The 114,825-nt window shown below is 60.1% G+C and overlaps 5 protein-coding genes across 5 annotated transcripts; 3 read left to right on the forward strand and 2 right to left on the reverse strand.

The window, feature by feature from the left end:
- Positions 1-13,510: 13,510 nt before the first annotated feature.
- RTN4RL1 (reticulon 4 receptor like 1) lies at positions 13,511-45,601 on the reverse strand (the record flags this gene model as incomplete). The annotated part of the gene is made up of 3 exons (XM_082492919.1): positions 13,511-14,944; positions 45,240-45,415; positions 45,457-45,601. The coding sequence occupies 3 exons, from the start codon at positions 45,599-45,601 to the stop codon at positions 13,511-13,513; spliced, it is 1,755 nt and encodes a 584-aa protein (XP_082349045.1).
- Positions 45,602-45,773: 172 nt separating this feature from the next.
- Positions 45,774-65,659, forward strand: DPH1 (diphthamide biosynthesis 1). The gene is made up of 13 exons (XM_082493243.1): positions 45,774-45,836; positions 46,558-46,710; positions 49,151-49,214; positions 56,992-57,113; positions 58,897-59,051; positions 59,767-59,888; positions 61,155-61,223; positions 62,002-62,158; positions 63,117-63,217; positions 63,503-63,581; positions 63,902-64,033; positions 64,443-64,611; positions 65,541-65,659. Exons 1-12 carry the CDS (start codon positions 45,788-45,790, stop codon positions 64,515-64,517), a joined length of 1,278 nt encoding a protein of 425 aa, XP_082349369.1. The 5' UTR covers positions 45,774-45,787; the 3' UTR covers positions 64,518-64,611; positions 65,541-65,659.
- OVCA2 (OVCA2 serine hydrolase domain containing) lies at positions 64,623-66,246 on the forward strand. The gene has a single exon (XM_082493242.1). The coding sequence runs from the start codon at positions 65,017-65,019 to the stop codon at positions 65,701-65,703; it is 687 nt and encodes a 228-aa protein (XP_082349368.1). The 5' UTR covers positions 64,623-65,016; the 3' UTR covers positions 65,704-66,246.
- Positions 66,247-79,726: 13,480 nt separating this feature from the next.
- On the forward strand, positions 79,727-84,533 carry HIC1 (HIC ZBTB transcriptional repressor 1). The gene is made up of 2 exons (XM_082493029.1): positions 79,727-79,844; positions 80,745-84,533. The coding sequence occupies exons 1-2, from the start codon at positions 79,793-79,795 to the stop codon at positions 82,688-82,690; spliced, it is 1,998 nt and encodes a 665-aa protein (XP_082349155.1). The 5' UTR covers positions 79,727-79,792; the 3' UTR covers positions 82,691-84,533.
- A 97-nt stretch (positions 84,534-84,630) lies between these two features.
- Positions 84,631-104,362, reverse strand: LOC309679572 (telomerase-binding protein EST1A-like; the record flags this gene model as incomplete). Its single annotated transcript, XM_082492920.1, has 7 exons — positions 84,631-86,921; positions 88,587-88,668; positions 88,977-89,188; positions 92,629-92,782; positions 100,057-100,206; positions 103,298-103,474; positions 104,345-104,362. The coding sequence occupies 7 exons, from the start codon at positions 104,360-104,362 to the stop codon at positions 86,791-86,793; spliced, it is 924 nt and encodes a 307-aa protein (XP_082349046.1). The 3' UTR covers positions 84,631-86,790.
- Positions 104,363-114,825: the final 10,463 nt, after the last annotated feature.

The raw sequence follows: 114,825 nt of genomic DNA on the forward strand, positions 1-114,825 counted from the left end.
TGCTCTAGGAGTTGGGGTGAAGACGACTATCAGACTATCAAATTTAGCTTTACCCCCTTGGATTTAGTCCCTGGCAGGCCTCTGCTAAACTCTTGGAAAGAAAATTCATCAGATGAACCTTAGCGTGATTTTTCCATGGCTTTGATTTTAATCAAAGTGTGGATTTGAAATTGTTTTATCATTAGAATCTGTTGACTGAACGTCAATGCAAAGCAATTCCCCGCGCCTGGTGTGGAGACGCATCCGGTGTGCTTAGGTAAATCCCAGACTGAGAGAGAGGAACAGCAGGAAGGGCAGAAATTAGCCCCTGAGGCTTGCAAATGCACTGCAGGCTGATGTCTTGCTGCATTTCAAGGACCTAAGTTCAATTGCAAGGCTGTTATTCTGCTTATCCATAATGGGCAAAATAATCAATTAAAATGGTCCGTTCTTAAGCCATGGCAGAAGGGAAGGCTCGTTTCAAATAACTGCCTTGCGAGGTCTGAAGGATGCGAGTTAAACATAACGTTCTTTTATCTCCAAATCTGCAAAATCAAGGCAGTACATTTTACCCAGGTACCTGGGAGCAGAGGGAAGAGAAATTCAGGGGAAGCTCTTTAGTAGGTTACTAAGGAGTGGTTTTGCATAAGGCGATGGAGTTAGTTTTCTCTGAAGACCAATTTATACAAGCCCCAGTGACTGCAGTGAGCCTGCAACTCCCAAACCTCAGGGCTGCGGCTCAGCATCCTAACAGGAGATGCTGCGGGGACGGCGGGCAGAGCGGGAGGAGGGTCGGCGGCGCGTGCCGGACCTGTTAGATCCGAAGAAGGAAGCCTGCGTGTTTGAGAGCTTGTGCGTGCCCGTATTTTATTTTTTTTTTGTAACGCTTAGCGATGAGATCCACCCTGCCTGTGTACGTTTGAATTTTCAAGAGCTTTGCTTTCCAGGTCAGTGCGGTGCCTAGCTCGGACCCAACTTCCTTGTGAATGAAAAAATAAAAAAAATAATAAAAAAAAAAATACTTAGTGATCCCATCTGCATGCTGCTTTGGTTTTGGCTGTTGGGCCGTGCTGACCGCAGCAGCATCCTCCGGGTAAGTATAGCGTTTAGCTACCAAGGCTGCAGGTAACCCCCCTGGCACGGCCGAAATCCGCTGCGTGACAGGCGGCGATTTTCTTTGCTGGCGGGCAGAGGACGAGGTCAGAGCATCCCGTTGCCGGGCCGGGTGTAAATGGCGAGTAATTGGGCTGGAATCGGCGATGTGCGGTGATGTAAGGAGCGGCGTAAGGCAGAGGTGAAGCCAGACCCTAATGACAGCTTCTGCCTGCTCCACTCGCTGCCTTCTGCATAGAGATCAGCACTTCCAGCAACAAAAGAAAGTAGGTCAGAGCCAGGTCCCCCTCCCCGCCTGCGCGCTGGAAGCACATGTGTTGGATTACACGCCTGCAGATTGAGGCAGGAGCGACTGTGGTGGTGGTTTGGTCGTGTGTGTCTTCCCCCCCCCCCGCCCACTTTGGGAAGGTGCACATAAAAGCAATGTGGTGCTCTACGGCGTGCCGGTGCGGTGGCTCTCGCCACGCGGTTTTTCTCGGAGCTGCTGCATCCCCGATGCTTGGGGAGCTCGGGGACCTGTTTGCCTGTTAATCTCGCAGTGGGGAAGGAGGTGGGGGAGCGGCCCCCGCTCCCCGGTAGCTCATCCCTGGTTTGGGGAGGGTGCGAAGCCGGCGGCGGCACCGGGGTGTGCTCCCGGTCCCTGCCCATCCCCCGGTACCCTCATCCTGTGCCTTCCCTTGCCTCGCGGCAGCTGCGAAACTCCAGTTCTACTTGAACGATTACCCAACACGTTAATTGGGACTCCCGCTATGATTAAAAAGAAATTTCAGATTAAGCCCGCCATGCTGTATAGCTCAGGAAGAAAACATCTCTTTATAAACACAGCAGGAATGTGGGGACTCCATTATTATTATTTTCTTTTAACTTTGAAGAAACTGGCTCTTGCTGCTGTTTTGACCACAAGGAGACGAGCGCGGCAGTCACTCCGCGATGGTCAAAGCTAAGCGGAAGGGATGCTTGCAGGGAGATAAAATTGCAGGGTGTTTTTCCTTCTTTTTTTTTTTTTTTTTTCTTCTTAATGTGATAATCATAATGGATTTATCTCTGTAGACTTCAGGTCCTGTCTACGCGGGTCTCCGCAGGCTCTGCCGCTCTTGGGCAGAGCTCAGAGGAACTTGTAGGTCGTACCACAACCAGGTGAGTGGGCAGGTATGGTCCCAGCTCCGAGGAGCGGGATACAATATTTAGCATATTTAATTCATTACACAACCGTTGCAGTGCTGTAGTCGGCCAGCTCTGAAAGCACCTTCCGCTTGCCATGTCCCTGGGGAGAGTCCTCAGGTGAGCATCGTTGGGTTGTTGGTCCTGCTTTGTTAATTGGAAGGACGCTGCTGGCCAGGTGAAGTGCTCTGGGGCTAACAGTGACCTCTCAAACTCTCAAATATTTGCTCTATTTATTTTCACTTTGGAAGGCTGTAATGTAGTTTGCAGTGAAAAATCCAGCCCTCCTCCACCAGACACTGCCTTCTGATGGGGAATATCATCTGAGGATGTCTTCTCCTCGAATGAGGCTTTCTGCGTGCGGCGTTTTAAGGTAGGACCTGCTGTAAATCCCTCCTGCGCGGCGGGGGGCGCGGGGAGCCTCACCCTGCCCATCACGCAGCGGGGGACCGACTCCAGCCCTTCCACAGCACCGGGAGATAACCGCCGACGTTCAGTACCCGGAGCATGACACGCCGCAGCTCGGCAGCATCCTGGCCCTGCCTTTGCTCCGTGCTGGACTCGCCGAGTCGGTAGGCGAGGGCAGTGGTAGATTATCCCCCGCTGCCCCCCCTCTATTTTTTTTTTTTTTTCCCTTTAAACTTACCTTTTGGTGTTCCGGCTGAAGCAGCATGAGGCAAGTAAACTCCACTGCTCAAAATAAGAGTGGATAAGCTCAGTTTACTTGCATTTATTCATGACTTCACCACTCCACTGGGGCCTGAAAATCAGAGCCAAAAGGAACTGCAGTGAAAATTGGCCTACATGCAATGGCTTTAAATAATCTGCCCTTTTGCTCTAGTTCCGTGTTGAGATGTGCTGGAAGCCTGAGGAGCTGGGATCTGACTTGATGGAGGAGCTGCTTTTTGTTTTCTTGCGCTGGTGTTTGAAGCCGTTGTTGGTTTTTCTGTACATAGTGTAACTCGGGGGAAGTTACACAGCGGGGGGGGGGGGGGGAGGGGGGAGAAAAAAAAATATCTATTTGAGAATTGCTGTATTTACTGCATGGCTCGAAATTATCAGAATCGGCACAATGAATTAGCTTTTATTGCCAAAGGTGTGAAAAAAATTAAGAAAGGGAGAAAATGGAAATAAAGTGATTAGTGTATGTCGCAAATATTGACACCCGGGGACAGGGAATGGTATTGGACTAAAAAACATAGTTCCGCTGGAAGGAGAACAGTTCATGTTAATAGTGAATTCTTGTTTGCACTTGCGTTTGTGCAGGCTGTTAAGGCAAATATGATTCCCAGATGACGCGCGGTACACGCACGTGCCTGACACTTGCACCAGTCAGGGAAGAAGTCACGCAAGCCATTGGAGAGCCGAGTGCGCTGGATGAGGCTCGGCTTCAGCATCCGAGCAGAAATAGAAATGGATCCATCTGCAAACCAGGTCATCGCTGCTCTTGCGCTTTTTCTCTTGGGCCCCCTTGAATCACATCATGATTTCTTCCCCCCCCCTTCCCCCCCCCCAGCCCCAGCTCCCCGCAGCTGGGATTACTTTTCACGTACTCTGCTCACATAATTGCCTCTAATAATTTCTCAGCTGGCTTTCCTTCATTCTTGAGTCAAATGTGACCACCTTTCCCTCTCTTTTTTTTTTTTTTTTTTTTTTTTCCCCCTTAACAAAGCTGAACGCACCCGCTCCAGTCTGCACGTATGCTCTCCTTCCTGCTGCTCCTGCCTCTCCCGCGCACTTGCCTCCTCTCTCCCTGGTTTAATCTCGAGAGTTCTCATCTCCCTTCCTGGAGAGCCACCCGGTGGATGGGGAGCGCTCCCTTAGCCTCGGTGGGGCTCACGCACGCAGATGCTCTTGGCCGGTCCCAGCGCTGCTCCCCACCCAGCGTGCTGGGGCGCTGTGGGGAAGGGGCTCCTACAAGCGGGCGGGATGATGGAGTATGAGAAGAGATGCTGGAAGGCAGGGATGCCCTGTGTCTCCCGGCACGCCTTTGTCGACCGGATGCTTACACCAAAATGTCAGGGCAGTGCTGTGCCGGCAGCGGTGCTCACAGAGCAGCGCGGAGGGGGATTTCGGAGGTTTCCCATGTTTTCTCTGCGGAAAACCCTTCCAGCCGCCCGGTGACCCCGGTGGTCGGGGTCCTGCCACGCCAGATGAAGCACCAGCAAGTCGAGGCAGGCTGTTAGCATCCCGCGGTATATTTAGTTCAGGTTTAACGGGGGCTCCATATGTGTGTGTTCTCTTGTTTCTTTTTGCTTTCTACGTGCTAAGTAGATGCAGGAAGGAGTCGAGAAGTCTTCCCGCGACGGCAAGGATGCGGTTTTGCTGCCCCGCGTGCCGCTCTCCTTTGCGGGGCCGCTTCCCCTTTAGAAAAGCGTTAGTGTAAGAGCTGGAGAGGAACAAGTGTCCCAGAGTCTCTCTCTATCAGGAACCCCTAAAAATGTGATAAGGTCTCTCCAGGACAGGGATTCTCCTGGGGAACAGGACACGCAGGGCTGGGAAATGGTACCCTGCAGGAAGCCAACTCTGTGTGTGCCGATGGGTTTTGGGTTTGGCATGTTTGGTCCTTCCCAGGAGCCTTTGGCGGGGTATGTGCCAAACGGGTCGCTCTGCTTTTCTTTTCATACTTTCCATTTTTTAATTTTTATATTTTAGAAGGAGGTTAAGGCATGAGTTGAAAATAATGCAGATACTCTGTAAACTCCCAGAAGGGTTAAACAGGGCTTATTCTGAGGACGTGCGAGGTAGCTCATGAGACAGCCCACCTAAAAACGCTTCCTTAGAGCAGACCTGCGAGAAACCGAGACCTTTAGTTACAGGATATTTTAGCTGTAGAAGGATTGACTGAGGGAATAACTATGAAAACCTTTTCCAGGGAGAGCGATTTGTACGCGCTATTGAGAAACCAGGTCTGCGAGAAGTTTCACTAGGTCTGTAGGAAAAAAAAATAATAACCAAGTCACGTTGGTAGGCTCGAAGTAGAGGTGTTAAATCTTGGCTGCGAGGTGGGGAAGGTGCAGCACAAAGTCCTGTGCCGAGGATGCCGCGGTACCTGATGGATGCCCGCGGGAACCATGGGGTGGAGGGGGATCAAAGGACACTGGTGCAGCTCAAATTGAAGCAAACAAAATCCGTCTTTGGGGACGGCAACCCTTGCTGGGAGTGGGATCTGCTTCTCTGGGAAATGAAGTGTACTGACGCGGGGAAGAAATGGAAATCTTTCCGAGCGAGTCAGCAAATAGCCAAAAGTTTTGTTATTCCATAACAGCCTCAGAAATACGCAGTTTGTCATAGGAACAATTTTGTATTTTAATAGAAGCGTTTTGTTTTTGACCTTGCGTGGCCGAGCAGCCTCTGAAAAGCAGGAGGTGAACTTTTACTGTTTCCGTCTGATTTTGGTTTTCCTCTCTCTTCATTTTTTTTTTTTTTTTTTTTTAATCTTCTGTTCCCTGGGCAGGCTGGGGCAGGCGGCTGCAGGCAGGCGCAACGCTCAGTGTGGGTGCTGGCAGCCGTGTGGGGTGTAGCAGGACCTGGTTTTGGCAGGATGGAGGTGACAGAGGTGGACACTGTGGCCAGAGGTGTTCTAGTGGCCAGAACGTTATTGTTAATCACAATTTGGTATTTAGGCAGCAACAAGGTGCCTCCATAAATGTTGGCTGTAAGTACAAAATGGACCCCATCTCCCGGAGCTTCCCGGTACCAGAGATGCCTTCTGTCCCCGAGCAAGATGGAGCGTTGGTTTGCAAAACGCTGACTTCTACCTGGACGCAGGGTCGCTTTCCCTGGGCGATGACCCGAGTCTTTTCATCTGAATCATAGAATGGTTTAGGTTGGAAGGGTCTTGAAGATCATCTAACTCCAACCCCCCTGCCATAGGCAGGAACACCTCCCACCAGCCCAGGTTGCTCCAAGCCCCGTCCAACCCGGCCTTGAACACCTCCAGGGATGGGGCAGCCACAGCGTCTCTGGGCAACCTGGGCCAGGGGCTCACCACCCTCAGGGTGAAAAATTTCTTTCTCATATCTCATCTAAATCTCCCCTCTTCCAGTTCGAAGCCATTGCCCCTTGTCCTATCACTACAAGCCCTTGTAAAAAGTCCCTCCCCAGCTCTCCTGTAGCCCCTTTAGGGACTGCAAGGCCACAACAAGGTCTCCCCGGAGCCTTCTCTGCTCCAGACTCTTCTCCCCCAACTCTCTCAGCCTGTCCTCCCAGCAGAGGGGCTCCAGCCCTCTGAGCATCCTCTGGCCCCGCTCCAACAGGTCCATGTCTTTCCTATGTTGGGGGCTCCAGAGCTGGAGGCAGTACTGCAGGTGGGGTCTCACCAGAGCAGAGTAGAGGGGCAGAATGAGACACGTAACTTCAAACCCTGTGATTGAGCGTCACCCTTTAGCTGGAAAATACAGAATTCAAAGCATCTGGCGGGTACTGCAGTGTTTTGTGAGAAGGAGACCGCAAACAAATTGAGAGAAGAAATGGAAAAGAGAAAGGAAATTTTGAGTAATTTTAGGAAGTCGTTTATGAAGCGGATGGCAAACAATGCCAGCCTGACCCGCTGCCTGTCTGCGGCACACGGGCTGTGACAACCGACTCCCTGAGAGCGGGGAGCGCAGTAAGCTGTCCATAAATCAAAAGCACCGAGACTATCAAATTTGTTTATTACTTGGGGTTGTGCCACTGTGTTTGAGTCGTGGAGCTATTTTGTTGCGTTTCTTCTAGCTATGCTCCCGAAAAAAGAAGATTTGTTGGAACATAACTGTACTATTTCCTTTATCCTTTGATTTTTTTTTTTTTTTAATTCTTTTTTTTTTTTTTTTCTGGAAGATAGCGAGCGAGCCGTGGTGGAGCTGGTGGTGTTAATGTTCTGCAGCAGGAGTGAAATAGCCTGGAGATGTGCAGCGAGAGCAGGGGCGTGTGCCCTAAATAGGAGGGTTAAACAGGGCTTATTCTGAGGAAAGCAGTAATTGCAGCTTGCGTGAAGCAGTAATATTCTTTTGTGCATTATTTACCCAGGAACATCTGCTAATACATATACATTCTCCGGTGCGTGTAAACAACTTGTGCAGGAAGAGGATTAGGAGATTTATAAAAAAATTAGAAGCAAGTTAAAAGGGCAATTAGAAGAGCAGAAAGAGATATCGAGCAGTGAATTAGGGAGGGTATTTTAACACACAATCAGAGCTTCCCGAGACGTATTCAGAGCAGAGAGAAGGTAAAAGAGAAAATTGGCCAATTACGAAATGATAGCGGGGAATTGGTGACATGGGAGAAGGTAATGGCTGATTTGTTAAACAGTTATTTTGATTCTGTTTTCACAAAGGAGGAAGAGGATGGAGGGCAGCTCCGGGAAGGACGCGGGTTGTGCGGATGAGGGTGGGGATGAGCCGAGGAACCTGCAGAGAGATAAAGATGCGTCTGCAGAGTGGTTGGGCGTGGGGAGAATTTCACCCATATTCACGGGGTGGGGAAAAAAAAAATATGGATTTTCGTGAGCGGCTCCTTACAGCAATGAGCCGGGCAGCGAGGCGCTTGCGTTATAATGCTTGCTTTTGTTCACCTAATTGGCCACTTTTGAGCGGGGGCCAGGGACTGAGGTGGTCACTGAGATGAAAGATCCTTCTCCTCTTTGAAGGCAGTTTCTTCGGGTGAGAGGAAGATGGAGTGTATTGGGAGACAGCCAGAGGGATGGGGACTCCGGAGGGGTGCTGCTCCTGGGGCTGCTTTTATGTGAGTAGAGAGGTGGTTTGGCTCGCCAGCAACGCCAGCGTGACACCTTCCCCAAAAAACACACATTGCAAAACGTGAGCACCGCTGCAGTCCTCTGTGTCCTGCGTTCATAGTTGCTTTTGCTTCCGTCGGTAACCCACACACTCCAACGCGGTCAGCAATACAAAAGCATCCCTGTCATCACTGTTCCCATCAGCATCCTCTGGTGTCGGAGATCTTGTGTTTCACCAAAGCAGTGGTGAGCTCGGGAGGTGCTGGATGCGTTAAGGGAGAGAAGAGGGCTGGTGCAACAGAGGAGTGGTGTCAACCTACAAGACCTCAAGGAGATAGTAAACAACGGAAAGGGAAATATTCTTGGTCATGCAATGGGAAATGCAATCTTGGGAAGCATTTCCGGGGGTGTGGTTGAACCTAAGAAAGGGAAAGCATATACAGACGGAGGGTTTAGGGAAGAGTGAACTTGAAGGACCACAAAAAGTGTTATTTAGCTTAGGAGAAGTGTGAAGTGATGCTTTTGTTCTGCTGTGTCCTTTAGAGGGGATGTACACACCGCAGAGCAACTTTCTGAGGCAAAGGAAATAACTTGGTGCTGAGGGGGCACAAGTGTTGTCTGGGAAGCGATGGGGAATACAGGAGAAACTGCGGACTTGTGGTCTTGGTTTAGACTGATAAACTAAAAATTTATTCTCGATATCCGAGAGGTGTTTGGTTTTCATCCTACCTGGGAGGATAAAAGAGATGCAGTGTCATATGGTTTGTGTTTTCAAAGCATGGATGAAAAGCTCCATGTTAGGAATTATGGGATGAAACTGTGGAAAAATGGTATGATGGAGAGAAAATTGGCTCTGACTCAGGAAATGGGATTCTGCTGCTGGGGGTGATTTTCCAGAGGCGCAGTCTGGGGTCTCTTCTGGGTTCTCTGGCATTTATTTTTTTAATGGAAAGGATTTGCATGAACAGCCCAAAGTTAGAGCATTAAAGCTCACTGATGCAAAGACAGGAAAGGCAGCCGCAGCGACAGGGACTCGTCTCCTCTGCCAGAGCAGCGCGTGGTGAGGGCGGCGGACCGGAGAACGCTAAAGGAACGGGAAACCAATGAGCAAATAAATGCTCAAGTGACATGTTTCCCAAGGGAGGCGTTTAGAGCTCGTAGCCGAGCTGTGGGGAGCTATCGGCAACATCTAACCACGTCTGCAACAGGCAGCCTGTCTGCCCGCGCCTCGGAGGGGGGAATCGATGCACGTCCACAGGTTGAGCTTGCTATAGTGAACGGCACCGGTTGAGGCCCGATCGCCCCTCGCTGGGAAGAGGAACAGTGGCACGGCCGGGGGAGCCCAGGTGGAGCTGTGGAACATAGAGGGGTTTAGGTTTATGGAATCATAGAATCATTTCGGTTGGAAAAGACCCTTAAGATCATTGAGTCCAACCATAAACCTAACACTGCCAAGTTCCTCAGCGCCACATCTACACGTCTTTTAAATACCTCCTGGGACGGGGACTCAACCACTGCCCTGGGCAGCCTGTTCCAGTGTTTGACAACCCTTTCTGTGAAGAATTTTTTCTTAATATCCATCCTAAACCTCCCCTGGTGCAACTTGAGGCAGCTTCCTCTTGTCCTATCGCCTGTTATCAGGAGCAGAGCCCGACCCCCCCTCGCTACCCCCTCCTGTCAGGGAGCTGTGGAGAGTGATAAGGTCTCCCCTCAGGCTCCTTCTCCCCAGGCTGAACACCCCCAGTTCCCTCAGCCGCTCCTCATCAGACGTGTGCTCCAGACCCCTCACCAGCTCCATTGCCCTTCTTTGGACACGCTCCAGCACCTCAATGTCTTTCTTGTGGCAAGGGGCCCAAAACTGGACACAGTATCCAAGATGGCACCTCACCAGTGCCAAGTACAGGAGGACAACCACTTCCCTAGTCCTGCTCACTACACTGTTCCTGATACAGGCCAGGATGCTGGTGGCTTTCTTGGCCACCTGGGCACACTGTCGGCTCATATTCAGCCAACTGTCAACCTACACTCCCAGGTCCTGTTCTGCCGTGCAGCTTTCCAGCCACTCTGCCCCAAGCCTGCATGGGGTTGGTGTGACCCGAGTGCAGGACCTGGCACTTGGCCTTGTTGAACCTCAAACCATTGGCTGCGGCCTACCAATCCAGCCTGTCCAAATGGGAGCACATGGACCACTGCCCAGCATTGCCTCAGAGCAGCCATGGTGCTTACCACCACCTCGGGGGTTCAGCCCTTTACCCCAGGGACCTCCTTTGGTGGCTGGGAGTGATTCTAATTAAATCCCAAATTTCTCCAACTTCTCTCCAGCCTGGGCCAGACTATCGCTGGCAAGTCACGGTTATACCTGCGTCTGCTCGACTGGAGAGATGCGTGCTTTGAGGTTGTGGGAGCACGGCTTCGGTGAAGAGGGGATTTATGCCAGTCCTCAGAGCAACGTTCAAAATGCATGAAGACATGCTGTATGAAGGGATTGGGGAAAAACCACACGAGAGTGAACCAGGGGCCGTGGCAGAGCTGAACCATGCAGATGGGAAGTTAGTTATTGAGGCTAAGTGTCAGAGGATGCCATAAAAATTTAGTTTATCCTCAAAGAGCTGTGGTCGTGGAGGAAGGATGGGCATGGGGAGGGACAGCAGCGGAGGGGAAGGCAGGAGGAACATCAGAAACCCATAGTCCATGTCAAGCGACACCTCCTATTTAGCAGCGCATCATGTCTCCCTTCTGGTTTTTAAACAGTAGCCTTTATTGCTAGGCGTTAGAGCGCTTGATTGACAAGGCTCGTAATACACCATGGAGTTGCCTTTATTTTTCCTACATGTTAAAGGAAAAGATACTAAAAATACAATTATGGTTTTGAGCCAGGCGTAGTCTGTTCTAATATCATTCATCTCAAAGACTATCCATCGTGCCTGCTGCACCCAAATCATTTATAAAACATTAGCATCTCCTGTGCTGACATTTCACTCCTATATTACAGGAGTTACACATAGACTTAAAAAAAATTAATAAAGTGCTTCTCTTCTTCATTCTCCCACTGAGAGCTTTGATTTCTAAAGTATGAAATGAAATAACCAACATAACAACATTCTCCACTTCTAAGGGACAGTGCCAGACTCATTCAGTTGCTATTGGTTATAGAGAGTAGGACGTAAGGGAGCTATTTCAGATCACGGATTATTTGTTCTGGCTGCATTGGACATCCCTTTAGTGGAGTTTTAGAGCCCTGTAGACAGAAAAGTTTGGGTAGGAGCTGGAAGGGAGAGGGCTTGATGAAGTAACCTCTTCCTTTCTCCTCCCAGAGTTAGTCCCGCTATTCCCCAAGAAGGGTATTTAAAAGTGAAGCATCCAAGCCCCTGCCGCTCCTCGCGTGCAAGACGGAGAGACGAGGCCGTGCCCCCCAGCTGCCCGCTCCCAGCACCCAACCGCTCTTAAGAATAAGCGCAGCGGGGAATTTTCTTCTTTTTTTTTTCGCTTGGGAGTTTCCCTTTCCATTTCCAGATACCTCCAGGGGATCTGCTGCTGTGTAAATACCCTCTTCCCATCCCCAAAGCGGTTAGAAGAACGGATTTCCCGAGCTGGCCCGTTCTTCCTGAAGCTAGTGGTGTGTCTGATAGAAAACATGAGCCGTTGCCTTTGGGCTTTCCAGCCCCGCACGTGAGCTATGGGCTAGAAACGGGCCACCACCGCTACCGGGATATCATTATGAAATGAACAGCAGCCTTTTCTTGTCCAAGATCACTTTTATTTCCCTTGTTTCATTAACTTCAGTGTCTGTTTGGTCTCACATATCCACGCCGACACAGAATTCACACTCACTGCAGAATTTGGGCAGCACCTCCCCGAGCCCGTGGGCTGCCATCGGCGATGCCGCCGGCTCCGCCGTGCCCCCGACCAGCAAATGCATCCCTCTGCATGGAGTTTAATGTGGGACGAGGGGAACAAGCAAATCTGCTCCCTCTCCTCCACCTAGCCAGAACCCCCTTCGTACGGCTGTCTTGGACCATTTATTTTTCTTTTCTATGGTGGACCAGAAACCCTGGGCACTGCGCTTCTTCTTGCTGGTCCCATGAGCTGTAGTTTCCCCCTCCTCTGACTCTTCCCGTGAAGCAACCTGTTCCTTTTAAGAAACAAAACCTCTCCTGACACTGTCAGGACTATCTGCAGCCTGGGAACTGCTCCTTGCTGCCCCAGTGAAAACCTTAGTCCAGCTATAAAGGTCCTCACGCCACCCGCACGGCTGGGAAGCCCCTCTCTGCCTCCAGCCCCAAAAAAGCCCCTCTCCTCCCCGGGGCCTTGAAGCGCTCTCCGGAGACAGAGCTCTATGGCTCTACTTATTTGGACTAATTAATCCCTCTCCTAATTAATCCCCCTGGTTACAAATTAGGATGCAAGGGTGAGTTTTGGCTCTCTGGATATGGACTTTGCTGCGTCGCATACAACCAACCTCCCCCCCACCCCCACCCCGCCCAAAGTTTAGTGCTCTGAATTGCTGAGAACATTGGTCCGCTGTGGTTCCCCCGCGCGTACTGAGCCCGCCCGATGGCTTTCAGCATCTGTAGGCACTGCTGCCGGTTTGTTTTCTCGAGGAGAAAAACAACAAAAAAAAAATCATATACTGGTCTGCTATAAATTCAACAATACAATCCTTAGTTCTGAAGATATAGTTTCCATATAGTTTATAAACATTATAAGACATACATATGGATAATTGAGGGGAAGGGGAGAGCCTGTGCATTTGTTGGGGTTGGGTTTTTCTTTCAGATGTGTGAACATGGTTACAAAAAACCCGCACCTCCTGCGGGTACTTCTTTTCTTTAAGTGTTGGGTTTGTTGGGTTTTTTTTTGTTTGTTTAATTCCACCTCTAATCAGTCTTTCCTTTGGTTGTTGGCTACTCCAAGCCCAGCAGGCAAGCCCTGTTCTGCTGTAATGCCTGAGATATTCAGGGGTTTGAGATTGTCTTCCAAGAGATTCCCAGCCAACTTTGGCCTCTGGGTTTGGAGCCAAAGGGGCGAAAACGTGGGAGAACCAGTGTCCTTATTACATCGGTATCAGTGTCCTTGCACTCACTTTCAGAGAAACAGTGTAGGCTTAATCGGTGATCGTTTTTACAGCAATTATGTTCCTTTCGGTAATTGGAGGGGTCATTCAGAGCGCTCTCGAATGAACGGGATTTCACAAGAGCATGGATACAGTCCATTTGTCCGGTTGTTGTCACCGGCGAATTGGCTACCGTCCCTGTTATCTGGGTCTTTGTAAGGTTGGCTTTTGTTGTTGTTGTTGTTGTAGGTGCTCGGTTAGGCTGTTTGTGACAAGGTGTGATAATGCCTTTTAATCCGCTCCCGCTGCGTTCGGCACAGTCCGCGTTGGCAGCCCGGCCGGGCACGGAGAGACCGTCAGAAGCCGAGACAACGTTCCTCCCTTCGCCAGGCCAACGCTCGCCGCGTACAAAAAAAGAAGAAGAAAAGAAACTCTGGTCCTTTGTAGATTGGTGGCAGTACAGATTCGCTCCGTCGGCAGCCGGGGGCTCAGCGTATGACGGCCGCTAACACCATCATAAACACCAGGAGCGATGCCCTGAGCCCCGAGCAGCCGGCTGCCTGCTGGACCCCGCTGGGGGGGCGGATGGGCGTCCGCCGGGTACACTTACCCTTGCGTTTGGGGGGGAGCGTCGGCATCACCCCGAAACTGAATTTGTGCTGATAATCAGGCACATAGTCTGGAACCTCCTGCCCGTTTTTCCGCGGCCCCAAAGGTACCGGTTTAGAGGTTCGGTTACGGCTTTTGTGGCTGGTGCAGTTCTTGCCGGGTTTGCGATAGCCCGGCCGGGAGCCGGGGGGGGCGGCGGGCTGGCTGCTGTGCAAACTGTTCTCGGCCCCTCTCTCCTTCCCCTTCTCCTTGGAGGAGTGGTGAGGGTGGTGGGTTTTGGAGGCTCCTCTGTCCGCTGTGGAGAAAGTATGTGTTTTAATCTGATGGAGCGACTCGGACCCCGAACAGTTCCTAAAGTCTTCTGCTCTTAGCACCTTGAGGTCTTTGCCGTGCATCTGCTCGGGGGACTCGCAGATGACGCTGGAGCTGGAGCCTCTGAACCTGTGCAGCCATTCCCAGAGCGAACGGGCTTTGCAATCGCAGCTCCACGGGTTCCCGTTCAGCCTGAGAAACTCCAGGGCTCCCAGGTGGGCCAGGCAGTCCCCCTGCAGCTCCGAGAGGCTGTTATTGAACAGGAAAAGGGTGGTCAATCTTCGGAGATCGTGAAAAGCCCGCCTGTGAATCCACTGCAGCTGATTTTGATGGATGAGCAGCCGATCCAGGTTTATTAGTCCCCTGAACGTGTTCTGATGGAGGCTCCAGAGCTTGTTTCCATGGAGAAAAAGATGGCTGAGGTTAACCAAGTCAACGAAAATATCATCCTGAAGGAACTCGATGTGGTTGTCTTGCAGGTAAAGGTATTGCAGGTTGTGGAGGCCACCGAATATCCCGCTGGGGAGGGAGCTCAGCCCACACTTGTACAGATACAAGGCGTGGAGTTTCACCAGCCCTTGGAAAGTGTCTGCAGCTAAAGCCCTTAAGTAGCGGTTGTCCCCCAGGTCCAGCTCTTCCAGGTTGACAAACCCGTCGAAAGTGTTGGGGTCGATGAAGGTGATGTTGTTGGAGTAGATCCAGAGGGTGACCATGGAGGGGCTGAAGTGGCCCCGCAGCAGCAAAGTGATCTGGTTGTTCTGGAGGAAGATCCTCTCGCTGTCCTCGGGGATGCCCTCGGGGATGGTGACGAAGTTGTGAGCCTGGCAGCTGACGGTCATCGGGGAGGGGTAGCACACGCAGTCGGTGGGGCAGCCCAGGGCGCTGGGCACCTTCAGCCCCAGCAGCACCAGCAGCAGCTCCGCAAACCCCCCTGTGCGGAGAGAGGGGAGAGCGGCATCAGCGGGGACTCGGGTACCCCCCTCCCCTCCGCCCACCCATCGCTGCCGTGGGGACTATTCCGGCTGAAAAACGCCCTCAATTAACTCAGCTCATGAATTACCCACGGAAACAACTGCGGCTGTGATGAGTGGGCTCATCACCCACGGTAGTTTAAACGTGACGTATGGAGTACTCCCTGCCTCCTCGCCCTGCCTGCAGCAGGCAGGCGGTCGTGCTCCCAGCCCCAACCGGGCAGGAGAAACTTTACCGGCAGCGCAGGCAGCGAATTACGAATGTGTGAGAGCAAACAGAGGAGATGCGGACCCTTCCAGGTGTCCACCCCTCCTGTAATGCGGCTCTTAAATCGCCTGCGCTTACGTATCGGGGAGGAGAAGCTTTAGTAATTCCCAGTGAATCACCTAAAATTACACGCGGGCGCCGCATCTGCGCAGCACGCCCAGCTCCCCCAAAGGCGCAGACCCATCCCCGCCCTCTCTTTTTACTACAGTTGTTAAGACGCCACCATCCACCCCGAAAACCAAGTGATTTACAGGAAAATATGTTGTCAGCAGTTGGTGGAAAAGGCTGAGCTGAAAACTCCGTTTGGAAGTGGGATGCTCAGACATATTTTTTAATGGATGTCCTGTGGCAAAGCATATTGCATCCTCTAATGCTACAGTATGTGCTTGTGACCGGGGCTTTCTCGCTGCAGAGAAGAAGCGGTGAGCAAGGCAGTAATCATCCCCTCCCTCTGCTCGGCTCTCAGAGTGCCGGTTTTGCCGCCCCGTTCCCGTCTCGCTCCCACTCCTCGCACCAGGCTTGCTTTCAGGCTATTCCTTCTACGCCAAGTGGCTTTTCAGACTCATTGCACCAGACTTGTCATTTCTCATTCAGATTTTCCTCCTAGATTTGGCTTTTTCCTCTTACACGCAAAATTTGCTCATGTCTAATGAATTCTGCCTCTGGACTTTACAGGGGAAAGGAGTAAAATCGGAGCAGCGTACAGCTGCCGGTGCCATCCTGCCCACGAGTCCTCTCGCCTTGCACTCAGCTTGTAATAATCTGAAAAACGAGAGTGGAAGTGGAGTTCATCTCTAATTACTCCATGTCGTTATCACCAGCTAGTCCGGGAGCCTGGACCCCTTGGGCTTTTACAGTCCCTCTTTTCAGCGCCTACAGCTGGATACAAGTGGGAGGCAAAAAAACCCCTCACTGTTTTCTTATTAATTGTGTTTGAAATATAACTCCGTGGTTACTGTTGCCTTTTGCCTGGTATGGAGATCTATTACCATATAGTTAACAGCGGATGACCCATCCATCTGGACCCAGCCTTCCAACGCAAAGTTGTCACATTTTTAGATAAACTGGGTTATTCAGACTCTCCATAAATCACCAGTAAGAAGCAGTCATCTCTGACTGGGCTGTTAATAAAAAAAAAAAATAAAAATAATAGCACAGTTAGCCAAAGCGTTGGACCAAGCTTTGGCTGCGATGAGAAGGGGGAAGACGGGACTTCTTCCAGGCACTGCCCTTCAGAAATTAAGCATCGGCTACCAGGAGGGATGTCTCATTCCTGCGCCGCTGCCAAAAAGGGGCTGTAAGTCGGGAACGTTTAATTCGCGACAACTCCTACGGCTGTGTAGGAAAAGGAACGTTCTCCAAGTCACCGCCGTGCCATTTTGGCTTTGCTGTCGTGCCTTTGCGATGAGAGAGGGGCTGCGCTGGCGGGAGCATCGTGCCGGCGCTGACTACCGAGCGCTCCCTGCCAAAACGGGAGCCCTCGCTGCAACTCGCCGGGCGAGCGCAGCCTGGGAAACAGCGGTATCCTGAGGATATGGTGATGAGCCGCGTGCCAGAGAACGATGGTAAAGATAAAGCCACGTTTGCAGATACATTCTGCTGGGTTTTTTACCCGCGGATGTGCTTTGCCGGGGCGGGACGGCTTCACGTTCCCCGTCTTACCTCGGTGACACTGAAGTACAAAACCTTCTGTAGGTCTTATGTTTATTAGTAAAATCCTGCCAGGCACAAGCGCTGTGACGATCTCCCACATGCAGAGTCTGTTATTGCAAATACCAAATCACAAGGGTCTGAATCAATAAACCATCTCCCAGCTATAAGCAGCAGGTTGGAAGATTACATATTGCTTCCAAACAACAGTTTTATGCGCTCTTCCGTGACACGGCAGTTGCCAGGCTAACGGGATTACTGACGGGAGGTGGAGTCGGGCAGGGATCTCGGAGCATACACGATTTCACGTATAGGGATGGTGATGACAGGCGGCTGTTAGCAACGCGCGGCGATGGACGAAGGCAGCCTGGGTCTCCCTGGAGCACGGCCAAGGTAGAGGCTCCCGCCGAAAGGGAGCGGCGGTGTTTAACGGCTCCCTGCCTGCGGGGATAGCTCCGGGGGTAAAGATCGGAGGGAACTGAGTCCATCTCTTTAGCTAACAGGGGGTTTGTGAGTTAACGGCTGGAGTTCCTATGGAGAGGGAGGTGTGACTCCCGCGGTCGTGGATGGCAGTGGGGAGAGTCTGGGGTGTCTCTGGTTCTCAGCTTCCCAAGAGTAAGATGGTTGGAAGAAAAGCCAGGGATGTGTTTCTACTTATGTACTGCAACTCGGGGCTGTGGAGAATGGGGAGACAGAAGGATGAATGCTTAGAAAAAATAAGAATTAGGTGGGCAGGACTCGGAAAGAAGAATCCTACGGACTCCCCAGTGGATGCACATGGTCTCATCAAGGATGCTTTCCCTCCAAGCCCATAAAACCTGCCAATTGCCTAGTGCCGTGAGAAGCCGCTCCTGGGATGCCCTGGGCTTGGCCACAGTTTAGATCCGGGAACGAGAGCCCCGAGAAACAAACAGGCTGTGGTCACGGAGCCACGAAGCTCCTGAGGCTGGTAACAGCAGCGCTGCCATGTCCAGCAGCCGAGCCCCACTGGGACGAGACAGCCGGGAGCGCTTCGGTCTCGCTGGGCTTCCCAGGCGGAAAGCACCGTCCGGGAGCTTCCCACAAGGTGCCAGCCCGCTCCCCTGAGAATTAGACCCTGCCTAACTTGTTGAACTCGTTGTTCCTAACGCAGCCCTTTTGACTTCGTCTTGTAAAAGGTTGCGAGGCAGATGGAGGGTCACCAGCAGGTGTGTCGGAGCTCACCGGGGAGGGAGAGCTTCAAAAGCGGCACGGAAAAATCAGCAGCAACCTGCCGGTGAAGTGAATAAAAACAAAGCCCTGCTGACACGGATAAAACCAGCAAGGGGGTGTTTATCTCCCGGCTTTCTCCCGCTGATGCGCTGTGTCACCCGGGCTTCTGCTCGCCGCGTCCTTCTGCCGCCTCCTGCTTTTGACTGAGGTTTCAGTGATTGGAATGAATTCGTCCGACTGTCCAAACCATTTCCCATGCAGCATCTCTCTAATTGGGCATTAATTAGGCATCAGTTAATGAATGCTTGAAATAATTTATCTTTGGATGCGTCCAGTTTGCAGTCTTACTTTTAACAGCATTAGACTCATTATTAGATTAACATCATTATAAATGTTCTCCATTACCTGCTTGTTTCCATTGTCTTAGCCTTATTACTGAGAGTGAAAATCACTCCTCCCGCATGCATTATTGATGAGTAAGGACTTTCTATATGTAGCACGGGATTAATTGTTATACAGCGTAATGCATTTAGCGTGAAGCCTCAATTTGTGCCAGAGCTGAAAGCGGCCAGAAGAATGCAGACGCCCGGAGCCAGCGCTCTCGGCCAGACACAGCACATCTCTCTCCAGCCCAGACCAGGTTCCTCCCGGGCCGGTGCCAGCACAGGAAGAAATTAAAAAAAAACAAAAAAAAAGGCAAAAAAAAAAAAAAGCTGGTTTGATACCCAGGATCAGAAGGTTCGAAGGGTCGGAGCACTTCTCTGCCACCGCGGCAGGGACGCTGGCCTTGGCTCCGCTCTGCGGGCAGCCTGTCCCCACGGCACTGCGCAATCCGGAGAGCAGGGTTGTACCTGCGCCGGCAGTTTTTGTTGCATTTTAAGGCTTTTAACGCTTTGCTGTACCTCGGAGCAAGGCAGAGCCTTGGTTTATTTAGGAAGATGTAATGCCGCTTATTTTCATTAGGAGTCTCAGGTTCAAGGGGAAGAAATCACTTAGGACAAGAAGAGATGCTTCGGCCCCAGGCGGGGACGCACCCGCACAGCCCCCCAAAAAGCAGCCCCACCACGAGCCCTCGCCGCCCCCTGCCCGTTCCCTCTTCTCCAGCTGCTTCTCTCAGATGGACGCTTTCACCTCTCCACCCAAACAACTTATATGGGTCACGGCCCGTCTAATGCTCCGGCAGGATCTGGTTTCGAGGATGGAGCAGGTTGCTTCGCTTTCAAATCTCTCCTAAATCGCCATCTGCTTTGGGAGACCCATCTTAGCTCATGTCTACATGCAACTTGACTGCCTGCTTACTGTGTCCATTACCGGTGCTGCTCAAGCTGTTAGATTTATAAGCTCTTTAGAGCAAAGCCCTCGTCTTCTGGTTGCTGATTTATGTATCTTTACTGCCATAAAACACTATGTATAGCTACTACATAATATAAATAATAATACTTAACCAGAGCGAGCTACAAGTGGGGACAAAGCATCTGGCTTCTGCTCGCAGCTGGGATTATCAAAAAGGCATAAGCTTACTCATCACTCACCCTCTTCTGAGGCCAAATTCACACCTGGTGTATCATCACCACCACGGCGCTGTCAACGAGCTCCAGAGAGAGACTTTCCTGCCCCGTTCACACCCTGGATCTATCAAAGGATGCTTTCTAAATCCACCCCGAGTGAACTGGGGCACAAAGACGCGGCTCCGGCCCCTGGGGGAAAATATACTTTGAAACTTGGGAACTAACTCCCAACGGGATGTTCGCACCGCCATAGAGAGAAACTGTTGTTTAGGGAGAAGAAGGAGCCTCAAATGTTCACGGTTTCATCTGCCAAGTGAAGGACGATGAAAGGCAAGGCCGGAGCCGCGACGGCAACTGGGCGGGAGCCAAGAGCGAGACTTCAGATCTGGGACAGTTCAACAAAGCGGTGTCAGACCTCTGCTTAGGAGCTGCGGGGGTTTTTTCTTCTTTTTTTTTTCTTTTCTTTCCTTTTTTTTTTTTTTTTTTGTGACACAGAGGATAAAATAAACAAGCCCATCCCGCCCGTCACGAAGACTAAGTTCCCCAGCGAGCGGCAGCTTGCTTTCAGCCTCTCCGCAAAGCCCTTTCGGTGCTGCCCCGCGGTCCTGCAGCGCTCGGCAGCAGGAGCATCCTCGCTGGGTTTGCTCCCCGCAGCATCGGCTGCAGCTCCCAGCGCCCGCACGGGGCTTTGCTTTCTGCACGAGCTGCCTTTCAGCCGGAGAGTGGCAACCACCCATCCACCTTCATTTTTTTTTTTTTTTTTTTCGCTAACGGTGTCATAAATAACTGACAGATCCCAGCTGTTTGGAGTTATGGTTTCTGATGGAGTGACAGCTGCTCCCAATCCCCCAGTCATCACCCCGGCAGTTCTGGAACATTTCAGCAACATAAAAATCATTGGAGATAATTTCGGTTTTGCATAATTTGGTTAGGCAAGCTGTGATTTAATGGCAATTATGACCTCCGAGGCGGAAGATGAGCTTGGAGGCTACTGGCTTCACACGACTTTAGCTCAGGGTGCAGCATCAGGGATGTTCCAGGGAGAAGGTACTACAAGAAAAAATCCTTCTCCAGCAGCTGGAAATTGCCCGCCTTCGCTGGCAAGTGGAAAGATGTTTCCCAGAGGAAGACGCATACAAGGAAATTTGGAAGGAATATTGCTAAGGAAAGCTTTGGGAAGAGGCTGGTGCCAAAAGATGCATCAGGAGGTACCTTTTAAAGAAAATCCAGGAAAAGGCTTTAGACTTGAGAGTGCCATAACCCCTACAAACCCTTCTGTGTCACCGGTATCTCGTGTGGTAACCACGTCTTGGTCACCCTGACCCCACTTTGGTAGCCCCAACGTTAAAAAGCAAATCTTCCTCGTGTGACTGGGGGGGAGAGCTGGCCGGCACCGGGAATGGGCCATGCCCTTTGCAGGCAGCTGCCGGCTTTGCAGGCACGGCCCGTTTCTCTCCCCTCTTAGGGGGTTTCTCTTGCTCCGGGCTGCGGTGCCTTCTTTCCTGGTGCTCCTCAGCCATCCCGGAGCCCCCTGGTTTTCATTTCTCCAGCAATAACCAACCAGATCAAACCCTTGGTCAGCCAGGCTGTGCCGGGTGGGCGGTTGAGGATGGAGAACCGTGCTCAGGAGCTCTGAGGACATCATGGTGCTTCAAGAGGAGCAAAATGTTGCTTAACAGCAGAAGTGGCTTTTGTCTGGAGCTGAGAAGGTCCAATTTCTCCCCCCTCCATCACTGCTGTCAACCAGCTTGGAGTTGAGTTAAAGCTCAGGGCAGAGACCTGGGGTCAGCAGCACCCCAAAATCAAGTCCTTTAGGGTGCCGCAAGTTCATTTTACATTTGCTGACCCGGTATCTGGAGCTATTCACCTTCCTCCACCAAAGTCGAGGCCAAGGTCACCTGGAAGTTTCTGGATGGTGGTCATTAACTCCTATTGCAGTTTGAAACCAGACCATAAATTTCATAGTGTAATAATGTAAAAATCAATAACTCTGTTTGAAACAATAGCTTTGTCTTCCATTTCAGCCGGCTCTGATATCTCCCCATGGACCGCGTCCCTCTGAATCACACAAATAAAGAGAGAGGAGCGATGGGTGGCGGGGAGGCTGCTCTCCTGCCAGGTGCCCAGCCCCTCTGTCGTTACAGATTCAATTAGTTAATTTATTACTCTCTTGCAGTTAAACTCGATGATGATTTAAAAGGAAAAAAAGAAAAGGAGCCTTTTATGTTCAGTCTCTTTGACATCCCGTCCGCTGCGGCGTCCCTAAGGCTTTCTGTGCGAGGGATGCCCAAGCCCCCGCTGCCCATTGCCATGGACAGCACAGCCAAAATCCAAACCAAGATGCAGCACCAACTCACACAAGCAAAAAAAAAAAAAAAAAAAAAAGAAAATAAAGTCCATTCTTTTCCAGCTCTGGCTTTCCGGGCAAGGAAGGTCTGGCTTCCTTTGCTTGCTTATTTTCCGTTGTTTGCTGTAGCGCTGACTCGAAATATACATCGAGATGCAGGATTGTCTTTCACATGTTGGTGGATGTGTGATCCTCAAAAACAAATTAGCACCGATTCACTTCTATATAGAGTGCAGCCATCAGGGAATCACTCCTGAATTCACAGCGAAGGAAAGTAATAATGCTTCCAGCGCGCTAATCCTCTCCAAGAGCAGCCCCTGAACTCTCTCCCGGTGCTGGAGGCACCACTGGAAATTACAATTGTACTGAAAAAATAATAAATAAATACAGAAATTGGCAGGGGTTTTGCTGGTCCAGAGGATTTGTACCCTAATGTGGAATTCCCTGTTTAATTAGCACTCCTCTCTGTGTCTGCATCTCCTCCTCCCGCTGCTCAAGCTAAAGGAAAAGAGAAGAAAAAAAAAGGAGGCCAAGGGTGGAAGTGGCTGTGGGATTGGAAACTCGGCTATAGAAGCTTGTTTAATTTAAATGCTTGTTTCGGGACTAGCACATGCAGAAACAGAGGGAGCGTAGAGTGTGTTTTCCCCGTGTAATCTGCTCTGCTTAACCCCAGTTTGCAGGACGCCTTCCGCTGCAGCGATGCCCTCGGAGTGCAGCTGCAGTCGGATGCCGCCGGTCCTACGGCTGCAGGCACGGGGCACAAACCCGGGACCTCGTGCAGAGCCTAGAAGTAAGTGTTTGGGAGAAGATTATCTAAACCAGAGGCTGGGATGCTGCTTGCATGGGGTTGGAGGCAGATCTATAGGACAGAAGAGAGTAGAATAGAATAGAATAGAATAGAATAGAATAGAATAGAATAGAATAGAATAGAATGGAATAGGAATAGACTAGGCTAGAATATTTCAGTTGGAAGGGACCTACAACGGTCATCTAGTCCCACTGCCTGATCACTTCAGTGCTGACCAAAAATTAAAGCATGTTATTAAGGGCATTGTCCACATGCCTCTTAAACACTGACAGGCTTGGGGCACTGACCACCTCTGTAGGAAGCCTGTTCCAGGGTTTGACCACCCTCTTGGCAAAGAAATGCTTCCTAATGTCCGGTCTAAACCTCCCCTGGCACAGCTCTGAACCATTGCCACGTGTCCTATCCCTGGACACCAGGGAGAAATCTTCTTTTCCTGACTCTCCTTTCCCTGCTGCCAGAGAGTCTGTTGTGCCCCTGCGCCTCATCCCATCGCACATGATGGACCAGCATCTCAAAAGCCCATGGGACCTTCCTGGAGCAGAGGCACGCCAGAAGGAAACGGCTTATCTGGCTTCATAGATGGATGAGTCAAGTCCTTGGGTCCTGCTGCGGCCAGAGGTGTTGATGGACACCAGGATGCTCCTGCTCCTCCGGGAGAGGATGGTGTGGCCCAGGGGACACCCTGAGCGCAGCACACATAGATATTGCAGGATTTTAGGCACAGCTCGGGGCTTGACTGGTTCCCAGCGCTGTCGTCCGGACCCCAGCCAGGCACCAGGCACCCTCTGCTGGTCCCCGGCACAGGACGGGGCTCCCGTGGGACACGCCAGCAGCCTGCAGGGAAGCCGGGACAGGAATTGGCAAAGGACAGAGACATCTTGAGGTCCTTGAAAAGGGACTAATAATTCCAATTGCCCCCAAGGAGAGAGAAATACAGGAGGATGACTTCAGCTTAGTGGATTGTCTGAGACTTCTCAGGGGATCATCAGATACTTCCACTCCCTTTTTGTCCTGAGGTGACAAGTTTTCTTTCCCATTCACAGAAATGCAAAGTAGTTCATTCACAGTAGTAATAAGGACGGTGTCCTTTGTAAACCAGCCCGGCTAGCGAACCCGAACCCTCCTCCGAGCTGCTTTACAGCAAAACAATTGCAGATGAAATGACAAAACCCACCCCAGATGAGCGCCAACCCGATCGCTATCAAATGCTGAACAAGCCCGTGTGTAGCGAAAGCAGATTCACCAGCTCACTTCCCTGCCAGCGGCTGGCTAGGACCTACCGAGAGTTTCTTTAGGATCAGAAATACAGCCAGAACAGAGCAAATGTGAGACGGAAGAGCAAAGTGACAGCTGCCCGGGCTCTCTGTGCATGCTCGGCTGCCCCACCATCCAGCCCACGTCTGCAGGAGATGCAACGGGAGGCTGCAGAAAACCAGGGATGCGCTGGATGGACCTTTACCTGGATGGAGCAGGGAGTGGATGGTGGCCTGAAACAGGGATGTGAATGGTCCTTCTGCAGTGTTTTTATGCTAGCAGGTCTAATAGGGAGAGCATTAGCTCTATAAACGTGTAATCCTGCTGAGGTGCCGACCCCAGCAGTGTCCTGGCCACCGAGATCCACAAGCCAATTGCGTACCGTGCCGCGGAGGCTCCCTTTCATCCCTTTTCAGCCTTTCTGCATTTCAGATTTACTGGATGTCCTTGTGGTTGGTGGAGAAGAGGGCAAATTGGAGCCTGTCATGTACCTTCTTCCCCATTCAGCGGCACATCATTCTGCCTGCAGCAGGGGGGAAGGAGACTGACGGGCGGGCATCAAAGCCACTGTCTCTGTCACATTTCCCCCCCCGCTCCAAAAAAAAAAAAGCGATAGCGTCATTTGGAATCCAGCCTTCAGCCTCGGGTCTCTCTCCCGCACCCTAAATGGGCAGCAGCACCTTTCCCCAGGCCTTTGGTCTCTCTTGGGGTGGGTACGTGATGCTACGAGCCCTCCAAGTGAACATCCCTGTGGGTCGGCAGCTGAACGAGCATCACAAACGCCGGCAAAGTCCCGTTCCCGGTGGAGACGTGTGCCGGCACACTGTGTCGTGAGCGCGGCTGCCTTTCAGAGACCTCTCCTGTGCTTTGCACTGAACTTTTTACCGGCTAGTGAAAAGCACAGCGATAAAAGCAGAGCAGTGTGAATAGCTGCGCTCTGCCGCTCCTCTGCCCATCATCCGGGGCCGACCCGCGCATCGCACAGGGGCCATTAGGAGGTTTAATGAGCCAGTGGGGAGATGCCGCGTGCCCAGTTAGATGTCGGGCATCGTTACGGTGCCGCACGCCTCTCGGGGTGCGGGGGGATGTGGGGGAGCTGAGGACCGGAGGGGATCACCGCTCACTGAGCATCCACACTTTGCCAAGCCCCTGAAATCTGTACGGTTGGACGGCGGGCGGCTGGAGCGGTGGGGAGCCGGGAATTAATGTGCGAGCGATGAATGTGGTCGGGACACAACACTTTGCTAATATCCTGCTTTGTCTAGCTCCAATGCCGGCATTTGATCCCAAAATATCCCCCCGTGCATCCCCCCGGGAATGGACTTCATGAAGATGCTGCACATCCCCCAGCACAAAGCTTAATAAAAATAGCTTGTTAACAGGATGCGTTGCCATCACTGGTGGCTTGTGAGCTCGCTGCCGATCTCTGCGCCTCGTACGCAGCAAGGCCAAGTAATTACGGGATGGGGGCTGCAAGGTCTCGACAGTCTAATTTCTATTAATTATAGCCCGCATGCAATCCAGTCGCAGCGGAAAGGGGAGACGGGAAGATGGTAAGTGGTTGCAGGGGCTGGGAAGGGAATAGGAGATGCTGAAAGATGCTGAGAAGTGGTACCCGCACTGCACCCAGGGCGGGCAGTGGGGCCGGGGAGGAGGATGTGGCCCCCGGCCCCAAACTGGGTGGATTATTTGGGTGCTTTGTAACTGGTGAGGAAGGATGATGATGTTTTTGATGAGTGGAGGGCCAGGAAAAGTATTCATGGACCGAAGAGGGTGTATAGGAATTGAGGTGATGCTCGCAGCAGCTGTGACCTGTGGCCACCACGGAGGCTGGGCTGTCACCACGCAGAGGGGCTGAAGGGGAGCGTAGGGGCAGGGAGATGCTGCCTGAGCAGCCAAAGCCCCCCTAAATGTGGAGGGGGGCGAGGAGGAGACCACGCCAGCCCTGCAGTCCTGCCCCTCTGCTGGCTCTGGCCATTTCCTACTGCTTTAGGAGCCAATTAAAAACTCAAAGCCAACATCCCAGCTTTCCCCAGGACTGGCAGGGCTCCCGTTAGATGCACGGCAGAACCCTCACAGACCAGCTGCCACAGTGGGGGGGATGTGGGGGGAGGGATCAGGCTCCTTCACCCTCCACTTTTTGGAGCCCTGCCCTGCTGCCGGCAGCTGCCAACAACCCTCGTGTGACTCCCATCGCTCCCCTATAAGCTAATCAGCGCCTGTTTCTTGGTAAGTTGTTATAAATCCTGTTATGATCCCTTCTCCGCCAGGTAATAACGGTGAGCGCAAGACATGCGGGGACGTGGCGTTGGCGTAAAGCCACCCGTGCCAGCATTCGTGTCTGCGCTAGCAGTGGGGTGGACAAGTCGGGCATTGGACCCCTGCCAATCCATCCCCCAAGACTGTCCGAGGATGAGGCGGACGAGCCAGAAACGTAAGGAAAAAAACCCATAGTTGCATCCAAAGAGGGGTGTACCGCGGGCTGACAGGCGTGCACCTCCGCACCAGCGGTACCCGAGCCTTTCCAGGAGCAGATGTTCCTGCTGGGGATGCACGGGCTGGAGCCCACTGCCCAGAATTCCCATTGGGAATACTGTTGCAGAGAAATACTGCGAGATGAAGAGAAGCGGGGTACGGCAGAGCAGTGAGAGTGTCTGACCCGGCTGTGCTGGGGAAGGAGCTGAGGAAGGGCTGGGGGATGCGCTGGGGCCATCGTCTGGCTGCGGGGACAGTGACACCCATTTTTTGGAGCTGCTGAGTCGGCAGAAGTGGGGGGGATACAGGATGGCCACGGGGATGCAGGATGGCCACAGGGATCGTGCCCACCGGCTCACAGAGTGCAGGAAGGGTTTGCGTTGGGCGCTGCCGTCTGCCTTTGAAAGCAATCCTGCTCCCTGCATGGTGAGCAAGCATCCTTTCCTCCCTCTCCCATTTTGCCAGCATCCTTCTGGGACTGGGCAGGCTGTGCATACTGGTCCGGGAGGACCAGACACAGCCTTTGGGAACGTGGTGCTGCTCACTGATGCTCAGCCGGGCTCTTCCTAAAATACACAACCCATCCCCAAAGGAGCATCTCTGAGGGATGGCTCAGCTCCTGCCAAAGGGGCTGGGGGAGGCGGGGGGGGGGGGGAGCTGCTCTGCCCCCAGCCCCGCTGCCCTTCCCAGCCCTCTCAGGGGGCTGCAGCCATGCCAATGCCAAGGCCCTGGTGCCAGGGTGCCGGTGTCCTGGCCGCAGGCACCTGGTGCCGATCCGGCAGCAGCTGGAATGGCTGGGACGGCCGCAGTGGGGAGGTATTTACGGCAAGAAGCAACAGGCCAGGCTGTATGGAGTGACAGGGGTATTTTACCCTCGGCTTCCTCGCGTCATGTCGCTTAGATGCACGTTTTGCAAAGTTAAAACAAATCACAAACAGCAGAAATCGGGGTGGTTATTTTTTATAGGGGGGAGAAAAACAAAAACTAAGATCTTGGCAGAAGGATAAAGGAAGGCAACTGAAATGCTCATTAAAACTGAGGGGCTCCATTTGCCTGTCCAAGTGGCCACATCTTCTCTGGAGGCTCCCAGATGCTTTGAAATGCCTTGTCAGACAAAGCCTTTCATCCTGCCTGATTCTGGCTAAATTCATGGACCCAGACATTTTCTCTGGAAACGGGAAAGAGGGAGCAACTCCGTTCTGACTTTTCACTTCCCATCTGATCGCTGTTGATACAATTTATTCCTATGACAGCATCTGCTGCTTTCATAGGTTTTTTATTCTGAAGTACAACTCGTCTTTGTTAGTCCCATTTTCGGGCCTTTCATCATTTGAGTCACAACATAAAAGGCATTTAAACACTCCTGCTTGGAAACCAGGCTGGGAGAGAGGGTGGGAGTGGGGAGATGCCGTGTCTCCCCATCCCGAGCCCCCCTCCGGCAGGGGATAGGGTGTCCCGGTGTGCTGCAGCCCCACCATGCTTCCCCCATGCCTCTTGCCGAGGACGGTGGCGATGGAGACGTCACGTTTCCATTTTAGAGCGACGCTGTGAAATTCAGATTTCGTTTTTAGGTGAGGCTTCACGCATCTCTATCGCACCAGCATCTCTCCTGGCCACCACTGACCCCCTCCCGAGTGTTCCCAGAGGCTCCGTGCCCTCCTCATTACCCAAAACCTCGCCTTAGACAAGTAATTGCCTTTTGCTGCTGTGGCTCCAGCCCAAGCTGTGGTGCAAGGCTCCTCGTGCTCCGCCATCCCTCGCTGCCACCCTCACCCCCTCTGAGCTCGCCGGGGCCTCTCGTCCCCACCAGCGCCAGCGGATCCTGCTCTGCCCCGGTATCTGCTGAGCTACTGGAGGCATCGGGGAGTTCACAGCTACCCACGGAGACCTACTGGAGTCTAATAATAGCGCTGGGGTGTCGCACCAGCGGAGAGCTGGAACAGCTACGTCTGGCAGGGAGAAGCCACCGCTGGCTGCCTCCGCCTGCCCGGGCTCCTGCCTGCTGGGCTGGAAGAGAAACGCCTTTCCCGGGAACTTCCACCCTTCGCAGCTCCTCTCCAGCCTGGTTCCCAGCTCCGCTTCCCCCCCCAGCAGCCCCCGCTGCAGCTGACGGCCGACTTCCCACGTTACGGGGATCCCCTGCCCAAAGCAGCGTGGCTCGCACCGCTCCCTAAAACCCTTCCCAGGCAAACACTGGGGGGCATGGGGTCCACGCCTGTGGCAGGATTCAGCCCCCCGTGGAGGAGCTGGCAGGGCCGCAGGATGGGCAGCAGCCACCCCACCAGGCTGCCGGCTTGGCGCTGGTGTGAGCACCCGTGGGGTGCGGTGGCCTGTCCCCCTCTCGCTTTGACTCCCCTGCTGTATTTTTCACTCCAGTAAGCGCCCAGCTCCTGCCAGCCTCCGACAGGCGTCCTCTGGGGGTGCTTCCAAAGAAACCCCTGCCAAATTTTCTCGTGCTGTCGCTCTGGGGAGGGCACAGAGCAGCCCCCGTGTGCCACAGGCGTTGCCAGTGCCTGAGCATCCTCGAGCAACATCCCTCATCCCGCCCGGCATCTCTCACTCTTCCCTGGATCCCGACCCTCGTCCCCCAGCTCCCAGGGAAGCGAGCGCAGCTGGTAACTGCGCTGCCGCTTATTGGAATAACCTTTCAGGTTTCATTTAGCACCGCTCGCTTCCCACCCCACCTTCCCATCGTCAGCATTTTACTAATTGCAACTTTTAACTCGTTGTTCCCGGGAAGCCTGAGAGCGGCCGCTGCCATAAGGACACGGGATCCCTCCGCTCCCCATCGCTGCTCCCTCCCCCAAACGAAGGGCCAGCCTAACGAAGGGTTGCGCAGGTGAACATCGCACTGACCGCAGCCCGTACAGTTCCAGTCCTGCTCCCGGCTCACCCCGTGAGCTTCCCGCTTTGGGAAAAGAGCAGCGCATCCCAGCAGCGCAAAAATCCCAGGCAAAATCCCGCCTGTCGCCTGGGAGCATAAATCAGTGCAGCGCTGGGCAGGGAGGAGGTGAGAGATCCCGACGGCTATCTGAGCGCGCTGTCTGCCTGAGACTTATTAAATTATGGCTCTCAAGTTCAGCATCTGAGCCCGGCGCGGCGGGGACCACGGCCGGGCGGGAGGCGGTTACAGCCTCCTAATTCAATCACGGGGCAGAGGCGATGGCGCAGGCGGCGGGGGAGAAGAGCCATCCTTGTCGACACAGAAAGAGTGAGGCTTCGGCAGACTTCCCGGCCGGCTCTGCCCCCCGGCCGCTCACGGAGCTCCCGGCTGTGTCTCCTGACATGCCGGGAATGGCTCCGTGTCTCTGTTAAGGGCTCAGGGTGTGATGAAGCCATGGTCCCGGGGTTGGTCCGGCCACGGTGTCGGCGGGGCAGAGTGGGGCATCGGTGCCACCGTACGGGTTTATACTGCTCAAAGACCACCTGCAATGAAAGATGGGGTGCTCCCAGCCCCACGGCCGCCCCGCTGCTGCGCAGCCCTGGCTGCTTCCAGCACAGAGAAAACAGGCCAAGAAACCACCGTTGCAGGAAAGCCCAAGGTGGTTTTTTTACATGAGTCTGAGAAGCAGGGAAGGAGAAAGATGAAGTGCTGCTTCCCAACTGACAACCGTGAACTTGCGAGCGTCACTAAAACTTGGGGAGGGTTTGCAGAGTGGGGACGTGCATTTCTGCTCTGCCCAGGGGTTCAGGTACCGTGGGGATGCGCATGGCATCGAAACCCCGACAGCGTCTCAGGGAGATGAGGGTGGAGGGACACAGTCGGGTGAGAAAGAGAGAGGAGGGAGCTGGGACGGTGGATGTTTTCCCTGAAAGCATTCACAAGGTCAACAATTAAAAGTGGAGCAGAGCGAGGATTTGGCTCAGGCAAGGGAGTCGGACCTCACCAGGATGCTCGGCGGGAGGAAGACGAATGCCTGGCTCCCAGGCCAGCACTGAATTACCCAGCCGAGGGCTAAGGGAGATATCGAGACAAGGTCACAGTCCCACCGGAGCGGTGAGGGCGGTGCGAGAGCTCTGGCTGGGCCAGCTCCTGCCTCGGCGGCAGCAAATTCAATCGTGGCAAATAACAGTGGAACAAAATCCAGCAATGCAATAAAGTCGCCCGACGTCTTGTTTGCCTGAAGCCGAGCGAACGCGCGCAGCCGGGGTTTGTGCAGGAGGCGGCGCCGCCTCTGCGGGTAACCTCGTGTCTGGGGAGCCCGGCAAGGAGCATTTTGAGCGGCCTGTTGGGTGCTTTCCACGGGCGACAGGTCACCCCACTGCCAGCGAGGCTCCCGGGGAGAGGAGTGGGACCGCCGGATTTCTCAGCGAGGAAGACACGCCGATTCCTTAAGAAATGGGGAGGCAAAATCCAATTGTGCAGTATCCGCGGCTGCCATTAACCTGTCTGTGTACTCCCGTGGCCGCCCATTCCTCTCCGCCTGACGGCGGGGGCTGCCCGGCACACGCTGCCCCGGCTGCCCGGGGGATTTGTTCCTGCCTGCTGCAGCGGCACAGCCAGCGCCGCCGAACTGTGCCGCAGGCGTTTCTCCGGTGCTTTGCTCTGCTTCCAAAATGGAGAGCCGGCTAAATGTCCCCCCGGTGAGCTGGGGAGCCCGGGCGCGGATTACTGGAGCAGGAGGAACTGCCGGTGGCAGGCGGTGATGGCTGCAGGAAGAACCGCCAGAGCAAACCGCGGCTCCAAATCCCAAACCCAAGGCCAGGAAAGAAAACGGCATCGTCGGGTCCTTGGGATAGTTGGCATTCAGCTTGTAGCATCCTCTCCGGCCGGCACAGCCCGGCACGCTCGCGACGCGTGGCCGGGCTCTAAACGCTCGCTCGACGGCGGCTTTTGCCACCGGTTTCGGCCGCCCGGGCGGGTTGTGCCAGGGTAATGCACGGCCAGGCGGGCGTTAGAGGGGTCTGCACCGCAAGGCGTTCAACCAGAGCGTTCAGATGTAGCGGCAGCAGCTGCCGGGGGGGAAAGGCGGCGTCTGGACCCACACGGCTCAGCCCCACGCTCGCCCCGGCCCGCGGAGGGGCTGACAGCGAGCTGATGGAGAGGGCAGGAGAGGGGAAGGGCGAGGGGAGGCGGGCAGCGGGGAGGAGGCGCAGCCGACCCCACCGGCCACCTCGCCTCTCTGCATCCCAGCTCCATTTGCAGATTTATTAAATCGAGAGCCAATTTCGACATCATTTCTTTCAAGCAGCTCCACCTCGCAGGTGTGCGGAATTTATTTGAGATAAAGAAAACCATTACAGAGAGACAGCAATCTTCAAAGACCACCTCGGAGACCTGAGAGAAATAAAAACACTAGCCCGTGCAAATGTGCAATTAAGTTTCAAAATACTCGTGCTCCATGAAAAGCTCCGTCCCTGCAGAGAACAGGCCTTTAAGGCAATTTTCCCAAACCCTATTCAGCATTCACTCAAAAATGCCTTTTAAAAACAACATGTGATTTTTTTTCCCTCTCAGCCTTGCTCCTCCTCCCCTCCCTGCGCTCGCTCCATCACTCCCAGGTGGGACCCAGACAGCTCCGGTGGGAATGCGGTTCCTCCCCGTTTGGTGAGGGACATGGGGCATGGAGGGTCCCATCCGTACGGGCACGGCTCCATCCCATCCCCCAGACACGGCAGATCCACAAACTGGGAATTTTTAGAGCCAGGTTTGTTATTCAAGGGAGAGCGCAACACCGTCACGGCTCTGCCTGGGGACGGTTTGCCGACTATTCCCAGCTGCTGGAGCTTCGCATCCCTTATTGATGGGTCACTCTCTGCTCGGTGATTAATTAAAAATGCATAATTAACCTGTGGAACGCACTGCCACAAGGTATTGGGGAGGCCAGGAGCTTAGTGGGATTCAGGGGAGGATTATATGTTTAAATGGATAACGAGAACATCTGCTGGTACATTAACAGGGATCAAGCAGAATTAGGGAGAAGAGCCCGGCTCACCGCCAGTGCGGGTGCGGGAGGGCACCCCCGGGGCCGGCTCGAGGGGGGCACCACCGGTCCGGCCCCCGAGCGTGGCAGAGATGCCAATGTGCCCGTGTACTCTTGGGGAGTGAGATTTCAGGGCCGAGCGGGTGTGCTCGGGGACGGGTCAGTGCCACTGCGGGGCTGGTTGCCTTCAGGCTGGAGGTGGCCACCTGGGACAGACGAGGGTCACCAGCAGCTCCTTGCCAGAACCCCCAATCCAGCAGCTGCCTCTCGTATCCAGAGGCCAGTGAGGGGCTGGGGGCTGATCCTGACCCCCAAGGACACCCCTATAGCTCAGCCACAGTGTCCTTAAAACCCCAGAAGAGCGCCCATCAGCTGTACCACCCACAGATGACACCACGCTTGCATGCAAGAAGGGCTTTGAAGACCATCCATGCCACTGCCGGTGAGCTCTGAAGTTACGGAATGGGACCAAAAAGCCAAGGAAGAAGTACGAGATGTAAGACCAAGCCTTGGCCAGGCTGGCCATGCGGCGTAGCCCAGCTCCAGGGCGCGTGGCCCATGCGAGGGACAGTTGCTGGAGGTCTCTGGCCTCCAGACACCACACGGCTCCTGGAGCTGAGCCTGGCACGGACCCTTCTGCCCGTGGCAGCCTCTCCCATCCACCCAAGGCTCCGCGCCTGTGCATGGACACCTTCCACCATCCCTCCTTGCACGGGTGGCACAGACCACTTGCTTTGCTTCATTTTTCCCCTCCTAGCCCCAGAAGATTTCTCAGAAAAGCCTGGCAGACGAGCCAGCAACTGCAGAGCAAACTCCGGGCTGATGGCAGGATTGCTAAACCCCCATCCGCAATCCCCTCTAGGTTCAAGTGGCTGCTCTTTTGCATCGTAAATCTGACGCTCCATCATTAGCGCTAACGAATGGCTGTGCAAGAGCTGGGAACCGTGACGTCTCGGGGTGCAGAAGCGCTGAGGACTCTTGGCGAAGTCCCCAAGACCTGGGGGTATCTCCAGCCCTTCATCCAGCGGCACAGCCAGGGCAATGCCGGGCGCCTGGCACAGCTCCGGCTTTGCACCAGGCTTGGAGCAAGGAGAGGAGCATCCCCTGCCTGGGGGAGATGATGGAGCCCAGGGAACACTCAGCCCTCCCGGTGGGACCCGGCATGCTCCTGCTGTCCCTTTGCAGCGTTTTGGAGGTGACACCATGGATGTGGCAAGATGGGGTGACCAGAGGCATTTCGGGTGTCGCAGCCCTCCCGGCCTCGCCGGCCGTCCCCTGGGATAAGGCGGCTGCGGCACATCGTGCTCAGCCTGCCGAGCACGGAGGGGACCTGCCGGGCTGGGGTTAATCTCGTTGTCACACTTTCCCTCCTTCTTGCTGGCTCGGCGCGCTTTGACCCGCTGTGAAATTGTGGCCAACAGCACTGAATATTTTAAGAGCAGCAATGCAGTCATGGCCGCGCGGCGGAGCAGCAAGGCAGGCCGGGAGCTGGGCTGGGCCCTCGCCTCCCCCCCGCCACCGCCAACCCATTAGCACAGTTCAGGGAAACCTAAAAAATTCAAAAGACACTGAAATATGCAGCATTTTGCTCTCTCTGGAAATGACGCGCTTCGCTTCCCAGATGCTCCCGAGTAGGAGGTTGTAAATAAGCAGCTTTATGGCACGGGGGGTGTTGCCGATGGGGCCGCGGGCTGCTGCAGAACCCCGATTGACACCCCGTTCCCCATCCTACCCCTCGATGGGGGCACGTCCACAGTCAGGCTGGGGACACCCCTGTGCCTGCCAGGCACCAGTGCCCATCCTCGCTAGGGCGATATGGAGGTATCGACCATTAAAGGACCTTCACCCCTCTGTCCTCGGCCTCTGCCGGCTGCTCTCTGCCCCTTTCCCCTTGGGACATCCTCTCACCGCGTCCCTCCTCCCCTCGGCTGGGCGGCCGGCCGGGACGCGGGTGCCGCAGGACCTGACGCAAACGCCTGTCCTCAGCACTTCTGCTATCTGGGGCACGGCGGAGAAGCAGCGGCGAGGAATTAAAAAAAAAAAAAAAAAAAAAAAGAGGGAAAAAAAAAAAAAAAGAAGCCCTATTTGCATAAACCTCCCAAAAAGAAGAGCTGGAGCCTGAGCCTGGAGAGCTGGGTTGGCTGCGAGCACTGGCCCGGGACCACCAGAGCTGATAGTGAATGCAATAAGTAATAGGGGAGCGTCGCCTGGACCAGGGCAGGCTTTGCCACCGGGTCCCTGCGCGTCCCCAAAGCGCTGCCCTGGGGCTCAACACCCCGTCCAGAAGTGACATTGGGACACTTTTGCATTCAGGTCTTAAGAGGGCAGATTAATCGCCGTGTGCTGGATCTGTCACGCGCGGGGATATATATTCTTCTCGGAATTTACAAGTAGTTCTGTCTGAGAAATAAACAACCGAAGATAAAAATTACATTGTCACCGTGCAGGTGTGATCGATGGAAGAGACAAGCCCTCGGAGCGCCGGCGAGGTGCCACCGGCACAACCCACCCAGGGAGTGCCGTCATCCGAGGCGGCCAGGAGATGCCGAAGGGGCATGGGGAGACGGTGGAGCGTGCTTCACCGGCCCCCAGCCCACCATGTCCTGGTCCCAAAGGTCAGAGAAGGTAGGGATGAGCATTCCCAAGCGGGGAAGATGCCAAACCCCAGGGAAAAATGATGCTGGTGGTGGGTGACCATGAGGAGCACCCACGAAGAAGCTGTGGGAAGGATGCCCAGGACAGAGCCACCCACGGTGGCAGGGCCACAGCCCCTGGCTCAGCTCCTTGTAAAACCCTCCTGCGCCCCATTTTGAGCCTCGAACCCTCCTCTCCGGCATGTTTCCAAGGTCAGCGATGGGCAGAAAGCAGAGCCGGGCAGGCGGCCCCCAGAGGACCAAGGTGTGAGGAGGATTAATGCAGTTTATGTCGGGCCCCTTTCGAAGGTATCATCTCCTTCATCTTTCTCTGCTTCCCGTGGCTGCATCGGCTTTGGCCCTGCTTGTCATGGAGCACATCGCTCACCTGGGTCACTGCCACTCCCTGGGGAGCGACGTACATCGGCTCCTTCATAGCTTAAATCTGAAGTTGCACTGAAAGTGGCAAAAAAAAAAAGCTCTGCATGGATCCTCTGCCCGTCCTTTAGCATCCTGAGGAGCCAGAACCTGGCTCAACCTGCCGGGATGGAGATCCCAAAACCAGCTAAGGGAGCCCGGCAGCCGGTCCCACAACTGCCTTCGGTCTATTAATAAACTCGGAGCAGCTGGTGGAGCCTCTGCCAAGTCGGTCCTCGGGATTTATCCACATTGCTCTGCCTTATCAGCCATGCTTTTCACAAGCACTTAAATTCAGGAGGAAAAGGAAAAAGTGAAATCAGATAGAAATGCAGGTCTGTTTGCTGTTTTCTACAATGAAATGGTTCTGGGTAAACAGCAGACGCCTTTGATGAAATCCCAGCAGGCTTAAACAATAAAGCTGGTTACAAACTCAATCTGGCGCAGATATCAGATCTGAAATTGTTTCAAAAAACATGTCAACATTTTCTAATGCTGCTGCAAAACTTCCTCGGCACCTTGCCACAAGCCTGCGTCTGTGACGCAGGACGCACGCCGCTGTCCCGCCTCGCGCCACTGCCACCCCTGTGCTTCCCATGGGGAGTCCTGTCCCGGCACCTCTGCACTCTCCCTCCTGCCCGGAGACCCCCAAACTGCAGGAAGATGCTCGGTGTCACCTTGGAGACATGAGACAGCCCCCAAGCCACCAGGGAAGGACATTCCCCGCCCCAAGCTCGGGGTGCACCAGGTTGTTTTCCAGCTGTAAATCCAGTTGTCATCCCCAAGCGCAACCTGGCCAGGGCTCCGTGTCGCTCCATCCCTGCATCCTCCGCACCCGCCGGGGCAGGGGCAAGCCTGGCCGGGGCTCCTCATGGCGCTGGAGGTCTGGTGGGACTGGGCAAGGGGTGCCGGGCAGCGCAGCTGTTCCTCTTGTCCCATCCCGGAGAGAGCACTCAGCCCTGGGTTCATCCCAGGTGCCACCAAGGACAATTGACTTTTCCACAGAAAAACAATTTGCAAAGCGCTAATGGTGGCAGAGAAGCGCAGCCAGATGCTCCTCTTGAGTTTTGCCTCCAGGTTGTCACCTCTGCACCCTGCTGGGAAACCAGCCACAGCCTGGGGCAGGATGAGGCCGTGCGGTGATGGGTCCATCCCATGGAGTGCCTGGCCAGGGGCATGGCTCGGCCCCTCTCCTAAACCCACGGCACAGCCTGGGGGCACAACAGGGACTTTGTCCGGCGGAGGTTGGCTTTGTCAGCAATTTGACAGCTCCCGTTAACGAGTGCCCCTCTGTCAGCATTGGCACCGGAGCAACAGCGACCATCCAAACTTGGAAAACACATGGAGCCAAAGTGGGATGAGGTACATTCCATGTTGGCGTTGCCGGGGCAAGTCTGCCAGCCGCCTGGCACTGGCGCTTTACGAACGGCGTCAGCGTCCAGGGTCTCTGGGGGACACCAGAGGATGCAGGTCCCCAGTGGGGACTGAGGCAAAGGGGCGAGAGGCTGCTAAGGAGGAGGAGGCAGGTCTGGTCACACCACGAGCAGGGACAGCGTCTTGGCACTGATTAGGAAGCTGGTGACAGCTCTGAGGGTCTCTGAGGACCGTCTGGGCTCCACATCCCCATCCATGAGGAGCTGCTCCCTGAGTGTGGGGACCTTACACACCCCATCCCACACCCCCGTGGAAGCCCCCAGCCCCGAGCTGACACCTGAGACAACTCATGTCCCATGTGGCAGCAGGACGAGGGATGGCTGCGCTGGAGCAGCAGAGCCCACGTCCCTCCCGGGAGCCCGAAAGGACAAAGGGGACGCAGGAGAGGAAAAGCAGGGCAGGAGGAGGAGGAGGAGGAGGAGGAGGAGGAAGAGAAGGGCAGGCAGCCCTGGGGGGGATGGGGGGCCAAGACCCGGCTCCGGCGCAGCACGGGGCGGGGGGGATGTGGTGGACCTGACCCCTCTGCGGAGGTTGTCTTCGCCATCGATCCCTGCTGCACTCAGGCTCATTAGGGCCGGGGAGCTGCTGCGAGCGGCTGGCGGAGGAGACAGACGGGGGGAGCGCTCGCCGTGGCTCCCTGGATCGTATTAAATATTTACTTTGTTTTGTTTTGTTTTTCCCAGCTATATTGATCAGAGATGGAGGGGGGGGTGTGTGGGATGGGGGGCGGTCAGACGCTGGGAGGGAAGAGCAGAGGCAACGGCTGAGCTGCAAAACGGGGATGGACCCTGCCAGGGTGGTCCCGAGGGCTGCACCCGTTCTCCCTGGGGGCACCCAATGCCATATCCCCCCTCCCCACATAGCCGCTCCCCCCAGAGCCCTTTGACACCCCCGTGGGGTCTGGACCAGCATGGCCAGCACAGGGGAGGCTGCAGCGGGGCAGCTCCCCCTCCCCATCCCGCACCAGCCCCATCTCCAGGGATGCAGGATGGGGGGATGCCCGACGCGATGGCACCTCGTGGCAGGGGGTGTCCCCCCACCCTGGGCCTGGAGGTGCCCCCCCCCCATGGCCAGGCTTGGCCCGGGGAGCGGCCGCGCAACCGGCGCTGTTTCTATTTCGAGAAGATCTCTACTGGAAAAGGAACAAAAGCCGAGGGAAGCTATAAATAGCCGCCTCCTTCACACCAGCGCCTCCTCCGCCCCAGCATCCCACGGCCGGGGGGGGTCCCGCAGCACACCCTGCGCTTGGCCCTGCCATCACCACCTCCCACCCCCCCGCTCTGGTTTTCAGGCCAACGTCCTCATCCAAAAAACCAAAGGGAATAAAGCGCTGGGGAATATTTGCCACCGAAGCAGAACTGGCTCCGAACAGCGGTTTGCCAAGTTGCCTGGCGGCTGTGCCTGGCTCCCCGGGGGATTTGCCGCTGCCCAGCCGGGCTCTGCACCCACAAACACCCCACGGGGACGGATTCAGCCACCTGGGGATGCTCCTCGCACCCCAGCACAGCCCTCCCTGGCCCTGGCTGCAGCTGGCGGGGAGCAGGGAGAGCTGAGCAGCTCGGGCAGACCTACTTTCAAGGCTTTAATCCTTTTTTGCTTAAAGGATCTTTTTTTTTTTTTCCCCCCCTCTCTTCCCCCCCCCCCCCCCTTTTTTTTTTTTTTTTCCCTTTTTTTTTTTCTTTCCGCACGGCAAAGATGGGGTCTGATCAGAGGAGAGACGCAGGGAGCTGACAAGCTGTGGAGTATGGAGAGAAAGGAGAAAGAAATACATATTTATTACCCTCAATTATTAAAAAATAGATAGCAGCAGATCTTAGGCCCTGGCAGAGGCACTGCGGAGCCGTTTGTCTGAGGACTATTTTGTTTTTTAAATTCCATTGAAATTATAATACGCCGGGCTTGTTAGCACAAACACCTCGGCACATCCCTGCCGAGGGGGGATCATCCCGGCCCCTCTCCCGGCTCCGGTGTGCTGCCCGCAGGGTGGCCGTATCCAGCACCCGATGGGCTGCTGAATTTGCAGGCAGCGAGGAGGCAGGGTGGCTCGGGGGAGGGGGGGTACAGGGATGACAGGAGCTGGCAGTGGCAGGCAGCAGATGCTGCCGGCAGCCTTTGCCCCCCTCTGCCTTCACACTGGGGGATCAGAGGGGCTCTGCCCTGTGCAAGCGCATCCCCATGCCCAGGGGGATGCCTGGCTGGGTGAAGGTCTTGTGGACGAGAGCTCACCCGAGCCGCTGCGGGCTCATCACGGGGCCAAAAAACAGCGGGATATTCTCCATGCACGAGAACGGGCTTTGCACCCCTTAGATGGCACCATGGGGGTCCCGTGGCCACGGCACACAGGGTTTCCCTGAGCAAATCAGTGCAAACAGCAGTGCAAACACAGCTGGCGGGGGGGGGGGAAGCGGTTCCCAAGTGCGGCACACGGGGCTGGCGGAGCCGCTGGCACCTCCCCTCCGCTTGCAGGGCTGCCTCCGTAAGGAGCCCTGCCAGCGCAGCAGCCAAATTCCCTCCTGCCGCTGCTCCCCGGTAAACAACGGGCACAGCCTCCTGCGGCGATGGTGATGCTGGGACTTGGGGTGCATGTGGAGCATCTCCGATGCCCTCCAGCTCCGGCGCCCCGCTCTCCCCATGGCCAGGCACCGTTGGGATGCGATGGACCACCGCGGAGCCCCAACCTACTGTGCCATCACCTCTACGGGGCCGAAACCTACTGCCATCCCATCCTGCCGGACACGAGCCAGGGAGAGACGTGGCTCTGAGTGCAACCTGCTTTCGGGACTGGGAGTCACTGGGGCGATCGTGGCACTACCAGCCCAGGCAGAAGCATTGCAAAAAGCCGCTTGCCGGAGCCAGACTGGCTCTGAGCCGCTGTGCCAGCGCCACCAGGAAGCAAGCAGCCGGCGGGCACATGTGCTGTTAAAGAGGAAAAGGAGCTTTCTACACCAAATGGAGCATTTTCTGCTTAATAACCCCCCAATCCTAATCTGCGCAAAGAAGATTGCCCCCTGCGTCTCCTCGTCCTGCATCTGCCGCTTGCTGCTGCCCACACTTAACACGCTGGCAGCACCATGGCTGCCGGATCGGCACGTGGCACGTGCCAAGCCATGCCCTGCCTTTGGCGAAACGGGCAGGAGAAAGACGAGCTGCTGGGGAGGGCGGGCAATGCCCGGCACCGGGCGCAGGCGTTTCCTCCGTCAGCACCGAGCCTCCATCATTTGTCATCAGTAAAAATAATATTCCTAAAAGTGTGTGTGTGTGTCCCCCCTTGATTGCCGGGCGGCAGGCGCAGGGCTGTGGGTTTCCATGGCAATGCCGTTCCGCAGGGATGGTACGGGGGATCAGCGCTTCCTCAATTTGGGAGATGGGACACGGCGCTGACATCCGGAGCGGGGACAGCACCAGCCACGCTGCCAGCGGAGGGACCTGGGGCCGAGCTGGCTCATCCCCCCTTGTGCTTGGGCAGCTCAAAACAGCGGGGAAGGAGCACCGTCACTGGAGAGGACAAGGATGCTCCTGCATCCCAGAGGTGCCCTCGGGGCTGTGCCCTGCATACCCCTGCCCACGCTGGCACACAGATCCCCAGCTCCTCCTCGCTGACCCCACCTTGCTCCTGGCCCCATGGCTCTCCCGGCAGCCTCCCACTTGTTGCCTCTGCTCTTAAATGAGACACCAACCTCCTTCGGCGGGTGCTGGGTCGGGGCAGCACCCTGCCCGTCCCGTCCCGCCCTGCAGGGAGCTCCAACAACAGCCCCCACTGCTCGGGTGACAGCACCTCGCCTGCCCGCCGCTGCCTGCCGCTCCACCAAAGCACTTTTAAAGACATAATCTGCTCTTAATAACCAGAGTTTATACCCAACGCGGCTAAGCCCTTGGATTGCACTTTGCAAACAAAGCCTGAGTTTTTGGCTGTTTGGGGGTGGCCCGAGCAGCTCCTTGCGTCACCCCGGGGTGCCCCAGTGTGGGGCAGAGTGGGATGGGTGGCTGTCCCCAGTGCCGAAGGGCTGAAGTGGCCATGTCCCAGGTCACTCCTCCGCAAGGAGGGGGGGGGGGGGGTTGCCTCCACGCTGCTTCAGGGCTGGCGGGAGCACCGCCAGAAGCTGGGGACCCCCCGATGGGGGGTGGCCCTGGCTGTACCTGTCCACCACCGTATCCCTCTAGGCTTCCGCATTTCCCTGCCTGGGTTGTTTGCCTCCAAACACGGTTTTGGCTCTTGCTGCCAAAACCCATCAGCACTCCAGCTGTGTTCAGCAGCCCGAATCCCTGCCCGGCCCTGGGGCGACCATGTCCCACTCATGGCCTCATCCTGCAAACCGCAAGGACCCCACTGCCTGTAGCTCTGGCCCGTGCCACCGGCTCCGGCACCGCCAGGTGCCTCAGGGAAAGGTGGGTGTGAAATCACGCCAGAAAATGCTTATTTTTACGTTTTTCCGACAGGTTCGCTGGTGTTTTTAGGGCAGCGCTTCTTTGAGGCCACCTGGAGCATCACTTGCAGCCTTGGGCACCTGGATGGGACCACGGGGAACCAGGTGTGGCACTTTAGGCAAAAGGTGGGAATACCACCGAGCCGAACATGGCTGCGACTCTGACCCTGCCCAGCTCCATCAACACGGGTCACCGAGCAGTGACAGCTCCTTCACATCCCGGCTCCAGGTCCAGGCAGGTCTCGCCTGCCCAAGCGCCCCTTTGTTGTCCCCTGGCACTGCCACAGGGACAGCCTGGGCCACATCCTGACCCCCCTCCAGCCACCCCCCTTCCTTCACCAGGCACAGAGAGCTTGTGGCTTCCTCTCAGCTCTTTAGGAAATTAAACTTTTATAAGCAGAAAGGTTTCTGGGCTCTCGGCTCCCCAGCACAGGAACCACAGCCCAGCCTGTGCCCGCACCCTGCCTGCCGGCTGCTCCCCTGCAGGGAGGGACAGGGACCGGACACCCCGTCGATGGGCTGAGCGATGGCAGGGCCGTGGCTGCCCATGACCTTGGTGTCATCCTTGACCTGGAAATCTCCTTCTCCTGCATCGCCAGCGTTGCACTCCTGCCTGCGGCCACCTCCGGCAGGATGCACAGCACAGGACTGACCCCGCCAAGATCCTCACCCAGGCTGGAGTCGTACCCCACACGGTCACCCGCTGCCACACCACCAATGACATCCCAGTACCCAAAATCCATCCCGAATCCCACCGGGGCTGCTCGGTGCCTCCGCAGCTGGAGCTCACATGGCACAGGAGGCCCAAAATGCCCCTGGGCACTGCCCCAGTCATGCCACCATCCATCCTGTCTGCCCCACAAGGCGCTGCACAAAGCCATTCCCCCATGAGCGGACACATGGAGCTGCTTCCCCTGGGGATGTCACCCAGGGTTCCCCCAAGCCCTGCCACATCCTCGAGCCCTGTGCCCAACCCCGGTCCCCAGCAGCAGGACAGGGAAGGTGGTGGCACTGCCACCATCAGCCTGCGCTGCCTCCTGCCAGCACAGCCTCCCGCTGCCACGTCCCTCGACAAAGCCAGCCACCCGCGAGGGGTTTGGCCCCGGACCCCCACCCTGGCAGCAGCTCTCCCCATCTCCCCTCAGCCCCCGCATGAGGTGTCCCCTCCACACTCCACTTGGGGCAAATGCCGGGGACCGGGACCCCCTGCCCAGGGACACCTGGCCCCGGCGAGACGGGGAGGGGAGAGCCTCTCGGCGGGATGGAGGCCTCCTCTAACTGCCTGTTGAATTATTCAGGAATGGCATTAACTTATAAATGAGTGTGTTTGACTGATTTTGTGGTTGATGTACAGATAAATTCTAATGAAAGACAGCTACAAGATTTTAAATTATTAATTAGACTGCCACTTAACAAAGCCTATTTGGCACTCTATTTCCTTGCTTAACAAGACAAAAACTTTAAGAATAGGTTTTGCATTAGCCCACAGGCTCTTCAATTTGCATTTTGTTTTTCTAGCTCCAGAAATGAAAGCTGTACATCTTGACCTTAACAGGCTACCCCTGGTGGGATGCAACCCTGCCGGTGGCCCCGCTGCTTGCCTCCACCTCAGGCTCCCGGTTTCCCAGCCCAGATGATGCTTTTCCTCCAGCCGGCAGCACGGGGGCTGGGAACCGAGGATGCTCCGAGGGCTTGGGGTTTATTCTCAAGACCACCAGCCCAGTTGGGCTAATACGCCGAACAAAGCCAAGGCGGGAGCCAGAGAGAGGAGCATCCAAGCGCGAGGCCCCGCAGCCGCAAGGTGACATTCCTCCCAGCAGGAAAAAGCATCCCTAGGGTGGCAGTGGGGACTCTGCCCTGCCCGGGGGTCTGCATCTCGATGTGTGGGGCTGCCGTGCTGGCACTGTCTCCCGCTCCCAGAGCCTCGCCAGTGAGGGGCATGTGGTGATGGTGAAGGCTGGGCCCGGGACTGCACAGCCACCGCCTCCCTGGGGTGTGGGACGGAAGCCGGGGGTCTTGCGGGGGTCCCCCCGCACGGCAATGCTGTCCTCGGCATCTCTCCGGGACTTGCCCAGGCGCAGCGGGGCAGGGGGGCCTGTCCCCCCCCTCCTGCCCCGGACCCCCCGGGACGACCGGCTTCTCCCCTCGCCGTGATGTCAAAAAGCTCCCCGATGATGTCCCAGGCGGTTGCCATGGAAATATCGTGATGTCACAGCGGAGCGAATCTCCTCGGGGGGGGCGGAACGGGACGGCTCGCCCCAACTTCCCCGCCGAGCCCCCCGCGTCGCCCGGTCAGCCCCGTTTCTCCTTCCCTTACGCCGAAGGACGAGTACCGAACCCCCTCGAGACCCGCCGTGTCCCCGGCGCCTCGGGACCCGCCGTAACCCGGTGCCCCCCCGCGCCCGCCGCAGCCCCGATGCCTCCGGGACCCGCCGTCCCCCGGTGCCCGCGGCAGCCGCCGCGTCCCCAGTCCTGCGGGACCCGGCGCCCGCCGTGCCTTCCCTCGCTCCTCCCGGTGTCCATCCCCCCCTCCTCCCCCTCCTCCTCCTCCTCCTCCTCCTCGCCGCGCTGCGCTCCCGCCGTGCGCCGCCGGTGCCGCTCCCCGGGGACCCCGGGGGGTGCCCGAGCCTCGGTGACGGCGGCGGCGGCGGTAACACGGCGGCGGCGGGGGGCGCCCGGCGGCGCGGCCCCAACTTCGGCAGGGAGACAAACTTCGGGGCCGGCCCCGCTGCCCCCGCTGCCCGCGGTACCCGGTGCCCTCCCGGTGCGGCGCTCACCTTGGCGGAGCATCTTGGAGCCGGGGCGGGCGCGGTCTCCCGGCGGCGGCGGCGGCGCTCAGAGCCGCGGGCGCGGCGGCGGTGAACGGTAGCGGCGGCGGCAGCGGTGGCTGCTGCTACACCGGGAACGCGGAGCCGGGGCCCGGGCGAATAGCCCCCGCGGGGGCATGGCGGGCCGAGCCGCAGCGGCACCGGGGAGCGCCAGCCCCGGAGCACCGGGGAGCGCCGGCCGCGCCTCTGCCCGCCGCGCGTCCCGCCGCCGGCTTTTAGGGGGGAGCCGCCCCCTCGGGGCTGGGGCCGCCGCCGCCCCCCACCCCCTCGGGCCGAGCCTATAAAGGGGCGCCCGGTGCCGGTGCCGGTGCCGCGCTGCCTGCAGCGGCGGGCAGGGCTGGGCAGGGCGGGGCGGGGCAGCGACGGGGCGGGCAGGGCTGGGCAGGGCTGGGCGAGCCCGGCCGGGCCCCCCCCTTTTCCTCCGCCGCCGCCGCCACCGCCTCTCCCGCCTCCCGTGGACACTTCGTGAAAGTGCCGCTGCTCCCGTTCCCCGCGCCGGTCCCGTTCCCCCTCTCCCCCACCCCGCCCGCCCCGATCTCCTCCGCCCCACCGGGGGGCATGACCCCGCACCGCTCTCCCGGGGCTCTGTGGTCCCCCTGGGACTGGTTGTCGCCCCCGCCCCACCGCCGTCCTCTCCGGTTTTCCCCCGCCTCCCGCTGTACCCCGGTATCGCACCGGGGGTCTGCCCCCCACCCCCGCGCCTGCCGGGGTCCCGGTTGTCCCCGCTGTCCCGTCTGCCCAGCATCGTGCCTGCCGCCTCCCGGCGGCCTGCCGTCGCCGCTGTCCCCTCCGCCCCTTATCGAGCCCTCCGCTCCGCGGTGTCCCGCTCCCGCCGTTGTCCAGTCACCCGATCGGAGTCCCGGCTGTCCCTGCTGTCCCCTCCGCCCCAGAATTATCCCTACTGCCCCCCCGGGGGTCCCTGCCGCCCCCTGCCGTCCCCCTCCGCCCCTTACCGTCCCCTCCGGGTCCCTGATAGCCCAGCGGGGTCGCGCACGCCCCACAAGGAGCTCTGCTGTTCCTTCTGCGCCCTTGTCCCCGCTGTCCTCACTGTACCCCGGTCGCGGCTGTCCCCGCTGTCCCTAGCGGGGTCCCACCACCCCACCGGGGTCCCGCTGCCCCCCACGCGGCCCCTTCTACCCCCCGGGGATCCCTCCCGCCGCGTACCCTCTGCCCCACCAGGCGTGCCGTTATCCCACCGGGAGTGCTGCTCTCCCCACTGCCCCGCCGAGGTCCCCGCTGTCCCCAGGGGGTCTCTGCTGCCTCCTCCGTCCCCTGTCGCCCGCCGGGGTCCCCGCTACCCCCGGGTCCCTCCTGCCCCATGCCTCGCAGGGACTTGGCTTCTGCCCCGGGACACGGGGGAGTCTGGGGGAGAGACACGGACCCGTCACCACGGCAACAGCCCCGGCACCCTCTCCTCCTCCCCGCGTTAACGTGGGACCCGTAGCCCCGCGGCTGTCAGCACCAGGGGGGATGAGGCGGGGCCACGGCCCCGACGTGAAGGTGGTGGTGGGGGACAGCCCCGACATCGTAGCCCGCTGGACATCTAGGGACCCATCGGGACCGTGCCGGGAACCTATCGGTCCCCGCTGCACCGCCCGTCCCGTCGGGGCCCGGCGGCGCCCTCCCGCACTCGATCTCTCGTCCAGCGACTGCTCTGGCCTAGCGCGGGGTTCGCTTAGTGCTGCCTTCCCGCCTTCACGTGCTCCAGAGCCATGGCGGCCTCCGTGAGGGTCGGGAGCGCGGCCCCGGTGCCCGCCGCAGGTGGGCCGAGACCGGAGTCAACGTTGGGTTCCCGGTGCCGGTATCGGGCGCTATTTCGGTTGGCTCGGCGGGGGAGGACGGGCCGGTGGCGGGGGAGGCCGGGACGGTGGCTCCGCCACCGGCCCGGCCTCCCCCGCCACCGGCCCGTCCCAGCTGGCCCTTTGGCGGTTCAACCGTGGGCCGTGCGGGGAGGGTTTGGTGGCTCATGAGTGCCGGTGTTGGGCTGGAAATAGTGAATAATCCCCCTGCTGTCACTCCCCCGCCGCTCTCCGGTTTCGCCGAGCTGTAGGGGGGCGGGTTGTTGGCGGGGGCCGGCTTCAGGATGAAGCTCCCGGGGACGGGCCTGGCTCACCCGCTGCTGTTGAGTTTTCCCCGGTGGGATAATGGGATCCCCTTGGATGGGGCAAGAGGGACCCGGCCCCGAGGGTGCCCCGGGGTGCTTGTGGATGACTTATGGGGAGGTTGCACCCGGTGTCCCCCCGGCTTGGGGGGACCCAGCCCCACTCGTAGGGTTTCATATAGTTACAGTGGTGTTTTCTGGGCAAATAAAAATATGTTTTCCCCAAAAAAAAGTGCCAGCAAGAGGGGCAGAGCCCCACCTCCTTCTCCTGCCTCTTGTACCTGGGGATGGCATGAGGGCAGCAAGGATGCTGGTGGCCCGTGGGGTATGGGGTGTGCTGGCCTCCCGGTCACTCCTTAGGCCACCCCGTTTGTCCCGCAGTCCGAGGCCCCATGCGGCGAGCGGCACAGCAGATCCCCGAGGAGATCCTCGGTAACATGGAGCTGCGAGAGGCGGCAGAGGCCCTGCCCCGAAACTACAACTTCGAGATCCCCAAGACCATCTGGCGGATCCGGCAGGCTCGGGCCAGGAAGGGTGAGCACCGGACTTGGGGATGAGCACCGGACTTGGGGACAAGGGGTTTTGGGGCTGCAGCATGGCGGATCGGTGCCACGGAGCTCCCCAGCAGCGAAGAAACCCACTTGGGCCAGGGTGCGGGGCCGGGGAGGCTGGGTAGGGACACTGCTGAGCTGCCAGGCATGCCCCTGCATGTTTAGGCTCTGTCTTGGCAAGCTCTTTTCCCCTCGAGGGGGGTTAATAGATCTGTATCTCTGGATTATAATCACATCGGACAGGACAGGTTGAGCTGCACGGACCTGTCAGCTTGTGAGATGTGTCTGGGATGCTGGCCAGGTCCCTGCTGCTCTTCTCTCTCCCTGTGCTTTCCTGCCACGCTGCCAGGGCCAGGCAGAGGGAGCCCCACAACACTGAGCTCCAGGGAGCTGGAGGGGCTGACAGGGAGCTGTGCCATGCTACTCCCTGCTCTGAACCTTTCTCGGGGTCCTCGGGGAGTTGCCGTAGCCCTAGAGAAGTGGGGAGTGGCCATGGTGGTTCTGGAGCAGGTGCTGCGGTGTGGTGCCAAGGCTGTCCCCACTGGCATGCACATCCCACTGTGGCTGGGCCGGATCTCAGTGCGTGATCAGCTACAGGCATCAGGGCACAGAGCCTCCCTCTCTGTCCACCAGTGTCCACACCCTCGCTTAGCACATGGGCAGTGGTTTCTCAGAGGGTTGTGCAGTGCCAGGGCCTCTGGGCAGAGACAGATTTGAAATGCTGTGTCCACCTGGGAATGTCCCTGGCTTGCCACCAAGCTGGCAGGGGCTGGCAGGAGCTGGCAGTCGTCATGGGGAATGTTCCGTGAGCTGCTGCCTGAGCCAGTGCTGGTTGCGATGCCAAGGGGCCAGAGGCTGCCGAGGTGACCAGTCCGGCCTGGCTGCGGTGTGGGAGGCAGGGCTGCCCGTCGGGATGTGTTGAGGCTGCCCAGCCGTGCCGCTTCGGCTTTTGTTGCTGCGTTTTGCTGCTTGGCACCTCCTAATTAAATGTAAATATGCGGCTGGGATTTAGGCTTCAGAGCTGGGAGCGGAGCCCATCAGCCAGCCAGCCGTGCTGGGATTTAAAAATCTGTGCATGCAGAGCCCAGCCAGGGGCTCGTTGCTGGGGGAACGCAGCCTCCCACCGGGCTGCGGCCAGCCCTGCCTACGCCCTGCCTGCTGCAGGGTTTGGGGGCCTGGGGTGTCACCCCCATCCCTATAGAGTCTTGCTGGCAGAGAGTGACCCACCTGCCTCCTGCCACCCCCTCACTGCTGCAGGTCTGCTTGTTGGCAGCAGTCTGGGGTGGAGGGTGGTCCCAAATGGGCTGAGGAACGCTGGGACCCTGAGCTGCCTGGCTCTGCCAGGTCAGGCAGGGGCTGGCAGAGCACACGCAGCTTTTCTCGGGCCCTGAGGGTTGGAGCGGGCTGAGATTAGCCCAGTTTGGGCCAGGTCTTTATGCAGCTCCACGCTGGCTAGCAGGCTGGGCTTGGCAGCGCGGGGATTTCTGTTGGAGGGGGATCTGGAGAGGACGTTTGGGTAGATATTGCTGGAGATGGGATGTCTTAGTGGGATGGGGAGGTGAAACAACGGGATTAATGGGGCCTTCTCCATTCATCTCCCCCACTGTGGTCCTTGCTCCTTCCCACCACTCTGGAGCAGCCTAGGGGGATCCACATGGGGCTCCTGGCTGGACCCCAGGCTCTGGGGGGCCAGCTGGCTGCAGAAGCAAAGGGATTGTTCCAAGCTGTGAGGAGGGAGCGAACCGGGAAACATGATTCCTTCATGAATAAATTCCTGCTAGGCACAATGCTGTGTGGTTGCCGGCCACCCTTCCGAAATGGGGAAAGAGGCAGAGAGGGGAGGTGTGGAGAAGGGCAGCGAGGACGATCAAAGGTTTGGAACAGCTTTTATACAAGAAGAGATTAAATAGATTTAGATCCTTTAGCTGGAAAAGAGGCGAACGAAGGGGGATATGATAGAGGGATATAGAATTGTGAATGATGCGGAGAGGCTGAATAGGGGATGATTATTCACTCTTTTTTGTACTGGGAGAACCAGGGGCATACGTTTACATTATCAGGAGCAGGTTTAAAATAAACAGAAGAAAGTACCTTTTCCTGTGCAGCACATAATTAAAATCTGGAACTCATTACTGCGGGAAGCAGGAGAGACCAGCAGTGTCAGTGGGTTCAAAAAGGGATGAGATGTGTGCACAGGGGCCAAGTGCGAGCAGGGAGAATGGATATGGCCTGAGGCAGGACCACGTGTATCCCAGCTGCCAGAGCCACCAGGATTTTTGGCCAATTTCTGGCGTTATGGGGAGGGTTGTTCCTGCAGCTGCCACTTGAGCTGGACACGTTAGCCCCAGGGATGTGTGCCCAGGTCTTGGTTTTGGGGTGTCCCCTCCAGCCCCTCCTAACCCTGGGGCTGTTTCTCTTCCCAGTGGCCCTGCAGATGCCGGAAGGGCTCCTCATGTTTGCCTGCACCATCGCAGACATCATTGAACGGTAAGACAATGGCTTTTGTGTGCTTCCCCAATCAGCTCCAGGGGCTGGCGAGGGTATGGGGTCTGTTGCCAGGAATGGGGTGGCCACTGGATGGGGCTGCCTGTGCAGGATGAGATCCAGAGCTACTGGCGTGGGGGACCCCAGTGTGGCTGCCCTTGTAGGGACACCTTGGCCACAGCCTGGCCGGGGGCAGGCAACGCTGCTGCCCTGCGGCAGGTCGCAGGGATGTGCTGCCAGCCCTGGGGACTGGGACTGGCACCACGCCAGCCCAGCCCTCGCTGCTTGGCTTCTCCTGCCCTCGCCGCTCGGCCGGGAGCTGCTGACAAGCTCAGCGTGTCTGGTCCCTCGCCGGGGTGATAGAGCTGGGGAACAGCCGTGTTAACAACTGGCTGACGCCAGCTCGGTGCCTGCATGCTTGCTGCAGCCGCCGGTGAGGGGAGGCCCCATTCTCTCCCTGCAGCTGCTGTCTGGCTGGGCCATTCTCGGGCAGCATGGAGGTGCTCGGGGGCAGCCTTTCTCCAGCTGGCGAGGCCTGAGGCCATGGTGATGGCCCAGAGGGGTTGACTGCAAGCGGCTCCTGCCAGGCCATGTGGCTCCTGATTTTCTGTGCCGCTTGGGAGGTGAGGTTGGAAGCATCGGGCTTTGCAGCCGCAGCAGATGCAGACACCTTGCAGAAATTGGCCGTGATCTTACCACCGCGTGCGCCTCCCTCTCTCCCTCCCCACCCGCTGGCTTTCTCCCTGCTGTGCCTGCCCCCTCCCCAGCTCCTCTCTGTTTTCGCACAGTGAATTAGTGCTAATAGCACCGCGTGCCTCGTCTGCCATCGGGGTCGTGGCACTCATTAGTAAGCTGCCTTACCGGGGCGAGCAGACTCGCCTCCCCCCTGCCACTAGCCGAGCAGCCATCACCGTGCTGGGTGGGAAGACAGCCGTGCCTGTGGGCTTTGTCCCTACTTTGTCATCATTTCCCTTGTGGGCCCGCAGCAGCCTCACGCTTGGGCTGGGCGAAAGAGCGGTGGGAGGGTGGATGTGGGCAGGGGACGGGTGCGGGGGGCAGAGGGGACGGGTGTGAATGTGGGCGGCTCCGCGTGGGCTTGTCCCTTTAAGCGGAGCTGCCTCCTCTCCGGCTTTGGCACCCAGCCGCTTTCATGTCTCCGACTTCAAAGGCAGCGGATTAAGGGGCTCTTTTATCTGAATGAAACCTTAAGCCCCACTTCCCGGTGGATGCTGGGGTGCTGGTGGATGCTGGGGTGCTGGCATCCCCAGTGGACTTGCCCTCCCTGCCAGGGGAGTTGCGCAGGGCTGATGGGGGGTGCCGGGTGCCGGGATGGGGGTGCTGGTAGGTGATGGGTGGTGGGAGATGGGTGCTGATGGGGACGTGGCCATACCGGCTACTAGCATTGCTGGCTGGAGGATTGTGGCTGTGGGCAGGAGTGAGCCCAGCCCTGTCCCTGCTCTCTTGGGGATGTGCTTGGAACCTGGTTACATTGCCGTAGGTGAGGTGTGAATCGGCAGGTGGCCTCGTTAGTGCCTGCCTCTTCCTGCTATTAATATTCATCGCTGGCATTAATGTGGAATCGTGGCTCGGCCGTCGCTCCTGCTGGCCCTCCTCACCCGGCGCCGAGGCTAGATGAGCCTCCGACGTGATGGGAATCGCTGCAGCCATGTGCTCTGGCAGTGGCTGCCGTGGCCAAGCTGTGTACAGGGGCTCCAGGTAGTGTTGGCCCTGGGGTGGTGTGTCCCCTTCCCACTGGGGACAGAGGGGACATGAATGCTAAGCATGCTGGGGATACCTGAGCCCATGGAGGGGCACTGCTTAGCAAGCAGCCTCTCTCCCCACCCCATCCCTGGAGCCTCCTGCCCCCTCTTTGCTGGTGGGAGTTGGGATTTGGGGATGCCAGCGAGCTCCCTGTCCCCTGCAGGCTCTGGTAATGGCTGCAGAGCTGTGCCCGGGGCTGGCGCCCCTGGGGCGACAGTGCCCATCCCTGTGTGTTCTGGCTTGACCAGAGCTGTGTCTGCTGCTGCTCAGCCAGATATTTATCCCTTCTGCTGGAGCTGCCGTGTAATACAATATTTGCGCTGTGGCCTGGCAGTGCTGGGGAGGGCTGAGATAGGGAACGTGTGGCTTTCACTTCACTGCAGAACAGGCGGCTCGGGGAGGATGCGATGCTGTTTGTGGGTCTGTCTGTCCCGGTGCAGGGGTTTGGTGGTGTCACTGCATCCCCCACTGTGATGTGAGAGTGGACAGGCACCCAGGGAGCCCTGGTGGGGGAAAGGAGGGGAGAGGGCTGGGGGGGGGACGGGGACCCCCCAGCACCTCATCCGAGCTCCCCAGCATTGCACTGGTGCTTGCTGAGCCCCGAGGGGCTGCGGGGATGAAGATGTAGCTGAAGTGTCACTGCCGCTGCCTCCGGAAAGGCCAGTGGGGTACTTAGCCCGGAGCCTTTGAAATCAAGAGCGCATTTACAGCATTGACCGGCGTGAGGCCCAGTTAATTAGCGTTAATAGGTTTGTCATTATCGAACCTGCGCTGGGGCGAGCAGCCAGCTGTGGGGGGGGTGGTGGGGCCGGGGTCGGCTGAGCTGGTGGGGCGGCGGGCTGCCGAAACCGCATCACGACGCTCTCGCAGCACCTTCCAAATTGGCTCCATTTGTCACGGCTGATGTAATTTGGCGGAGGGTAACTCGTGCTGGGGGGCGGGAGCGTGGGGGGAGCTCGGACCGCGGCTCAGGGAGGGGGGCAGCCCCCCATCCCACCCGCTATCGTGCCGGGGAGGTGACAGCGGTGCCCCTGCGCCAGTGGCTTGGGGGGGGGGGGTTCAGCCAGGAGCGGACCCCTCCTCTTCCCCCGCCGGGGCTGGAGCAGACGGATCAGCTGGGCTCTCAGATGGGCTTTTGATTCCTTGTTAATAAAGTCGGCTGTCAGGCTTCGCAGCTGCTAATCCTTCCGTCTCCCCGCGCCGCGACAGGGCGAGTGGCTCCTGCTAATCAGCTGTGGCTCAGCGGCAGGGACTGGCGATGGCAGCAGGGGGAGCGTAGGGGTGTCCTGACGCCCAAGCAGGCTGCCCTGCCACGGCCTTAGCACCTCCCAACAGCCCGATGGCTTTTGAGCATCCATGTGAGGCAGTGCTGGGGGTGCGCAGAGCATCCCTGTGACCGTGCCGCAGTGTGCCCAGCAGCGTACGAGGACATTTCAGAGTGACAGGGGGTCTTGAATCATTTCTGGTTGAGCAGTAAAGAGTTAAACATCGTGCACACAGCCCAGCAGCTCTGGCATGGCTTGAAATGCCCCGCTACGGCCCCCGCATTGGTCAGTGGCTGTGATAGTGAGGACAAAAAAAGTCCCTGAAGGCTGATGTGCCCAGCAGGTCCCTGGTGCCATGAAGGCTGTCCCCTCTGGGGCTAGTGGCTGAGCAGGACAAGGGCACCAGGTCTTCTGGCCAGGCAGGTCTGTGATGTGCCACTGAGCAGCGTGGCACTGAGTGCCATGGCAAAGCTGGCAGCATCACCTGGAGGTCCTAAAGGGCCATCCTGGGATGCTGACACAGGTCAGGATCTGGCCTCAGCTGCCCAGTGCCACAGCTCTGCCCACCGGCGCTGCCTTCACTTCTCCCCTTGTCCTCTAAGTGCAGCCCAGAGGCGCTGGCTGCACGGGGCAGCACGCTGTGCAAGGGAATTTAATCACCGTCATTAACTGCACAACAGCATCATTAGGGAGAATGAAGTTCTCACTTCATTGGAGATGTTTAAAACCTCAGCCCGGGCAGTGATGGCGTGGGAGGAACCGGGTATGGGGGAGCGTGTGGGGTCTCTAGGGCTGTCACCTCCCAGGGATGGGGTGTGCCAGCACAGGTGCAGTGCCTACCACCATGTGCCCCGTACCACCTCCTCTTGTCTCCACAGAGCCCAGGGAGCTGGCACTGACAGGCAGCACTGTGGCTGGGCCATGGGAAAGAGGGGACAGGCACCATCTGAGTGCAGGATGGCTGTGGTGGCTTTGTCTCCACCATGCTCTGGACCCTTGCTTTAGTTTTTTTGCAGCTGCAAGGCCAGCAAAGCTGGGGTGCACTTGGGAAGTTCTTCCTAGGAGGACGGAGTTGGCCCTGGCACCCCCTTTGAGGACATAGGGGGACATCCCCTCAGGAGAGGGGACCTGTCCGGAGATGGCTGTTCTTGGGGGCGCTCCAGGGGCACAGACCTCTCCCCATCCTGACCCACTTGCAGATGCTCTGTGGGGCCCCATGCCACCCACGGACAGTGATTGCCCAACTGCAGTGGGGCTCTTCCAGTGCTGTTTGCAGTAAAACTGCAAACTCGTTATTTTAATTATGTGCAGACTTCCTGTGCTAATGAAGTTGGGAGTCTGGTAATGGGGCTTGGTGACGGGCTTCTCCGCTAATTAAGTGCATTGTTCTTGGCCAGGGTTGTGCTCAGCCCCCACGCCAGCCCGGGGACAGCAGCACCTGCTGGCATCTCTCCCTGGCATGGGCTGGGCTTGGGTGCCACAGGGCAGGCGGTGGGTGTAGGGTTTGTGGGGTGGATGTAGGGTATTTGCAGGGCATAACCCTCTTACTTATCCCCAGGCGTTTCCCAGCAGGGAGGTGACACCGAGTCATAGTGTGACCATGCAGTGAAGGGCCATGTGCAGGCGAGGCAGGTGACTGTGAAGCAAGGAGCAGTTCGCTCCACGTCCCCATCCCCAGCGGGACATGCAGGTGCCCCAGCCTCTCGGTGCCAGCTCCATCCTCCAGCAGCTCTGCAGTGCCAGGGCTGGCCGCTCTCAGCACAGTCCCCGCAGTCCCCTCCCCGCTGAGGATTGCTGGATCTGGGCACGGTGGACACGCTGGGGCTGAGGGCTCCTCTCTGCCTGAGAGAGCAGCTCTGCTTCACAGTGTGAGGACCAGCACAGTATCATTCATGCGCTGCTGTGGTGTCAGGGGACCCCACGCTCCTGCCGATAGCAAATGCTCTCTTTTATTTCTCGAGGGGCCGGGATAAATCAGGGCTGCTCCAGCCCAGCGCCTCTGCTAAGGTAGCAGGGAGCGGCTGCCCCGTGCTTGGGAACATACTGGCCCAATGTGTGGCTGTCTGTCCCAGCGTTTTCAGCCCCCAAACTTGTCCCTGGGTTGCTGTCACCTCTATCCCACACTGGCCAGGGAAGAGCAGGGCTGGGATGGTCCAGGGGTCCTGGCAGTTGGGATAGGGGCCGGGACCTGGCCCGCCTGGGCGCCCATCCTGACAGTGCTGAGCATGGCGTTTTATAAATGGGATTTTGGGAGCCATCTGTTTAAAAGAGGAGATAATGAATTAGGGGGAGATGAGAAAAATGCTAAGGCCGGGCGGTTTTTCAGAATGAGCTGGGGTTTGCGGGACGTAAAAGATGAATAACCTCCCCACGTGTTCAATATTCATGAGCTCCCAGCTGTAGTGAGCAGCTCGGCACTGGGTGGGGACAGCCCCGTCACCGTATCCTCCCTGCCAGCATGCCGCTGGGACCTGTCTGCGGCTGTGATGAGTTGCTGGGACACAAAACACCCACAAGGATGTTCCCGTGGCTGCCCCTCGCCTGCATCCCGGTCTGGTTTGGTTGGTGAGCAGCTCCCCGGCCCGCATCGGAGGCAGGTGGCTGCTAATTGACATTTCCTTCCTCTGTAGTTTGATGAAAGGCTCTGGCGACACCGAACTGATTAAAACATCAAGGGGAGGCCCCCGCGCTTGCCTTTGATTTGTCTCGGGAGATGATTGCTGCTTTGCTCGACCGTCCAGCCCAGCCAGTGCGGGTGACCCTGGTGCGTGCCATCCTGGTGCCTCTGTGCCTCTCCTGCCAGCGCTGCGGGGCTGCCGGCACTCTTCCAGCTTCGCCGGCCACAATGGCAGCACCATTGGTCTCCCTCCTCACTCTCCATCTTTCTGTGGCTACTTTGCTCCTTGCTCGGCCGTGTCTCCTCTCCCTGGAGCTGGAGCGAAGTGGTTCCCCTTGGCCAGGGCAGGGCTCAGCCCCCTCTCTCCCTGCCTGCGGGCTGGTGGCCACGTACTGCCGGCTGCAGCCCCGCACGCCGGGCAGGGGCCATGGGCACCTCTGCCAGCCTCTGCCCCCCTTCCTCCACCGTTGCTATTTCACTTTCTTGCTCTTCACCCCCAGGGACTTTCTCTGGGGTTTGGGCCAATTTGCATACATTTTAATCTATAAAAAATTAAGCGGCGCTGGCTGCCGTTCTGAGTCAGACCTCCCCGTCCTGAATCTTAAGGAGCTGAATAATTTTCCACTTTTGCTGAGATGTGTGGAGTCTGATTCATGTTCATCTCATCACCTCTCATTAGAGGAGGGGGCTGGGGTCTGGGGCGGGGGGGCGGGGAAGAACTTTCTCGAACCTTTGCTGACAGCCCCCAGCCCTGTGGGGTGACCATGCAGGCAGTGGAGGAGCCGTCCTCCCGTCCAAGCCATGGTGGCAGCGAGGGACCATGGGATTTGGGTGCTGGCAAAGATCTAGTCCATCTTCTGACGGTCCCCAATGGTGTCTCCAGCCCTTGTGACACTGTGGGGAGCGAGAGATGTCCGGACTGGATGCGGGAGGTGGGGATGGCTTTGCCCCCTCTCTAGGGATGCTCCAGCTGAGCCGCTCCCTTGTCCCCCTCCCCGGCTGCTGACGGATGGGCTGGGGCTGTTAATATTCAGCACGCTCCACCATTTCTCCACCTTCTGCCATCTGCCCAGCTCTGCCCACCATTTCTATTCTTGCCGCCGACGTAACGCTCCCTGCCTAGCGCTCGGGGGGAGCGCGCGGGACCCTGGCCCTCAGCCAGCACCCGGTGCTGGTGGGGGGTGATGCTGTGCCGGGGTGCCTGCCTCCCCCAGCCCCTTCACCCCAGCCCGGTGTCAGCAGCAGGGGGGACCGCGCTGGCACCGAGCTGCCGTTTCAGCTAGGAATTAGCATCTGGTTTAAGTAGCCCCTCCAGGCGTGGGGCTTTGTCATCGGATACCTGCTTTCATCCGTAAACTACTATGGCAGCTCCCTGGGAAGGTGGCCAAGCTAATAATCCCCCGAAATGGTGCAATAAAATACCCACAAAGGTGGCACCTTTAAATTGTGCCAGAGCCCCGGCTTTGCCACCCGGTGCCAGTGCTTGCCCCTCTGCTGGTTGGTGGGTTCTAGGTGGGCTTGGGCCAGAGTGCCGGGATAACAGAGCCGGGATGGGGGACAGTGCCAGCATTCGCTTGGTGCTTTCCCTCGCCAAGTGCCACCTAAGCACCAGCTGCTCCTGGAGCATATCCAGCTTGGCCAAACTGGCACCTGCTGGTGATGCAGCCGGGTGCGGGCTGGGGTGCACCGGCTCGTGCAGTGCCCGGGCACAGGGGAACTGTGGCTCTGCCAGTCTGGCTGGCACGGCCGGGGATGCCAGGGTGGCTGTTCTGCCCATCCTGGTGGCTCTGGTCCCTGGGACAGGCTGGCAGAAGCGGTGGTGCCACGCTGTGCCGGGTCTCCCTCTGCTCCTCTCCCTGCTGGAGCATTAGGAAGCTGGCAGTGTATTGTTTGATGAGCAGATAATCCGCTGAATTGCAAACAGCTTTACCCAATTGAAGAGGCGGATTACCGCTCTCCAGCTTAATCATGTTGACATCTCGGAGAGTAGCCAGTGCTCGTCCTCTTTGGCGCGTGGCGAGGGGCTCGATGGCAGCACGGGGTCCCCCGGTAGCGGCGTGCCACAGAGCTGGGGGACAGGACGTGGGCTGCGGTGACGGCAGGCAGCCGTGACCCTCACCATTGTGCCTCCCCACAGGTTCACAGACGCAGAGGCAGTAGTGATGGGCGACGTGACCTACGGCGCGTGCTGCGTGGACGACTACACGGCCCGGGCCCTGGGCGCTGACTTCTTGGTGCACTATGGACACAGCTGCCTGAGTAGGTGACACTCGGCCCCGGGGCGATGCTGAGGCGGCCACGCGTAGCACTGTGGAGGCTGTGCTGCTGCCATCGTGCAGTGCCGAGTGGCTCCCACCCCACTCGATGCCAGCTCAGAGACTTAGTGCCAAGGGCTAATCCGTTCCCAAAGGGATTTCTGTTCTCCAGCCTCAGTTGCAGGCTTTGGATGGGGCCAGGCTGGCTGAGCGGCTGCCCATGGGCAGGATTTTGGGGGCAGCAGGGCGTGCTCGTCCTGCTCAGCCACGCGCCACCGCAGCGCCCAAAATCACAGCCCTGTGCCCAAGAGCAGAGCAACGGGGCCGTGACTTGGCAGGACCCCACTGGCCCAGGAGCCACCGATTGGGATGGGGCTGCTCTTACCCCCCAGCCCTGCAGCTGCAGGCTTTGGGGGCAAGTCAGGAGCGATGAAGGAGGGAAGCGATGGCCTGGGGGTCCTGCTTGCCCAAGGACCAGCGTGCAACCAGGAAAGGCAGCTTTGTGGGTACAGCACAGGCTGGGCGGGGAAGGGAGGAGGAGGCTGTGTGCTCCCCAGGCGGACGGTACTCTGGATCCAGTTGCCATGGAAACTGCGCTGCTGTCCCAGATGCTGCTAACTTTGAAGTCCACCCAGGATGGAATCAGCCCAAAAATAACAATAAGACGCTCTGGGTTTTAAGGTGGATCGGAAGAATTGCCGTAGCAAGTGGCAGGCGCGTGCATTCTTGCTGCCACTGCGCTCCCAGCACCTGGCAGCCCTCCTGGATGTTTATGGGGCTGTATAAATGGGTTTGAAGAATTGCATCAGGCTCTGTATGAAATACTGACTCCCCATTTGAGAACTCTGTCCCGAAAGCCGCATCGGTGTGAGTGTTTGTGGTTATAAATACCTGTGCTAGGTGCTTTGTTACGGAAGGAGGGTTATGGGCACCACTGGAACAGGGAGTATAAAACCCCTGGTTTGTAGCTGCTATTACATGAATGAACAGCGGGAAAGGGAGGAAGGGGCCGTATCCAGTGGTGCTCAGGAGCATGGTGGTGTGAGAGCGGGGCTGCTCCGGTGCACAGGAGTCACATCTTCTGGACCTGCTCCCCGCAGGGACAGGCAGACACTGCCAGGCTGCCTGTCACCAGCCCTGCCACCATCCACGGCCCGTGGCCACGTGGTTCCCTGCCTGCACTGGGCTGGATGGGTTGCAGGGCACCCTGGGGTGCCTGCAGGGTGCTGAGAGGTTGCTGGGCTCCTTTTGGGCTGCCCACGGTGCTCCTGGTACCAGCCCAGTGTAGCCATCTTCATTGATGAGCCCCATGGCTGATGACAGGGCGCATCCTGGTGCAGCAGACAGGCGCTTGCCCTCTCCCTCCTGGCCCCATGTGCCCCGCGGGAGGGAGTAATTTGCACTTAATTGTGATCAGGTGAAGAGCACCAAAATGGGAAGTGAACGCAGAGCTGTGGATCGATGTGGACTCTGTGTACTTTAATTATTCACTTAATCGTGGTGCCATAGGCTTCTTAGCACCGGGGGTAATTAGATTTGTGTTCATTGATTCCCCAGGCTGCCATTATCAGGAGAGAAATGAGCGGGTGCTCTCCGCGGCTCCCATCTGCACCCCCTGCCCAGGGTGCCAGCATGGGCAGAGGGGTGGCCTGCCCACACTGGGGCAGTTGGAGCGCGGGAGCCCTGCCAACATGCTTTATCCCCCTGGCTGCGTGTGGCAGCTGCCGGGGGCTCACCGGGGCTCTGGGTGTACCCTGCATTCACACCCTCTCTCTTCCTCTCGCCAGTTCCCATCGATGCCACACAGGGGCTGAAGATGCTCTACGTGTTCGTGGACATAAAGATTGACACGTCCCATTTCCTGGAGACCATTCGCTTCAACTTCGCAGCGGGCACCTCCCTGGCCCTCGTCAGCACCATCCAGTTTGTCTCCACAGTGCAGGTGAGATGGGGACCCAGCAGTGCAGGGCGTGGGATGGGGCTTGTGCCTCCCCCAGCCTTTGTCCCGGCTCGATCCCTCCCTGACCCTGCTCCAGGGCTGGAACGGCTGCCCCTGGGTGCTGGTGGTGACAGTTCCCCTCTGATGAGTCGTTGCGATAATATGCTGCTGCCGTAATGTTGATCAAGTACTTTATAATAACTCTGATCAATGTTTCATGGCGGCACCCCTCCCTGGCTCCCCCGGGAGCTGCTCTGTAAATGTCAGGGCAGGCGGTGGAGCACTTGGCATTTTGATGCAGTGCCGGCAGCGGCCGGGGAAGCTCCGGCGGGTCTGTCTGTCTGCCCCTGAACGGCCGGCTGGGCAGGACGGGAGGAGATGAATGAGCCTCTTGAGCCATGTCTATCTAAACACGGGGCTATTGAAGCGTTAAGCGTTTTCCCTTGTCTTTTAATTGATATGTTGGCTGAGCCTCACTGAGCATCTCGGCTGTGCGGGCTGTTACCCTCCATGACGGTGCTGCCCCGAGCAGACCGGCTCCCGTCCGCTGCTGCCGTGCCAGTGTACAACAGCACAGACATTGCCACTGGTGCCCCATGGAGCTGGGAATGCCAGGGTGTCCCCAAGGGTCCCCAGCAGTGCCAGGGACCACCGGCCTCGGCCGCACTCTGTGCCGTGGTCTGTCCCTGCTGGCCAGCTGACCTCACATTTCTTGCAGGCAGCATCGCAGGAACTGCGCTCCCAGTACAAGGTGTGCGTGCCCCAGTGCAAGCCGCTGTCCCCGGGGGAGATCCTAGGCTGCACGTCGCCCCGGCTCGCTCAGGACACGGACGCCATTGTGTAAGTAACTGGGGTCCTCGAGGAGCCTCCTGCCTGGCCCAGGCTGCCTGCCCTGCCTGTATCCCCTACCCAGCCGTGGGACGGTGCTGTGGGTGGGGGGCAGGAGGACATCCACGGGCTGGGCTGGGCCACCTCCAGCTCCACACACTGCTCGGAGTGGCGTGTGCTCGTAGCGCAGAGGAAATAATTGAGTCGTATATCAGAATAGATAATAGATGGAAGGGCGGGTGGATAATTGGAAAAGACAAATGGCCGGGGCCCAACATCACAGCAACATTAATTTTATTTAAGGACAGCAAATTAGAGGGAGCACTTCGCTTCCTATCACCTAATTATTTTAGGTAATGGAAATGCTTAATGTACTGTGAATACAGTGCGCTGCAGAATAAATAAATACAAGGACCCCACCCTTGGGGGGAGCCAGGGAACCCAGGTGTGGGTTCAGGCCCCGGCAAGCCCCTTCTTGCCTGCCCTGCCGGGAGCCAACGGCACCGGCACCTTTCCGAGCATGGCTGTGCGGGGATCCAGGCTCACAATTGCCAAGGCAGGGGGGACAGTGGGGGCTCTGGCTTCACCCTGAGCCGCATTGGGGCCAGGGGAGGGGTGTTGCTTCCCATTTCTCCCCACGGGCATCAGGAGCAGGCAGGGGCAGCCAGGCTGGCACCGTATTGGTGAGAGTATGTCCTTCCCACTGCCAGAGAAGCTGCGGTGTGGTATCAAACAGTTGCCCGTGCAGGTGCACGCGGCCGGCGTACCTGCGTCCTCCCCTGTGTTATTATTTTCTTCTTTTGCCCGTCTCTGGGGCTAACTTTTGCAGACAAATTAGCTTTGATCTCCCAAAATGTCATTCTCCAATTAAGGGCAAAATCTAGTCAAGTTTTAAGTCTGAATTCATTTTCCAAGCCCTCACTCCATTAGGGCAGCTGAATGAAAGGCTTTGAAATGTAATTGCTGACTTGAAATCCGATTAGAAATGGAAGCAGCAACATCTAGAACCAGCCGTTGAGATGGAGCAGCTCCCGGCTGCCCCACGCCAGTGTGGGCATCCATCCTTGACCTGAGCATGGCCGCCTCTCCCTCCCCGGTGTGCCGGGGGGGGGGCTGCACAAGGATGGGGGGACCCCGGCTGTGCCCGCTGCCTCCAGGTCCTGGCACATGAGCTCAGGCTCCTGGGATCTTAGTGCACTGTGGCTTGGAAAACCGGCGGGCACATGGATGAGCATGGCCGTTTCCCATGTGCCATAGCTCTCCCTTCCCTCTTGGCAGGTATTTGGGCGATGGGCGCTTCCACCTGGAGTCCATCATGATCGCCAATCCAGGGATACCTGCCTACAGGTACGGACAACCTGGGGGAGAAACCTGTCTGTAAGTATGGGCACTTACTCTGGTCCCCAACAATGCCGTGGTGGGGAGTACCCCAAAACGCCGGGGACCAGCTTTCCCCACCCTGGGGCTGGGCAGGCAGCTGCCTGCAGCAGGCACAGGCAGGCGAGGGGCAGCGGGGCGGGTGAAGAGGTGCGGCGGAGAGATGAACGCCAGCCATTTACTCCGGCTGAATATAAACATTTTGACAAGTACCTGTGAAAGCTCGTGGAGGTGCAGCCATTAAAGCCCGGCTGCTGCAGGCAGAGGCCATAAAGCGCGATGATGAGGCCGCTGAAAGCAGATGAAATATCAAGAGCGAAAGGCTGGGCCCATTTGGCGAAATCTGAATTTCTTAGTAGGTCGTTTGTTACTAACGGGAGGCGTGCGTCAGGTTTATGGCGCTGGGGAAGCTGCCGAAACCCGAGCGGGATTTGATTAAAATTCTCCTCGTCAAACAAAGCAACAAATCAAAGATTTCTTCATAATTGATGAGCCGGGACAGAGGGGAACTGAGCGTGGAGCCGAGCGCGCAGCCCAGGCTGTGCCGGGTGTAGGGGGGCTGCAGTGGGACGCCCACCTTATCCCCATCCTTGTGCCCTCTCTGTGTCCTGACAAGCCGGCCGGGCGCTGCATCAGCTGGGATGGAAAGAAGAGATTCTGTGGGAGACAATTAGGGCTAACGAGGGAGGGACGTCATTTGGGGGGGGCAGGGTGATGGGGTGCGTGTGAGCCTGGCTCTGCTTTGCAGGTACGATCCCTACAGCAAGATCTTCTCCCAGGAGCATTATGGCCACGAGCGCATGCACCGTGCTCGGCAGGACGCCATCCGCACCGCTGCCAGTGCCCGCTGCTGGGGCCTCATCTTGGGCACATTGGGGCGCCAGGGATCCCCCAGCATCCTGCAGGTACCGGCCCCCTCCCCATGGCCCCCGCCTGGGCATCAGGTGCTGCTCCTGGGCAGGGGGAAGGACCGGTGAGTGATGGCACCATCGGCACAGTGGCCTCACTGCCAGGCCAAGGGTGGACCCGGCAGCGCTTAGCAGCCCATCAGTTGCCGCTGGCCGGGCCCTGCGTGCCCCCGAGCTGAGCGGGCAGGGCAATTAGCAGCAGATGAGGGAGGCCGGACAAGGGCTCATTAAACCTGGCCCCTTGCTGGGACTAGCTGGCCAGCCTTGGAGACCCCCCCGCATGGGCAGCTTGGCAATTAATTCCCTGGGTTTGTTTTAATTGGATGAACTTCCGATCGGGTTCACCGTCCCTGCTCAGCTGCGGCACTGGCGCTTTCCACACACTGGCCAGGCGAGGGGAGCAGGACCACGACGTCCTGCCCCATGGGCATGGGGTGCCCTGAGTACAGTGGCCCCACTCACACACAAAAATTTTTGGGGAGCCGTAGGTGAGACCTGGGGCAGTGCAGGGACCAGTGGGCAGAGCAGGGTGGCAAGGTCCCGGCAGCCACAGTCCCACTGTGGCTTCAGGGAGTGGGCGACAAGGACAAGGACGTCCCTGGCCCCTTCTGGGCTCCTCTCCTCATCCTGCAGCCTCTGGCCGTGGCCAGTCTGTGGCAGGCAGGCATCCCAGGGAAGGCAGCCGCTAACGAGAACAGATTGTTGTCATTGAGCGGTAATTATTTCATTAGGCTGAGGCACGCGCTGGGGAGAGCAGAGCTCAAGCTGGAGCCATGGCTGCGGTCCCCATCACTGCACTTGGCCTGCGACTGCGGAGGGGATGTGGCTGTGGGGGAGAGCTGGGACCCACAGAGGGTCTGGTGGCCGGGAAGGGTCTGTGGGCAGGGCCTGGGGAGCTTGTTGGGGGCATCTGTCTGGGCTCCCCCAACTCCCCTGCGTGCCTTTTCCCCTGCAGCACCTGGAGTCGCGTCTCCGTGCCCTGGACCGGCCCTTCGTGCGGGTGCTGCTGTCCGAGATCTTCCCCAGCAAGCTGCGGCTCTTCCCTGATGTGGACGCGTGAGTGCTGCTGACTCCCCTCCAACCCCTGACACCGGGGTCCCCAGGGTGCTGCATCCCTGTCCAGGCCTCCGATTCCTGCTGGAAGCTGACCCTGTCATGTCTGTCCTGCTGTCACCTGGGCTGGCACTGTGTGGCTGTCCTTGGCAGGGTGGCTCCGGCACAGTAGAGACCTTGCTCCCCTGCCACTCTGCTTCCATCCCAGGGGGCTGCTGCAGGGCTTCATTGCGGCTTGTTCTTCCCAAAATGCTTGTCCCCATCTGTTGCCGCATGTTTCCTTTCCAGGTGGGTGCAGATAGCCTGTCCCCGGCTCTCCATCGACTGGGGAGAAGCCTTCAGCAAGCCGCTGCTGACGCCTTACGAGGTGAGCACCACCCTTCTGTTTTGGGGGGACCAGCCCTGGCATGGGGGTAACGCACCAGAGCCTCCCGCAGAGCTGCAGTGCTGCGAGCTGCCAGGACAGGGACAACCCTGCAGCCAGGCAGCGTCCCCTCCTCTGTGTCCGGTTGTGCCGCTGGGATTTCTGATCTCTTGTGAAACCAGTGGGATTCATGGTGCTGCGGCCTTCCCTCTGGCAGTGCCCTGCTCAGCACGCCAAGCTGCCACGCTGGGACCTCTCCCAGCACCGCCGGCTTTCCTGCTGCAGGCACTGCTCAGGGACTCAGCTCCTTGTCCCTTCCGCAGGCTGCGGTGGCTCTCCGGGACATCGAGTGGCAGCAGCCATACCCCATGGACTTCTACGCCAGCCAGTCCCTGGGGCCGTGGACAGTGAACCACGCCAGTGCGCAGCCCCCACGCCACGGCCGGCCGGCCCAGGTGGGCAGCACGTCCCGGGGCGGTGGGGTGTCACCGGGGCAGCAGGTCCCCATTCTGTCCCTTTGCTCTTGGTGGCTGTTGCCGGGTGGAGAGGACGGGGAGGCAGTGGGAGCATTGGCGCTGGTTGAGCTCCCGGTGCCGTATGGTACCGTGTGCCAAAAGCGCCACCCTGTGGCTTCGTTCCTGGTGAACGGTAACGGGGCTGGTGCCAGCCTGGCCAGGGGGGCACACGCGAGACTCCCCCCCCCCAGCCCTTGCTGGGGCGAGCGTCCGCCTGGCCCCATGGCTCCTCGGGAGGGGGGATCCTCCTAGCCGTGCCCCATGGGGCGCTGTGGGCTGAGCACGGGTGGGCTCATCGCAGGTCAGGCGGGGGCTGGAGCCCCATCCTGACCCCCCCTCTCCACCGCAGGGGCCGCCACCCGCGCCCCCCACCCCGGCGGAGGGTGAGGAGAGGCCGAGCACCGGGGGCACGGCGGCCTCATGAGAGCAGCCTGTACCCCGTCCTGTTGCCGCCACGCTCCAGGACCCGGCGTGGACACAGGCGGAGGCACCGCCACCCCACCTCCCCCATCCCGAGGGTAAGCACCACCGGGGCCTCCCGGTACCGGCACTGGGATGGATGGGGACGCACCCCGTCCCTCGACGACACAGCAGCCCGCCAGACCCGGACCGGCTTCCCACGGGGCGTGCCTCCCTGCAAGGCCAGGCCGTGCTGCAGGCTCTGCCCCCGGTCGCACCGGGGGTCCCGTCCCGCCGGGGTCGCCCGTCCCGCCCCCGCCCCCGCCCCCGCCCCCGCCCCCGCCCCCGCCCCCAGTCCCGCTTCCCGCACCGCGACCTCCCGCCACCTGGGGGCGCGCTGGCGCCTGGCCCCGGAGGGGCACCGCCCCCGTCGCCGCACCGCCCAATGAGCGCGATGTGTTTCGGCGGGAAGTGGAGGGGCCTGCCGGAAGCGGCGCGCTCCACTTCCGGTGGCGGCGGGCGCCATGGCGGAGGGGCGGCCGCTGCGGCTGCTGGGGCTGCACGGCTACCGGCAGAGCGAGCGCCGCTTCCGCCAGCGCACCGGCGCTCTGCGCAAGGCCCTGCGTGGCCGCGCAGAGCTGGTGGCCGTGAGTGCCCCGCACCCCGTTCCCGGCGGCAGCGACGAGGACGACGGCGGTGACGACCCCCCCCGCGGCTGGTGGTTCTCCGGGCCCGGCACCTTTGAGGCGGGGGAGGTAGCGGCGGCGCCGGCGGGGCTGGAGGAGTCGCTGTCGGCCGTGGCGGCGGCGCTGGCGGAGCACGGGCCTTTCGACGGGCTGCTGGGTTTCAGCCAGGGCGCGGCGCTGGCCGCCATGGTGTGCGCCCTGAGGGCCCGCGGCGACCCCCGCTTCCCCGTGGCCTTCGCCATCCTGGTGGCCGGCTTTGCCAGCCGCGCCCCGGCCCACGGCCACTTCTACCGAGAGCCCATCCCCTTACCCACGTTGCATGTCGTGGGTGATGCTGACGCCGTCATCGCTGCCCCCCTCAGCAGGGAGCTGGCCCAGCACTTCGTGGAGCCTGTTGTCCTCACCCACCCCGGCGGGCACTTCGTCCCTGCGGCTGCGCCCCAGAAGAAGGCCTACCTGGACTTCTTGGACCGATTCCGCCCTGGACAGGGCCAGGCTGAGCCCCTGGGGACTGGTGCTGTTTGATAACAGTCTCTGTAATAAATGGGGCTCCAGCGAGCCATGTGCAGCCTGCCGTTTTGGTGAAACATCACTGTGTTTCCATCCTTCCAGAGGGGCCAGAGAGTCCTCATCAGCTCACCGCTCTGCTCTGCAGTGTCAACCCAGGGCCAGGCTAAATGGCTCTTTGTTATCTCTCTTTTTGTTCCAGCTTTGTTGTATGCAAGAGTGGGTGGGTATGATGGTGAGGGGTTTGAGGACAGGATGGTGACACTTCTCTGTGTCTGTGACCTGCTTTCTAAGACTTGAATAGCTGTTCAAAATCAGGGTCCCTCAGCTTGGCCACAGGAAACATCTACAGAGCACACAGCTCCTGCAGTGGTTATACCCCAAAGTTTCATGTTTTTTAGTAGTGCTGGTGAAGGCTGTTAAGCCGACCTTCCAGCTGGTCTGGGTCTAGAAAAACCTCTCATCCCTGGCAGTGCCAGGGCTGCTGTTTGCTTCAGGAGCGAAACGTCTGCTGGTTCAGCATGCCAGTGTTGGGAGACTTTTGTATCTTCCTCTGTACAAAGTGCCTTTGTGAACAAGAAAAATTTGTCACTACATTTTTGTCTCTGATGTTTTCCAGAAGCGCACAGAAATATTTATTGTTACAGTTGCAGGTATCCTGCTTGACTGCTGCTGGGGCAGGCTGGGCTCTCCAGTCTGCAACCCAGAGGTGCTGTGCTCGCAGGGCTTCTCTCTAACCACAGCTTTCCTTGGGGGTATGGTGCAATGTAGTTGGTACAAGAGAGAAATTGGATGAAACTTATCAATTTGCCCCTACTTGCACTGTGCTGCGATCTGGGGAGCAGCAGGGCAGCGCAGTGCCGGTGCTGTGAGGGACGGAGGATGCTGTGGTGCAGGAGCAGGTCCAGGGGGGACGGGGACAGAAGCACTTTCTGTGTTTGCTCAGCCAGGAACAGGCCTGTGAGCTGCCACAGGTTAAAACCAACGTGGTAGAAGCGAGCGGTTCCCACACCTGTGAGATTTGCTCTCTGTTGTGTTGCCGGTTCCCAGCAGCACCAGTGGTGGTGGTTGGAGGATGAGGCTGGTTTCCCTGCAACCCAGCCCCGGGCTGGCCTTGCTCCCAGGGGGCTGGCAGGGCTCGGGCAGCACTTGCCAGCTTTGCCACCTCACAGGGCGGCACCAGGCGGGCTGTGTCACATCTGTGCTGCCTGCTTGGGTGATGTGAAGGTATGGGGTGTCTGTCACTGCATCGGGGACACCAGAAGCTGTTTTTTGGGGAGGGAGGGGGGCGATGCAGCTTAGGGCTGTGTGCCTGTCTGCAGCAGCAGCAGCTCCGGGGAGTGAGGCCGAACGTGGCAGACAGCCGTGACACAGCACCAGGACCTTTGTCCCCCCCACCCCCCCCACCTCAGCCCTCAACTGCTGGGGAACGATGGCAGCAGACAGCGCTTCACCAGCCTGCCGTTCGTTAGCTGTTTAATTATCATAGAGCTACAAGCTCGCTGCGGTGGTCTCCTGGTGCAGCATCTCATCCCCTGGCAGCCCGAGCGGCTCCGCGGGACGGTGTGGAGGAGGCACTGCAACCATGTCCGCTCTCCACGACCACCAGCCCGCACTGCAGCCCCGCAGCCGCCGGCATCTCCCCGCTGCTGGGGGGAGACAGGGCCGCAGCTGGCTGGTTGTGGCGAAGGGGGAAGGAGCCCGGGCGTGTGGTGAGTGAGCAGAACGGTGCCGGCTCTGCAGGAAGAAGCTCCGTCAGGTGGGTCGTGGAGGGGGGTTGAGGGATGGGTGACCTGAGCTGGGGTGCTACGGTACCTGCTTCCTCTTCCCAGGGTGTGTAAAAAGATGGCTTCTGCCAGGCGTCTCCTGTACCAGTTTAAACAAATTAATAAAAACAAATAACCGCCCCCCCCCCCCCATCCATCCACGGGAGGTGCCTGTGTGAGCAGCAATGGGAGGAGCAAAGCAGCTCCTGTGGGCATCACCGCGTGTCCCTGCTGGACGGAGGGGTTTGCCCTGGGAATCCTGCCCTCTGCCTGCCTTTCTACCGGTGAGACACCTTCGCACCCACCCCTGCCCATCTCTCGCCTGTTCTTGGGGTGCAGCTCGTGGAGGTGAGCCTGGAGACCAGACTGACCGAGGTCCCCCCCCCTTGCTCAGCATGGTGGCTGGTTTCCTCTTCCCCCCGACCCTGCATGGCCCAGGGAAGTTGGGTTTTCCCGCAAAACAGCGCGTGGCAGATGCTGTCCCTGAACGAGGGTGATGGAGCCAGCCAGGGCTTTGGGTGGCAGCTGTGATGCTGAACTGGGGTAGCGGGGCCCTGGGGGCAGCCACTGGTGTCACCCAGAGGCACCAGGAGCCGGGGTGTTTTGGCAGGGGTGGGCTTCACCCCTGTGCTCCCCTCTGTGTCCTGCAGAGCCCCCTGCATGCCCGCAGTGCCAGCCCCAGGCTCACTAGGAGCCTGCCGTGGGCATGGGGCTCAGCGGGGGCACAGCTTTGCTGCCCCCAGTCTTCTCCCAGCATCTCGGAGAAGGTGGGAGAAGACCAACATGAGCAGAGATGCTGCTAGCGCTGCTGCTGCTGCTGCCTCCCCCCAAACACCCACCATCTCCTCCCCAGTTCCCTGTGTCCCTTCTCCCAGTGCCGCTGCTGACTCAGGCCCTCCTCCACTGCCCACTGTGCCAGCCGCCCGCGCACGGGCTCACCGGGCAGGGGCTCCCGTGGGCAGTGCTGGAAAAAAAGCGACGTCCCACCGAGCTTGGCATCGGGTGCAGATCTTGCCGGGATTTCAGCCTTACTCATCTCACGCTCTTCCTCCCCTGTCCCCATGAGCGGGGCCCGATGCAGGGAGGGGTCCTCTGGGAAGGTGACATGTTTCACAGGCAACGTGGCTCCCCCCAAAGCCTGCCCGGCTCCTGCCTGCGAGGAGGCAGTGGCACAGGCAGGGGAGAGCTGCGAGCCATCCCGGGGCCCTGCTGCTGGAGCAGGACCCAGCCGTTGGGAACAGCCCCCCCCCCCCCCCCGCTTCACCCACAGAAGCTTCCAGTTGTGGCTGAGTCACTCCTGCTGTAGCTCCTTTTCTCCTTGTTTTGGATGGAAGTTTTCCATGGAAACCCACGCTGGGCCGGGCTGCAGGCTGGGATAAACACGGCTGAATCACAAAAGGCCGGTTCGCCAAGAGCTGTCAGATGGCAATGGCAGCGTGTGCGGTGTGCGGGCAGCCAGGGGCAGCAGGCGGCTGCCCTGCCTTTTGGGGGGCACCTCTCCCTGTGCCCCTCCCATCAGCCTTGCCAGCTCAGCAACCCCCCACCCCAAATTCCCCAAGTGCCAGCATGTCAGGTGCCCCTTGGCAAAGCTGGGAGCGGGTCACAAGCTTCGCCCAGAAGCTGTTTTTGGGGCCGTGTGCTCTCTCAGGGATGCACAGAGAAATCCGGGCTGGGAAGACCCCCTCGGAGGGGGGGATGTGGCTACAGCCCAGTCCTCAGCCGTGGGGCTCTGTAGGGTCACGGCTGCTGGAGGTCCCTGGGGAAGAGCCTTCCCACCCTGCTGGCCGTGTATGGGATGCCCGCCGAAGTGCCGCGACCTGCTGGAGGTACGGCAGCGTTTGCACCATGCCTGTGCCCCGCTGAGCACCATCCCACCGGAGAAATGGCAAGTAACAGCTCGGCTGTGGCAGGCGCCACATTCCTCTCTGGCACTGCCGTGTTCTTCCTCGGCACCGCCATCATCTCCATGCTGAGGAGGAGCACGGGAGCTGGACGGCCTCTCTCCCCCGGCGCTGATGGCTGGCCCCAGGCCCGGTGGCTTGGAAGCACCGTCGGAAGCTGAGTCCCCGTGTCAAAAATCCAGGATATTTTTAAGGACTCTGGAAGAAAAACTAATTCCAGGGTGTCAGCGGGAGAGATTTGGCCTTCAAAACAACAACAGTGCAGGCGGAGACTTCCTGGGATAGGAACGTGGGGTCTGAGAGGCCACGGTGAAGCCCGTGGGATGTGTCACATCACTCAGGGGTGCCCTGGAAGGGACCCGGGTGCTGCTGTGGCCTAGACCTCAATGCGCTGCTGTTGCCGCTGCCCACCCCAGACAGGAACAAGGAGTTTTTTCCAGGGAATGGAGGGTGGATTTTGTGGCGAGCGGCACATTTGTAGCACAGCTGTGCTGGGGCCACGGTGCGCTTTACCTGGTCACTGGTGGGGTGGCCCAAAAATCCCTTTCCTGGAGGTGTGTGGCACATGGCCCGTTGCCAGCTGCAGTGATGGGAAAAGCGGGAGCAGGAAGCAAAGGGGACCAGCAGGAGATGCGGCAGCACATGGCGGAGACCTGGTGCCTGCAATATCCCCCTGCCCGTGGCTGCTCTGCTGCACCACGGCCCCGCTGGCCCCTGGGGACCTGGCGGTGGCCATGCCTGTCTGGGTGAGAGCAGAGCTGCCGGATGCAGGACCCTGATGGGTGGGTGCTCCTGGGGAGGCTGCTCAGGAGAACGGGAGCATGGGCAGGGGGCTTTGCCTGGCACAGCCCCTAGACAGGTTTAGGTGGCACCAATGGGGGCCCAAGGACACCCCTGGGAGCCCCGTGTCTGGCTGCAGCCCCCTCACCAGGCTGCAGGTCCGTGTATGGGGGCTGTGTCCCTGTCCTGCCGCTGTCACCCTCACCCCATCTCCGGTGTCCCCCAGCACCCACCTCCATGGCATTAGGCACCCCTGACCCCTGTGGGGTCTCCACAGTCATTGCGCCCCTTCTAGCCCCTCCTGCGTCTCCGGCGCTTTGGGTCCCCGGTGCCCCCTGCGAGGGGCCCTGCCTGGCCAGCACCGGTTGCCGCTGGCTGCCGAGGGCCCGGTGCCCGGTGTCGGGGCAGGCCGGGCCGCTCTGACTTCGCCTCTCAGGAATCTCCTGGCCGCGCCGGGCGAGTTGTGCAACCTGCGACCGCCCCCGCCTGCCGCCCGCCCCGTCCCGTCCCGTCCCGTCCCGTCCCGTCCCGTCGGGTCGCGCTCAGTCCCCGCCGCACCAGCCCCGCCGCCGCCGGGCCGCGCTCCCCTCCCGGGAACGGCCCCCTGGCCCCCCCTTTCCCACCCCCGCCCCGCCGCAGCACCGCGCACAGCGATGGCGGTGGGAAGGGGAGGGGACGGGAGGGGAGGGGACGGGACGGGACGGGACGGACGGGACGGGACGGCGGCTGCCGACGCGCTCCGGGAGCCGCTTCCAGATGCGGTGGGACGAACCCGGCGGGGACAGCCCCGGAGAGGCGCTGGGGCCCCGCCGGGAGGGCAGGTGAGGGGCTGCGGGGCGGGGGGGCGGGATGGGGTGGAGGAGGGTCAAGGAGGGGGGGGCTGGGGGTGTCTCGACCGTTCCCGCTGCCCGAGGAGGAGCCGCTCGGCGCCCGCCCCCCCGAACAGTAAGAGTTGATGTGCGGCGAGCTGCACCCTGCATGTGAGCTCCTACTGCCCCGGGAGGCAGGCCGCCCCCGACGGGACCCCCGCCGCCCCCTGCCCGCCCCCTCCTCCGCCGCCTCCGGTACCGCCGGGGGGTGGTGCTGCCCGCGGTGCGAGTGCGCCGGGCCCGGCGACCATGGCTGTAGACTGTTACCCCCCCAGCGGCACAGTAACAATCTAAAGCCACGGTCGCCCGGGCGGCGTCGGGGGGGAGGGAACGGGGGGGAAGAGACGGGGAGGGCAGCCGGTGCCTTGGCGACGGTGAGGAGGCGGCCCCCGCCACCGCAGCGAGCGCGCCCGACCCCCTCCGGCGGCGCGGGGGGGGTAGGGGTGGTCCCGATGCTGGGGAGAGGGGGGTGTCGGTAGCATCCTCCCTCCTCCCCCCTCTGCCCTCCGGCTCCCTGCCCTCCCACGCGTGTCCGCCCCACCGATGGGGGGGGGGGGAGGGAGGGAAGGAACCCGTCCTACCTGGGCTGCAGCGGGAAGGGGGGAGGGGGGGGCCGTCCGCCGTGTGGGGGGCTCGGTGTCTGCGTGGGGGGGGAAAGAGAGAGCGGGATCAGGCGGGCACCGGGACACCCCCCCCGCCGCCTCCACACACACGCACACCCCCACCCCCGCCCCATCGCGGCGGGGAGCGCTCCCCGACGGCTCAGCACCACGGACAGCTCTTACACCCCCCCTCCCCCCCGGCGCTGCGGCGGGGCCGGTGCCGGTGCCGGTGCCGGTGCCGGCGGTGGGTCATGCTTCAGTAGCCATGACTGTAGACTGTTACTGTCCTGTCCCTACGCAGCAGTAAGCAGTCTAGAGCCAAGGTGCCGACGCGCTGACTCGGGCTCTCCTCGACGGGGTCTCCGCGCTCTTCCGACGCCCCCCGGAGGGGGTTGGGGGAGGGGGGTCGGGCAGCACCGGGGTGAAGGCGATCGAAGCCCCCCCCCCCCTCCCGCCGCCCCGGGCTGCGGAGCTGGCAGCACCCGGGCGGGGAGCACCGGGGTGCGGGGGAACGCGAGGGTGGTAGGGGGGTGGGGGGTGCTGGGCACGGCGGCACCGCGGTGTGGGGCTGGGGAGGGGGGGATCCCGTCGGGGACGGAGCCGGAGAGGCTCGGAGCGGGGGACCGATGTCACCCGCAGCGGGGGACACAAACACAGCTGCGCCCCCCTTCTCCCTTCCCCCACTCCCCCCCCCCCAAATCCCCGCAAGGTGCGGGCGGTCGGGCCCCGCCGTGCGCCCCCCCGGGGCGGCTCCGCGCACAGCGCCCGCCCCCGCGCACCGCCCCCTCCCCCGCCGCGCCTCGGCCCCGCCGCCCCCGCCGCCCCCCGCCGCCCGGCCCCGCACGTGGGGCTGCGCCAGGCGCCACCGCGCCGCCCCCGCCCGCCGCAGAGCCCCCCCCGCCTCGTGTCGTGTCCCGTCCCCCCCGTCCCCCCGTTCCCCCCCCCCGCCTCCCGGGGCGGGCAGGTGCAGCGCCCGGTGCAACGGGGCTCCGCTGCCCCCTCCCGCCCCCGCACCGGGCTCCGTCCCTGCTTACCTGGGGGCCAGTCCTGCCGGTGCCTTACCTCCTGCGGGCCCCGGCGCCTCCCTGCCCGGGCCCGGGGCCCCGCGGCTCCCGGCGGGGAACGGCGCCGGTGGCGGTGCTGCGCTGTCCGCAGCGCGCGGGGCTTTTATAGGATCGGGCTCGTAGTAACGGGGATCTCGGCTCATTCATAGAAAAGCATCAACCTACACAATGACGTGAGCGCTACGTCAGCGAGGAAATTTAGGGAACGGGAAGACGCTACTATTTATATCGGCGCGGGGGGAGGACAGCGGCTCGGAGCCGGGCAGGGGGTCCGGGCTGCACCGGGCCCCCGACCCCCTCCCGAGCCCCCCCGGCCCTCCCCCCCCCCCCCGGTCCCCGAATCCTTGGGGTGCGCAGAGGAGCAGCTCCCAGCAGCCCGCATCCCCCCTCCACCTGCTCCCCAGACGCAGGGGCACCCACCGAGACACGAGCAGAGGGTTCCGGGACCCCGACGGCTGCGGTGTGGGGCACCCCCTGCCCCAGCCCCGAGGTGTCCACCCCTGGCACCCACAGGGGCCCAGGGCACCCATCGCCCTCTGACCACCCCACTAGGCCAGAGCGTGGCCCCATCCCGGCCTCATGGCGTCACCGTGGGGCTGGCAATGCGGGGCTGCCTGAACCCCCATCACGGGAAGGGGTTGCACAGATCTCCAGAGGTGTCCACACCCGGGGACTGGCCTGGGGGTGTCCCCTGCCCACCTGCACCTCCCACCCATGACAATGTCCTGGGAAGCACCTCCTGCCTGCCCCCACTAAGAACCCCCAACCCTCCAGTGCCGTGAGCACCCATGGGTGCCAGCCTAATGCTCTGCGGGAGGATGGGACAGCATAAAGTGGAGTGCGTACGGTGAGTTTAGAGTATGGGGGGCGGGGGTTGGGGGTACCCCATTGCAGCACTGTGCTGCCCTGACCCCTCCAGCCTCACAGCGGGGCCTGGCCCATGCACCCACCGGGGTTGGGTCCCCCAAAAGCCATCGGTGCCCCAGAGCCGGACAAGCTGTCACTTTGCAGCTGAATTAATTTTGCCCCCCCCCCAAGTGCCATTCTCCCCCTCCTCCCTCCCCAAGATGGGCCTAGAATCATGTCCAGGGGGGTCGTGGGGAGGGAGATCCTGTCCCCCCCTTTTAGCATCTATCTATTTCCTTCCCCCCCCCCCCCCCCCCCCGTCCGCCCATTCCTGCTGGAGCCTTCTGACCTCACTCTGCTCTGGCAAAGCATCATAGCGGTCGCCACAGCAACAGCGGCGTTGTCATTGACAGCAGCATCCTCACCCGCCAGCATCCGCCGCTGCGCAAGGCCGCACGCTGCTGCAAGGCCGCACGCTGCTATGGTGGGGGGGGGGGGCAACCACAACACCCCCCCCCATTCCTCACTTACACCCCCAAATACCTTCAGAGGGGGCCAGAAAATGAGCCCCCCCAAAAAAAAAACACCCAACCCCTCCATCCTCCATCAACTGCCTCACTTAAAGTGCTGCCCCCTCCAAATACTCCTTAACCCCCCCACTACCTCCTGGGGATATAGTGGGGGTGTGTGTGTCCCTTCCTTTTTTTTTTTTTTCCCCCCCACGCAGAACCGGCGCCCGCCCCGTCGGGGCTCTCCGGTTCGGGAAAGGCGGGAGGGGGATATGGATGGGGGGGGATGTCGCTGCCGCAGCGCTCCCCGCCGCAACCGTGACTCAGCCCCGGGATTAGTCAGCAACCGGGGCCGGCCCACCTGCAACCGGCTGCGCAGCTCCGCCGCCGCCCCCTCGGGGGCCGCTTCCCCCCCCCCCAACACCGCCCCGGTCCCCCGACGCGCACCGGGGTGCGCGTCGGGGGACCGGGGCGGTGTTGGGGGGGGGGGAAGCGGCCCTGGAGGGGCCCGGGTAAAAGTCGGGGGGGAGGGGGGGGGGGGAGATCGCATCCCGGAGCGTGGCCCGTTGCTGCCATCTCGTGGGCTTTCCACGAGCGGCTGCAGTCGCGTCCCCGTCGCGGGAGGGTTGGGGGGAGGTTGGCTGTCGTGGGGGGAGGTCACCCGTGGGGTTTGCGAAGGTAAGGGAGGGAGGGGAGTGGGAAGGCGGTGGTGGGGGAGGGTTGAAGGGGGTTGGCCCCACGGAGCGTCATCTGAAAGGGAAGGGGTCTCATCACACCATCAAGCATCACCCCACAGGGACGGGGTCTTCACCTGCCTGAGGGTCAGCCTGCAGGGAAGGGGGTCCCATTGCTCCATCAAGCATCACCCCGCAATAAAGGGGTCCCATTGCCCCCTGAAATGTCACCTCACAGGGATGGGTGCCCTACTTTGACGGAGCATTGCCCTCCCCCACTACCCCATGAAGCATCACCTGAAAGGGAAGGGGTTCCATCACTCCGTCAAGCATCACCTGAAAGGGAAGGGGTTCCATCACTCCGTCAAGCATCACCCCACAGGGAAGGAGTCCCATTGCTCCACAAAACATCACCTTGCAGGGATGGGTGCCCTTGTCTGACTGAGCATCACCCCGTAAGGAAGGGGTCCTACTGCCCCATGAAGCACCACCCGTAAGGGAAGGGGTTCCATCATCTCACCAAGCATCACCCCGCAGGGGTGGGATTCTCACCTGCCTGAGCATCAGCCTGCAGGGAAGGGGTCCCATCACCCCATCAGGCATCACCCCACAAGGAAGGGATCCCATTGCCCCCCTCCCCAAACTGACGGGGACCTCAGGAAGTTCAACAAGGTGAAGTGCAAAGCCCTGGGCCTGGGGAGGAACAGCCCTCGGCACTGGGATGGCCCTGACATCCCCCCCTCTCCCCTCAGCTGGGCAACAGCTCCACAGGAAAGACACTGGGAGTCTTGTTGGACACCAAGGTGACCAGAAGCCGGCGATGCGCCCTTGGGGCAAAGGAGGTGATGCCGGCGATGCGCCCTTGGGGCAAAGGAGGTGAATGGTGTCCTGGGCTGCGTTAGGAGGAGCACTGCCAGCAGGGCACGGGAGAGGATCCTTCCCCTCTGCTCAGCGCTGGGAAGGTCGCTCCTGGAGTGCTGGGCTCCCCAGTACAAGAGAGATCTGGACATACTGGAGAGTGTCCAGTGAAGAAGAATAAAGAACTGGAGCTTTTCTCCTACGAGAAGAGGCTGAGAGAGGTGGGACTCCTCAGCCTGGAGAAGAGAAGGCTCAGGGGACCTTCTTAGTGTATATACATACCTGGAGGGAGGGTGCAGAGGGGCCGCAGTCAGGCTCGGTGGTGCTCAGTGCCAGGACCAGGAGCAACGGGCACAGGCTGAGCCCCAGGTCTTCTCTCCAAACATCAGGAAACAGTTTTTCACTGTGAGGGGAGCACTGGCACAGGCTCCTCTCACAGGAGGGAGGGAGGAGGTGGTGGAGTCACCATCCTTGGAGGTATCCAAAAGCCCTCTGGGCACGGTCCTGGGTGACTGGCTCTGGGTGGCCCTGCTTGAACAGAAGGTTGGGTGATGACCTCCTGAGGTCCCTCTCATGCTCAACCACTGTGTAATTCTGTACCTCATGCACCTGAACATCACCCTGCAAGGAAAGGGCCCCACCAAACATTGCCCTGCAGGAAGGGGTCCCCTCATCCCCCTGAGCATCACCCCATATGGAAGGGCCCTCAACCACTTGAGCATCACCTTGCTAGGAAGGGGTGCCATCACCTACCACACTGTCACCCCACAAGGAAAGGGTCCCCTTGCCCCACCACGCGTCACTCCACAGAGAAGTTCTCACCCACCTGAGCATCACCCCACAAGGAAGGGGTCCCTCTGCCCCATCAAACATCACCACGCAAGGAAGGGGTCCCCTCGCCCACCCCAGCATTGCCCCACAGCTGGTGCAGCGGCTGTGGACTGGTGAGGGGCTGTGTCATCCCAGTGTGGCTCTACCCTTCCCCCCACCCTGCAGGGGTGCCATCATGTTGGGGGGCACAGGGCACCCCAGGAGCACCTGGCAGGGTCCTGTGGCCACCCCCAGCCTCCCTTCACAGCAGGCAGAGCTCAGCACAGGCGTCCCCGCGGCCCTGCCGGACTCCGGGAGCGGGGCAGGAGGTGGGCAGCACCCATCTGCGCCCAGCCCGGAGCAGCTCAGCGCTGTCACGAGTTTCACAGCCTCAGCCCGGCGCGGGCGATGGGGATGTGCATCCCCCCTGCAAGCACAGGGGGCTGCAGCGGCCAGGCGCGGGGGGCTGCCGTACCCCGGCACTGCCGGGAAAACGAAGCGCGAGCTGCCAGCGGGGGCTGCAGGCTCCTGGCGGTGCCGGATGCGGCCCGGCTGGCCAACGCGCCGTAATCGAAGACATGTGTGTGGGCTTTGGGGAGAGGCTGCGCTGGGAAACAGGGCCCTGCGGAGACCGGGGGGCTGTATCCTGTCCAAAAGCCCAGGTCCCACATGAAGCCAGGCATGCGAACGCGATCCAAACCACAGCTGGATTTGAACCGAATCTCCCAGCATCTGGGCTAATTTGCTGCAACTTTGATTGATCGTGGGGAGGGGGCACAGGCGGGAGACGCTCCAGCTCAGACCTCCCAACAGAGCCAATGACTTAACCAGAGCTGGTTCCAATCTGCTCAGCACATTGAGGCGAAAATGCCCCTTTCCCTGCGCGCTCCCGTTCGCCGGCGCTGGCTCTGCCCGCGGCCCCGCAGCCCGGCCGTCCCCCGTCCCTTGGGGCTGAGCGTGTGCCACAGGTCCCCGGGGAGTCCCGGGCAGGTTTCGGGCTCTCTGGGTGCAGGATGTGACCGCAGAAGCCGGGTCAGGTCTTCTGGGGCTGGGGGGTCACCTTGGGGTCCCTCCAGAAGGCAGAGCAGGGCAGAAAGGGGAGGGGAGGGGGGGGGGAGATATTAGTGGATCCAACTCCCCCCTCCACCTGCCCCAACCCCCTGCAGGCATCAACCCATCCCTCTGCCCCCAGGGGAGGCTGAGAATGGGAGAGGAGGTGCAGAAGAGGGTGGAAAAGGTGAAGGTTTATCCATTTCCCCCCCTTCCTCGGTCACTGCCCCGAGGGCTCAGCGTCACTCAGCAGGTAGCTGGGGCAGCCCGGGGTCCCGGCCGGCCCCGGGGGAGGCAGCTGTCTGGGAGCCGCTCGCTGCCGTGATTTATACGGCTCAGCCCCATAAATTACCGGGACGGAGCCCGCGGGAGCCATCGCTCACAGCGACGTCCAGAGCTCGCTGCCAGAACCTGAAACACTTCCAGCCGTTAATTGAAGGGGGGGGGGGGGGAATTAAAAAAAAAAAAAAAAAAAAAAAACAACGGAGGGGGGAGGGTGGGGGAAATTAGTGCCCAGGGAGTTGGGATTAAACCACGGCTCTGTAACGAGGAGTCGCCTGCATCCCGCTCCCAGGATCCCGATGCTCCCTCTGGGCACCAGACCAGGATGGGGAGCGGGGAGGGGGATTTCTGAGCTGGCGCCTGGGATGTGCCCACCGCAGGGTCTCCATGGGCAGTGCCACCCTGTCCCGGTCCCCAGGGGGCTGTCCCGGGGGCACCCTGGATCCGATGGGAATTTGAGGATGAGCTCCAGCCAAGTGATGCTGAGCCGGGATGCTGAACCACTACCATGCACCCTGCTTGCCAGCACCTATCCTCTTTTCTCCAAAATTCAGGGCTGGCCAAGCTCTGTCCCAGCAGCTGGGGACGGTGGCCAGGACAGCACTGCAGGGCTCCCACGGTGCTGGCAAGTCCTGGCCATCGTCCCCAGCCCCCGGGACCCCATGTTGGCTCCCACTCACCAAGGGACCAGGGTTATGGGGTGAAACACCAAGAGCATCCAGGGTGGTCCCAGCCAGGTTGGCCAATGCTTGGGGTGACCTGCTCAGGTCGGGGAGTGACAACGGGACCCCCCCAGGATTAGCAGCTGGCCTGGAGATGCCCATCATGATGCTTTGCTATCTACAAGGAGGTTGTGCAAGAGGCTGCGGCCGTGAGAAAGGAGAAGCGAAAGTGCAAAGTGAGAGGCTGCTCCCGCCCCGCGCCAAGGAGGGGGGGACCCCCAGGGTGCACCCCCGGCCCAGCAGCCTTTTTGGGGACGGCTGGAGGGATGAAGTGAGGGGAAACGTGGCGCTGCCTCCCTCTCCTCCTCCTCCTCCTCCTAAACCACCGTGAGCCCCCAGCCCACCCCGAGCCGCCGCCGCACATCTGGGCTCCAGGGCTCCGTGCCCCCCCCCCCCCCCCGCTTTCTGCCACCCCTCACCAGCAGCAAATTAGGGCCGGCTGCCTTCCCCCCCAAAAAAAACCAAAACAAAACAACCAAACCCTTCCCCACATCACCTGCACCCATCAAGGTCCCTTCTAAGCACCCACTCCAGCTCACCCACTGGGTGCTACATACCCACCCCCACCCCCCGTGTCAGCACCCCCGCGTGGGGCAGCAAACACAGCAGGACACGGGGACACACACACTTTACCCATTCCCCACCGCCCGCCCCGTCGGGTCCCACCGCGCACCTGCGCGGGGAGGAGTCGCCTCCGGTAACCGGCGGGGGTGGAGCGCACCGGGAGCCGCTAGATGGCGCCCTGCGAACGGTACCGGGGGGGGGACATCAGCTTTTTGCCCGGGGCCACCGAGGGGGGCCCGGGAGCCCCTCCGGGGCTCCCGGGCCCCCCTCGGTGGCCCCGGGCAAAAGTTGATGTCCATAGGACGCTGACCCTCGACGGGGCGGCGGGGTCGGGAGGAGACCGGTAAGTGTGTCGGGGGGTGAAAACCGGACTCGGTGAAAGAGGAGGAGACCGGGATGAAGAGGGAGGGGAGGGAAGAAGAGGAGGGGGTGGAGGAGAAGGGGGGGGGGGGGGGCCCGGCTTGTCGGTGCCCCGCCCGGGGATGGGAGGAGGAAAACCTCCCGCCGTCCCTTTAACAGCCAGCGGCGCTGCTCGGAGTTCAGGCCGGGGTCAGGGGGAGTTCGCAGCCCGGGTTTCACCTCCGAGCTGGCGGCGTCGGGAACCCCGAGGAACCGCTGCTGCTTCTTCCACTGCCGCTTCTTCTTCCTCCTCCTCCTCCTCCTCCTCCTTCTCCTCCTCCTCCTCCTCCTTCTCCTCCACCCGTTCCCTAGGACCGGCCGGGAGCGCGGGGTATGGAGGAGCAGCAGCAACAGAGGAGGAGGAGGGTGGAAGGCAACAGCAACCGGCGGCGGCCCCCCCGGGGCTGAGCCATGAGAGTTCACCGAGACCTCGGCTGGTTGGCGGAGGCCACCGGGCGCCCAGGTAAAGCGGTAAGCGGGAAAAGGGGGGGGGGGGAGGGAAGGAGTGTGTGTGGGGGGTGGTGGTAGGGGGGAGACGCACCCCAAAAAATTTACAAACAGAGGGGAAAAAAAACCACCCCAAAAAGCAGCTCCGCGGGGCGCTTGGCTTTACCCACCTGGGCGGGGGGGGGGGACACCGGAGCGGAGGCGGGGAGGGGAGGTCCCGGTGCCCCCCCCCCCCCCCCTCCCGTTACCTTCCCCAGCCGTCCCCCCCGCTCACCTCGAGGTGTGGGGGGAAATATAGGGGGGAGAGGAAACGGGGGCGGGGGGCGCCCGGGGGGGGGCCCGGCCGGTGGCCTCCCGGGAGCGGGACGCATAAGAGGCGGGAAGGCGCCGCGGGGAGTCGGGGCAGCGGCGCTGCGCAGGTAACGGCGGGAGGCGGCCCCGGGGGGGCGGACTGGTGAGGGGGCACCGGGTCGGTCCCCGTCCCCCCCCCACCCCCCCATCCTTCTTCTTCCCTCCGCTTTCCACCGGCAGGTGGGCGCGGGGGTGACGGGGCGCTGGTGGGGCCGGGGCGCGGCGCTGGCGGCGGTGGAGGGTGATGTCACTTTCTCCAAAAACCACCGGGGGTTTTCACCCCCCCCCCCCCCCACCACCACCCCCCGCCCCCCCTCCCAACCCCCCCCCTCGGCCCGCCGAGAAGCGAGCCCCCATATAAACGGTGGCACTGGCCAGGCGGCCGCACAGAGCGGCCAGGACGCGGCAGCGTGCGGGACTGGGGGCTGAGCCCCGATACCCACCCCCCCCACCCCCCATCACCCCACGCATGGGCTGAGCCTCCCGACGTGCGGGTCGAGCCCCCCTAACGCGTGGGCTGAGCGGCCGGGGCCGGTTGCGCCGCTGACGGGGCGGTGTGTTGCAGGGCGGCGGGCGAGGAGCGGGATGCTGGACGCCATGGAGGTGCCGAGCCACTCGCGGCAGCTGCTGCTGCAGCTGAACACGCAGCGCACCAAGGGCTTCCTGTGCGACGTGATCATCGTGGTGCAGAACGCGCTCTTCCGCGCGCACAAGAACATCCTGGCGGCCAGCAGCGCCTACCTCAAGTCGCTGGTGGTGCATGACAACCTGCTCAACCTGGACCACGAGATGGTGAGCCCCGGCATCTTTCGCCTCATCCTCGACTTCATCTACACCGGCCGTCTGGCCGAGTGCGAGCCGGGCGGCGAGCAGAGCCTGGGCGCCGTGCTGGCCGCCGCCAGCTACCTCCAGATCCCCGGCTTGGTGGCCCTTTGCAAGAAGAAGCTGAAACGCAGCGGCAAGTACTGCCACCTGCGCGGGGGCTACGCGCCCTATAAGCTGGGCCGGGGCTTGCGCGCCGCCACGCCGGTCATCCAGGCCTGTTACTCGGGGACACCGCGGCCGGTGGACCTGCCGCCCGTGGAGCCGGCGGCGCCGCTCAACACGCAGTGCGGGGAGCTGTACGCCTCGGCCGCCCAGGGCGCCCCGCTGCACCCCCACGGGCTGTGCCCGCCCGAGCGCCACTGCTCGCCGCCCTGCGGCCTCGACCTCTCCAAGAAGAGCCCCACTGGCCCCTCCGCCCAGCTCCTGCCCACCGACCGCCTGCTCCCCGGCGAGCCCCGCGAGCCCTCGCTGCCCCCACGGCACGACAGCCCCCCGGTCAGCGCCGGCCTCCTGGCCGGCCACCCCGCCGCCTACAAGGACTCCCCGCCGGGCGGCGAGCCGGGGGGGCACCCCCACGCTCCCGACCCCTTCCGCAGCACGCCGCCCTGCCCCGAGCCCCCCCTGCCCCGTGCCGACGGGCGGGAGCTGATGTACCGCTGGATGAAGCACGAGCCCCTGGGCCCCTACCTGGACGAGGGGGAGGCGGAGAAGGAGCTGGAGCGGGAGGAAAAGGCCGATTCGCCGCCCGCGGCGCCGCAGCCCCGCTACCCCAGCGTGGAGAGCAACGACCTGGAGCCGGATAACAGCACGAGCGAGGAGACGGGCAGCAGCGAGGGCCCCTCGCCCGGCGACGCGCTGGACCGCTACTGCAACCACCTGGGCTACGAGCCGGAGAGCCTGGGCGACAACCTGTACGTCTGCATCCCCTGCGGCAAGGGCTTCCCCAGCTCTGAGCAGCTCAACGCCCACGTGGAGGCCCACAACGAAGAGGAGCTCTATCACAAGGCGGCGGCCGAGCAGGCCGTGCCCTTCCTGGACAAAGGTGGCCCGGGGCTGGGTGACATCCTACGGCCCTACCGCTGCTCCTCCTGCGACAAGTCCTACAAGGACCCGGCCACGCTGCGGCAGCACGAGAAGACGCACTGGCTGACGCGCCCTTACCCCTGCACCATCTGCGGCAAGAAGTTCACGCAGCGCGGCACCATGACCCGCCACATGCGCAGCCACCTCGGCCTCAAGCCCTTCGCCTGCGACGCCTGCGGGATGCGCTTCACCCGCCAGTACCGCCTGACCGAGCACATGCGCATCCACTCGGGCGAGAAGCCCTACGAGTGCCAGGTGTGCGGCGGGAAGTTCGCCCAGCAGCGCAACCTCATCAGCCACATGAAGATGCACGCGGCCGGCCCCGACGGCAAAGCCAAGCTGGACTTCCCCGACAGCGTCTACGCCATGGCCCGCCTCACCGCCGACCAGCTGGGGCTCAAGCAGGAGAAGGCGGCCGAGCTGCTCTCCCACACCTCGCACTTCCTCAGCGACCCCAAGGCCATGGAGAGCCTCTACCCGCTGGCCAAGTTCACGGCTGAGCACCTGGGGCTGAGCCAGGACAAGGCGGCCGAGGTGCTGGCGCAGGCTCCACACCTCCACGCCGAGGCCGCCCGGACCATAGAGCGATACTCGCCCCCCTAGCGCCGGCCCGGCCGGGGGGCGGGGGGGGACCGCCGGGCTCTCCTCGCTGCCCCGCGTGGAGCTGCGGGGGGGGCGTGTGGGTGGGTTTGGCGAGAGGTGGTGGACGTTCGTCCCCCCGGCGCTGCCGACGGCCCCGGAGAACTTGCTCGTAGCGGAAGGTCCCATGAGAGCTGCCCCGGGATGGCTGGACGGCGCGTCCCGCGACGAGCGCCCCGGCTCGCCCAGGAGAAGCCGATAAATTCAGGGACTGACCTCGTGGCGTGGTGTGTCCCCCCCCTGCCCCATCGCCATGGGGGGGCTGCTGGGCACAAGCTGTGAGGCCGGGCTGCGCCCCGAGGCTTTGGAGGACATGAGCCCGCTCCTTACCTCAGGGCCGTCCCCGGCACTGTCCCCCCGGGCCGGGGGTGACGCTCTGCCATGACGGGACCCGGACTGTGCCGCCACCTCGACCGCCGCGGGCCCGTGAGTAGTTCGTCCGTCATGGCCGGAGCTCCTCCGGCCTGACCGGGAGCGGCGAGCGTGGCCGTGCTGGGGCTGGCGGGGAGGGTGGGTGTGTGTGTACTGGCCGATGCCCCCCCCCCACCGCCCCCCCCTCCCCGGGACCATGCCGGGAGCTCGGGGACAGACTGACGGAGGGGGACGGTGGGGTGTGAGTGGTGGGCGCAGGGCGAGGGGACAGCGGTGGGTCCGTGCCGTGGGGGGGGAAACGGGGTGTCGCGATGCTCCTCGCCCCGGAGCAAGCGCTGTCCCCCCCCCTTCCCGGCCCGAACCCCCACGCCCCGGTTTCGGGCGGTGGGGCAGAGCCTGTCCCAGACTGAGCCCCTGGGCCCTGCCCCAGCCATCAGGGATGCCCGGGGGTCCCCTGGAGGGGGGGGGGGCAGGGACCCCGGTGGCTTCACCCTCGGGCAGCCACTTGCCGCAAGTTTGTTGTTTTTTTGTTTTTTTTTTTTTAATTTTTATTTTTTTGCCAAAGATGCCCGTCCCCAGCGTGGCCGGGCCGGGCCGGGGGGGACTCATGACAAAGACAAAGCGGTCTGGTTTGTCAGCTATGGGGGGGGAGTGTGTGTGCAGGGGCTGTGGGAGGGGGCCGGGGGGGAGCTGAGGGAGGCGCAGGGCTGCTGCGACCCCCCCACCTCCCCTCCCACCGGGGCACCCCCTGCCACCACCGCACCCCCTCTCCTGCCATCTGCTCGGTGCGGACAAAGCCCCCCCCCCGGCCTGGCCCCCCCGGCCCGTGCCCTGACCCCTCTGCCTGGGGCTAATGTGAAGCTTCTCCCCCCTCCCCCCCCCCCCCCCCCCAGTGCCCCCTCCTCTCCTTTGCACATGAGGCCCCGGGGTGGCTCCAGCAGCGACTGTCCCCGACCTCGCAGCCACTGTGCCTTAGCCCGAGCTGGCCGCTCCTGCCCGGGGTGCTCCCCTTTGTACCCCCCCCCCATCCACCCCGGGTCTCCCCAGGGTTGGCAGTGTCCCTCCGGAGCTGCCGTGGGGTGAGCGGCGGCCGCAGCAGCACCCAAAGCACAGCTGGGGTCCGTCAGCCCCCTCTGTATCACGTCCGATTTGTACACGGGCTTCTCGCCCTTATTTTTTTTTTTTTTTTTTTCTATAGTCGAAACCGAATGAGCAATAAAGTGACATTAACACGCGTGGCCTCGTGTCCTTCTCTTAGCAGGGGGGGGCCCTGGTCGGTGCTGAGTGGGGCTGGGAGGTGACCCCCGGGGGTGCGGAGCTGCAGGGAGGGGAGTGAGGGGCTTCGCCGTGCGTCTGGTTCGCCCGGAGCCTCCTGGGCTGGAGGGGGGGACAGCAGTGGCTGCAGGTGGGACAGAGCCACCCCTCGTCCTGGCAAGCACGGACACATCCCGCTGCTGTCCCTTCCTCGTCCTGCACCCCCCGCCCCAGCCGCGACAGCAACTCGCCCGCCGAGGGCGAGTGAAACATCACGCTGCACAGACAAGTGTTTAATGCTAAAAATGATTAAAAACAGCTTAACAAAATTGCCCAAACACGGCTGCCCGCCCGAAACACGGGCTCCCTGCGGGGGCTCAGGGCAGCAGCCTGGCACGGATGGCCCCGGGCACGGGGCACTTAAGCCAGGGAGCCTCGGTGCCGCATGCTGTCGTGCCAGCTGGTCCGGTGGCAGCGTGTCCCAGTGTCCCACGGCATCTGTTGGGGACACAGGTCCTGCTGAGCTGGTGGTACCCCAGGAAGGGCCTTGTGAAGCAGCCCTGGGGCAACCCCGTTAGAAAACAAACATTTCCATACACCTGGCGTGGAGGAAAAAGGCAAAGTCTACGCGCTGCTTAGAGCCAGCGTGGCTGTGAGCACCCAACGGCGCGTGGGTGCTGTGGGTGCCGCGGCCTCGGGTGGGCTCAGCCATGGGGACGGGTCCGTGCGCCCTGCCGCAGGCGTGGGTGCCCCAAAGTCTCTGTCGCACAGGTTCTGCTCTGCAGCACGGATCCTCCTTTGCCGGCAGCCGCCCTGCAGGGTGTCCCCAGGCCGGGACACTCGTACGGCACAGGTTAGTGAGCACGACCCCTGCCTGTCTGCGTCGCTGTGCCGTGCAAGCCTCGTGGCTGTTGGGATCCCGACCCCGGCGCTGGTCCTCGCCGGGCGGCTGGCGCAGGGGTAACGCTGGGCTTCCTGATGCAGACACCGGGTCCGAGTCACCCACGTGGGAAAGGAAAACGCTGGGCTCCGTCCTACTGCTTCCTCCGCCACCTTTGACGCTTCCCTCCCACGGCCGCGGCGCCCCAGTGGGGACTGGGGATGGCCTCGGGGTCACTCCCACCCTCTGCTCATGGGACTGGGACTTGACAGAGCTCCAGGGGCTCCGGTTCGCAGGTTAATGCTCCCTCTTAAGCTTCTGTATCTGGCGTGTAACTGGGCTGGGGCTGGGACACTTGGTGATGGGACAACGTGGTGTAAGGGGGTGGGGGTGGGGGGCTCAGCAACACCCAAACCCTGCACTGGCTCCCGGTGCGGGATGACGCAGTGACAAGGCAGTCGGGTCCCTTCATGGCTCCCTCCATGGCAAAGGGACAACCCGAGAGAGGACCCTCCCAGCTGGGCAAGCGGTGGGGGGGCCGGGTGCTGCCCTGGCTCTCTGCAACCTTGCTCGGCCCCACAGCCGCAGGCAGACGCTGGATCCCACATGCAAGAGGAGCCCGTGGCGATGCGAGGACACACGGGACCCGTGGGACAGCCGGTCTTGGGGTCCTTGGGGACTCAGGATTTTGTTAGCCTTGCACTGAGGTTGAAAAACGCGTCTAAAGGTAAGTGGGGTGGGGTGGGACTAAGGGGTTTGGGGGAGGAGGGAAGGGGCAGGTAACGGCTGGGGTGGGCAGGGGAGCAGAACAGAAAGCAGCTGTGGGGGGAAAATGGGGGTGTTCAAAGCCACCCCCCGGGAAAGCAGGCGGGACACACACCCGAAAACTAAAATACTGAAATTTGAAACGAAACTCAACAAGCAAACCCTGCGCTCGGGAGAGGACAAGCGCCTCCACAAGCAGCATCTCCTGCGTGGGGGCGGGCACGGGGGTGGGGAAGGGGCTGGAGGCGTGGGGCTGCCCGGGCCTCGCGGGACCAACAGGCTGGGGCAGGAGGGAACCTGCCCTTGAAGTCCACGGCCTCTCCGAGGGGCACGAGCTAGCCTAAGCAATCCCAAAGTCTTGCGCTGGCGTGTGCCCGGTCTCTGCCCTACGCGACCTACAAACCCGAAGAGCCACCGATTCGTGACTCGAGCTCTCTGCAACCAAGCAAACCAAGCAAAAGGCTGGCGAGCCGGCACGGGCTCACCCAAAGCTTCCCTTAGCCAGCGGGGCTCGCCAGCTCCGCTCCGGCACTGCCCAAAGGTTGGCGGGACCCTCAACGGCTCAGCTTCCGTGTGAACCATCCACAGCAATGACCTTCCCAGCTGGTCTGCCCTCGGGGGTGGGGCCCTTCGCAGCACGGCCATTCTGGGGTGGGTTGAAGACGTGGCGTTTATTGTTCGTGGTGGGCTGGAAGGCGTTGGCGGCGCGTGGTGAGGGCTGCCGCTGAAGCCCATCTCCCACCGTAACAGGCTGCGTGACTCGCTCAGGGGCTGTCGGCCCCGCTCGGCCCCCTCAGCCCTCCTGGGCCCACTTGAGGAAGGTGGGGATATCCCTCACCGGCACGTTGCGGGTCAACGCTTTGACTCGAAGGTTCCGGTCATCGGTCAGCAAAACCACTTCCCTGAGCAAACGGATAGGATCATCTGCAACGAGAGAAAGAGAGCGCAGCATGAAGCTCAGACCTCCCTGCTCTGCCCCAGCCCTCGCACCCATCCCACACCGCGCTGTCCCCACGCCGTGTCCCCTCCATCCTCCTCCAGTGCAGGGCCACCCGGCACCCCGGCGGCACTGCCAGCACCCCGCTCCCTGCCAAGGCTTCCCGGCACAGCTGGGAGACAACACTTCATCTCGAAGGCCGCCTTCTCCCCCTCCACCCCGCGCTGGCTGGGGGATGATCTGTGATGGCTGCCCGCAGCCCCGGGGCCGGGAAGGCCGGGGAGCAGCACCCCAGTGTCCCCCGCTGCCCGCTGCCCGCACGGCGTGGTGCGCCGTGCCGCAGGCAGGGAAGAGGAGGTCCCTCTGCCTGACCCTGGCCAGGAAGACGGCCCGCGACCCTGGCTCCAGCAGGAAGCTGGTGCTATTATTCTGGTGATCTCATTATAAGATCTAAAACCAACCCTTATTTTTTCGCAAAGTTTTTTTGGAGTCGCCGCTGACACCGAGGCGTTTCTGGCTGGGGCTCAGACAGGCAAAAAGAGAGTTGAAGGCTGAGAAATAACCGAAGGGATCTTGCCCCCAGATGGAAGAGCTGCCCCGCACGCAACGCGCCGGGCTGGGATGTGGGAGCCACGCTTACGTGTGTGCGAAGCAGGGGAAGCATATGGGGTATGTGTAAGCAGCTGGGTCCTGTGACCAGAGTACTGTTCCTATGAGCACAGGAAACACAGTGCCTCCGAGCCAGGACGGGAATGGAAAAAACAGAGTTTATGGGAGCCCAACATGGGCCCAGATTGGCTGCGCGGGGAGCGGCAGGACGAGGGGAAGGGGAGGGTGGCCAGGAACGTGGGCTACGGTCACGGTGTCGGGGCTGGGGATGGCGGGACGAGCACTCCGGCCGGCCCGTGCCGGGAAGAAGGGGAACGGGGGCTCGGCGGGAAGGCAGGTCTGGGGCCGAAGACTGCCGAAAGCAGGATCGGGAGGTTTTGTGCGGACACTTTAAGAAATGTGTAACAATAAACATCCTCTGCTCCGCACTGGTGACGCGCCTCCTTGTTACAAACCAGAGGCTGTCAGCTTGTCAGGCCCCATTCCCCATAATCCACATGATTTCAAAATTCAGCATCATTTGCACATAAACATTTGGTGACGGTTTCTCTGTGAATCTGACAAGTTAAGCTGCTAAGAATTCGCACTGACAAATGTGGGTTGATTTCTTGGGCAGCTGCTGATGCGATTCCCATCCCCACTGCCCTGGCAACAGCCCGGGGGCTGTCTGGTCCCAGCACGCGTGGCCGATGCCAACTGGGCATCGTGAGGGAAAAGGGCCCCGGCCAAGAAGCACCGGGGCTTGCAGGGAGGAGGCTCTTTCTGGCCCTTCGTCACCCCTGCCAGCACCATGTAATGGCCCTGGGGACGTTCACAATTGGCTTTTCAGAGGCTGGGGCACCCCCGAAGCAGAGTGAGGTGCGCATTTGGCAACGTGGTGGGAAGGGCCACAGCCTGGGGCTGACCGGAGGCAGGAGGTGGCACCTTGGTGCCGAAAGAGGCAAAATGCGGGCAGGATTGGCTCCCAGGGCCAGGAAAGAGAAATCAGAAGGGTCCACGGGATGCAACACAGAAGGGACAATGAGGACATGAGGATGTTCTACCTTTGTTGGAGGGCATGAAATCCTTGGCCTTGTCATTGCAATAGTGCAGGCAGCAGGACAGAATCAGGTCATCGTTGTTTCCCTGAAAGAAAAGGACAACGTTACCCCAGGCAGGGAAAAGCCTGCAACCCCACCAACCCCGGTTTCCACGCTGCCCTCGGGACACCCTGCGGCAGCTCAGCGGAGAGCAGGGCTGCTCGGAGCCGAAACGCATGCACCCGCAGGAGCCTGATCAGCCGCCTGCAAAGGTGGGGACAGAGCTACCCCCACCCAGAGCTCGCGGTCCCCAGGGTCCCCGGTTGCCCCCAAGAAGGCAGTGGCGAAGAGCCTCCAGCCCTCGGCAGCACTGCCTCCGTGTCCTGTCCTCCCGGAGCTGCGATGTCCCCTTACCTGCTGGCCAGTGGTGTCTTCGCTGCGGAAGGAGATGGACTCCAGCTCGTTGCCTCGGCTGGTCAGAGCCCTCAGGCAGTTGTCCCGGGTCTCAAATCGCTCCTCCAGGAACTCGATGGACTTCCTGGCTCTCTCCTGCACTTGGCGGGCATAGCCTGCGGCCCGATGCTCCATCTCCGGGCCCTTGGCCAGGCCGTCCAGCTCGTTTATCACTTCAAACAGGAAGAGGAGGTACAGTTACTATGCGACAAGGTGCTCCCGTGACCTGCTGCTGGAGCACGCAAGTTGCCAAGGCCTCGGGGCCGGGGCACTGGGAGCTGGCTCAGGAAATCTGGGTTCAGCTGCCGCAGCGTCCCAGCACTCCTGGACTTGGCTGCGGGTCTGGAAAAGCTTTGCTGCCTTCCACCTCCGTGGGTCACCTGGCTCGGCCCCGAGAGTGCAGGCACCTCGCCCCTGCAGCGTGCGGGTAACGCTCCCTAAGGGCACCTCGTTTTGCTCTGGGAAACACCGGGACCACCGCCACGTCCCCCACCCCACGCTCCTGCCTCACAACCGGCGGCACCTCCGTGTGTGCCCGAGGGTGTCAGCAAACCCCAGTCTCCCGCGGCCTGCTCCTCCGCCTCCGAGCCACAGCGGTGGCCGGCAGCGCTGTGCCTCCTGCCCTGCATCGCACTGCCTGGCTCCGCGCCTCCCAGCCCCCCGCACTCACTTTCAGTCACGAAAAGCTGCTGCCCTCCTGCTGCAGGGCCGCAGGCGGGAACAGGGTCACGCGTGGGAGCAGGCACTTCCCGCTCCGGCACCGTTTCCCGCGCAATCCCTGGCCCCGTTTTCCCACCTGAAGTCACCGCCCCAGGCTCCCGGCAGGGGACATGCTCTCTCCAACACCTCGCCCATCTGGCTTTGCACATCTGTCCTGACACATGCCGCTCGAGAGGAGCCCGAGCCTGGGATCGGGTGGATTCCCAGCCCGTTTGCCTTATACTGGAGCCTGTCAAGCCTTAGAGCTTCCTGTACTGCTGCCAAGCGGCCGGCAACCCCGGCCACTCCGGCCCCCCGGCCCGAGGGACCCCAGCGGAGCTCCGGGAGGGACCCACCCCCCGGCACCGGGGCTGCTGGAAGAGCCGCACCATCGCCGAGCGAGCGCGCGTGTGCGAGCAAGATGCCGCCGAGGCGGCTGGCGGCGAGGCCGGGCACACAAGCGTGCGGCCAGATGTGCGCACGAGCGTCCTTGCCCGCGATCGTGCACTGGGGCGGAGTGGGGGGGTGTGGGGGGGAAAATGCGCGTGCGCGAGGCCGGGCGCGCGAGAGAGCTGGTGTGCACGTGTGCGCGAGGGAGCCTCTGCGCGCACAGTGTGTGTTTTAGCCATGGCTTCATTTCTGAAGATTGTTTCCGAGCCTGGAGCCAAGTCCTGAGTTCAAGTGGGAACTATGCATTCCTTGGGGGTTCGGGGAGAGAGCTCGGGGTCTGAGGCCTCTCCCCAGTGCTGTGAATCACTGCCCGGGGAGCCTGCGTGATCGCTCTGTTCCATGGTGAGACTGGCACTCACTGTCTGGGTATTCAAATTAAAGCTGCATGGAGCTTCTTTGCTCGTCGCTGGCCGGCAACTCTTCTTGCTACCGACCTGATGCTGCCATTTCCACACAATGCACGGCTGGGCCCGGGGTGGGGGGAGCCGTGCAAGAACGGAACATCAAACAGGAAAAGCTGGTATTCCCTCCCGAAATCCGCCTTCCTGCTTCCAAGCTAAACAGGCTTCAAAGGGGAGGCTTGTTTGTGCTTCTGCACCAGGCCTGGCTTCTCCATGGCGGGGTCAGCCTCAAGGAGCACGGAGCAGGTTAAAGAGCAAGAGAAACAAACCCAACGCGAAGCGGCGCGCTTAACCCCTTGCTGCATCCCCGGGAAGAGCGGGGAGGAGTGCCCCGTGCTGGCGATGGGGCACGGCACCGAGGTCTCCGTCTTGGCAGCCACAGGCCCCCGGCTTACCCCGGGGGATGCGCTCCTCCTGCCCGTCCCCAAGTCTCGGCACTGATGGCTTTCCTCAGGGATGAGGGGGAATTTGACCAACACCCATCACGGACGGGCAGTCACTGGCTTCAGGGTGCTTCAGCAGCGGCAGGAGAGGCTCATGGCAGGCAGTGGGACATGAGTTACTCTGTCCCCCCTCCGATGGGCTGTGCAGGGAGGCAGCAGGACAGGAGAGCGCTGAAGGTGCTCAGTCGCTGCCGCTTCTCCTGCCCACGGCACGGCAGGCCAGGCCGGGCTCCTTTTGCAGGTTGAGAGCAGCAGCGTCTTGGACAGGGATGCGAGCAGGGTTTTCGTCTCTCCTGTAACTGCTGCCCCTGGCTGGGGCTCGGATGGAGGGGCCTCACGCCAACCACAGGAGTGCACCGGGAGGCAGGGCCATGGCTCCAGCGCAGATCCCAGCTCTCTCAGGCATTAATGTGCTCCGCAGCCCCTGGGGCTGCCCAGGTTCTGCCGGTGCTGCCCGGCTCCTTTCCCTTCGCCTCCACACAGAGCCCTAGCACTGCGGTGCCAAGCCACAGAGCACCTCGGCAGCTCCCGTGCTGAGCTGGGCAGGCGGCCAGCCCCGCTCCCCCCACCCAGGGGTCCTGTCCCCAGCCCTGGGAATCCCCCCTGAGCCAGTCTGTTCACCTCGTGGGGAAGGGCGGCAGCCGGATGTCGGCTCTGGGGCAGGCAGAGGCGTCTGCTGGGTACCGGGAGTTGAGAAGGAAGCCCCATCATGGCTTGGAGGGCAGGCACCCCTGCGTGCCGCAGGCCAGGAGATCGGCACGTGCGTCCGCCTTGCTGCCTTGGACGCTGGAGATGCCCACAGGGCAGAGCGGGCCCCCGGCCTCCCAGGGACGGGGACAGCCTGTGGGCTCTGCGAGGCTCGGCCCCCCGCTCCTGCCCCGGCCTCTTCTGCTGCCCGCGGGGATCCTCTGAACGCCAGGTTGGCACCGGGACGCACCGGGCGCCAGAGCAACACTGGCCGGAGGAACGCTACCTCCAGCCCGGAGCGTGATCAAACAATCAGAGCAAAGGCATCTAACCAAATCCTCCCGCCACCCTGGGAGACCACCCAGCAGCACAGCCGTTATCTGCCAGGGTGAGTGTTTACCAATAACGGGAACCAGCTTGCTGTTTTACTGCGAGCTTTATAAGGATAAAAAGAAGGGCTGGGCTTGAGCAGCTCTGAGACACTGGGACACAGGCCGGCCATTTGCTCAGGCTGCCTAAGCCCCAGCTCAGCTGGGATAAGCTATCTGCTCTGATTGTTTAACAATTCCTCCTCCTTGCTCCCTCCAAAATTCCCTCCAAATCCCATTTAACACCCGCCTGCCTCTCCCTGCCCCTGGCACCCCCAAACGCACCAGGAGGAGAAGAGCTTTGCTGAGCGCCACGGGCAGAAAGCTGGCAGGAAGGGAAAAGGGCAACATGGGCTGAAGGAACGCCGGCCACAGCTGGGATGAGACGGAGCAGGACAGATGCCAGCTCCACCTCCGCTGCCAGCCGGCCAACGGCATGAGCCATCCAGCCCCAGACCACACAGGCACTGTGGGCACGTGAGGCAGGGAGAGAGGGAGCCAGCATGGAGAGACAGCCCGCGCCGAGGGAGAGGGAAAGCTCCCACCTCACGCCAGCCCTACTCACCGATCAGGGGCACCACCAGGATGAATTTCCTGCAGTCCAGCAGTGTTATCAAGCTGCTGAGGTGGTCGATGAAGCCATTGGTGTCTGGGACCAGGAAGACAGGTCTGATCTCCAGCTCCATCTGCCTCATTTGACTCTGGTCTTTCAGCACGGCCTGGAAGAGAAGGACATATGATGAGTAAGCAGGACGTCAGCCCTATGACCTGTGGACCTTGAGAGCAGAAGATAAGCCTGGCTGGCATGCACGCCTCCCACAGCAAGGGCATCGTGTGAAGGGGACCGGCAGGAGGCTCATCCATCCCACCTGCACACCTCAAACACCAACTCTTGCAGGTCCACAGCGCACACGTGAGTGGGATGGTGAAAGCCTCCAAGAGGGCACTTTCCTAGGAGAACAGGCTTGGAAATTGAAGTGTTTTGGGAATTGTCCCATTTATGGGATGCCAGTTGCCAGGACTATCTACACTGGTACCGAGAGATCAACCCTGACACAAAACAGCGGGGAGAAAAGGGGGCTGGAGGAAACAGGTTCTGGGACTCCAGATGGAAACAGCTCAAGGTGACAGCAGCCATAATGAACCAGTTTGGGACACACAAGTCCTGCCAACGGCATCCTAACACGGGGACCCCAAGCAGGCAGCAGGAAGGGGAGGTCTGTGGAGTGGGGATGCTTGGCTGAGTATCTCACTCACTGTCCCACCAGCTCCTGCACGTGCTTTGCCTTTTCTGACTCCATCCAGCTGGGAAACCAGGTGGGTTTCAGCCCTGGAAATCCACAGCACTGTCCTTGGCTGAGCCCTTTGCACACGCTGGAGACCAGAGGTGCTTACATGTACATGGGAAGGGTCTGCTGGGTCTTACTCGCAACCCTGCAGGGTTGCACCTGGACCTCTGGGCAATGCCAGTTGCCAAAATGGGATCCAAGAGCTCACATACTACTCTCGATGCTATCGAAGGACTTGGGCTCTTTAGTAAGTCACAGGCTTAAAAAACTCAGGATGCTATTCTAGTGCTTCCTCTGCTTAAAAATAGCTTCCCTGGACTCGCTGATGTTTGTTGCCTCTAATAGGAACCGGTCACCCATGGAGCACAGCAGCACTGCTGTGGAACACATCCACCATGCAAACCCTTGTGAGACTGTGCTCGCACCCACAAGACGCGCCCTGGGGATAGAAGGCGACCGCCGACCCTGTTCTGCTCAACGTTACGGGGAGCTCCCCCTGTCTGGGGTGAAGATCCGAACCCTCCAGCAGCCATGCCAAAGCCTCGGAGGCACCCTGGAATGCCGAGCTGCACAGGCCAGCAGTGACCACGGAAAGAAGTGGTTTTTAATCCATTTCCAAGTGTTGTCATCTGGCTTTAAATCAAGGCGGCTTGATGCTGCCACCTCCCACAAGTGTCTCCAGGCAAGGCAGCAACCACAACCTCACCACGTGCCTCCCACCTGCCTCCTGGCAGTGTCGGTCCTGGGGCCAAAGCTCCCATCGACCCGGAGGGGAGACGGGCAGAGCAGGGAGCACCCCAGGTCCCATCTGCTGCACGGCAGCACTGAGCTGGCACGACAGCATGAGGATACGCATCCCCCATCGGGCAGGGACAGCTACAATGGCACACCAGCATCCCTGTAGAGATGCTGCCATGGCCAGCCACACGTTGGCTGCCATCCCTGCCTGTGCTCTGTCGTCACCCAGGGAGGAGCTGGCACTCCTCGGCAGCACGGGAACCCTGTGTTGGCAACCCCAGCATGGCGCTGCTGCCGCCTCCCCACCTTGAGGTGGGGTTTCTCCCCAGGGTTTGAGGGTGCGGGAGAAGATGCTCATCACTGGGAGGCACCAGGACCTGCTGAGCTCCGCCAAGCTCCACCTGCCATGGGGAGGTGGAGAAGGGCCCCGTTGACCAACGCAGAGACCCATAGCGAAGCAGCATGTCCCCTGTGTGGACACCAAGCAGGTCGACAGCCCCGAACTTTCAGGAAGGGGGGACAAAACCATGTGGCCCATAGGTGACAACAGTCCTACGCAAGCAAGGGCTGGTGGCAGCAGGGAACCCCCACGTGCACCCCGATACAGCTCCCTGACCCCGGGGCTTGTCACGGTCCATGCAGGTGACCTCAGGAACATGGCGTGAGCGGGAAGCTCACCCACCCTTCTGGCCGAGGAGCATGGGGGTGACGGCAGGGGGATGGCAGTACCCTCGTGTGTGGCATTTGCCCCAGCGGCTTTCACAGGCCGTACCCGGCCGATTCCTGGCAGCCTCGAGCGACGCTTGTGCCGGCCGTCACGTCCCATTCCGCTCGCCGGGCCGCCCGGTGAGAGAAGGACACAGGATGCGCCGGGAGTGAAAGAGCGAGGTCGGCGGGGAGCGTGCCAAGTCCCCGCGCACAGCTCCGGGCCGCTCAGGGAGCCAGAGGGAAACTCGCCTTTGCAGAGTTCATAGGCCGGCAGCGAGATTTATTTTTGTTTGTGTGAGTAAAAGGCTGCAGAAGCCTCCGGCCAAGGGGTTTCGGGGGGGAGAGGAGTGGCCTGTGATTCATGCGGACGCTGGCTGGCCCCGCGCCAGAGATGAAAGGGAGCCCATGTGCGGGGAACCGGGGAGGCGAGTGCCGCGTTAACCCTTCTGCCGATCCGCGGGGCACGGTCCCATGGGGAGGACGGAGAGCGCGGGGACGTGGATCGGGATGCCCGCGTCTAGAGCGTGGCTTCTGCGCCACCACCACTGCTAGAAACGAGCTGCCGGTCCCACTGTGCCTCAGTTTCCCCAGTATGAGGACAGGGAGACGGCGGTTTGTGTGCCCCACCGGGAGGTGGGGTTTGGAGAAGACCCTGGGAGGGCGGTGCGGTTAAAACAGCAGAGGTACAGCTGCGCTCTGGCTCAAGTGCTTTAGGCTGGCTGGATTTTAGCCTTGCCTTATTGGGGTTAAACACACTGCACAGCTCGGTGGCTGAGCGACCCCGTATTACTGGACGTGGCAGGGGACCTCGGAGGCTGGGGGGTCCCTGCTCCCCCCCCCGGGGCCTGGCAGCTCCCCCTCTCCCACCTCCTGCACCCACACGCTGCGGCCGTCGGAGCTGCTCCCACCCGCAGCCCCCTGCCCGTCCTGCTGCTCCGGCCATGGGGGCTTCTCCCAGGAGCTGGGCCGGAGCAGGAGGTGGCTCCCCCGGCTGCCCCAGCTGGTGGCAGCACTGAGATCAGACACTCCTGCGCACACAGTCCCAAATTCCCAGCTCATCCATCAGCTGGGATCACCTGGGGGATTCCCCGGAAGCCGATGCCCGGCTGAGGGCTTGCAGTGTGGACAGGGGACTGGTCCCCCGAGAGCCAGGCCACCAGGCGGTACTTTCTGCAGAGTGCCGGGGGGAGACCTGAGGGTGTCCACAAGCACAGAATAAGAGGGGGCTCCCCATCGGTCCCCCCGAGGCTCCGCACATGGACCCCAGAGCTCCTCTGCTCAGGGTGCCAGGATGGAGCTGAAGCCCGGCAGAGACGAGTGCCCCGTTGCCTTCGGGACGGGTCGTATGGGGTCACACTGCTCTGCCAGGACGGATGGGCCGTCACCATCCTGCCACCACCTCTCCTGCCCTGACCCGCTCTCCAACCGCGGGGAAACCCGGCGCCGCTGCCCCTTCCAGCCCCGCGTGCTCCGCGGGGATCGGAGACGGACTTTCCAGGGCCGAGAACAATGCCTCTCTAGTCTCTGCTCGAGGGCTTCCTCCTCCCAAGGTTCGTCTCCAGCGTCTTCCTCAGGAGTAAACGTGCCCCGTGCCTGGTAGCAAACCGGGGCCGCCGCCGCGGCGGAGCCGCCGTGGGTGGGTGTGCGTCTTCCGCAGCCAGCAGGCACCCGCTCCAGGCAGGTGCGTGTCGGTGCGTGTGCACCCGCGGCATTGTTCCTGCGCGCCGAGGAGAGCGTGAATGGGATACGGCTATATTTAGCCACTTACTCACACTACCGCCACAAAGGAGCGGCTGCATCTTAAGGGGGCGGCCGTTCCGTGGGCTCAGAAGGGACAGGAGAGCGGCTATTTTGGGAAGACATGTCATAATTGGCCGCCCCGGTTAAGCTGCTTCTGTAATGCTGAGCAAAACAATAGCAGCATCCAGAGGAAGAGCCTGTTATGTTTCAGGTGGGATGTTTTCAACCGGTCAGGAAACTCGACCGCTCCCAGCGCACAGCGGCGGCACAAAGGACAGGGGACGCTGAACAGCATGGACCAAGGGCCCGGCCAAGCAGCGGGGGCGGTTGGGAGCGCGCGGCGGGACCCGGCGCTGGCTGGGGACACAGCCCTGCCGGAGAACGCTGCCTGCCCTGGCAGTGCCATTGCTGCCTCCTCCTGTCCACCTGCCTGCCCGGCCTTGCGCCACTCCAAATATACGGGCAGCACCCGGGTGCGTGCCTGGTCCTTCACCTCACCCCGACACATCGCTGCCGCCACCAGCCTGCGACGTGGGGCTGGCAGGAGGCTCTGTCCCAGCCTGGGCAAGCGGTGAGGCCAGAGGCAGGCTGGCCAGCGGAGCCAGGGAGCAGCAGCCAACCCATAAAGCATGGCCAGGCAGCAAAGAGCTGCCTCTCACAACCAGGGCTGCCCAGGGACACAAGAGACCACGACCCAACCCTGCTCTGGCCCAGCCGCCTCCTCTCAGAGTGACGGTTTTGGGGTCGAAGCTCGTGTAGGGTAACGGAGCTGAGCTCTCCCATTCCCTCTGCAGCTGGTGCTGGCCAAGGGCCACCCCCCTTTGCCATTTACCCATCCTGGACCCGTACTGCCCCAGCAGCTCGAGCCACCCTGCCAGGGCAAGGACCGACGGAGCGCAGTGAAGCCCAAATCCTCTCGAGGTATAAATGTGACCTCGGCATCGGTTGTGGTTGGGAGCTGCAATGAGGACCCGCAGGGCTGCCCTGCCAGCTGATGCAGGGCAGGTAAGCAGCAGCAGTGAACCCGGGAGAAGCATCGGGTGGATGATGTCCATCAGCAGCAGAGCTGGGCTGCAAGAGGCGGGGAGCACAGAAAGGCGGGGATAATGCAAGAGAACCTGCCGAGGAGAAGGTAGTGAGTTTAACCGCGAGAAGCACAACTCTGCAAGTCCCAGGTGAGGCCATGGCACCGCGCTCCCCTTGGGCACAGAAAGAAAAAGGACGGCCAAGAGATGAAGGCTGTGCCCTGCACCCTGGGTCCTGGCACACACCATCACAGGCTCTACGGGAGACAGCCAGAGCACCCGGGCTCTCTGGACCTGCGTCCCCACCACCCCGCAGGCACAGCCACACGGCGGTGCGCGGGGAGCTGAGGCGCTCAGCTGTGTTGAGACAGGAGCCGCATCTGCTGGACTCGGATGAATATACGGAGCTGTGGCTTGTCCCCAGGATAATGAAAGGGGGACTTGGAGAGCAGCTGATGCGTGGACTCCCTAGGTGAGCAGTGAACAAGAGAAATGGGCTGTAAGAGGGAAGGCAGAAGATCCCCAGGTCCCAGGAAACACAAGATCTCTTGAGAAGGTCAGAAAGGTCGAGGACCTCAGGCCAAGAGAGGGAAAGTGGAGGGGGCGGATGCTGAGCTGGCCCTGACCTGTGGGCCCCAGGCAGCATTTCCCACCTGAGCTCCTCCGCTCCTCCAACTGCAGCCGCGTGGTCAGTACCAGCGCAGGGAGAGGATCAGGGCCTGCACACATGTTCTGCTCCGGGCTGTTCCCAGCTAGCTATGGGCTGGATGACTTTACCGAAGCCCCAAGGACTTCTCCTCCACCCCGCGCCTTCAGACTCCAACTGCACCTCAGCTCTCAGCTGTGCAGCCCCTGAAGCTGCCCACACCCTCATTTTGACCTCTCTCCGCCTGCGAGCATCAGCCCCAGCACGGCTGGGGAGGAAGGGAGGAGCGCGCCGGGGGGAGAAAGCCCCTGACAGCATCAGGCAGCCCCCACTCTCCCCGCAGAATGGGCAGCGGCCATCCCGGGGGGCCCTGCTGCAGCTGGGCTAGTCGCCGGGGCCGGGATCTGCTGCGCGCTGCCCTCCCCGAACATGTGCAGTTCCTGTTTGCTGTGTCTGTACAAGGCAGTGGGAAGTGGGGAATTTACTTACACCTCCCGCTTAACAACCCTGGGAGGCTGGAAGGCTTCAGGCCGCTTTAATTTACAGCCCATCTCTCCAATCTCTCACTCGTTCGCTGCTGCTTTCTTCCTCCTCGTATTAATGTGACCCAGGTACCTGCCAACAATAATGGACTCGCTTGCGGGGGCGGCCCCTCCCTCCCGGCGCAACTTCTACCTTCGCCTTGATATGAATTGCTCAAAATTCAAATGAAGAAAGAAAAAAGGCGAAATCTGAAAGGTTGGGGTGGGTTTGGAAAAGCGAAGCGCAGTGGTTCTGGGCCCGGCGCCAGTAGCCGGAGGGTACACATGTGCACGCTCTCCCAGTAGGGCCTTCAGCAGCCCTGTTTTACAACCACCTCGGCACACACTGCAGAGTTCACGCATATGGCCAGACAGATGTGTCTGGCTTACGTTCAAGGCTGGAAAATGAAGAATTATGGAAGTGAAGGGCCCTGGGCATTAGAGAGGGCGGAGGTGAGGGGGAGGGGAGCCAGGGAGAATTTTTCCTCTGCTGAGAAATCCTCATCTGGGCTGCGAGGCTGGAGGAAGAGGGGTTGCGAGCGGCGAGGCAGCCAACAGCCATGCATGTGAGATTGCTCTTAAAGCAACAGTGTGCACCGCCAGGCGCCTGCTCCCAGTCCAACCAGTTTACTCCACCAGCTCCCACCGGGAAACAGGCTCAGATCAGGCCAGGGCCAGGACAGGATCACCTGTGTCCCGTCTGTTTGTCCCCATAACGATGGCAACAGTTTGCAAGCAGCGCTCTGGCTGCAGCAGCCGTTCGCAGGCTATTTTTCCTGCCGCTGGCTCCCACATGAACTCTGCCGTTCACGTCCCACCCTCTCCCCTGTCCGCCTGTGCCCCGCTGCACAGAAAAGCTGATTTCTTGCCGCGCCTCGTGGCCACGGAGCCTCTGCCCCAGGCTGGGGGACAGCTCGCTGCCTGGCACGCACTGCCTTACAGCCACCGGCTAAAGCACTCCCCTGTCAGGGCTGCTGGCAGTTCCATGGAGAAGGGGTGTTTGGCTTCATGAGGGTCCCAGGAGTCCCCAAAACATTGATCTCAGGGCCTGGGAGGGCAGACCTTACCCTGGGTGGGGGACAGCAACATCGATTTGGCCCTTCCACCAAAGGCAAAGTTAAGCTTGCTGCTGGGTTTCAGAGAGGCAGTGTAGGGCACCTACACCCGGGAAGCTCAAGGTGCTACGGGACATCCCGAGAGGCCGCTGGTCCTGATGCGTGGCAGGGAAATGGCTGCGCACCATCGGCGCAGTGAGGCAGGATCAGCCCGTGTACAAAAGCAGCTCCTCAGCCAGCTCGGGCGCTGCAGCTGCACAGCCCGTCCTACCTGAATCTTGTCTTGACGACGCTGCTGCTCAGCTACCTTCCTGGCCAGGGCTTGCTTCTTGGCTCTGAGCTCCTTGATGTCCATCTCTCCTCCGCTGCCTTCAGCCTCAGAATCATCTTCGAACGCCTCAATCCTCACATCATCCTCCTTCTTCCAGGAAATGCAGAAAGAGGAAGAAAATAGGAGAGAATTCATTGTAAGGGATGCTGGTAGCAGGGACCGCGCTCGTTCTGCTCTCCCCTTCTAGCAGACAAATCCCTGCCAGGCACAGTCCATCACCACTTGCTGATGGGAGACAAAACACCCAAAAGAAGCAAGCAAAATAAATAAATAGTAAACATCGAGGAAATGACAAGATGAGACAGGAGGTAGTGGGGCAGGGAAGGGGCAGCCCTGCTTAAAGCTCTGTTCTAAAATCAAACCCTCTTCCTCACCTTGGAAAACTCTTCCCACAGCCTTGGGTGAGTCACTGATGTTTTATAGGCTTCAGTTCTGTAAAACCACGGTATTTCCCTCTCTCTCTGCTTTGCTCGGCTGTTTATGCTGCACATCCCTCGGAGCAAATGCTGCTTCTCCCCTCCTGCCTGCACCGGGGCTGTACAGCGCCGCTCTCACACTGCTGCCCCACGCGAGGCTGGGCACACAAGCTCACCATCTTGGCAGGAAACTCGGATCCACGAACCCAAGAGCCCGTTCTCCTTCTCCGTTTTGATCTCTGAATAGGCCAGAGAGATTCCTGCACCCACCCCAAAACTTCCAGCTGGGCTGGAACAGATGTTTTAGGAGATGCTCAATCTTGATTTTAAAGCTCCATATGATGGAGAATCTGCTGTGTCTCAGGGTCAGTCATTTCAATGGTTAATTACTTCCTCTGTTAATATTTGCATCCTACTTCTAGTCTGCCTTTGCCACGCTTCTGCTGGCCAGGAACCTTGTCTTTGCTGAACTGAAAGGTCCCTGGTTCTCCAACCTCCTGCCCGCACAGGTACTTCTGGACCATGTCACATCTTCACCCTCTCCTAGAGACCCCTCCCTGTCTCTGCCCACCAGGAGGTCTGCAGACCCTTCCCAGTACGCCTGCACTGCCTGAACTGGAGACCCCAAAATGAGCCATGCTGTTCCTACTCCAGGTGAAGGCCATGCTGATCTTTCCCTACGCACTCAAATCTCCGGGACACAGGAGGGCGGGAGGTGGTGGCTGGTGTCCAACTGGGGACACCCCCCAGCTTCGCTGCTCTCCCCACAGTGGCTCCCTGCCCAAAGGGGAGACCACAAGTCCCTGTTCCTCAACATGTGTCCCACCAGCAGCTGCCTGCGCACATGTGCTGCTCAGGAGCCCACCTCTGCCACTGCTGCTGACAGCCCCCTTGTCTCGCCCAGACCCCCTTGCTCCCCACTGCAGCGACCACAGGTCTTCCCAAGCCCTGCCATTATCCATCTCCCCTTCTCCGCGCAAACACCAAGGGTTGTGATGGGACTGGGAAGAGTTCTCAGGTGGCACCTGGGAAGAAAGACCTCTCTGAGCCCCCAGAGGGCTGCAGGGGACAGCTCCTGTACAAGATGGATAAGATCCGGGAGGGATAAGAGCATCACTACGCTCCCTGTCCTGTGCAGGCTGCCGTGGCACGTGTCAGCAGGAGGGACTCAGGCAGGAGCTCGCAGTCATAATTTAGAACAACCCCAGCACTGCACAGTCATGTACTCCATCGTTTCACCCAGACCGCACAGCCGCCTGGCCACAGAACCATGTACTCTTCTCTCCTTGTGACTTTTTAGCCATGGGAAGGAGGAAGACGGAGCCCTCAGGCTCACTTCCCTCTGCCGGGACAGCCTGGACCACAGGGGATGCTGCCAGAGGGACAGCGTCGCACAAGGGCCTCGGGCAAAAGCGTGTGTCGGATGCAGATCTGCTGCGGTGGGTTGGGACCTGCTTGCCCAGGCTGGCGGTGGTCACGCTGGTGAGCTGGAAGCTCTCTTGCGATCAGAGCCCAAAGAGGAAGCTCCAGGGTTGCGCAACAAGCTCACACAGAGGTTCCCACAGCTGAGCAGAGACTGTGGGGATGGGGCAGGAGGGAGTTATCCTCCCTACTGCGTTTGTTCCTAGCAGCAATTGGAGGGACTGACCCAACAGAAGGAGTGCTCCGGAGAACAGGACCGTCCCTGTCATGACACTGGCTAGAACATGTTTTTGGTGGTGACAGCTTGAAAACCTTGTGGACCTTCTCCAGAAGAGGACAAGTGTCCAGCTCTCCCACCTTATAGAGACATCTCTTGCTGCCCGGGGTTTTGCTCTGAGACCCCGTGCAAAAAAAAAATCACCTAAAACCTCTCCCCTGCTCAGCCAGAGCTTGCTGCTGGGACGAGGAGGGTGCTGAGCATGTTCTTGCTACAGGCTCCTCTGGCTGTCAGCTCCCTGGGGCGCACAGGGACATGTGCCATGGGCCACCCAGCGCCGACAGAGGCGAAATGCTGTCCCCTGCACGGGGCGATACCCTCTCTGGCTCCGCAGCCCCCGGCCCCGGCGCAGGGAGGGGACCCGGAGCGAGCCTGGGCAGTGCCGGGCCACCCAGCTCCCCGCTCCCAACGCCTCTGCCCCTCTCTCCTGTTTCCCTGGCCTTTCCAACTGCAAGATTAAACAGAAGAAAAGAGTCAACCTGCAGAGCGGCTGGCAGGGCCCTTAAACACACACATGGAGCCTGGAGTGAAGCAAGGCCTACAGGAACAAGCAAGGGCAGAAAAACAAGAGCTGAATTCCTTAATCACATCAGGATGTGAGAGGCAGGGGAGGGACGGGGCGCCAATGTCAGCTCTTCCTGTACGTGTGCTGGAGGCTGGAGCTCAGGCCTCCGCCGCAACGAGCTCCACGGCTATAAACTTGATCCTGAAGCTGAACCCTGACACCCCCTCGCCCACCTCCTCTCCCGGGGCCGTTGGCGCTGCACGTTATTAAAGCTCTCCCCCCTGCTCGGGGTATGAAAAAGCAGCATCTGGAACTCATAGCAGCGCGTGAGATAGAGGCAGGCGGGCTGGACTGGCAGGAAAGGGCACGAGCGAAGTACACTCGGGAGACGAGGGCTGTGCACCATTTACCCCCCCACACCCCCCCAGCCTTTGCCTCCCCCCCATAAAATGCACACGCAGCTACGCCGGCTATAAATAGCGGGAGCCGCAGGGCAGGCAGAGGCTGGGCCCCACAGGGGTGATTCTTCCTTCACCGAGGCGCGCTCTTCCCGCACGGTACCTGATCTTCCAGTTGTTTTCCCTCTTGGCTTCCCATTTCCTTTCCCATGGCGTCTGGGACGGGTGCCACTGACACATATTTTCCACCCTTGAATGCCAGCAAAGGCTCTTCTTGTCCACAAAGGGCTTCCAGGAAATACTTCAGAACTGTGACCCTCTTGCAGTCGGCTGCAATAACCTACGGGGTGAGGACGAGGGGGTTGGGGAGAGGGAAAGGAAAACAAAGTCAGTGCAAAGGGGAGGCGGACGGGCAATGGCCAGGGAGAAAATGTTCGGGGGTAGAAGGCCCAGCGGGACGCAGGCAGCACTGCACAGCACCACAGGGATGTGCGGGGTGCCCTTCTTCTCCTAAACAGGGATGGAAGGGGTCCGTTCGTGCCTCGTAGCCCGCTGTCCCCAGGGAAAAGGAAGCAGGGAAATCAGTACGCCCAGCCCCGATCCACAGCCTGTCCTGCCCCCTCCACACACCCCTGGGCCGTGGGGCTGCCGGGGGTCAGCCAGCCCCCTGCCCAGCCCCACCGAATTGGGGGAAGTCCTGCTGAAGCGCGGGAGATGAATGATGTGGCCTGTCCATACTGTTTCATTTCGGCTCCATCACCAGATTCCCCCCCGAAAGCGGGGGACAGATGCAGGTGCGAGAGCGGGCGGGTAGGGGCATTTCAGAAAAGCTGAGCCCCTCCTCGTCTCCAGCCCGACCACATCCCACGGGCCCATCTCATGGACCAACTGGGGAGCTCCATCAGGGAGGCTGGGATAGATCTGGCCAGAAGGAAACTCAATAGCTTGGGTAATTATCCAATTTATGAGGCTCTCAAATGGAATTTCCAGAGCACAGGAGCCCGGTGCCTCTGCGGCCCTGTCCCGCGTGGCACAGCCTCTGCCGGTGCCTCCACCATGACCGGCGTCAGCTCAGACCTCGTCCCCTCGCAGCGCGGCGCTGCACCTGCAGCGTTCTCCCCTGGTGCTTCCCGCTGACCAGCATCACCCCCAGCGAGCAGCGGATTTATTGGAAGAAACACAGCAAACGGGGGCTACAAGTGCTACACACTATGGAGACAAAGACCATGGTGATGCTCGAGTCCCTCCTGCCCCCCCAAACCACCCTGGTTTTACTCTGCTCGTTACAGAGCAAAGCAGCCTCAGAGACCCCCATCCCACAAGGGTTCCCGCTGGCTTCCCGGAGCGGGATCCTGAAGCCGGGGAGAGGGCCAGACCCCATGCAAGAGATTCAACCAGGCGCCTCGCAGCCAGCGACGCTGCCTGCTCTGTCCCCGCACGCTCACGCCACGCCATACCAACGCCACACACCCCAGCTCTGCAGAGACCGGCTCGTCACCTTGCCGTGCCGGCGGCGGGTGCGTGCCCCGGCCGGGGCCGTGCGGCAGTGAGCGGAGGGCTGGCAGTGGCACGCGGCCCCGCTGCACCAGGCCGCCGTGAGAGGAAACTTCTGCTCTTCCACAGTGCTGCCAGTTTCCTCTCTGCGGGCTAATTTTAACCACCGTGTCGCTGTAGTGCGTGTCAAAAACCTGACCCTCCTCTGACCTCCAACCTCCCACCCCAGCTACTGCCTGAGCGAGGCACCCTCATGCACCAGCAGTCGGGGCCACCTCCCTTTGAAGCTGCCCCCCCCGGGACCCTGCATCCCCCCCGTACCTGCTCCGACAGGCGGAGGGGGAGAGGAGAAGCCCCTTCCTCCCCTCGGGAGGCAGTCGCTGCTGCGGAGAGATGGTGTGAGCAGGGCGATCGCAAGAATGCGATATTTCAGGGAGCAACGTACCCGTAACCACCAATTCTGCTCCTAAAAAACCTGTCCTATGGGACAGAGGTGAGCAAATGACAAGGTGACACAGGCTCAGGAGCAGGTCGGGCTGCTGGGGACCCTCTTTCCTGGGACAGCCCTTTGCTGCTTGGGACATCCAGCCAGGAGCAATCCCAGCAAGTGTCACTGCAGAAACATTTCCACTCTCCTGGCTCTCCTTTAGGAACGATTCTGCGCAGGGAAAAGTCAGAAGGAAAGAGAACAAGAGCTAAGTGGGAATGGCTGTCATGGGAAACATCCCTCTGGAGAGCTCCGGCTGCAGCAGCTTTGGGGGAAGTGGTGGAAACCTCACTGCCTGCTTCATCCCCAGCTCAACGGGCTAACGCTGCGGAGACCCGGCCTGACTCACCCCGGGTGACTTCAGCCCAGGGATTTTCCAGTCCCGGTATCTGCAGTTCCCTTGTGCCCAGGCTGCTGGGCGAGGGAAGCGCCCACCACTGCCGGCACGGCTGCGGGGATGTGCCGGTGGCAGCCCTGGGGGTTGAGCCCTGCTGGCAGCAGCCACATGCCGCGGGATGCCAGGATGTGGCCGACAGCAGCAGCATCGGGGAAGGGGACGGAGGAACTGTCTGGCTAGGTGGGGAAGAGATGTGCACCCCATCCTGACACCATTCCCAAGGGATTTCTCAAGACACCTCTAGAAATAAAAGCCATCGCATCTAGTTTACGACCCATGAGGTTTTCTTTTCGTATATTTGTGAAGGGCTGAGCGCTGACACAGCTGCAGCACAGCCATCTCTGCACAGGGAAGGCTTAAATCTCGCTGTCAGAGCCTCCTGGATTGGGAATGATCAGGCAGATTGCAGGAGAACTCCCTTCACCCATGGCTGGGGCTAGGGACAAGGGCAGATGGGTTCACTCCTTCCACCCCTGAAGAAGAAACAAGTAGGAAACACCAGATTTCCTGCCAAGCCAGCACAGCCCAACGCTTAAATTCAGCTCATCTGTTGGGGAGAAAAGAGCCCAACTGAAGGTCCATGACATAATGCCACAGCAACTCGCCTCATGAACACATTTTTCCAGCCCACATGAATGAAAAACAGGGAAGGAGCAAATGCTCTGCACATCCCCGTCACGTGCAGCCCTGCTTGAGAAGGATGCGGCAGAGCCCCGGGCTGCCGGCAGCCAGGCTGGCCCTGCTGTGGGACACCCCAGCCCCTGAGATGCTGGGAAAGAAGTGACCTGTGACTGGCACCCAGGTCACTCTCGAACCTTGCGTGCTGCAGAGCAACCCGCTTTTGTCAGAAACTTCCTGTTTCGGAGCGGAAACGTGAGTGCCCGCGGCAGCGGTGGGATGCCCGGGGCGGTGGAGACGGCCGCGAAGGCGCTCACCGGCTCACGTGGCGATTCCTCGCTGCCGGAGCGGAGGGCGGTGAGGATGCTGGGAGCAGTGCCCACCCTTCCCGAAGGAATGGTCAAGTACAAAAATGACTCGGTGTCGAGGTATTTGGTGATGTGGCAGCGGACACCCCAGCCCCGGCGGGGAATACAGCCGCCCCGTGTGCCCTTCCCCCTCCGACCGTGCAGTGAGACAGCAGGAACCGAAAGCCTGGCTTCAAGTCATCGCCGGGTATTAAAATAGGCCTGACACGCACGCAGCCGCTCTCAAAGGAAAACTGAAACTGAGAATTGCTGAAGTGGTCTGGTGCCCCCGTCCATGACCTGGGCTCAGTTCCCCAGAGGCGCGAGCAACCGAGGCATCGCCGAGCTCCTCGCCACCACGGTGCCTCTTGGGGACACGTGGCTGGCGACCAGGCGTGGGGCGGAGGTGGCTTCGGCTGCAGCAACCCCCATTGCCAGCCCGATTCGGAGACGAGAGGTTTCTAATCTCCTGCTACATCAGGACAGGCTAACCACCAGCTCCCAGCACCAGCCACCCACCGGCGGGCTGGCGGCTGCTAGGGCACGCTGACGAGGCTCATTAGCGCTCCGACTGCTAATTCATGGGTCATACATTATCATACTAATCATTGAGTAAGACACAGCAGGACACACATTAACACACACTAACTGCCTGTAGAGACCCACCGGGCTGTGCGTTAACTGTACCAGCTGTTGTATTTTCGAAGACACTTTGCAGCGCCAGTGCCACCACGACCCTGCGTGTGTCACCTCCTGCCAGCGGTGAGCAAGGTCCCCAGGTCTGACAAGGGGTCCCCAGATCTAACAAAGCTGATCCCCTCTACGACCTCGGCTGTATTTTCTCCCCCGTAGATAAATCAGCCCGAAGGGAAAAGCTTCCCCGAGTGCTGTGCGCTGCTCTTTACCGAGAGGAGGGCAGAAGATTCCCACAGGGGACGGGACAGCCGGCACATGGCCCGAAGGAGATGCGGCCCCAACACCACCACGTGTCCTCCAGGAGATTTAAGGGGAGGGAAGGGACTCGGCGCGAGAGCTGCGAGCGCTGTGCCCGAGGGGGGACCCGCGCACCTGGTGCCAGTGGGGGTGACACCACCAGAAACCAGCCACCGTCTCGCTTCGGGTCAGTAGCGCGCCTGGAGCTGGGAAGGGGGGGGGCAGCCCCCTCTGCCACCCCAAAACCAACCCCGCTGCTCCGCACACGACTCTCCCGCAGCTCAGCAAATCGCCGTCACACCCACCGCCGCCTTCAATCAACTTTTACAACTTGTTAATTTTACGCAGTGTCCTAAAGAGCAAATAACTGGGAGGCAGGAATGCAGACTCCTTCAGCTAGTCCAAAGAGCCTCCGGCAGCCAAGCCAGCTGGCCAGGGGAGCCCCGCTCGGCCGCGGGGACCTGCCACATTCCGGGGAGGTGGACTTGGTCCGGAGAGGGCTGCCCCGTGCCCACGACAGCCTCCGGCAACGCCATGCGTGCGGAGGGACCCCGGCAACTTCTCACTCGGCAAAAACTTAAGATTCCGCAAGCAAACAGGAGGCAGCGGCTTTGGAGAAGGGTTTGCTCGGAGGACGGGCTGCCATTGCCGGCTCTGCATTCCTGTGTGCGAGGGGGAGACACGAGCACATCCTGACAGCTGGATTCAGAAGAGGAAAAGGACATGAGAAGTTTGAGTCATAGTATGGAGAGATCCCATCCCAGATTCGGAGATGGGAACGGGATAGGACCGGGACTCGGAGCCAAGCTCCAGCACGATCCAGCGTGGGGATAACACTGTTTTTGCCACATCGGTTTTAAACACGGCTTAGCTGAAGTAGCTGAACGATGCTGAAACCGAGTGAGCCCCAAACAATCTAAACCACTCAGCGCCTACACGGCCCAGCTGGAACATTTGCACTGACCCTGCTAAAACATCCAGGCAGGACGTGGCTAAATGCCTCCCGGTGCCCCGTGCTGCCTCCTCCCATCCCCGGGGAGCCAGCTCGGAGCACGGCCCGGCGCGCTGGAGGAGGAGCAGAGAGGAAAGCACCCGGTTTGGTCTCATCCCTTCTGGGTTTTCATCTCACAGGCTCGCCCAAAAGCCGGGCTGGGTTTAATCCCAGACTTATCACAACCCGGCTCCTCTGGGCGCGTTCCCTCGGCCAGGACACAGCCCGAGGAGCCCCTCGCCCTGCCCCAGCCCCGCGGACAGGGTTTGGCCACCTGGGTAGGGAGGACCAAAGCCTCCGTCACGGCTGGGCAGCAGCGCTCGCAGCTGGATCGCAACCCCGGTTTCTGCAGCTGAGGGCTGACTTCAGCCACAGCTTCTCTCAGAGCAACTTCTGATTTCGACTAATCCCACAGGCAGGCTGGGCGGACGCCGTTCCCACATGCCTGCACCTCTGTGCGTCACCCGAGAGAGCAACTGGGGCTGCAACGGGGCCCAAAACAAGGCACCATTGGCTCCGACATACCTCGCTGCTGCCCCGGCTCTGCAGGGCCCAGCGCAGGCAGGGCCTGGCGCCAACCAGAGAGCACGCGTGGGGAAAGGGTCCCCCACATCCATGTCGGATGCTCCGCCACAGCAGAGAGGTGCATCAGAAAATGCCCAGGGGAGACAGAGGAGCTCAGAAGAACCACTCCAGTCGCTCTTCTCAATTGCTGCTGCTGGAGAACCACGTTCTCTGCAAAGCAGGGGCTCCCTAAAGAGAAAGCGTAGGCCACGTCTTAGCCAAACCTCCCTCCCAACACCCCGAGCCTTGCGGAGGCACGGCTCCAGCCTCCGCACTGGGGCACACGGTCTCAGACGAGTCATCGGTGCAGATGTGCTCTTGGCCTGGCAAACGCCTCCGTCTTCCCAGCCCTGGCCACGCAGCTCAGCCACGACTGGCCTTTGAAACTGGAGAGCAAGATGGAAAGGGAGCCAACTGCCCACCTTCACTACGGTTTGCCAGGCTAAGACCAGCCTTGCTTGTCCCACGCAGGAACGCAGGGAAGACGCACGGATGCTATAGAGGTGCGAACCGATAGACCCGAGCTGAGTCATCCCATTTTTGGTGTCAGAGATCAGAAGAAGCCCCGAGTAACCTGCACAGATTCCGACCATGAAAGTCCTCAAACTGCACCCAAGGCGCCGGTACTGGTCACCGCCGGCAGCCGTAGGACGTGAAGGTGAGACCCAGCGACACGGGGGAAGCTGTGAGCAATCCCGGGGCTTGGAGCCTGCTCTCAGCAAGCCCTCCCCAGAGGAGGGGATCCCCCCACCAGCACGCCGAGGGAGCAGCCCTCCCCAGAGCTGTCTGTCTGCCAGGGGCCAGATCTCTCTCCCTGACTGGCACCTAGTGGCTGTGGGGCAGGAATACAGACTGAATTTTTACCGATCTAGGCCAGAAGACACTTAAAAATCCATAGGGAAACCCCACGCTGCCACAGGTCCCAGCCTACGTCCCTCAAACCCTCTGTGCTGCGGCATAGCCTGGCACTGCCCTACAAAACATCTCACAGCTTCCCCAGACCCTCAACACAGCCAGCTCCTCTCAACTCTTCTCTTCTTTGGTGACAGCTTACCATGGGGCTGGGGAACGCTGTTTGTCCACTCCAAGATACACCTGAGGATGCTGCAGGAACCTTTTGTGACTCAGGTGGAAGACTCGGCACCTGAAGCAGATGCTCTGGATGGAAAGCCATCCTCCAGTCCCCTCTTGAGCCCCTGTGCCGAGGACAACCCAGAGGTCTGGCTGGAAGATCCAGCTGCGGATCAACTGCTCCTCTGAAGCGTGAGGAGCTACGCAGCCCAGAGAGGAAAGATTCTGATGGTTTCCAAATGAAGCTTTTGGCTTTCGCTGATGCTTGGAAAGACTTGCCCTGATGCTAAATGTGCTAAAGAACCTTTTTGTCAGTTTGCCTCTCCAGGGAGCAGCAGTGTTTGCAGTAGGGAGCAGTTGGCTCCAGGCTGCATCCAACACCTTGCAGGCAGGAGGCAGATGATCAGCTTTGTTAATTTTACCCCCACCAGCCCATTCCTTCTGGGCAGCGGCAAAACGAGAGAAAAGGATGACTTTAGCCTGGGTCAGAAGTCGATGGGGTACAAGAGGTGTCCATAGAGCGATGGAGATGTTTCATCTGTTTTGCGAGTGTGGCTCCTGCCTGGTTCTCATTGTGTCCTCAGGCAACGCTGCCAACAGCTCAGCAAGAGCCATGGGCTTCCCCCCATTGCAAAACATTGCCTCCAGTAAGATGTGGTAGGAATTTCTGCAGGAATTTCCATCGGAGAAAGCATTTGCTTCCAGCCCCTGTGGCCACATGCCTCAGCACTGGGCAAACCGATCCCCACAGCTGTGGAATATCTGGGGCATTTCTGCTCTCTGAGGTGAAGCCCTGAGCACGGGACCACACGTTTCAATTGTTTGCCGGGAGAACAAGGAGCTAAAAAATCACAGCTTTGGAAGAGACCTGTGAAAAAGGCAGATGAATCCGGAAGAAAGAGCGAATCACAGCCAGGGACTCTCTGTTATAGCCATCTCGATGCCCTCCTCTCTCCCACCCCAGCTCCCAGCACATCCCCAAATTTCCCAGGGGGAAAAAAAAAGAGAAAAAATGAAGCCACAGAGTAAAGCCAAGACAAGTCTGAGGGCGCCTGCTCTGCTCCTCCCTTGCAGGTCCTATTGGAACACTAAGCAGGAAAGACAAGTCCCTGAAAGCCTGCCCCGCGCCCGTGGTCCCAGGCTGGGGAAGGAGGAAGGCAAGATCCGTATCCTCAGCGAAGCCAACGTGGCACCACCGTCAGCTTTGGCAGGGCACGGGCTGTCCTCCCTGCTGCAAGAGTCTCCAGTCTTTTCCTTTTCAGGGACTGGGGGAATTTATTTCCTCTGCCATTTCGGAGGATGCCTGCTTTGCCAGAGATTGTTTTGCAGAGTTAAGAAAGATAAGAAAGTGGTTAGCAGGCTCTTTGGTGGAGGAAGGGAGGATTGCTTAGTAAGGGAAAGGGGACCGCTCTGCTCCCGGCAGACACACGCTGCCCTTCCTCTGAGGCCACCGCTCTGGGAGACGCTGGCGTTGGGGACGAGGCCGGTCCATCCCCGCACCTCTCCACCCCCAGCGTTTCTCGGGGACATCTACTCGTGGGGCCACACTGTGCTGGTGACCAGAGAAGCCGTTCCCGTGCCATGCTAGGATCTGTCTCTCCTGGAATTTGGGAAATGTGGCTGACGAATGTTCAATCCAACATCTTGACGGCAAATCACAATGCGCTCTTGCAACACTAAGAGCCCTTTTTGCAGGTGTCCCGGTTTGAGGTAAAATAGGACCAATTTTGTTCAGTGACTCTACTTTTTAGCTGGGCTTCTTCTAACTACTGAAATTATCAGCATATTGTGCAGACACTGTTTGCTCTCAGAGTGATAAGCCCTGTGTTTATAGCCGATGCCCAGGCATGGTATGCGGAGAGGCTCCTGCTTACACTTCGCGCTATAACCCCCAAGGCCAACCAACTCGGTTATGTGCCCCGTCAGAGGCTCAGAGTGGAAAACCAGAGAGGGGTCCCACCTGTGGGGAGGAGCGGACAGGACAGGTGACCCAAAACTGACCAACAGAGTATTCCATCCCATCTGCATCGTGCTCAGTATAAAAGCTGAGGGAGCAAAGGGTCAGCTCTTTTTCTTCAGTGGCTGACGTCTGAGGACTCTGTCTGTTTGTCTGCCTTCGATCCCGATCCTAAATCCAGATCCTGAATGGAGTTCCCGTCCGTCACTGAGTCCAGTCTGGGACTTCCCCAGCGCCAGCCGGTGACGCAACTCTCATCCTGGGAGCTTGATATGGTTTTGTATATATTTCATTATTTCCTTTCTATTTTATTATTAATATTTCATTAAAGCAGTTTAGTTCTTTCTAAACCCTTAAGTCTCTCTCTCCTGCCTCTCTGAAGAGAGGTAGGGTGGAGCATCTGCCTTTCTGCCCAGTGGCCGGTTTGGCCCAAACCACGACAGCGGGGTAATGTGGGACCCAAAACGTGGCAGGAGCCAAGTCCAGGCTGCCCACACCGCGGGGAAAACACTGCTGTTATCTGACAACCTCCCCGTTTCAGAAAGCACCTCCTGAGCAGCGGCAGGAGGGAGCTGACCTCGCCGGGGCGTTCGCATGGAGAAGTCCCTCAAGATGCGGGATTCCTGCATCGTGTCCGTCCCCAGCATCCCCCGGCACTGCAGCACTACGGGAAGGTTCAGCTCAGCCCCTCCGGACCCTCCGTCCACCCTTCGCCCAGGCGCTCTCCCAGCAGATAAAGGCATCGTGCACCCAAGCAGGGCAGAGCGGGCGTTTTGCTCTCACCGACTGCACGAGGTCTTTCGTAAGGACTTCCCCATGGAGACAACCGCCTTGTGATTCGACCCACAGAGTAACTCGACGATTCCTGTCCCACGGGACAAGACACCAGTGTCTGGGGTAGCAGAGGGCTGAGACGGTGGGAAGTTGGGTGGTGGAAAGAAAGGAGTTACAACATGGGAACGGGGATGAGGATCTCCTGTGCAAAAATCATAGAATCATAGAATGGTTTAGGTTGGAAGGGACCTTGAAGATCATCGAGTTCCACCCCCCCTGCCCCGGGCAGGGACACCTCCCCCCAGCCCAGGTTGCTCCAAGCCCCGTCCAACCTGGCCTTGAGCACCTCCAGGGATGGGGCAGCCACAGCTTCTCTGGGCAGCCTGTGCCAGGGGCTCACCGCCCTCAGAGTGAAAAATTTCTTCCTAATGTTTAATCTAAACCTGCCCTCTTCCAGTTTAAAGCCATTCCCCCTCGTCCTATCACCACACGCCCTTGTAAAAAGTCCTTCCCCAGCAACAAAATGGTGCAAACCTGAGCTCATCCCTTACAGCATCCACCTGCCCTGGCCATACCGCCCACCCCTTGCTCCTCCAGCGTGACCTCTGCTACAGGCAGCAAGGAAACCACCGCGTTAGCCGTTAACACCCACGGCACGGTGGACTTCCACCCCCGGAGATGTTAACAGGCCTCTGTGTCCCTCGCAAACCTGACTTCTGACCTCGGCAGCGGGAGGGAGAGGAGAGGTAAGAGCTGGAATATTCTGCCTGGTCCTGGCAGAGCCGGTCGGGAAGCCGTTTCTGTGAGTTTACACAGCTTATACGTTCTCCATGCAGTTCCTGGACGCCTTCCATCGCAGATGAGAGTTTTATGTCGAATTTTAAGTTTGACCACAAATATTTAAACTTCCTTGGACCACAAATGCTGTATCTTCTTTGCGGTTTAGTTGGCACCAAACGAGTATGTACAGATCCCTATATGTCTGTCTGTCATTTAAATATCTCGCAGAGGTGCCAGAGGCTGCAAAAGCGGGGGGGCTCCTCAGGCAGACCCCGAGATTCCCCCTCTCTGCCCTTCGTTACTCGGCGCAGGGAAGGGAGAGGCGCAGAAGCCGGCCAAGCCCTTGCAGAGGGCCCAGCACTGCCTGGCCTGGGCATTTCATCCTCGCACTCTATTAAGCTCGCTTTTCAGAGAAGCTCATCCGACATCCCACTCTACCTTCCGCAGCTCCTTGCCCTGGTGGATATCCGAACCAGGATGAAAGTCTGTGGAATTTTCTCCTCTTCTTTTAAGAAACTTGGGATTTCTGAATCTACGGAAGACTGTTTTAAGGAGAACCGCTAAAACCCCCCTCAGGCAGCACAGCTCCCACCTGGCCGCCGCTTGCAACCTCCCCACGGGTGTTTTCGCTTCCTCAAACACAGGCGATTCTCAGAGGGTGACAATCCAGACCTGCTGAACTGGGATCCCGCTCTAGGGAAACTGGTTAGAGCGGTTAGTCTCAGTGGCAGAACGGTACCGAATTCAGGGAAGGCCGTCCAGCCAGGAAAACGCAATCAAATAAACACCAAAAAAGGACCCTCCTAAGCACCCCACGCCAAGGGAATTCGGTGTTGCCGTTGCACGGAGCTGGACGGGGAGCAGAGAGCGGAGGGTCCCCGAGCTGACACCCGACCAGGTGGGTGAGTTACGGGGGAGCGGCAGCCCGAAATCTGAGTTAACGCACGCACGCCGGCTCCAGTCAGGTTGTGTGTGTTTCATTTCCTTCAGACTTTTTAGTCTGGGACACAAATTGGACGCTTGCCCCACCGATTTTAGGGGAATTTTACAACACATAGCGGTGTGGTAGATGCTGCTCCTGCAACGCTGCTTTTACCGCCCCAGGGACCCGAGCCACCGGCTGGTCGCGGCAGCACTCGGGGAGCTCTCCCGCACGTCCCACCATCTCTCGGGAACCGCAGAACAATTGCGTGCCCCGGGGGCAAAAGCAGCAGCGAGGGCTGCCCACATCAGAGGAAACAGATACCTGAGTCAGAGCAATGCGATGAGAAACCTCCG

The sequence above is a fragment of the Vanellus vanellus genome (assembly GCF_965231255.1).
Source record: "Vanellus vanellus genome assembly, chromosome: 19".
Taxonomy (NCBI): Eukaryota; Metazoa; Chordata; class Aves; order Charadriiformes; family Charadriidae; genus Vanellus; species Vanellus vanellus.

Coding starts and splice junctions, on each gene's coding strand:
- DPH1 (XM_082493243.1), top strand. CDS start 45,788: ATGGCGGCCTCCGTGAGGGTCGGGAGCGCGGCCCCGGTGCCCGCCGCA. Junction 63,582..63,901: donor CGCTGCTGACGCCTTACGAG/GTGAGCACCACC, acceptor TCCCTTCCGCAG/GCTGCGGTGGCTCTCCGGGA. Junction 64,034..64,442: donor GCCACGGCCGGCCGGCCCAG/GTGGGCAGCACG, acceptor TCTCCACCGCAG/GGGCCGCCACCCGCGCCCCC.
- OVCA2 (XM_082493242.1), top strand. CDS start 65,017: ATGGCGGAGGGGCGGCCGCTGCGGCTGCTGGGGCTGCACGGCTACCGG.
- HIC1 (XM_082493029.1), top strand. CDS start 79,793: ATGAGAGTTCACCGAGACCTCGGCTGGTTGGCGGAGGCCACCGGGCGC. Junction 79,845..80,744: donor GGAGGCCACCGGGCGCCCAG/GTAAAGCGGTAA, acceptor GGTGTGTTGCAG/GGCGGCGGGCGAGGAGCGGG.